The following is a 144,179-nucleotide window of genomic DNA, read 5'->3' as shown; positions in this document are numbered from 1 at the left end:
TTAAGAGAATATTTTGCAAACTAAAAGCTTTTACCTTGAAGTTCAACTTATCAATTTTTTTCTTTTATGGATCATGTTTTTTGTGTCAAGTCTAAGATCTCTGCCTAATGCTAGATCTCTAAGTTTGTTGTTGTTTTGTTTACAAAAGATGTAAAAAACATTTAAGTCCATGATCCACTTTGAGTTGATTTTTGTATTTTTTTTCTTTCCTAGGATGACTATTTGCTTGAGCACCATTTGTTGAAAAGCTTATTCTTCCTCCAATGAATTACTTTTGTCAACAGTTGGCCATATTTACGTGGGTCTATTTCTGGATTCTCTATTCTGTTCCATTTATCTATGTGAATATATCTCCACTAATTTCACATATTGATTACTGTAGCTATATAATGTCTTAAAATCTAGAATACTAATTCCTTTCCCTTTGTTCTTCATTTTCAAGATTGTTATAGCTATTCTAGTACCTTTGCCTTTCCATATATAAACTACAGAATAATCTTGCTTATATCTACAAATAATCTTGCTGAGATTTTGAAACTGCATTAAACCTGTATATTAGTTTGGGGATAACTGACAACATTACTATGTTGAGCCTTCTAATTCATGAACATAGTAAGTCTCTGCATTTAGAAAGATCTTTGATTTCTTTAATCAGTGTTTTGTAGTTTTCAGCATAGTCATCCAGTACATGTTTTGTTGGAGCTATACCTAAAATATTTCATTTTTTGAGCAACTGTAAATTGTGTTGTATTTTTAACTTCTGTGTCCATGTTCACTGCTAGTACATAGAAACACAACTGCTTTTTATTTGCGTATCTTGCATCCTCCAACTTTATTGAACTCATTATTTCTGGGAGTTTTCTTTGTAGATTCCTTGAAATTTCCTATGTAGACAATTGTATTATCTGCAAATAGGGACAGTTTATTTCTTACTTTTGGATCTGTATATTTTTGTTTTCTTTCCTTCCCTATTGCACTGGGCAAAAGACTCATTATGATGGTGAATAAGAGTGGTAAAAGTGCACATCCTTGCCTTGTTCCTGACTTTATGAAGAAAGAATTAAGTCATTCACCATTAAGCATAACCCTAGCTGTAGGTTTTTTGTAGCAGAAAGTTTTGCTTTATTTCTGGTTTTCTGAGATTTTTTTCATAGATGCATGTTGAATTCTGTCAAACACTTTTCTGCATCAATTGAAACAATCATGTGATTTTCTTCTTTAGCCTTTTAATGTAGTGGATTACATTAACTGATTTTCAAATATTAAGCCAGCCTTGCATCCCTGGAACAAACCTCCCTGGGTCATGTTATATAATTGTTTTTAAATATTGGTGAATTCTATTCATTAATATTTTCTTAAGGATTTTTATGTGTGTAATCATGCGGGATATTGGTCTATAGTTATCTTTTTTTTTTTTTAGAAGATGTTGGGGGTAGGAGTTTATTAATTAATTAATTTATTTTTGCTGTGCTGGGTCTTTGTATCTATGCGGGGCTTTCTCTAGTTGTGGCAAGCGGGGGCCACTCTTCATCGTGGTGTGCGGGCCTCTCACTATCGCGGCCTCTCTTGTCGCGGAGCAGAGATCCAGACGTGCGGGCTCAGTAGCTGTGGCTCACGGGCCCAGCTGCTCCGTGGCATGTGGGATCCTCCCAGACCAGGATTCGAACCCATGTCCCCTGCATTAGCAGGCAGATTCTCAACCACTGCGCCACCAGGGAAGTCCCTATCTTTTACTGTATTAACTTTTCCTGATTTTGGTAAAAAGGTAGTTCTAGCTATATTAAATTGTAAGTGTTCCCTCCACTTCTACTTTCTGGGAGCTACTGCACAGAATTGGTTTTAATTCTCCACTGAAACCATACAGACCTGGAAATTTCTTTTTTGGGAATGTTTTAAATTATTAATTTAATTTCCTTAATAGTTATAAGAATATTCAAATTATCTATTTCGTACTGGGTGAGTTTTGACAGTATGTGCTTTTGAAGAAATCGGTGCATTTCATCTAAGTTATGAAATTTCGGTTTGTAGAACTGCCTGTATCATTTTTCCTCTTTGTCGTCAATGTTATTGATCTTTTAGAAGTATCTTTTGTTTCAATGATTTCTTTTATTGTTTTTCTCTTTTCAATTTCATTGATTTCTGCCCTTATTTTTTAGTGTTTTCTTACTTTTTCTTGCTTTGGGTTTATTTAACTCTTCTTTTTCTAGCTTTTGGCAGTGGGAGCTTAAATAATTGATATGAAATTTCTATTCTTTTCTAACGTAAGCATTTAGTGCTATAAATTTCTCTCTTGGCACTGCGTTAGCAGTGTCCCACAGATACCGTATTCTCTTTTTAATTTAGTTGAATGTATTTTTTTTTATTTATTTATTTTAGTTTAGTTTTGGCTGCATTGGGTCTTTGTTGCTGCGTGTGGGCTTTCTCTAGTTGTGGCGAGCGGGGGCTACTCGGCTACTCTTCACTACAGTGCACAGGCTTCTCGTTGCGGTGGCTTCTCTTGTTGAGGAGCACGGCCTCTAGGCACGCGGCTTCAGCAGTTGTGGCACGCGGGCTCGGTAGTTGTGGCTTGCAGGCTCAGTAGTTGTAGCTTGTGGGCTCTAGAGCACAAGCTCAGTAGTTGTAGCACAGGAGCTTAGTTGCTTCGCAGCATGTGGGATCTTCCTGGACCAGAGCTTGAACCCGTGTCCCCTGAATTGGCAGGCAGATTCTTAACCACTGCGCCACCAGGGAAGCCCCTAAATGTATTTTTTATTTCCTTTAAGACTTCCTTTTTGATGCATGGATTATTTAGAAGTATGTTGCTTAATTTCAAAATGTTTAGTTTTCCTGTTATCTATTATTAATTTCTATTTGATTCCACTGTGGTCTGAGAACACACTCTGTATTATTTCAACTCTTAAATTTGTTGAGGTTTGTTTTATGGCCTAGGACATAGTCTACCTTCATCTGTGCCCTGTGGTGCTTAAAAAGAATGTGTGTTCTACCTCTGTACAGTGGAGTGTTCTTTAAATGTCAGATCCTGTTAATTGGTGGAGTTATTAAGTTCTTCTATAACCTTGATGATTTTCTGTCTGATTGTTCTATCAGTTGTTGACAGTAGGATACTGAGGTCTCCGACTATAATTGTAAATCTATCTGTTTCTCCTTTCAGTTCTTTCAATCTTTGCTTCACTTACTTTGCAGTTCTGATGTTTGGTGCACACACATTTAGGATCTCTATGTCTTCTTGGGAGAGTGTCCCTTTTATCATTATGTCCTCTCTGTCCCTTTCTATCCTGGTTAATGTCCCTCTCTGTCCCTGTTAATTTTCTTTGCTCTGAATTCTGATATTAAGAACCACTATTGTTTCTTTTGACTGCTGTTGGCATGATATATATATTTCCATTTTTTAACTTTCAATCTACATGTGTTATTATATTTGAATTGAGATTCTTGTAGACAGGATACAGTTGGGTCATTTTTAAAAAATCCATCCCGCCTATATCTGTGTTTTAAAAGGTATATTTAGTCCATTTATATTTAATGTTATTGTTGACCGTGTCAGGGCTTATGTCTGCCATTTACTTTTTTTTTTTTTTTTTTTGTGGTACGCGGGCCTCTCACTGTTGTGGTCTCTCCCGTTGCACAGCACAGGCTCCGGACACGCAGGCTCAGTGGCCATGGCTCACGGGCCTTGCCGCTCCGCGGCATGTGGGATCTTCCTGGACTGGGGCACGAACCCGTGTCCCCTGCATCGGCAGGCGGACTCCCAACCACTGCGCCACCAGGGAAGCCCTGCCATTTACTTTTTAATCTCTATTTGTTCTGTTTTTCATTTCTCAATCTTCTTTTCCTGCCTTTCTGTGGGTTATTTGAACATTTTTTTTTTTTAGAATTCAATTTTGATCTGTCCATTGTGTTTTTGAGTGTTTTTGAGTGTATCTCTTTGTACACTTTTTTGTTTTTGTGTTTTTTTGCTGGTGGTCATTCTAGATATTACATGATATATAAACATCACAGTTTACTGGTATTGACATTTCACCAGTTCAAATGACGTACAGAAACCCTACCTCCTTCTACTTCCCTTTATCCTTCCTCATTTATACTTTAATTCTCTTAAAATATTTCCTCTACATATATCTCAAACCACATCAAACAGCATTACAAGTTCTGCTTCAACCATTGAAAGTCATTTATGAAACTAGATATCAGCAGGAAGATGTGTTGTTCTGACCCATATTTTTACTCTTTCCATTGTTCTTGCCCTCTTCCTGATGTTCTAAGAATTCTTAATCTTATTATTTCCTTTCTGTTTAGGGAATTTCCTTTAGCCATCCCCTTATGAGAAAAGAGAGGTAGCAAATGCTCTCTTCTTTTCTCTCATCTGATGTCTTGATTTTCCCTTCACCCCTGCTGGATATTTTCACTGGATATAGGTTTCTGGATCAAATAGTTCTTTTTTTCAGCACTTAAAATATTGTGCCACTAACTTTGAGCCTTTATGATTTCTGATGAGAAATTCACTGTCATACTATTTTTGTTTGCCCTCTATAGGTAATGTGTTTCAAACTGCTTTCAAGATTTTTAAATTTGTCTTCAGTTTTCCAAAGTTTGACAATGATGTGTCTTGATTATATCTTTTGCTAAGTTTATAAAGTTTCATCCATTATTTGTTTGAGTACTTTTTCAGACTCATTCTCTTTCTCCTCCCCTTCTGGAAGTCTGACGAATGAATGCTGGATTCTTTTGTTATAGTCCCTCAGATCCTGAGGCTCTGTTCTTTTCTTTTTCCTCAGTCTTTTTTCTTTCTGTTATTTCACTGATTTTGTTTTTCTCTGTCACTTCCACTTCTGCTGTTGAGCCCATGCAGCAATATTTTGGTTTTATTGTTGTATTTTTCAGTTCTATAATCTCCATGTGGTTCTTCTTTATATCCTCTATTTCTTTCCTGAGACTTTCTATTTCTTTGCTGAGATGTTCAATTTATTCATATGTTTCAAGTGTGTTTATAATTGCTCATTGAAGCCTTTTATATGATGGCTGCTTTTAATTGTATTTCTAACATCTGTATCATCTCGGTGTTGGAAGCTGTTGATTGTCTCTATTCTTTCAAGTTGAGATTTTATTGCTTCTTGGTATGACAAGTGACTTTCTATTGAAACCTGGACATTTTGAGTAGCGTAATATAGGACCCTGGATCTTATTTAAACCCTCTGTTTTAGTTGGCTTCCTTTAACACTGCTCTAGCAGGGGAAAGGGTGGTACTGCCTTGTTAGTGCCATGTAGGGGTAAATGTCTGGGTTTTCCCACTTGGTCTTCATTGACACCCAAGGGGGAGGAGGGCCTCTTGTTACTGCTAGGTGGAAGTGAGAGTACCCACTAGGTTTCCACTAATACCATTCTGGATGGGAGGGGTGAGAGTGCCTCATTATTGTTCCTCCATGTGGCCTCCACTGACACCACACTACCACTGGACCTTGTTAATGAGTGGTGGTAAAAGTCCTGTCCTCCCACTAGCTTTCCTCTGACACCACCCCACTGGGGAGTGGGAGGCATCTTTTTTTACTGCTGGGTGGGAACTGAAATCCAGGCTCCTCACATAGTCTCCACTGACACTGAAGGGTGGTGGGGATGAGCCTCATTCCCTGGTGGGGATGAAAGTCCCTGCTCCCCACCTGGCTTTCTTGACACCATTCTGCCATGAGAGGAGGGGAGAAGTTTGGGCAGTCTCATTAAAGCCTATGCTCACCACTGGTCTTTGACAGCCTGGGTGAGCTGGGGGTCACAGTTCTCTGTGAGGCATTTGGCTGGAATAGATCGTATAATGTATGAAAGTTTTCTGTCTTTCTAGTCCTTGGGCCAGAGAGAGTAGAAATTCATTGGAGCTATTTTTTGTCTGTATCTGTTGTCAGTTCTAGGTTCCTAGCTTTTCCAGCACCCAGCCTGGGATATATGAGATGCAAAGAAAACCCAATGAACTCATCACCGTGTTGCACCTTGGGTACTGAGGTCTCTAGCTGGTTTGCCTTCTTCTCTCCACCTTTCAGAGTTTTCTTTTTTTATTAAAGTTATGATTATTTATTTATTTATTATTTTTGGCTGTATTGGGTCTTCATTGCTGTGCAGCCTTTCTCTAGTTGTGGCGAGCAGGGGCTACTCTTCAGTGCAGTGCATGGGCTTCTCATTACAGTGGCTTCTCTTGCTGCAGAGCACAGGCTCTAGGCACATGGGCTTCAGTAGTTGTGGCACACAGGCTCAGCAGTTGTGGCTCACGGACTCTAGAGCACAGGCTCAGTAGTTGTGGCGCACAGGCTTAGTTGCTCTGAGGCATGTGGGATCTTCCCGGACCAGGGATTGAATCCGTGTCCCCTGCATTGGTTGGCAGGCGGATTCTTAACCACTGCATCACCAGGGAAGTCCCTCAGAGTTTTCTTATGTTTCTTTTATATATGATGATCAGGGGTTTTAGTTGTATTCAGTGGGAAGAATAGGGAAAAGTACTTTTACTCCATCTTCCTGGAAATTCCTATTTGTTTAATTTTATGTCCTTGTCCCACAGCTAGACTGTAAGAGCCGTGTCTGTTTTGTCTACCATAGCAATTCCAGGAACCGGTACAATGTCCAGGTGATTGTGAGTGTTTGATAATGAACGCATGAAAAGTACTAAAAGGAAATAGAATTAAATCTTTACACTGTAGACTTTTTTTTAAACATCTTTATTGGAGTATAATTGCTTTACAATGGTGTGTTAGTTTGTCCTTTATAACAAAGTGAATCAATTATACATATACATATGTTCCCATGTCTCTTCCCTCTTGCGTCTCCCTCCCTCCCATCCTCCCTATCCCACCCCTCTAGGTGGTCACAAACCACCGAGCTGATCTCCTGCAGTATAGACTTTTGATGTTAGAACAATAGTGATTTCCCCCTCTCTCTCTATACATCGAACAATTTTTCTAAAATTAGCATGTATCACCTTTATAATGGAAGAAATGAGCTTTTTTTTTTTTTTTTTTTTTTTTTTGTGGTATGCAGGCCTCTCATTGTTGTGGCCTCCCCCGTTGCAGAGCACAGGCTCCGGACGCACAGGCTCAGCGGCCATGGCTCATGGGCCCAGCCGCTCCGCGGCATGTGGGATCTTCCCGGACCGGGGCACGAACCCGTATCCCCTGCATCAGCAGGCGGACTCTCAACCTCTGTGCCACCAGGGAAGCCCAAGAAATGAGCTTTTTAACAGAAGAAATTGAAGCCCAAGATAGGTGAAGATATATTGAAAGCATCCATTTTTTCCGAAAGAGATTTATTCTCCAGATTCAGATAAGTCACATTAGAGGTATGGAAAGAATTTGCAGGTATAACTAGAAAACGATTATCAATAATACTCAGAGAGTAAGAGAGGAGGCAAAAGACTGGATGGAGTTGGGAAGATATCCTTACTTCACTTATATAAAAGGAGAGATTGTTAAGTATTTACTTAAGTGAGATGGTACTGAAACTTCACAAATGCTGGGCAGAATAATTAGATGCTAGCTCATAGATATTAAAAGACACTAAATATGAGGAGCCTGCCAAGGGAAGGTGGTAAGGTTAAGCCCCCAGAAGTGATAGGAATGAGAGGCAGGGGTGGAGAAATGGAGGGGAATTTACAAAACAAATACTTACTCATTCCCTCTGGTAAACTCAATGTCCAAAGTTCATGAACTTCTTGAATATCACTCTTTCATTTCCACCACCAACTTCTGACCTAAATTTCCCTGCAGTTAGTCCACCATGCTTATGAACTTCTGGTTTAGCCCCTCTTGTGCATGCTTAAGCAACACTTCTCAGTTCCACCCTACTTGCCCACCCTGTCATTTTCTGTTGCTTAATCCCTTGGCCTAGCGCCACCCTAACCCCGCTGGCAGAGCAACCAACTCTTCCACTATAGGACAACATACATCCACTAATAACAATTCATGCCATACCAACTACATTTCCCTTTTCAATGAAGTTACTCAATTGGTAAATCCAGGAATGCCAATGAACCCCAATGACAACAAGATATTTGGCAGGCTCTCTACTGCCTAGTACATATGTTGGCATTTGGAGTTCAAATAGTGAGAAACAGATTTAATTGGATTGGACTGGATTGAATTGAGACCTATGGCATAGCTCAGTCAAAGGAGAAATGAAGACCAGTTCAATAATGGTATCTAACAAGAGTTGATTAATGGATTAATATTACCCTCAAAGAAGATCTTTAGGGGTAAGCTAAATCTATCATAGTGAACTATTTTCTAGTCAATGATTTAGCAGTTACTTGAATGAGGGCACTAAAGCTGTGGCTTACTGGAATGACAACTGGCACAAAGTTGGGAATGACAGCTAATGAAATAACAGAACCAGATTTCAAAAACATCTTGACAGCTGGTGCTTGGTTAAAACTAAGAGGATAAAATTTAATAGGAATAAGTATAAAGTCTCATTTTTAGATGCATTAAAAACTAACCTCTCGAAAATGTCAAATAAGGATAATAGCTAAAGTATGTAAGTTTATAGTGAACATGATCCATTTATATTTTATACGTTGTCATAATATTGTTGGAAAGTAATGGGGCAGATGTTTCAATAGTCATAAACTATTTTTTTCTCTTTGACACAGTAATTCCTTTCCTCAGGATTTATACTGAAAAAAGTAATCTAAAAAGAAGAAAATGCCAAATGCAAAAAGAAGCTCATTACAGCACTACTTATAATAGCAAAAACCTGGAGACAAATGTACAATAATAGTGATAATGCTTAGTAATTTGATATATATCAACCACATTATGTACCTTAAAAAAGGGAGGAGATTTTTAAAGGAAGAGGTGTTATTCTAAAGACAATACAGCACCAGAAATAAATCTTACCGTATGTGATTAAAACAAAATTATTTCCCATTCTATGAATACAATTGCAAAATTATATGTGCTTATGTATATTTTCAACAAGAATTATGAACAAGAACTGCATAAAAACAGAAAATGAAAGCGATCTGTTAGAATACTGGGATTTTTTCTCCTCTAATATCTATTATTTCAATAGCGTATAAATTAATGAATTTTTAGCTGCACAAGACACGATGAGAGATCTAACCTGTTATCAGTTTATGCTTATAAGATACCTAATAGTTTTTATTAGGGGCAAAGCACATGTTTGTTGGTTTGTTCTTTTCTCTTTAAAAGGTGTTTATTGATCATATACAAAATAAAGAAAACCTTATATATCACAAACATACACTACGTACAGCAATAAATACCCAGGGCCCGGCCCAGTGCTGCCCCTTGTGGACAATAACTTAGCAATAAATGCTGCACCGGGCAGGGAGGGCACGAGGCCGCCGCCACCCAGGTCAGCCAGGGTGCTCCAGTGAGGCCCCTCCCCACCTGGATCCTCAACAACCCTCACCCACCCCGGTCCACCCCACCTCCTGTCTTCAGCCCTAGGCAGGGTAGGCAGGGTCTGATCAACTCTGCTCCGCCCACCTCTCAGCTCCAAAGCACATGTTAAGTGGAAGAAGAGTTATGTCCCCAAAGAAAGAGTTAACCAGAAATCTACACAGAGATCAGAACTCTGAGCAAATGAGGTAAAAAAAATCTCCTTCTACTGGAATGTCTGGAATATTTTAGGGAAGTCTAGGGGTCATCACAAGATGGAGCACATCTCTACAGGACTAATCCTTGAAGACATTCCATAATAGGTGTGGCTTCTCTCTTCTGCCCACTCTGGAACCAGAATCTGACTGCCAGGACCAGTTCAGTCCACCCCAAATTAAAACAGTACAAGGGTATTTTTCTACTTTATATCGAAACACCACGGTTATGTTTTTTAAACTGTGGTGCTGGTACAAAAGTGGACAAATATATCAATAGAACAGGATACAAAGTATAGTAACAAATTCATAAATATAAGAAAATTTAATATATGATAAACGTGGCATTGCAAAGCAGTGGGGGAAAGACGGATACTTTCTTGGAATGAGGCTCTTAACTAAAGTCTTCTCAAGTTAACTAACTAACCCCAGGAGGGTATATTCTTTTTTTTTTTTTTAACATCTTTATTGGAGTAGAATTGCTTTACAATGGTGTGTTAGTTTCTGCTTTATAACAAAGTTAATCAGCTATACATATTCATATGTCCCCATATCTCCTCCCTCTTGCGTCTCCCTCCCTTTCACCCTCCCTATCCCATCCCTCTAGGTGGTCACAAAGCACGGAGCTGATCTCCCTGTGCTATGTGGCTGCTTCCCACTAGCTATCTATCTTACATTTGGTAGTATATGTAAGTCCATGCCACCCTCTCACTTCGTCATACAGGAGGGTATATTCTCGATTGAGGTATTTCAAATGTGCCCCCAGGATATGGATTAAAACTAAATAACACCTCTATATTACATGTTTAAAACTGAAGTGTTTTAAATTAAATTCCAGACAACACAATAGCATTTTATTACAGGTGACCACGGGTGGTACTTTCATTAGCTGTTGCAAAAGCCCATACCTTAATACCAGCTGGATTTTCATCAGCTTTAGCCGCAACCAGGCCAGGGAATCAATCCCAGTCCCCTCATTTCCCTAAGGGTCTGTGGTCTGTGCTCCTCTAGAAACCAACTTCTACTTGGTCAAGGTTCTTAGTGTGAGCAATAGAAACAATTCTAATTGATATAGGAGCAAATAATTTTATTGGAAGGGTATCAGCAGCTGCCATAAATGATGAGGAGACTAAGGAACTAGGTTTGGGCATAAACTAAGGCACATCCATTATCCTGGTGACATAAATGTTCTACTTCTGCTATTGCTGAAGACCCTGTCACCCAACACTGGTCAACCAACGACACCACAGCCACTGTGAATGAGCTCTAACCTGACCACAACTCCCTCCAGATGAAAATTTCCAGAGGGCAGCAAATGGTCAGGCCTAGATCACATGCTCAGCCACAAGGTGTCAGAAAGTGAGACGGGGCAATTTCTCCCCTGCTTTGGCTTCCAAAATGGAAAGCAGAGCTGCCCCCTCCTTATCTGGGTTATTTCTGAAAATAGGAAGAGTGTTTCATACCGGGCAGTCAAAATAATACATGCTCACTTTATCCCACCAATTACACATTCTCCTTTCTCTTAAAGGCTCAAAGGTCACATTCTCTTCTTTCTCTCCAGATCAAAACCTACATTCAGGAAAGTATCTTATTAATATTTTTAGTATGAAGAAATGACTGATAATGGAAAGTGTATTGGTACCTTGCTTCTGATAGTATTTGGCCTCAGACCAATTACACAAACGATTTGAGCCTTGAGTTCCTCATCTTTAAAATGGGAATACCATCACTTAACCTCATAGGGTTGTTGCAAAAACTCAAAATGCCACAGTGTATCTGAAACGCTTCCTACATGAAGGACACAAAACGGGGCTTGAGTAAGTGTAGAGTCCTAACACCTTCCCGGACAGAGAGACTACTGTTGTAAAGATGCCCATTTTCCTCAAGTTAAACTAGAAATTCAGTACAATTTAATAGTTTTTTTTTAAACTGGACGAAGTGATTCCAAGTTTACAAAGAAAATGTGAGACCCCAAACAATATCTGAAACAGAAGAATAAAGTCTCATCCATTCAGAGATCAAAACATATTATGAAGCAACTGTAATTAAAATGTGGGATACTGGTGCAGAGGTAGGGAAACGAATGAAATGAAATAGTCAAAACAAATTCATGTGTGTATAGGGATTTAGTATATAATAAAGGTGGCATTTCAGATCAGGTGAGAAAAGATGGGTTATTCAATAAATGCTGTTGGAAAAATTGGTTCTACATTGGAAAAAAATTAACTCTTCACACTATATATAAAAAATAGACTCCAGATGGATTAAATATATAAATGTAAAAAGAACCCAAAAAAACAAAACAAAAAACCTCCATACGGACTAGAAGAAAATACAGGAGAATATTTTTATTCCTTTGGGATAGGGAAGCCCTTACTAAATAAAACACAAAATCACAGCAATAAATGAAAACAGCTGGACACAATAAACCAAGTTAAAAAACACAGGCAACAAAGCAGAAGTAAACAGTTACTACATTTTACAGGCCAAAGATTATCATTTAGCCTCATATGACAAGAGCACCTCCACATAAGGATATCTCTTTGACACCACATGGCTCCTCAAAGCAAGACAAATACTCCATCTTAGGCCAACCTAAGACAAACAAACCAACCGCTGACCTGTTCCAACAGTGAAGGGAAACACTGGCGGAGCAGCTACAGGGCACCTTCAGAAAAATTAGAAAAACGTACTCCTTCTAAGGAGCCACATGCGGCATATTCAGTTAGAGCAGAGGCTGGGCTGCATGCATCTCAGCACCCAAGAGCACCCCAATCACACCATTCTCACGGGTCCTGAATGGCTGTGCTGTACTTACCAACAAGTCGTCAGTCTCCTACATTTGTCTTCCACAATATTGTGATATGATGAGAATATATATATTGATGATTGGTTGATGTGGGGAAAACTCCCACATTATTTGGTATCAGAAGTATTCTGTGGGGGGAGGAAACAGGGTTTTCCTTTACTTGAAGTGTTATGAGCAGAGTACAGGAAAAACGGGAGTTTTTCTTTCTAGTCTTTCTAAGGATTTTCAATAATATTTTTTTGCTTTTATTTAGATTTTGCTTTGCTCTACATTGCAATCTATTTGTGGGATGCAGCTAACAATGCTTAGAGGGAAGTTGACAGCCCTAAACTCCTATATTAAAAAAGAAAAAAAGTCACAAATCAATGACCTCAGCTTACACTTTAAAAAACTAGAAAAAGTAGGACAACCTAAACCCAAAGTAAACATAAGAAAATAATAAAAATAAGAGCATAAATCAATACAACAGAAAACAAACTAAAAAAATAGAGAAAAATCAATGAAAAGCTAGTTCCTAGAGATCAATAAAATTCATAAAATCTAGCCAGACTGTCAAAAAGTCAAAAAAAGGAAGAAGACACAAATTACCAAAAGTGAGGAAGATAACATCACTACAGATCCTAAAGATACTAAGAGAATATTATGAACAATTTTATACAAATCAATTAGGCAGTTAAAATAAAACAAACTACTTGAAAGACACAACCAAGATCACCCCCAAAAGAAACAGATAAACTGAATAGCCCAAGAGCTATTAGAGAAATTGAAATTGTAGGTTAAAAAAAAAAAAACCATGAAGAAAACTCCAGATGGCTTCAATTCTACTAGACATTTAAAGAAGAAACAATACCATTTCTAACAAACTCTTTTATTAAATTGGAAAAAAAGTTGAAAGGAAAAAATACTTCCCAGCTCATTTTATGAGACTAGCATTACCCTGACACCAAAATCATACAAAGACAGTGTAAGGAAACAACAGGTCCATAACCTCCATGAACATAAATGAGATACAAGCTACCCCATGCATAAATTAAGACTTCACACTGTCCTACAAATACAAGCAATTCAGCATTGCTGGCTGCCCTTCCAGGTCTGTTAAGTCCTGCCTTTTTCATCAGAAGGCATCCTTCTTGAGGACAGAAGCCTCAACATTTGTCTCCTCACAGCACCTCTCACGGTCCTCAGCACTTGCTGACCCATCACTACACAGATAAGACACTGAGTACATCCACAAATTATTTTAGAGAAAAAGCAAGAGGAGAAAGGGATTTTTGTACAGAGAAGAGAGAGGAAATTCTTGTGGGTTTTGTACAGATGGGGCCAAGGGAAAATTACACATGTGAAAAGAAGGAGTATGTGAAATAGTGTCGTTGGTACACACAAATGCAATAATTTCATTCTTTTTTTGAAAATGACAACTATTCTAATTTTTAATGGTAATGCTTTATTGAATGCAAACTATACACTGGTTCCGCATTCCCAAGGCTGGAGATGATAATTTCCTCTTTTCATTTGATTGTATTTGGTGAAACAATTCAAAGGCTGAGATGCAAACACATTCTATTTCAGGTGCATGACCTTCCTCCTGGGCTCAACACAAGAGTGATTACAGCTGAAGACACCAGGTCCTACCAGCAGAACTTTTCTCACTGTCTTGACTTTGCCTTTGCAGTTCTGGACCTTAACATCAAAGCAGAGGGAGGCCAGAGGAAGTGACTCATTTCTGCTTGACGCAAGTTGCAGGCTTCTAATGAGGAAAAGCAAGATGCACATCTCCCTTTCCTAGTATGTAAAGTCTGTGTAATTTAGGACTTAGGACCTATATGGATTTGAAATATCAAGCATTGGAGCTGGAGTGGTTGGGGACAACACTGGTGGTGTGGTAGGCCATGGAATGTCAAAAGGTGAAACCCGGGTGAGATTAAACATCAAAACCCTCCCCTCTTCCAGTTTCCTGTGGGATGTGGATTACAATCATTGATGGAGCATAACTGGGATGGAGCTGGAGAAAATATTATCAACTAGGCATTCAAAAATGTTTGTGAGGGGCTTCCCTGGTGGCACAGTAGTTGAGAGTCCACCTGCCGATGCAGGGGACACGGGTTCGTGCCCCGGTCTGGGAAGATCCCACATACCGCAGAGCGGCTGGGCCCGTGAGCCATAGCCGCTGAGCCTGTGTGTCCGGAGCCCGTGCTCCGCAATGGGAGAGGCCACAACAGTGAGAGGCCCGCGTACAGAAAAAAAAAAGTTTGTGAGAGCTAGCTTCTCTGAATGAGAACCCATCCTATTTCCATGGTGACCCACTGGGTATTGATTCTAAAAATCCATGAGTCAGAAGAGTCCTTGTCTCCTCCAAGTTATTGTCCAGGACTCCAAGGAACCCCAACACATTAACCTTTCCAGATTCCTTTTTGTGCCACTAGCCTAGGAGTTTCCGGAAGGGGGTGGGGGGCGGTGGCAAGACTCTGTCCTATTCATCCTGTAACCTTAGCAACTGACCCAGAAGAGCTGTTCCCTCAAGGTTTGGTGAATTATAAACATGCATGTCTCATCCTATTTCTTCCAGAGTATAAGCTCCAGGTACGGATAACAGTGTTCCTATGATCTGTTGAGCACCTGTCTCCCTCACTGAACTGTGAACTTCCTGAGAGTGAAATCCGTGTCTGACTTATCTTGGTCCCCCCTGCTCCCTGTATTCAAAACAGAGTGAGCACTCAGTACGAGTTTGCTGAATGACTTGAATGCACATGTGCATGAATGAACAACAAGAGCCTCCCTAAATTTTATTTATCAATTATACCTCAATAAAGCTGGGGAGTGGGGGGAATGAGCCTCCCTGTTTCTGACAGTGGATCAGTTGCTTTGCTATTTTCCTGCAGCCTAGAGCTCAATGCCTGGGGCATCTAAAGTTATCTATTAGTGCGGTGGTTCTCAAATTGGTGTGTATCAGAATCACCTAGAGGCCCAGGTTCTTTGATGTACCATAGGGCCTAGGCCTTTGTAGTTTTACTAAGTTAGGCCTTTGTAGTTTTACTAAGTTCCCCAGGTGATTCTAATACCAACCGAAACTGGAGAACTAACACTTCTGTGCAGTGCTTATCAACCTTTTTCATGTTGAACCATCATAGAGCATGATATGTATTGAGCATATTGGAGTAAACAAGATGAAGCTACTTGTAGTCAGGGGACTCAAACTCTTGGCCCACCGATGATCTTTTCATTCACTGGAAACACCAGTTTTAACACTCTGCAGAACCCTGATATTCAAACAGCGGTCTGGGGACAAACAGCTTCAGCATCAACCAAGAGCTTGTTAAAAATGCGTATCTCAGGCCCTCCCCAGACCCCTGAAGCAGCATTCTAACAAGATCTCCAGAAGATTTGTGTGCCAATGAAAGACTGAGAGACACTGGTTTTAACAACCTTAACCTTGAACTCCAACTCCTCTCTGACCTAAACAAAACCTATGTGTGTCCAGGAAAAGGCATTACTCTTCCCTCCCTGTGGTTGACTCAGAGAAGCAGGGGAAGTGGGGCAGAAATCTGCTGAGCTCAGCTACAACCACTATTTACACTTGAGGACAGCGGGCGGCGGGGGGTGGGGGGGTAGTGCACATGTTCCATTCCTGTCGGAGCACCACTGAGCCAGAGCGTAATGGATGGTATCTTAGACGTTTAAGAAAAATAGTCAAAATTCTAAAAGATGCTGAAGGAAATTTTGTACTGACCCTTGAGCTCACTCTCCACAGCTGAGATACATCCAGGACAGTTTTCTGCTCCATTCCTGCTATCGTGACTCCAGCTCATTCATTCACTCATTCATTCATTGAGCATCGATTTTGTAGCAGGCACCACAAATACAAATGTGAAACAACACTTCAGATTGTTGCTCAAGCCTCTGCCCACAGCCTCTCGTCCTCCCAGTTCACACTGCCTACTGTACCAGACTAACCTCAGAATATGTATTTCAGTGTCACTCCCTTGGACCAGATGCTCTCAGGGTGCCAACCTTCTTTATTTGCTGGCCTATCTCCCAGAACTTTCCTATATAGACCTACCAATCCCTGAAGCTGGACTGTCCTTTAAATGTGCCAAGTACTTTGCTGCTGGAATCTGTTTCAGCAGGTCTAGGAAGAGGCCTGAGCAACGTAGTTTTGTAAAGCTGATGCACAGCCATGACTGAGAAACGCTTGTTAACAAGATCAGAGACGTGACCCCTGTCTTCTGGACACTCATGGCCCAGCCAAGCAGGGTGTGAAGGCAATGACAGCATGAGGTGGAAGCTGCGGTACTCAGTAGAGTGTTGACATCAACATGGGTGGGCTGACCCTGGACAGGACATCCAGGAGGCTGGCTGGAGGAGAAAACGGCTGAAATGTTTTGTAGGTAGATGAGAGGAAGAAAGATACGCAGGCAGGAGACACGGTGTGAAGCTTCATAACACCTTCGGGGAACGAGAGTGAATTTAGTGTGGCTGGAGCTCGTGCAGGATGGCACCAGGAGGAGAGGATGGTGAGGCAGAGGGCCAGATTTCAGCAATCAGCTATGCCACACTAGAGAAGCTGGTCTTAATCACATAAAGGGGTGCAGGAGGGCGGTATGGAGATTTTAATTGGGAATGCAGATCTGAACTTGAGTCTCAAATGAGGAGTCTGGATGTTTTGCAGAGGATGTGTGGTAAGATGGGGGTGGGGCTGAGGGCATGAGAGTCGAGTGCAAGAAGGCTAGTTAGAGAAGCCTTATGCAGAGCGACAGAAAGACAACTGTCATGACTTGGTTCTGCTGCTCGTTGCTATGCAGCCTCCAATTGAGTCATGCCATTTCCCAGGGCCTCAGTCTCTTCATCTGTAACATGGGCGGGTTGCACTGTATAACCAGAAAGATCATTTCTCAGATCATTCACCACAAGCTCATGATGTGGTGAAATTTAGTCTTATTTTTTTTTAATTGTGGTAAAATACACATAACGTAAAATTTACCATTTTAACCATTTTTAAGTATACAGTTCAGTGTTATGAAGTACATCCACATTGTTGTGCAACCATCACCGCCACGATCCATCTTCAGAACATTTTTATCTTCCTCAGCTGAAACTCTGCACCCATTAAACACTAACTCCCCATTTCCTCCTCCTCCGAGCCCCTGGCAACCACTATTCTGCTTTCTGGCTCTATGAATTTCACTATTCTAGTACCTCATACAAGTGGAATCATAGAGTATTTATTCGTTTGTGACTGGCTTATTTCACTTAACATAATGCCTTCAAGGTTCATCCTTACTGAAGCTTGTGTCAGAATTTCCTTCTATTGAATGTATATACCACATTTTGTTCATCTATTCACCTCCTGACAAACACCTGGGTTGCTTCTACCTTTGGCTATTGAGAATAATGCTACTATAAAGATGAGTGTACAAACATATGTTTAGGGAAAGTCCTGCTTTCAATTCTTTTGAGAATATACCTAGAAGTGGAACCGCTGGATCATATGGTAATTCTATATTTAATTTTTTGAGGCACTGCCAAAACTGTTTTCCACAGTGGCTACTACAGCATTTTACATTCCCACAAGCAATGCACAAGGGTTCCAATTTCCCCAAACTTCATCAACACCTGTTATTTTCTGACTTGTTGATAATACCATCCTAATGGGTGCGGAGTGGTATCTCATTGTGATTTTGATTTATATTTCCCTAATGATTAGTAATGTAGAACAGCTTTTCATGTGCTTATTGGCCATTTTCTTCTTTGGACTTTTAAGCTATTCAAGCCCTTTGCCCAGTTTTGAATTGGATTGTTTGCTTTTTCATTGTTCAGCTGTAGGAGTTCTTTATATATTTTAGATATTAATCTCTTATCAGATATATGATTCACAAATTGTTTTCCATTCAGTGGGGTGCTTTTTCATTCTGTTGATAGTTTCCTTTGATAAACAGATGTTTTCAATTTTGATGAAGTCTAATCTATTTTTACTTCCGTCGCCTGTTTCTTTGGTGTCAGATCCAAGAAGTCACTGCCAAATCCAATGTCATGAGGCTTTCCCCCTAATGTTTTCCTCTAAGATTTTTACAGTTTTAGCTCTTACATTTGGGTCTTTAATCCATTTTGAGTTAATCTTTGTATATGGGGTACCACAGGGTCCAACTTAATTCTTTTGCATTTGGATATCCAGTTTTCCCAACACCATGCTAAAAATAGTGTCCTTTCCCTATTGAATGATCTTGGAGCCCTTGTCAAAAATCATTTGACCACATATGTGAAGGTTTATTTTTGAGCTCTCTATTTTATTCCATTTTTTTGTCTTTATGCCAGAACCACTGTTTTGATTACTGTAGCTTTATATAAGTTTGAAATCAGGAAATGTGAGACCTTTAATTTTGTTCTCTTTTAAGATTGACTATTTAGGATCCTCTGAAAGTCCATATGAATTTTAGGATGGATTTTTCTTTTTCTGCAAAAAATAAAAAAAAATGTTGCTGGGATTTTTATGAGGATTGCATTGAATCTGCAGATCACTTTAGTAAATACTGACATCTTAACAAAATTAAGTCGTCCAATCCATGAAGACAGAATCTTTCATTTATTTTTGTCTTCTTTATTTTCTTTCCGCAGTGTTTTGTACTTTCAGTGTACAAGTTTTTCACCTCCTTGGTTAAGTTCACTCCTAAGTATTTGATTCTTTCTGATGCTATTTTAAATGGAATTATTTTCTTAATTTCCTTTCTGGTTTCCTCATTGTTAGTGTATAGAAATGCAACCAATTTTCATGTATTGATTTTGTATCCTGCAACTCTGCTGAATTCATTTATTAGTTCCAACAGATTTTTTGTAGAATCTTTGGGATTTTCCACATATAAGATCATGTCATCTGCAAACAGAGATAATTTTACTTCTTTCTTTCCAGTTTTGATGCTTTTATTTCTTTTCCTTGTCTAATTTCCCTGGCTAGGTCTTCCACTACATGTTGAATAGAAGTGGTGAAAACAGGTATCCTTGTCTCATCCCTGATCCTGGAGGGAAAGATTTTGGTCTTTCATGGTCTGAAGGAGTTTTTTTTTAGCTGCGTTGGGTCTTCGTTGCCGCGCGCAGGCATTTTCTAGTTGCGGCGAGTGAGGGCTACTCTTCGTTGTGGTGCGCGGGCTTCTCATTGCAGTGGCTTCTCGTTGCGGAGCACCGTCTCTAGGCATGCGGGCTTCAGTAGTGGTGGCTCGCGGGCTGTAGAGTGCAGGCTCAGTAGTTGTGGCACAGGGGCTTAGTTGCTCCGTGGCATGTGGGATCTTCCCAGACCAGGGCTCAAACCCGTGTCCCCTTCATTGGCAGGCAGATTCTTATCCACTGCGCCACTACCCTTAATCTATTCTTGGGGTTAAAGAACTTCAAAAGTTTGCTAAGTAAGAGACCACTTTATTAACCCAATGGGCAACAATGCTGAGAGATCAGAAAATAAAGAGAAGGGGTGAGAAGTATCTGGTGAGTATAAAGGGTTGAGTGGGCTGCATATACTTCTAATTTTCCATAGGTATCAAACAGATTGCAAAAGAAACAATGAAAAATGAAGCAACGTAGTAGGAGAGGCAAAAGTCTTAAAGTTGACTAAGCATCACTAAATGAAATGGCTTTGCCTTTATTTCCATGAATGACTTCCCAAGAAGACTCCAGCCTTGATTGTAAGCTAAACAAACAAACAGACAACAACAACAAACCCAGCACCTAAAACCAGAAGCCTTGAAAGAATGAAGAAGGAATTGGGAGACCACTCCATGTCTATTCCAGAAGGGCCAGAAGGGGTCTCCCTCTGGGGTCCTGGCCCCTAACAAGCTATGCATAAACAACCCCGGCCACATTTACTGACAGATGGTAAGTTTGTCTAAAAATATAAGAGAGGGAACTGAAACATTTCAGAGAAGGCAGGGCTCAGGAGCAAGAAACAAAAAGAGGAAGGTAAAATTCTACTTACAAAAAAAGAGGAATGGAAATTGAATTTTTCTTACAAAGGAAGTCCAGACGCTTCCCCCTCTTCCCTGACTACTCCATCAAAAAAGGGGACAAAATAGTCAATGGGAAACAGCTCTGAGAAAAATAAGCCTCTGCACCATTACAGCTGAGAATTCAAACCACCTGAACTGAAGAGTTAGGCAATTTCTTGACTCAAGGTGTGTCTGAACTGAAAGAACTTTTCTTAAAAACATCCATCCCTCCGACCTCAGAGAAGGAATGAGGCTGAGAAGCCTCTGATCTCTCCCAGGGTCACAGAGCTAACTAACTAGGGTCAGAGACAGGCTGGAAAGTCATTTTCTGGCATTGTCCTGTGCTCTTTTCTCTGGACACCCATAGCAATTTGATGTACTCATTGAACTGGAATCTCTCCCTTGACCTTTCCTCAGGACCAGGTTTACATCTAAGTCCGTGGTGCTCAGAGTAGGGTCCCCTGTCAGCAGCACTAGCATCACCTGAGAACTTGTCAGAAATGAACATTCTCAGCCCCAATCCAGACCTATGGAATCAGAAACTCTGGGTGTGGAGACCAGTCTCAACAAGCCCAATGCGAATTTCTGATGCATTAAAGTTTGAGAACCGCTGGTCCAAGAAATAAATCACTTTTATTCATTATAATAACATGCATAATAATGAACATGTACTTCACAACTGACAGAAGAGCTTTTAATATGCATTCTTTCTTATTTTGGTTTTCGGGAGAGATCGGCCTCTTAAAAATCTCTGTGACAATAGAAAGTTAGGTACTGACACACCGATTTTATGATCTCAAAGGTGAAGTTAAAGGAGGGTAAGTGACGCTGAGATGGCTGGTCTAGAGAGGATAGGGCCAAAACTGCAAGGGAGTCTTCTGCCTTGAAAAATCAGCATAGTTGCCCCAAGGCACTCCTAGATAAAACTTACTACTTATCACTTCTAGATAAAATGGTGTTGGTCAACTACAGCCACGTTTCAGTACATTCTCAGAAGCATAGAATGCTAGGTCAATTGTGTCATGGTACAGATGAGGAAATGATAATACTAAGTGCTCCCATTTTCTGAGGCCTTATATAGGATCCTGTCAGGTAGGAAGTAGAGTCTCAGAGAGACAACATTGTCCACTCGGATCACCAGGTGGGCCTGGAAGAGCTGGCATCTGAATGTAGGTGTTTGTCTCTAGAGCCTGCCTGCCCACATAGGCCACATGGATTGTACTTGGTCATCCAGAGAATTAGGGGGCAGCACTGGCCCCACACTCAATGCTCCCAACTGCATATACAGTGCCCTGTCTACCTACAGAAAACCTCTTCTCCCTAGACCAATGGCTTTCAAACGTAACGTCCATCAGAAGAATCACCCGTGAGGCTGCTTTAAACACAGATTACTCCACCTCAAGAGCTTCTGATTGCATAGGCTGGAGTGGGGCCAATGGATCTGCACTTCTAACAAGCTCCCAGGTAATGCTGATGCTGCCAGTCTGTGGACCACACTTTGAGTAGAGAGGCTCTAGACACCTTAACTTGAAGGGTGATCAGGCTGATGCAGCAAATGAATGAGAACCAAAGTTCTGAGTCTAATATCTTCACTGCCAGTGCTAATCAGTAACGTACACACAATCCCATGCATTTTCCCTTTAGCTTCTCATCTACATCCATCCCTCCTTTCCCTTCCATTGCCTTCTGTCCAGTTACCTCACACCAGGTAACCCTTATAATGGCATCCTAGCTCACCAACCAGTAGGTTTCTTTGGCCTCAATCCATACTGCCCACCTCCATCAGATTTACCTTGTCAGAGCACCAATCAATTCATGTAAGGCCTAAAACTCCTGAACTTATAATTTAAGGTTTTCCATGACTTCCATGAGTCAACCTAACATTTTAGCTTTATCTCCAGTGACATGTCTTCACCACATACTTTGTCACTCTTTCTCTCTCTGTAACTTTGTTTATGCCATCTCCTCTACTTGAAATGTTCTCCCTCACCATCTCCCCAGATTTAAATTCTTCAGAGCTGATCTCAAATGACCTCCCTTTTATGAAGTCTTTCGTGGAAACCCCCAGCGGGAGGTTCTTCCTCCTCTGAGATCTCCAAAACACAGAGATCTACATTGGTGGCCATTATCTTATGTTGCCTTGTATTAAAATTTCTCCATCTTGCCACATTGTCATTCGCTTAAGGGCAGACACCTTACTATGCTTTATGCATCTTTGTATTTCGTCAGCACAGTACCCAAAACACTTCTGGCGCTCAGTCAGCATTTGATGAATGAACGCATATGTTCTGTTTCTAGTCGTATTTGTATATATTTCAAGTGAACCATCAGTTTCCCCTCATAGGGATCTAAAGAATAAATAATAAAGGTCAGTGCAAATTCATTAACTAACATTAAGGACACCTTATTGAAAAATTCTAAGGGCTAATCATTACACATTGCAATGCTCATCTACCTGAAGCCAGCTAAAATTGGCCAAGTTAATGAGTCTAGAGGAAAAGACAGTAAAATATAATGAAAAGCCCCCACAACTCCTAGAGCCCCAGGTAATAAACTGAGGCCCTATGATAATATTTCATGAACAGTAAAAGTGCTTGACAGTAAAGCAAGAAATGAGAGAGAAGTCTGAATAACCCTTATATCTGGCTACCACAAACTTCTGAGAATAATGGCCTTTCCTCCCTTCTGCCTTCCAAACCATAGGTAAATTCTTCTCACTGGAGACCTCTAACCAAACAGAGAAGGGAAGCCATGTAAAGTCCATACAAGGAGAGGGATTCTGGAAAATGTAATTTCTTGCTTCCCTTCTATATGCTCCTGATCCAAAGGCTTTACTATCTTATATTATACTTAAACTCCTTAACAAAGCATTATACAGTCTGGTTGCTTCTAACCCCGTAAACATTCACACACATTCTACCAGACTGACTGTGCTCTGGCCACACTGGCCTTCTTTCAGTTCCTTGAAAACACTGATTTTTCTTCTATGACTTAGTAACTTCATCTTTGGTTTTGCTGTTTCTATTGTGAAGATATGGCGGTGGTTAAAAAAAAAAAAGAAACAAAAGAAAAATATATATATATGACAAATCCCAGTTCTAAAACAAGCATCTTGGAACCAGAAGTGGAGCAGAAAACCAATGCGGTGAGTAGAGCTAAAATAAACCATGAGCCCAGGTCCAAAAGTGGGTGATGGCAGCCAGCAGTATGGCATCTGATGGGTAATAGGTACTTTAAAAATGCATGCTTGAGATGGAGATTGGAGCCAGGCTGTCTTAAAAATCAAAGGCAGGATGAGTTTCTACAACTCCTGAGCGAAGGTTGGCAGCTGTTGCCACCCTTTCCCAGGTGCACAGCTTATACAGAGCGGCAGGCCTACGGAGGCAAGAGGACCCAGACATCACTTGGAAACTGGGCATGAACCACGTCACCTGCTGTTATAGCCCCAATATCCTCTCAGGGCAAGCACTCTGAACCAACCAACCAATGAAGCTTGGCTCTGGCTGGGTTTGGGAACTAGACAAAGACAACCACAAAATAGCTGGAAAGGGAGAGAGAAGCATAAAAGGAGGAAGAAGACCAAATGTTCTTTTATTCAAAATGAGACTACAAGTCAAAATTCCACAGTTTGTAAAGAAATCAAATGGTAATTAACACACCCAATGCTCAAAGCTTAAAGTCAGAGGATTCTCTGTCTTAAGAGTCTCTTAAGTCAGAGGACAGCATTCTACCATGCCTGATAGAAGGATGGGGGAGGAGGTAGAAATACATCCAAATGCCTGACTCTAATAGAGACTACTGGTTGCCTTCTAATAGCTCTTCTTTCATAGTAACCCTATCTTACTAAGTAACAAAATCCTGCACAAGGCAATTATAGCCAGTCAAAAGATGACTTTTCTCAGCTTCCCTTGCTACTAAGTATCACGGAGTTTTGGCCAATGAGAAGTGAACAGAAGTGTTGCAAAGAACTTCTGCAAATTAACCTTAAAAGCAAAGGGATGATTTCCTATTTTTTTCTTCCTCACTTGCTCTTTTCTGCTATCTGAATGTGGGCAAGATGGCTGGGGTCATTTTAGACCAACTGACCTTGAGGATAGCAGTTCTGTACTAGAGATGGTGTGGTAGCAAAAACAGAGGTAATAATAAGCCTCGATATTGTTAAGATGGCAATATTCCCCAAACCGATCTACAGATTCAACTCAATCCCTATTAAATTCCAGCTGGTTTTTGCAGAAACTGACACACTGATCATAAAATCGATATGGAAATGCAAGGGACCCAGAATGGCCAAAACAATCTTGAAAAGAATAAACAAAGTTGGAAGATTCATACTTGCTGATTTCAAAACTTATTTCAAAGCTACAGTAATCAAGACAGTGAGCTACTGGTATAAGAATAGACATATAGATCTATGGAATGGAATTGAGAGTCTAGAAATAAAACTTTTTATTTATGGTCAATTGATTTTCAACAAGGGTGCCAAGATCACTCAGTGGGGGAAAGAATAGTCTCTGCAACAAATGCTGCTGGGATAACTCAATAGCCACATGCAAAAGAATGAATCTGAGCCCCAACCTGCAGCTAACTGGGCTGTGGGTCCAGTGAGACTACTGATGCTCTGTCACCCAGGGCTGTGCCAGCAATGTGACAGTTTACAAGTCTCCCCTCAAAAATCAAATAAATTTGAATGCTTACCTCATACTATATGCAAAAATTAACCCAAACTAAATGTAACACCTAAAACTATAAAACTCCTAGAAGAAAAGAGGAGTAAATCTTCATGACCTTGGGTTAGGCAATGGCTTCTTAGATATGACACCAAAAGCACCAAGAACTAAAGAAAAAACAGATGAACTGGACTTCATCAAAATTAAAAGAACCTTTGTGCTGCAAATGATACCATCAAGAAAGTGAAAAGACAACCCACAGAATGGGAGAAAATATTAGCAGAAAATATATCTAATAAGAGACTTATATCCAGAATACACAAAGAATGCTTACAACTCAACACTGAAAACATAAATAACCCAACCAAAAAGTAGGCCAAGGATATGAATAGATATTCCTCCAAAGAAGATATAAAGATGGCAAATAAGCACATGAAAAGATGCTCAACATCATTATCTATTGCGGAAATGCAAATCACAACCACAATGTGATGCCAATTCACACTTACCCGTGTGGTTATAATCAAAAACACAGATAACTATTGTCGGCAAGGATGTAGAGAAATTGAAACTCTAATACATTGCTGGTAGGAATGTAACATGTACAGCGGCAGCTTTGAAAACAGTTGGGCAGATTCTCAAAAACTTAAACACACGGGCTTCCCTGGTGGCGCAGTGGTTGAGGGTCCGCCTGACGATGCAGGGGACACGGGTTCATGTCCCGGTCCAGGAAGATCCCGCCTGCCACGGAGCAGCTGGGCCCGTGAGCCATAGCTGCTGAGCCTGCGCGTCCGGAGCCTGTGCTCCGCAACAGGAGAGGCCACAGCAGTGAGAGGCCTGCGTACCGCAAAAAAAAAAATAACAAAAAACTTAATCACAGAGTTGCTCTATGAGCTAGCCATCCAACTCCTAGGTATATATGCAAGGGAAATGAAAACACATGTCCACACAAAAACTTGCATACAAGTGTTCATAAAGCTTTATTCATAATAGCCAAAAAGTGAAAACAACCCAAATATGTCAACTAATGAGTGGATAAATAAAATGTGGTTTCTCTATACAGTACTATTCAGTCACAAAAGGTATGAAGTACTGATACATACTACAACATGGATGAAGCTTGAAAACATTATGCTATGTGAAAGAAGCCAGTCATGAAAAACCACATATTGTATGATTCCATTCATATGAAATGTCCAGAAGAGAGAAATTTATAGAAACAGAAGTAGAATAGTGTTTGCCTAGTTCTGGGCATGGCAGAGGGACAGGGAGTGGGAGAGCTAATGGAGAGTGACTGATAATGGGTACAGGGTTTCTTTTTGGAATGATGAAAATATTTTAAAATTAGCTTATGGTGATGGTTGCACAACTGTGAATATACTAAAAAAAAACATTAAATTTACACTTTAAATGGGTAGATTTTATGAATTATATATCTCAATAAAACTGTTTTTAAAAATCAGGGGCAATGGACTATTCATTAATGACACAGTTAACTGATTAGCATACAAGAAAATATTAGATCCTTACTGCACACCATATACAAAAATAAATTTCAGGGACTTTCCTGGCAGTCCAGTGGTTAAGACTCTGTGCTGCCAACACAGGGGTTGCCAGTTCGATCCCTGGTCTGGGGAACTAAGATCCCCCACACCGCGCGGCGTAAAGTTACGTAAAGTAAAAGTATAGTAAAGTAAAGTAAAATAAATAAAATAAATTTCAGGTGAATCATATATCTAAATGTGAAAAGCAAAAATTTAATGCTTTTCGAAGATAAGCTTTATGACTTTAAGGTAGAAAAGGATTTTTCTGACAAGACACCAAAAAACACTACTCACCAAGAAATATTTTAATAAGTTGCATTACAATAAAAACCTCTGTCCATCGAAAGACACCATGAATAAAATTAAAACAAACCACAAACTGTAAGAATATATTTGCCACTGATAATAAAAAACAAAAAGATTAGTATCCAGAATTTGTAAACATCTCCAACAAACTTTACTAGTAATCTGGGAAATGCAAATAAAAACCACAGTGAAACACTATGGCCCATCAGACTGGCAAGTACATTTAAGTCTGATAACACCTGGTACTGAGCTGGCCCAACAATTCCATTCCTGGGCATGTTGCCTAGAGAATTCTGCTAAATATCCAAAGAGGGGTTCATTGCTGTATTGCTTGAATAGTGAAAAACTGAAATCAGTTAATATATCCAACAGCAGGAGAAGATTTTTTTTTAATTGTGGTTTATTCATGCAATGGAATATTTCATGAATTAATTGGTGTTTTATTTCACCAGATGAAAACCTTCTGCACTACAATCATTCCAACCATGGTCTGAATACTGAGTTTCTCTATTACGCACGAAAATTTAAAGTGAACATATTCTTTGATCTCATAACCCTGCTTTTGGCAATTTGCCCAAAAGAGACAATTATACAAGTGAGATAAATCTTAAAATCATAAAGTAAGCTGCAGACAATACAAGCAGTATTATCATTTTTAAATTTTAAAATGTATAAAACAATACTACATATATAGTAAAAATAAATAACTTATGCACGAGAATAATAATCACCCAATTCAGAACAGTGTTGACACTGGGAAAGGAAAGAGAGAGAAAGATAAATGGGGACTACGGGAAGATAAAGTAATTTCAGTTGTAGCTCTACACTTTTACTTTTTAAAAGCAGACTGAATATGGCAAAATAAGATTTGTTAAATTTGGGCAGTAAGTACACAAGCTTTCTATCATTTTTTGAATACTTCTGTATATTTAAAGTCCATTTAAAAAATAAGAACACACGTGATTTTTTTTAACTAGCTCTTTTCTACTTTCTGGCCTTTACCAGTATGGCTCCCTCTGCCTGAATTCTTTATGCGGTGGTTGAGAGTGGGGGAAAGAGTCAGATTGCCTGGGCTTGAGTTCCAGTGCTGAGTTGATTTAGGGAGATTCTTAACCTCTTAGTTCCTCAATTTCTCTTTTGAAAATTGGGTATAATAATAGTATTGACCTCATAGGGTTGTTACAAGGATTAAATGTGGCCAGTATATGTAAAGCACTATAACAGTGCCTACAAGCATTTAATAAATGTCTGCCATTACCATCACCACCATCACCATCATGACTATCATCATCACCATCATCACCACCATCACTATTAAATGTCTTTGTCTAGTCAATTCCCATTCGTCCTTCATATTTTAGGTATCAGTTAAAATATTACTTTTCAAAGAAGTCTACCCTGACTCTACAATATAAATGAGATTTCATAGGACCCTGTCCTTTTTTGTCCATGCACTTATTAGAATTTATAGTTACATATTTATAAGTGTTTTAATTTGTTTAACATCTCTACCACATTTGAACACAAAAGTTCTTGAGGGCCAAGGCTGGGTATGTTTTATTCACTTTTTTATATACATTGTCCAGTCTAGGCTGGACAATGAATAATAACAGTATAGATTCTGACTACTTGTTACATGAATCAATACATGAATCATTTTATCATCTGACCAGTACGCAGCCACTGAAATTATGTTTATGAAGGATTTACAACATGGAAAAACTTTTGGCTTGCTTAGTGGAAAAACTAAAAGGTACAAAATTATAAATATGATAAGTACAATGCCATACAAATAACAACAAAAACAAACCTATAAATTGGGGAAAAACAGGGGAGATGTGTACATTCACTTTGTTGTGAAATCACCACCTTTATCTACTTCCAAAACATTTTCAGCACCACCAAATAAAACCCTGTGCCCATTAGGTTGTTACTCCTATTTCTCCCCTCCTCCAGCCCCAGCCACCACCAATTTGTCTTCTGTCTCTATGGATTTACTTATCCTGGACATTCCATATAAATGAAGTCACACAATATGGGACTTGTTATGTCTGGTTTCCTTCGCTTAGCATGATGCTAGTGAGGTCCATCTACATTGTAATATGTATCAGTACTTCATTCCTTTTATGGATAATTATATGTATATGCCACAATTTATTTATCTATTCATCCTTTGATTACCATTTGGGTTGTTTCCATCTTTTGGTTATTGTAAATACTGCTGCTATGAACATTCATTTGATTATGTTTTCATTTGCGGGGTGAGGTATATATCTAGGACTGGAATCCCAGGGTCATATGGTAATTCCATGTTTAGGTTTTTTTCTTAGGAATTGTCAAACTGCTTTCCAAATCTGGTATGTATCATTACACATTCACAACAGCAACGTTAAGAGTTCCAACTTCTCCACATCCTCACCAACACATATTATTTCCTTTAAACAAAAAATTATAGCCATCTTAGTAGGTATACAGTGGTATCTCAGTGTAGTTTTGATTTGCATTTCCTTCGTGACTAATGATATTGAGTACCTTTTCATGTGCTTGTTGAGCATTTGTGTATCTTTGGAGAAATGTGTCTTCAAGTGCTTTGTCCATTTTTAAATTGGGCTGTTTGCCTCTTTGTTGTTGAGATGTAGGCACTTTTTATATTTTCTGGACACTAGACCCTTAACAGATACATGATTTGCAAATATTTTCTCTTTTTCTACAGGCTGTCTTTTCACTTTATTGGTAATGTCTTTTTGACACACAAATGTTTTCAATTTTGATGAAGTCCAATGTATCTATTTTTTTCATTTGTTACTCTTGCTTTTGGTGTCATATCTAAGATTTCATTCAAAATCAAAGGTCATAAAGATTTACCTCTATATTTTCTTCTAAGAATTTTACTGTTTTAGCTCTTATATTTACATTATTCATTTGATTTAATTTTTATAAATGAAGAGCAGAAAAGGTCCAACTTCATTCTTTTGCATGTGGATATACAGTTGTCCCAGCACCATTTGTTGAAGAGAATATTCTTTCTCCATTCCATGGTCTTGGCACCTTTGTTGAAAATCAGTTGGCAATAGGTGCAGAAGTTTATTTCTAGACTCTCAATTATAGTCCATTGATCTATATGTTTATTCTTATGCCAGGATAAACTGGCATAAATTACTGTAGCTTTGCAGTAAGTTATGAAATTGGGAAGTTGCCAAGTCCTCCAAAGTTGCTTTGCTGTTGCTGCTGCTGTTTCGATTGTTTTGACTATTCAGCGTCCCTTGTAATTTCATATGAATCTGAGGATCAGTTTTTCCATTTCTGCAAAATGCCACTGGAATTTTGACAGGGACTGCATTAAATCTTTAGATAGCTTTGGGCAATACTGCCATCTCAACAATTTAAGTCTTCCAGTACATGGACATGTGCCATCCTTCCATTTATTTAGATCTTCTTTAATTTCTTTCAACAGTGCTTTGTAGTTAGGGTGTACAAATCTTTCACCTCCTTAGTTACATTTATTCCCAGGTATTTTATTCTTTTTTATGCTATTATAAGTAGAACTGCTTTCTTAATTTCCTTTTCGGATTGTTCACTGCTGGTGTATAAAAACATAACTGATTTTGTGCACTAATTTTGTTTCCTGCAACTTTGTTAAATTTGTTTATTAGCCCTAGCAGGGTTTTTGTGAATTCTTCAGGGTTTTCTCTATATAGGATCATGTCACTTGTGAACAGAGATAGTTTTACTTCTTTCTTTCCAATTTGGATTACTTTTATTTCCTTTTCTTGCCTGATTGCTCTGGCTAGAACTTTCAGTATAGTGCTGAATAGCAGTGGTGAAAATGGGTATTCTTGTCTTGTTTCTGACCTTAGAGAGAAAGCTTTTAGTCTTTTACCACTGAGTATGATACTACCTCTGAGGTTTCACATATGCCCTTTATCACGTTGAGGAAGTTTCCTCATTATTTGTACTTTTTTGAGTGTTTTTGTTATGAAAGGGCATTGGATTTTATCAAATGCTTTTTCTGTGTTAATTGAGATGATCGTATTTTTTTCTCTCATTCTGTTAATGTTGTGTATTACACTGGTCGATTTTCTTTTATTGAACCATGCTTGCATTCTTTGGATAAATCCCAGCTGACAAGAGAGTACAATCTTTTTAATGTGCTGTTGAATTCAGTTTGCTAGTACTTCGTGGTGAGTTTTGCATTTGTATTCATAAGGGATATTGACTCGCAGTTTCCTTGTGGTGTCTCTGTCTGGCTTTGCTATCACGGTAATACTGGTTTCACAGTATAAATTAGAAAATGTTCCCTCCTCTTCTATTTTTAGGAAGAGTTTGAGAAGGATTGATGTTAATTTTTCTTGAAACGTTTGGTAGAAATCACCAGTGAAGCCACCTGGTCCTGGATGTTTTCTGTTGGGAGGTTTTTGATTTCTGATTCAATCTCTTTATTTTTTAAAAGATCTTTTCAGATTTTCTATTTCTTCTTGAGTCAGTCCTGGGTAATTTATGTGTTTCTAGAAATTTTTCCATTTTATCTAGGTTATTTAATTTATTGGTGGATGTTGCTCATAGTTTTCTCTTATAATCTTTTTTTATTTCTGTAAATTTGGTAGTAATAAACACTTTCACCTGATTTTAGTTATTTGTATCTTTTCTTTTTAATCAGTGTTGCTAGAGGTTTGTCAACTTTGTTATCTTTTCGAAGAACGAACTTTTGCTTTCAGCATGCTATATATATATATATATATATATATGTATATGTATATGCATATACATGTACATATATATATATATATATATATATATATATATATATATACAGCATGCTGAAAGCATGGATATGTATATATCTCCAACAAGCCCACACTTGATCAGGGTCTCTCTTACTATCTTCCATCACCCACTGCCCACCCAGCAACCCAGGATGAGGCCTCAGTCATGTCCTCCAATCAGAATCTGCCACGTCAAGCTTTATGGGTTTCTTCTCATGCCACTTGTGCCAGCAAAGAGCATTATCTGGGTTTCTTGCAGTTGGGTACAGCATAATGCCCTTCCCTGGGACACCTCAGAAGACATAGGCAAATAGATGATGTCAGCGGTAGGAGAGGAGTAGCTATGGCCCTTAATGCCATGTATGAAACCTCATTCTGTAGGTACTTGCCCCATCCTCCTACTACTCACCATGCCTTGGGGTCGGGGGCAGGTAATGGTGGTGAGAGTGAATTCTAGCTTCTCATTCCCTAGAACCAGTCCCCAACCCACTGCTGTCATGTACTGAGAGGCAGCTAAAAATGCCTTCTAAGTACTCTGTTCTGACCCATCCCCAGCCAAGGCTTCCTCCCCAGAGCAGGCCACTTCTGAGGCATCTAGACTAAGATCTGATTCTAGTCACAGAGTAGTTCCAAGTATCTGGGCTACAGAAGAACACAGCATTACCTCCTTACTACACAGTTCAAGTGACATCACCTTAAGTCACTTGAGGGGGCTTCATAGCAAGTGAATTTATTCAAGATTCTGACTTCACATCTATTTCCCCAAAGTTTATTTGGCCTGAAGGTATGCAAACATCCAATCTGCTACCCTTACACTCTTAAATTAATAAATACTTAAATTACCATTTTTGATGACATTTTTATTTCTATTTTTCATCACATGTTCTAGTCTGTTCTTGGTTCACTTGGAGATGGTAGTGAACTTGGACAACGAAGGAGAAATTCATGTCTCACCTCTGTCTGTTACTTGACACTTTTCCAAAAATCATGTGTAGTTTCTGGGCTTTCCTGCTGTGACTATATGCCCTGTTGTGTTGCTTTGTCACTTGGAACAAAAACAGTAGAAAAAGTTTGCACAATTTTTATTATGAAGACATGACCAGAACATGTAGGAACATATAACTGTGCTTCTTCTATGGTTATTAGTCCAGATCATTGTTTTTAACCAAAACTGATGATGTAAAATCCTAGAATTCACTAATCTATTTTAGTAGGTCACATGAAACAGGCAAACTATAGAAACCACAATCAACCAAAACCATCGTTGTTGAAAAACCAGCAACAGTTTATCTGCTAAATGTGTCAACTGAACAAATCCAACTGACAATGTCAAGGGGGCATCTTCAATGTTCCCTCAGGCTGTTGATAAACCTTTCCTATCTCCTTGCCCCAGCAGCATTCTCTCCAGCCATGCTTTTCCCCATGTTTTCATTTGGTTGAGTAATGCCATCCATGGAGGGGCAGAGAGGTTCTTGGAACACACCTAACTTTCAGCTTCAATGGTCTAACCCCCAACTCAGCTGCTGACCTTCAGAGTATGAATAAACAAGAATCTTAAACTTCTCATGGCCAGTGTTCGTCTGGTTCTTCCCTCTTCGTTCAGGGAGCATGAACTTTTTAATAAATTTATTTATTTATTTTTGGTTGCATTGGGTCTTTGTTGCTGCACATGGGCTTTCTCTAGTTGCGGCGAGCGGGGGCTACTCTTCATTGCAGAGCACGGGCTCTAGGCACGCAGGCTCCATAGTTATGGCTTGCAGGCTCCAGAGTGCAGGCTCAGTCGTTGTGGTGCACAGGCTTAGTTCTGCTCCATGGCATGTGGGATCTTCCCAGACCAGGAATAGAACCCATGTCCACTGCACTGGCAGGTGGATTCTTAACCACTGTGCCACCAGGAAAGTCCCGATCTATTTTTATTTCATTGGTTTACAGAAGAATTGAGCATCTCTTCATTGCTGGCCCAGGTCACCTTGAGATGACCACGGCCATGCCTTCCATGTGACCCTGCTTAGTCAGCAGTCACACTAGAGACAGGAGGTTGGTGGTGTGTTTTCCCCGAAGTCTGCTCAAAAGGTCATAATCCTTGGCCAGACTGAGAATTTCAGAAACCATGAACCCAGTGCCAACAAGTAGATGTGGGGTTCTCAAGCTCAAGGAAAAGTATCTTTCCTAATTCTTTCCACGTGCATAAAGAATTCTAAGGTGTACTTACTTCAGTTTCCAGTTTTATGACTGTCTATATGGACCATGTGAACAAACTGACAAGAAAAAAAATGTTTGACTCGATAGCTGTGTGGGTATTTGCCATTCTCCCCAGATCCACTGAGCCCTGGGAAGCTGACTTCTATGGGTTACATCACCTAGACTCCCTGCTGCTCCCTCTTCTAGTTGGGTTCAATCACCAGGAAGCATTGGCAGGAGATCAGAGTGGGAGCAGGAGGTCAGGGTACTTTCTGATCCTGCTCTCCTGCCTGGCGTAACTTCTAGTAGTGCCTGTATCCTTCAATCTTCAGCTATCAACAGGGTTCAGGTGATACTGTTTTTTCTTTTGACTCTTAACAGCTCCCACTTTTGCTAGCATCTCTGGGCACCTCAACACCCCTACACCCCTGTTGGTCCTTTTAACCCCGCCAACCCCTCTGTACACATTCTCATCCTTATCGAGTCTTCAAAATCTCAGCTGAGTGTGTCTTCTGTTCCCTGCCCTAGAGATAAGACATAGATTTGAATCCTGGCTCTACCACTAACTACCTCTATACATCTCTCTGTTTATAAAATTACAGAGCTGGAATCAACGATGTCTTGTTATGTAGACAGAAACAGTAAAAGAGTAGTCGTGATCAGCAACAGCAAAATTCCCAGGTCTTGAGCTTCCCCTTCACAGTCTGACTCAAAGGAACTAGCAGCGAGATGCTGGAATCAGGAGATTCCCTAAGTGGAAGTGGACCCAGTAATGCTGGGGTGAGTATCACCCATTTTGTTATTGAAACCTCAGAAAGACCCTTCTGATCCCTGCCCAGAGACCACATTAGGAGATAACTGGGGAACTTTCCCTGTTCCTGTTCATGCAAGGAATTGCTTCTAAGGAACAACCTGAGGCCCTTTTGCTTAGCACGAAAAACAGGTCTTATGCAGGATACATGGTCACAACTTACTGAAATCTAGAAAGGACACCTGAACTTCCCTGAGTGTTTTATTGTTATTCACTACGATTTACTGAGAGCCTACTACACACCAGGCACTGTATTAGCCGCTTTACATTTATTTAAACCTCACAGACCCCAGAGGCCTTATTATTTGTTTCATACCTAGGGAAATCAAAGCTTAGAAATTTGTCTAGCCTACAGCATGAGATCCTTCTTTCTATATGGCCTATCCTGGAGATGTCCCGTGTGCATTTGGGAAGAACACGTATGCTGTTGTTTGGTAGAGTTGTGTATATACATCTGTTAAATCCGGTTGGTTCATTGTGTTGTTCAAGTGCTCTATTTCCTTACTTCTATATGGTTGTTTTATCCATTACTGAAAGTGGGCTATTGAAGTTGCCAATGATTACTGTACAACCGTCTTTAGTTCTGTCAGTTTTGGCTCCATATATTTTGATGATCTCTCATTAGGTGTAAATGTTTATAATTGTTATATCTTCTTGCTGTACGGAACCTTTTATTAATATATAGTGTCCTTCTTCATTATCTCTTGCAAACATTATCTCTTGCAAACATTATCTCTTGCAAACTTAATGTCTATTTTGTCTGATATTAGCATAGCTACCTCTGCTCTCTTTTGGTTAAGATTTGCACGGAATATCCTTCACTGTCAATCTATTTTTGTCTTTGGATCTAAAGTCTCTTATTGACAGTTAGACCATGTTTTTGTTTTGTCAATTCATTCTATCATTCTCTATTTTTCGATTGGAGCGTTTAATCCACTTACATTTCAAGTAGTTACTGATAAGGAAGGACTTCTGTCATTTTGCTATTTGTTTTCTATGTGCCTTACAGGTTTTTTGTCCTTCATTTCCTGCATTACTGTCTTTGTGCTTAGTTGACTTTTTTTTGTAGTGGAATGTTTACATCGTTTTTTATTTTCTTTTGTGTATGTTCTATAGCTATTTTCTTTGTGGGTACAATGAGGGTCACATTTAACCTCCCTAAGTTTTAATTTAAATATATAGCTTAACTTCAGTAACATACAAAAACTCTTTTATCTGGGAATGTCCTAATATCTCCCTCACTCTTGAAGGATAGTTTTGCAGGCTATAGGAAAAACATTTATCTTATTGAGAATCCCTTGTATGTGACAATTTGCTTCTCTTTTAGTGTTTTCTTTTAGCAAAACTTCTTTCTGAGGAGTGGAACCTATAACAGCTAAGCACCTTCTTATTAAGGACATCTCTGACACAAGAGACCACTTAGCCTTTCCTTTTCATTAAGAAGCTGTATCTAAATAACATTTCTAATGAAGTCCCAAATCCTTGATGACACTGAAATCAGTGCATATGGTCACACGAAACGTAATTGTATTTCCTCCACCATCACCAACGGCCCCCATTAGCATTTATCTTCTTGGGAAATGAAATTCTGATGTGCTCGTTTCATGCAAATTATTACTGGCAGAAGAGAGTGGAAGATTTCCAGATACAGAGACCCACAAGATAAAGAAGCCCAGAGCTGTCAGACCCAGGAGCAGACACAGGGTGTGCCTAACTTACCCTCAAGGTTGCATAAGCAAGATTTCAAAATTAATTCTACTCTGGAGACTTCAACCTAGTATACAATGCTCCTGGCTGGAAAAGAAGAACTATATCATTCTTTTTTTCAAATCTTTACCATTACTTGCCCTTGTATCTCCGCCTTCTCTTTCTGCAGGAAACTTTATTTCCTACTTCTGCACACCAAGTTTCTACCTCCAGATCTGTTTGGTTCAGTTGCTGAGAAGCCTGACACACCAGTGCCACTTGGAAGAAGCCATCTACCGGTGAGTTGGGGGTGTTTTTTCTATCACTTTCTGAACCAAAGGCTCGAAGCATCTCAGTGCTAGAGATGCAGGGACTGGGAGCACCCTGGGGGTCTCCACAGCCCAGGAACTTGGGAGATGATCAAGAAAGGAGAAACGGGTGGAGGGCTGCATCGGTACCAGGAATGTCAGAGAGACCCCAATGGCAGTGAGGAAGCGCAAAGTGGAGACCCCCCCCCTCAGGGCTCAGGTGGTAGGATAGAGTGGGCTAAAAGAAGACAATTAAGAAAGTAGGACAATCAGGTTTCTCAACTACTGCTCCTCTCACTCTGCCCCCCCCCCAGCCGCCAAGGACTGTGAAGAGTTGGAGCTTTCTACCTCAGATTTTCCCCCCTCCAGTCCATATATGTGATAGTCCAGGCCCTGCACCAAAATGCACCTCCTGCCTCAATTCAGAGGCTGAAGTGAGGGATTCACTTTTCTGGGAGGCAGCTTTTAATCAATTCTGGATGATGTGTCTTGACACTTGAAAGTGACACATTAACCAGTACCCTTCAGCTCCCCTGCTACGTGTCGGCTGTGGTAGGAGCTAGGTGTACTGGGGTGACATGGGAATAGGGAATAAAAAGGAGAAGGTGGCTGGCACTTGAGAGGCCAGGGCAGGTGAAGAGCAAAGCATAGGAAACATACGGTGGATGTGGCTGGGGCAGTTCACCCACAATCTGAATCACCAGAGTGAGCATCTGGGCTGTATATTTGTGACTGACAGGCTTCCTGTATGATACTTAAAGCCAGCATTTCAGAATCACTGATCCAGTCCACACTTTCCTGTACAGATGAGGAGACTAACCTACAGAACAGCCCAGAGGGCCTGCTGCAGCTAAAAGGCTGTGTGCAAGGATTTCCAATATTTTAGTCTTTATAAGATCTCCCACTGGATTACCTGGGAGTCTAGTCCACACGGTAGCCCTTTGTTTCTCAGAAGTTTGTAGCCTGCTAGTTCGCTGTTATTCACTTTTTCAATTGATATTTATTTAGCAGCTTCTATGTGCTAGGCTGGGTTCTAGGGCACCAAGATAGCTCATTGCAAAACAAATCTCTCTGCCCTCATGGAGCTTATCTTCTGGCGGAAATGTCTCTGAGGGTGTGTGTGTGTGTGTGTGTGTGTGTGTGTGTGTGTGCTTGTGTATGTATGGATTGGGCACGCTTGTATGGGAAAGTGTGTGGATTTTAAGGCTAAAATGCCAAAGAAGTTCTGTTCAAGGCATGGAAGAATAACTAGAAAATCTGTTACTTGTTCTTCTACATCCATCTCTGCTCTCAGAGCCTGAAGATGAAAACCCCTGAGGGCCTTTGAAATTGTACAGTCCAAGGTTCAAATTCCAGCTCGGCCATTACTTGCTTTGTGAGTTTGGGAAAAATCATTTAATCCACCCATGCTTCTATTTCTTCACTTGTAAAATGTATACTGATCTCACAAAACGGTTGCAAGGATTAAATTAATTAATGTACGCAAAGTATTTAGCATAGCACTTGGAGCTTAAGGAACACTCAATTAATTACTATAGTTTTAATTCTTTAGGTGGATACATTTTTTTTCCCCAAGTTTGATGAGAGGTATTATTTAGTTGCTGCTGATTTAAAGAATCTAGTTCAGTGCTGTGAAATTCAAAACCTGTGAAATGTATCAATCACAAGAGAAACTGAAGAATAAGGTGTATACACAGATAAAAACAAAGTCACAGTCATTGCCAGGAAAAAATGAATATTCTTGAGAACCAATTCTAATGATGTTAGTTGTCACACTTATTACGAGTTTTGTGTATTTTGTCCATTAACATTTATTGGTGCCTCCTTTAGCCAGGTGCCATCATAAGAGCTGAAGACAGAAACATGACCCAGTCCTTGCTCTCAAGCAGCACACAATGTGTAGAAACATTATGTGCTTATTTAGAGGCACACACAATGTTATGAGATAAGAATGATTTGACAGAGGAGGTGGGTTGGGCTTCACGGAGAAGGGGAATTTGAGCAGGATGTATTGCAGGATGAATAGGAGCTCACTAGTCATTTTAAGCAGAGGGGCAAGCATGTGCACAACCACTAAAGCCTGAAGGAAATGCTGAGTCTGGGGGAAATGGAAAAAAGATGGGTATGGCTGGAGCACAGGATCTGAGATTTGAGAAGTCATCAGAGATGAAGCTGAGAAGAAGTGAGCTTAGAAAAGCCATGATGAGTAGTCTGGGCACTGCCTTTGAGGCCCCGCCACATACAAATCGTGGGGCTACTCCAGTTTTAAACTGAGAAGTGCATGATCCAATTTCAGCCTCAGAGAAGACAGACTGAATGGGAGCATGGCTAAGAATAAGGCATGAACAAATGAAAAAGCTCAGCAAAGCCACAAGTGAGAAGTATAGGAGGCAAGAGAGTGGCAGTTGAAAGAGATGCAGACGGGATGACTCAGAGGTGTTTACGAGGGAGAATTCATAAGACTTAGTTGTAATAATACAAAGCATTTCTCTGTATCAGATGCTGCACTACGTCTTTGTTTCCATAGCAACTCAGCTTAGTTATTATTTTATACATGAAGAAGCTGATAGTTCAAGAAGTAATTAGCCCCGAATTACACAACTGTAGTTTGGAAGCAGGATTCAAATCTAGGTCTTTTTGGCTCCTAATCTTCTGAAGAAGAGGGGACCCAGGACAATGTCAAATCTTACTTCTTAAGTAATGGAGTAAATGACAATAGCCAAGATAAGGAATCTACAAGTTGAAGCAACTTTCCAGGGGCATTCAGTTTGGGGTGGGCTGAATTTGAGGTAGCTATATGATACCCACTTTGCTCTCTGCTGTATCTCCAGTGCCTAAAATAGAGTATGGCTCCTGGCAGGTGCTCAATAAATACTGGTTAAATGAATAAATCCATGGGGAGATACGCAGTCGGCAATGGAAAATTCAACTCTGAGGTGGGACTGGAAAGCAGAGCTTTGGGAAGCATTAGCCTACAGGAAACTTAGAACCTTGAGATTAGACAACACAATTCAGGAAGAACTTTGGAGCAAGGGTAAAGAGGTAAATAGTAAAGAAGTGGGAGCCAAGGATGGTGCCTGGGACTCTCACAGTGTGGTCAGAGGAAAGAGACACCAACAAAGAAAATGAAAAAGAAGTGGTGAGCCACTTTTTCTCCTGGAAGCCAAAAGTTTTTTTGTTAGTTTGTTTTTTAACTTTTTTTTTTTGGCCTTGATAGTCACTGTAATATCAAGATATTGTGATCCTAGTTCCCTGACCAGGGATCGAACCCACGCCATCAACAGTGAAAGCATGCAGTCCTAACCACTGGACAGCCAGGGAATTCCCAAGACAAAAGTTTTAAATGGAAGAAATGAGCAGAAGGATCAAATGCTTGATGAAAAAGAAACTGAAAGCCAGCGTGTTTAAAAATTGGGTTGTCATTGCAACCCTGGCAAGAGTTTTCTGATGGAGACAGAAAGTTGAGAGAGAGATCAGAACACTCTGGGTGGCAGGTAACAGAAAATGCAAATCATAGTGGCTCATTATGAGCATCCCCAGAAGCCCCCAGCGGAGGCCCCTCAAATACTATCATCCAGGAATGGGTCACAGGCCTTGTACCACTGCAGAGGAGCTAGAGGAAGCAAGTGTCCAATATGGTCAGCCTTATCACGAGAGTCAGGCTCTCTGGGAAGGCCAAGGGTGTTGGGAAATGGCTGTGCGGAGATGACTGCTGTCTGCAACCAGGAATAAGGGGAAGTGAGGAACTAGCACACACGTTTCAAGGAGATGGCTGTGAAGCAAAGACAAAGCCTAGGACGTTGCTTAAGTGGAGCAGGGACCTTGGTAAGATTGGGGATTGCAGCCGTTGTGTTGTGTATCATCATCTAGTCCTCTTGTTTACAGGACAAAGGAAGATGGATGGCAATGATACGTTTCCCCAGTTCAGCCACGATGTGCTTTCCACATCTCATTCTCTGTTTACAACGAATATCAAGGGGAACGATGAAGAACCCACCACCAGTTATGACTATGATTACAGTGAGCCCTGCCAAAAGACCACTGTGGGACAAATTGAAGCCCGGCTCCTACCCCCGCTCTACTCGCTGGTGTTCATCTTTGGTTTTGTGGGCAACTTGCTGGTCGTCCTCATCCTGATCAACTGCAAAAAGCTGAAAAGCATGACTGACATCTACCTGCTCAACTTGGCCGTCTCCGACCTGCTGTTCCTCCTCACCATCCCGTTCTGGGCTCACTATGCTGCAGACCAGTGGGTCTTTGGGAACGTGATGTGTAAATTTTTCACAGGGCTGTACCACATTGGTTATTTTGGTGGAATCTTCTTCATCATCCTCTTGACAATCGATAGGTACCTGGCTATTGTTCATGCTGTGTTTGCCTTAAAAGCCAGGACGGTCACCTTTGGGGTGGTGACAAGTGGGGTCACCTGGGTGGTGGCTGTGTTTGCCTCTCTCCCAGGAATCATCTTTATCAAATCCCAAGAAGAACATTCTGGTTACGCCTGCGCCCCTTATTTTCCACTAGAATGGAAGAATTTCCATACAATAATGAGAAGCGTCTTGGGCCTGGTGCTGCCACTGTTTGTCATGATCGTCTGCTACTCGGGAATCCTAAAAACCCTGCTTCGGTGTCGCAACGAGAAGAAGAGGCACAAGGCCGTGAGGCTCATCTTCGTGATCATGATTGTCTACTTTCTCTTCTGGGCTCCCTACAACATCGTCCTTCTCCTAAGCACCTTCCAGGTATTCTTTGGCCTGAGTAACTGTAAGAACAGCAGTCAGCTGGACCAAGCAATGCAGGTGACCGAGACCCTGGGGCTGACGCACTGCTGCATCAACCCCATCATCTATGCCTTCGTCGGAGAGAAGTTCAGAAGGTATCTCTCTGTGTTTTTCCGAAAGCACATTGCCAAACACCTCTGCAAACAATGCCCAGTTTTCTACGGGGAGACAGGAGATCGAGTGAGTTCAACATATACCCCTTCCACTGGGGAGCAGGAAGTCTCGGCTGTTCTGTAGAGGAGCAGCAGTTCGCTTGTTATTTTCAAAGGGAGACAGAAATCTATATACGATGATAAGCCTCCACGGTCTGTTGAAGAATAGAGGACTCTAAGTCTCTAAAGCAAGTGCCCAGGAACCTCAGGGTTGTGTGAACCAAGACAGACTTGTGTCATTCCTTGTAAAGCCAACATGTGCTCAGGGAATATTCCAGAACAACTGTGGGCAGAGACCTGGACTCTCCAACGAGCTCATCGCAGTTCCTGGAAAATGTCACTTTTCCTTGTGCTTTTGCTCTTTCACCCCTCGTCACCACTTTGCTCACTCTCTGATTCTATCAATCGTTTTAATCAGCTGGAGGTGGGGAAGAGAACGAGACAGGCACAGGTGAATGGAACAAGGGGGAGTGGGGTCAGGACCAAGGAGAAGGAGGAGGAAGTGTCAACAAGGCTGAGCCTGGACGAGGATGCAGGTAAGGGCTTTGCTCTCCCTTAGCACCATCTCCTACTATATTTAACTTTGGAGGCTTCCCCAGCTCATGGAGAGCTTAGGAACTGTAAGAACTTTCTAGAAGCTTTGGTTGGGTCCATGATCCCCCTTCTGCTAAATGCATGACACATTTCTGCTTTATTATGGTTTAGCTATGACAACCACGCACCCTACATTTGAAATCTATTCAGTATCTTGCCCCATTGTTCATGTGCTTCTTAGGCCTCATTCCCCTATACAAAAATTTACTAAAGGACTTCCCTGGTGGCACAGTGGTTAAGAATCCGCCTGCCAATGCAGGGGACACGGGTTCAAGCCCTGGTCCGGGAAGATCCCACATGCCGCGGATCAACTAAGCCCGTGTGCCACAACTACTGAGCCTGCGCTCTAGAGCCCGCGAGCCACAACTACTGAAGCCTGCACGCCTAGAGCCCACGCTCTGCAACAAGAGAAGCCACCGCGATGTGAAGTCCACACACTGCAACGAAGAGTAGCCCCTGCTCGCCGCAACTAGAGAAGGCCCGTGTGCAGCAACAAAGACCCAACGCAGCAATAATAAAATATAAAATGAATAAATCTTTTTTTAATATTTACTAAAGTGTTTGTTTATAAAAATATGCATAATCTTTAATGAGATGATAAAATAAAATCCCTCGCTTGGAAACGGGAGGGTTGGAGGTCGTGATTATGAGAAAGGGGTAGGCACTAGTGAGTTCCTCCAACAGGAGTGGAGGGGTAAGCTCGCAGCAGGATGTGCAGGAATGTTTCCAGAATCAGCTAAGAGCAGAAGCCAGGAAGGATGCGTTAAAACACTTAATAGGCCTCATGTCTCTGGATCTGATGGTGTCTGTTTCCTTGTGGCTCTTCCTGCTTTCCTGCTCCGCTGCCCACCTGTCCCCCTGCAGCCTTTATCACATAACTCTGCCTGGAGGATTACCCTACTCCAAAAGCCGGTTTTTAGCGGTCCAGGAGAGCAGCTTTGGGAAGAATGTGAAGGAAACTGTGCAACAAGAACCCCCTGTTGGGCCCTGGAGAGGGAAGACAATTGGTGAGGATACTGGGGTATGTGCTCAGAGCAGAGAAGGGGCCTGTCTTGGAAATCAAACATCAGCCTGTAACCTCAGGGTCTATTACCAGGCAGGGCAGGCCTAGATGAGGAAGACGCTAGATAGGGTGGAAAAAAATGTCTTCCAAATTACCTTCCAGCACCTCATTTTTGCATACAGGCAAAGAGTTCAGATATACACACACACACATTTTTTTTAATGTAAAGTAAAAATTAAAGTTGAAAACTGCAACTTGCAATTGTGGTAAAGTATCACTTTAAGAGTTACTATTATGCCATGCCTAACAACACTGTATTAGTCACAGAGACAACTCTGGTGTTGGTGGAGCACGTGGTATGTTTAGGAGACCACCGGTTCATAAATAAATGTTGATTAGGGAGTTGGAGGTCTCTGATCTGTGGATTTACTAGCTTACGGTGATGTAGCATCTAAATAATCTCAGTTGGATCACAGCGCACACTCCACAACGGTCATCTCAACTGTCTTTATTCTCTCTGACTTGCTACCAAAAATCTCTTTTGCCTTGTTAGGAAGTCTAGGAAGTCGTGGATTTAATCCTATTTGAATGCTTCATGCCTTGCCAGTGTCCTTATTGATGCTCAAATGGTCCCCTCTTTGGCCGGTGGGAACTTCTAATTCAAGCTGACTCCTAATCAAAGCTTTTAAATCCTATTTGTAAAGGAGAGGAATTGGAGAAGCTCACTTAAATACGCAGAGATTTTCATCTTGGCTGAGCTAAGAATACAAATATTATGTTAGTGCATTTCCTATCTGATGCAGGCAAGAAACACAAGGCTCCTGGAACCTGGCAACTGGGGAGCTGGAAGTTACTACGGTTTTACTTTCTTGCCTCATGGCTAAAGAAGGTTTCAGAAAGATGTGTGTGTGTTGCAAGAGGGGGGGGCTTCACCTGCAGATATTTATATTATCCTAATGAATGCATTAAATTTTGTTTTGATGATGATGAAACATAAATATTGTTTTAAAAAACTATGACTTGGGGCTTCCCTGGTGGCGCAGTGGTTGGGGATCTGCCTGCCGATGCAGGGGACACGGGTTCATGCCCCGGTCCAGGGGTATCCCGCATGCCGCGGAGCGGCTGGGCCCGTGAGCCATGGCCGCTGGGCCTGGGCGTCCGGAGCCTGTGCTCCGCAATGGGAGAGGCCACGGCAGTGAGAGGCCCACGTACTGCAAAAAAAAAAAAAAAAACAAAAAAACTATGACTTGTAAAATGAATCAATACTCTTAACTATATTGTTTTAAAAGAAAAACTGTCTGATTGCCAACTACCCTGTCCTTCTTCTCCCAAAACTCTGACAACTACCATCCTATTCTTTCCATCTATGAGTATGATGATTTTAGATTCCTCATATAAGTGGAATTATGCAGTTCTTATCTTTCTGTGATTGACTTATTTCACTTGGCATCCTGTCCTCCAGGTACATCCATGTTGTTGCATATTGCAGGATTTCCCTCTTTCTTAAAATGAAATAAGATTCCTTAGATGTATTGACCATATTTTCTCTATCCATCTATCAACATGCATAGAATTTCAGTTACACAGGATGAGTAAGTTCTAAATATCTGTTTTACAACAGTGTGCCTACAATACTGTATTGTACACTTAAAGATCTGTTAAAAGGGTAAATCTCATACTGTATTCCTACCACAATAAAAGTCTTTAAACTGCCTGCTTTGTTATGCTGTGGTGCGACAGACTGTCTTACGGTTCACAGCTTTTCACTCCCTTCCCCATGTCATTACACATGCTAGTCCTTGCCGTGTGACTTGCAGTGCGCCCTACAAGAGGGACCCCCACCCCCAAGCCACAGCCGGCTCAGCCAATAGAAAGTGAGCAGAACTGACAGGGTCGAGTGACTGGGTGGAGCCTCTGGCTCTCCCTGCTCAGCCACAGGAAGGCCCGTCCCAGAACACAAGTTCAGCCCAGGTGCCTGGTGAGTGAGCAGGAAGATGCAGAGAGCAGAGCCAGGGCCCCGGCCACAAAGTGGCCCCATGTCACAGGAGTAAGAGGTCCATGTTCACTGTGGTACGCCCCTGACTCGTGGGGGTTGCCTGCTAAGAAGCAGAAAAGGTAACAGATGCATAAGGCAGCTGGTGCCCTCAGAGGTAAAATTTGGAAAAGTGTCTATTTGTTTTTCCATCATGAGATTCACTGTGACAAGCACACCTGAGGATCTACCATGTGCCAGACTGGCGCAGGTTCATAACGACGGATATGTTATTCCCATGCTCTTAGACTTCCTAGTCCAGGGATGGCTGATGGGGAGGCACGGGGGAGAACAGAGTATTAATAATCTCAATGCACTGTGCAAAGCACAGAAACAGAGGTGCACGTGTAGTTTGTTGACAGCCCCGCGGAGAAGGTGACTAACCCGGTGACAGTCCTGCATCACAGTTATAATAGCTACAGTAGGATTTTATTGCCACCAAAGAAACTGCCACTTGAAAGTTGCCAACCATCCCATATCTAGAAGTGGAAGAAACCTCAAGTCTCCTTTATTCTAGGGAGAACGTTCGAAGTGGGCTGAGTTAAGCAAATGTCAGGAAAGATGATCATTCCAGGCGATGGGTATCTTAAGACTTTTGGTGGAGCTGGGGCTTGACACAGTCCACCCCATACCAACCTCTTCGATCTGTGGCAACTGGGGCAGTTGGAGCACTTTTTCAGAGAGGCCCTGTAGCCTCCTGGGAGTAAGCCATCAAGACCCTATCTTTCCACTTTCACTTTTTCTCATTATTAAAATTTCCCTGGGAATTCCCTGGTGGCACAGTGGTTAAGACTCCGCGCTCCCAAGGCAGGGGGCCTGGGTTCGATCCCTGGTCCAGGGACTAGATCCCACATGCATACCACAACTAAGAGTTTGCATGCCCAACTAAGGATCCCGCAAGCCACAACTAAGGAGCCCTCGAGCTGCAACTAAGGAGCCCGCCTGCTGCAACTAAGACCTGATGCAACCAAATAAATATTTTAAAAAAAATTTTTTTAATTTCCCTGACGGGGCTTCCCTGGTGGCACAGTGGTTGGGAATCTGCCTGCCAATGCAGGGGACACGGGTTCGAGCCCTGGTCTGGGAAGATCCCACATGCCGCGGAGCAACTAGGCCTGTGAGCCACAACTACTGAGCCTGCACGTCTGGAGCTTGTGCTCCACAAGAAGAGAGGCCTCGACAGTGAGAGGCCCACACACCGCAATGAAGAGTGGTCCCCACTCACCACAACTAGAGAAAGCCCACGCACAGAAACGAAGACCCAACACAGCCAAAAATAAATAAATAAATAAAATTAAAAAAAAAAAATTTCCCTGACAAACCTGAAATGGCCTCAGGTGAGATCAGCCAGCAGCAAAGGCCACCAAGGGCTGCCAAGAGGAAACTCAACATGAGCGACGAGGTGTCTGGGCTGGTGAGCTGACCTCTACAAGGCAGTCCATGAATTCAGGGGAAGGCTGGCCCTGGGTGTGGTAAGTGACTGAGATTGGAAATTTCTCCAGACGCCACCCGTCTAGCACCATGTTTATAACTTGACATCCTTGGGATATCCTTGCTGCCTCACGGCCACACCATCTCCACCATCACCTGTCTCCAATCTCCTCTTCCCTGCTCAGCTGGTTTGCTGCCCAGTGGATGCCCCACCCAGGAATGAGGCACTGGCTTCCCCTTCCCGCAAGCCCCCATTCCTCACATGGTTCTTTCAGAGGCCCCTCCTTTGGCTTTGGGGAGAGGAACCCCCACCCTCCTTCCCATCAACCCCACCCACTTCTAACCCTTTCCTGCCCAAACTTGTCTCCTTACACAGGATGGGGTAAGAAGGGTTGTCATGGTGACTAGGGGCACAGGGCTGATTCTGTTACTCTTAGTAAGGCCTGGGGGAGGTGTGTGATCCTAGGTGTCAGTGGTTTTTTTGTAGAACTTCCGGGTACTTAACACCTCTTTGCCCTCAGCCTCAGGCCATACACAGTTGCCAGCTCTGGGACAACAGGAAAAGTCCCACATATCATGTTATGTAGAGAGCCGAACACATAGCTGCAGGTATGACCTGACCCATTGAAGACCACAGAGGGTCTAGTATACACCTTAATCAGCACCTTAGACTTCTGTTACCGCACATAAGGTTACATCAGCGCCATGTCTGGGCAGTGATCTGAAAGAAATACCCAAAATGCATAGAGCAGACTTCCCAGCAGAGTTAAGGGGTTTCCACCAGGTCTGGACATATCTAATAAAGCGATGAGGTGGACAGCCTGTAAGTGTTTACTTGGTTTGATGATTTACACAGGGTGAGGGGGACGTGGTGCATGGTCTGGGAAAAGGGGTCATACTGGGAAGGGTCTAGCGAACAGACACAGTGGGAGTGGAGAGAACAGCATGGTGGCCTCCCAGCCCCGCTTGCCACAAAGGGTGTCTGGGGTAGAAGGTGAAGGGACACTGGGAGTCATGAGACCCCAGCATCACTGCTGAGGCACATGAGTGCAAAATGTAACACTGGTTGGAGGAGGGGAGGGATTCTTCCTACTTCTTCAAGGACCGTGGGGATTCTCTGGCTCTCCTGGTTAAGGGGGCTTTGGGGACACTGGGAGCTTCCTCCTTGGTGGAGATACCAGAGCACTGACAGCAACACTCAAAACATGCTGTCCACGTGAGTGAACCAGGGAAAGGGCTCAACCGTCTATTAACAGAGCTCTGTCCCATATAGTTACTGCATTCTGTTGAATGAAAGAAACCAGAAAGAGGACAGAGTCTGTGATGCCATTTATATGAAGTTAAAGAAGAGGCACATCTAATCCATGCACAGAAGTCAGAGTGGCCCCTGCCGCTGGGTGGGGTACAAGGGCACTTTCTGGGGTGACAAGGCTACTCCCTATCATCTGGCTTCAGGGTGTATGCGTATCAAAACCTCACCAAGATGTACACCTGGGTCTAGTGTGCTTTGCTGCATGTAAGTTATACCTCAATAAAAATAACAATTAAAGAGCTGCATTTATAAAGAATTTTTAATAACATGAGGACATGCCTATACTGTAATCTTTAGCAAAAAAAAAAAGCAGCATAAAGAACTGGAATGTGTGTGAGAACAATTAATCAGAAAGTATGCATGGGAAAAGGTGTGGATTAAAACACATCATGTGTTAAGAGGGACTGTTTTGAGATTGTGAGAATGTCTAATTTTTTCCGTACTTTCTATTTTTCTGTTTTTCCTAACTTGATATAATAAGCATGTGTTGGTTTTAGAGTTAGACACCTGTTTTAAAAACTAAAAGATTCACTTGCTATTTTTTCAGTCCATCTCACTGTTGACATTGACCTAGAGTCAGCGTGAGCCCCTGTCTGTTCGTGTGAGCTGCTGTGTGTCAGGGTTTCAGCTCATTGAGCTCATGCAGTTGGCCCTTTGAACCCAAGGAAGAAATTCAATGTCCTCCCCACCTTGTGGATGAAGCTCTGAGTTCAGAGACAGAAGCAGCCCTCGGAACTCGGGTGTAATGACTCAAAGTGGAGCAGCTACTGGAAGCCTGGCCAGCACCCCACAAGGAGGGCTGGGCATCAAGTCCAGAGCAGCAAACCAGTCAAAAGATCATTTCTCATGGAGAGTCGGAAGGCCATACATAACAGAACCAGAGCCCTGCAAACTGGGAAACTGGGAGGGCCAAGGTAAAAAAAGAAGCGGAGATGGCAAAACTAAACCACAGCATGATAAACTGCTGGTTTACTGTTGCTATGGGACAACATGGGACAACAGGAAAAGTCCCACATATCACGTTATGTAGAGAGCTGAACGTAGAGAGAGACGTTCCCCTGGGTCCTCCCTTCCTTGTGCATCCCTGGGATGAACCCCTACCCCAAGAGGTGACCTGAATGTCCCCCTAAAAGGGGGTCACGCACCCTGCTAAGCTGTGCTTCCTTGTTTCAGCCTGTGAATCCTCACCCTGTATTGCCCAAATGTGGTATTTTCCAAACCAACTTGGCCATGGAGTCATTTTGTATTTAAGGGGAGAGGTCCCTTGGGGACCCCAAGTCTAGCACATCATTTCTCAGAATGGGGAAACAGAAGCTCAGAGAGGGGAAGTATCTTGCCAAGGCACACAGCAAGCCAGCAGCCCAGTATGGGCAACTTCGAGCCTGCTCCACTACTCCACGCTGCCCTCTGGGGGTGAGTGTGCCTTCAACTCCACAGCCACCCAGATGACAAGACCCACAGAACACAGGGCAAAGCCCCAGCTCCACATGGTGAAGTATCAATAAAATATAAAGCAACCAATGCCACACACAGAGAAGCAACATTTGTCTGGCAGCATCTGAGAGTTCTACCCAGTGTGTTACCACTGAACATAAGGCTTCTCTTCAACCAGCCAAAACTATATTCCCCATTTCCTGTGAAATTCTGTATTAATTTATTTGCTACACATTTTGTGAACGCTTTCTCAAGCATACTTTGTACGTCGCTGCTTAACTAGCCTACAGAGAGCCGGTACCTACAAAAGACTCTACAACTCGTTCTGTCATTTGATCTCAACCACACATCTGTCGAGTAGGTTTGTGTTTGGGGCTTTTTTTCCCCCCATTTTACAGGTAAGAAAACTACGGTCTGGAGAATTTCAGTAACTTGTACAGATCAAGTAGTAAAGAGTGAAGCTGGGTGTTAAGTCCAGCCTCATGACTAGAGTCCAGTTCTCAACTGCTGCCTCTTGTATGAACTTGAACATCTTCTTCATAACTCACTGTCCTGGTTGTGATTACCAGCTGCTGGGTCCTTCTGTGCTTTTCTGGCTTTTCCCAGCAGTCATATCCCTAATGGCACCAGCCATTAGCTTCTCCCTTTCAGCTTCTATTTTGCTGATACTAATATGCTCTAGACAAGGACCCCACAGGGAACCAATTTTTTTAGAATTTTATATAATAAATCTAAGAAAGGATCACTGAATGAGTAACTAAGAGTCTGATGTTTATTGAGTGTATATTATGTGCTAAATTCTGGACATGGATGCCTCATGTAGTCCTCCCAACAAACCCATGAAGCAACTACCATTATTCAGCCCACTCCACAGATAAGAAAGCTGAGGGTAGGGCGAGGCTTCGAGCTCAGGCAACCTGACTGTAGAGGCCACTTCCACAGGTTTGGGGTCTCCTCAGATCATAAGCCAGTGCCTCTTATTCTGCGGCGCTGGCTCTCCACTATGTTCTTAGTTTTGTGGTCTACAATTAAGATTTATAGATAAGTAACCAACCACCAAGGAAGCCTGGGGTGACTGCGTATAATATTGAAATCGAATCTTGAACTTGACCCCATTCTTCTGCCATTTGTTGCCTGTTTCGTGTTGAAAAATTCTCACAGAAATTCCAGATAGACTGTATCCTTGGAGGGAGGAACTCTGCTGCCTACATCCCTGGCAGAATACAGGCACTCACAAATGCCTGCTGGCTTGGACGGCTGCAAAACAGTGGATAGGGAAAGTGAAAATTCTTAATGACATGCTCCCAAGATGCTTGATCTGGAGAAAGATGGGCAACATGTTTAGCTTACAGGTAAAGGTATAGTAAAAACCCTTAGGCAACCAGTTATTTTAGTTTGCAGAGGAAAACAGTATCGGGTGGTGAGCATATGTGTGTGAGTCGTGGCAGGCAAGGGGGGCGAGGGGAGAGCAGATAAAGGAGAGCATGGGGTTAAGGTGAGATGTTCCCTTCACTTCAAAGTTGGTTTCAGCTGGCTTTCACGGAAGACAAGCGGCAAGGGGGTCAGAATCTCTCACCCGTTGAGCCTCCCCACTGATAAGCCCTGCGGTCTTAAGCCCTCCTAATCATTTGCTTCTTGGACAGCAGTTTCTTTCAGTAAAATGAGGGCTTTTGACTAGATGGACATGAATGTTCTTCTAGTTCTATTACCCTTCAATTCTTTCTGTTTTCCCTTCAATGCTTTCTGTTTTCTAACAGACTGTGTGGTTGGATGAACTGAGAAGCAAAAAGAAAACTGTGTAATCAGGGAAGCCCATGAATAACCTTTCAGACCAGCTATCTATTTTCTAGTCTATTTCAAGCTCAATTTTTCTTTTTTTTTAGAAAAAATGACTGTTCTCTGATGATTTTCTGCACTGCCACATACTTATTCATTAAAACTCCGCCCCCAATTCAGAAGAAACTGTGCATTTCCTACTTTTATGCTGTCTGTATGTTTGAATTGCACAGCTCAACTGGTCAGAGGAACTAAGACATCTGTCCCCCTGCGAGAATCTCTCTCGGTAAGTCACCTCTCAGCCACTTTGCCTACTACTTAGCTCAGCTTGTGTGATGAGTAAAAGCCTTTGCAGGAAACCATGGAAGACATTAGAAAAACACCAGGTGCTCGCTGAACTATCTTAAAATATTATCTTTAAGTAAAAAGTTAGAATTCAGAATGGTTTCAGACTGTGATAACATCAAAGATACAAAACATAATTATGAATGAAAGATTTTAAAGGGAGCAATATTATTTTTAAAAGCCCTCACCTTTCATAAGAAAGATTTTTCAGAGATGATGATTATTGGCCAAAACCTTGACAGAGACGATCTTCTGGTAAGGAGAACTAAAACCTCCTCATCAGGATGCCCTCTGAACAGATGCCTAACCAGAAGTTATATCCAAGTCTTCTTTTTTTTTTTTGGCCAAGAAAAGAAGGAAGCCTGAAAATTGTCCAAATTAATAACAAGCTACAAATATCAAATGAAGTTTCATGGCATATTCAGTGTATGATTCTTTTTCTGGCTCAGAATTTAAAGGTGAGATTTTCTGTGTGCTTCTCTCAGCTGCCTAATCTGAGGTACCAGGAGTTTGAGACTCACAAGGACTAATTAGGGAAAACTCTCAATCAAGCAGTGGAACTTAAATAGACCAGGCAAGTCAGTGGGTTGTGAAGGGACTGAGCTAACCCAGGACATATGATGGGAGATGAAACACTGTCCACTTGGTCATTTCTTATGTATGTGTGGGAGCTCTTAATCATAGCAGCTCAGAAACTACAAACACAAACTTCAGAGAAAATGTGAGAATGGCAGTCTGGATTTCACAACTGGCTGCTGGTTCCTATGACCTTCTCAGGGGACTCGGGCATCAGCCTGTTTCATTTTGACTACACTGAGGCACCAGGCTGACAGTCCTGTTTTCAGTTCTCTCACCAAAGAGTGAAAGATAGGGGACCACGACGGATAAGAGTACAGGCTGCCTGCATTCAAAACTAGTTGCTTCCTCACTGTGTGTCTTTGGCGAGGTTACTCAACCTCTCTGTGCTCTGAGGCCCTTATTTGCAAAATGGGGACAATAACCTGACCCGCCTCACTGGGTCACCTTGAGGATTAACTGAATGAATGGAAGTGAAGCTTGGAACAATGTTTGGCAGGCAGAGCACCCTGGGAAACTGTTCATTACCACCAGCACACTCGTAATGATGCTGTGCGTAAGCTAACTCCTGGGAATGGCAGCTTCAGAATAGATTGTAAGACAGTGTCGGACGGTGCCTGACCCGGTTTCTGGACATTGTTATCACAGCTTCATTCACTCCACATGGCTACGCAACATCAGATTTTATTTGGTGAGATGATACTCTCCATCTAGTAAGCAGAGAAGCAGGCAACAAACATCCCTTACTACAGAAGTTCACTGTTTGACCAAAAAAGGGACTTCAGTTAAATGTAGAAATCTATGTATCAACTTTTAAAATCTACTGGTGTTTACGATAGTTTGCATTCATGACGGACTGTTAAGGACATTCTAGGACTTTAAAAAAGATCTCTTCTTTATTCACAGAGTCGAGCAAAATGGATTATCAAACATCAAGTCCCCTCTACATTGATTATGGGATGTCAGAGCCCTGCCAAAAAGTCAATGTGAGACAAACTGCAGCCCAGCTCCTGCCCCTGCTCTACTCGCTGGTGTTCATCTTTGGTTTTGTGGGTAACATTCTGGTCGTCCTCATCCTGATCAACTGCAAAAAGCTGAAAAGCATGACTGACATCTACCTGCTCAACTTGGCCGTCTCTGACCTGCTTTTCATCATCACCATCCCATTCTGGGCTCACTATGCTGCAGACCAGTGGGTCTTTGGAGATATAACGTGCCAGTTTTTCACGGGCTTCTATTTTATTGGCTTTTTCTCTGGAATCTTCTTCATCATCCTCTTGACAATTGATAGGTACCTGGCTATCGTCCATGCTGTGTTTGCTTTGAAAGCCAGGACAGTCACCTCTGGGGTGGTGACAAGTGGGGTCACCTGGGTGGTGGCTGTGTTTGCCTCTCTCCCAGGAATCATCTTTACCAAATCCCAGAAAGAGGGTTCTCGTTATACATGCAGCCTTCATTTTCCATCCAGTCAGTATCATTTCTGGAAAAATCTCCAAACTTTAAAGATAGTCATCTTGGGCCTGGTGCTGCCACTGCTTGTCATGATCGTCTGCTACTCGGGAATCCTAAAAACCCTGCTTCGGTGTCGCAACGAGAAGAAGAGGCACAAGGCCGTGAGGCTCATCTTTGCCGTCATGATTGTCTACTTTCTCTTCTGGGCTCCCTACAACATCGTCCTTATTCTGAGCACCTTCCAGGAATTCTTTGGCCTGAATAACTGCAGTGACTCTAATAGGCTGGACCAAGCCATGCAGGTGACAGAGACCCTGGGGATGACACACTGCTGCATCAACCCCATCATCTACGCCTTCGTCGGGGAGAAGTTCCGAAGCTATCTCTTACAGTTCTTCCGAAAGCACGTTGCCAGATGCTTCTGCAAAGGCTGTCCAGTCTTCCAGGGAGACGCTCCAGAGAGAACGAGCTCCGTTTACACACGATCCACGGGGGAGCAGGAAATCTCTGTTGGCTTGTGACCTGACTCAGTTTTTATATGCAGACTAGGGGCGGGAGCGGTTCTTTTAAAGAGGAAGTTACTGTCATAGAGGGTTTAAGTTTCATCCATTTATTTGGCATCAGCTCTAAGTATATTAGATATTTCAAGCTCATCAGTTCTAGAAAGCCAAACCAAAACACGTGATGAAATAGCAACCGTCTCACCTCCCTTCCACATACATCAATTTATTGGCAAACTCTCCCTTCACTGCAAAAGTTCAATATAAAAAAAAAAAATCCTCAGAGAATTGCTGATTCCTGAGTTTGGTGACCTGAACAGGAATAACAAAATGAACTGAGGAAAGTACTGTATAGTTTCTTACCGGAGTAGGGCAACATCCAGGTTGCAAATGTGCTTAAAATAGATCTTTCTCTTGCCATGGGGAGAAGAGACATGCCTGTGATCAGTTAAGAAATGACAACTTCCATGTGGGATCTCCCCTCCAAGGTGTGGTTAACAAGTTCCACAGACATTCACACCAGGGGAGAGCCCTGTGGCCTGCTGAGAGCTGGGAAGGCTTCTTCGCAGAGAAGGGATTGGAGGTGGATGGTCTGTTGGTGGAGAGGGAAGATGAGCTCCAGGCTGCAGGCACCGCACTGGCAAAGACTGGCTGTGGGGAGATGTGCGCTGGTTGGGGGAGCCCCAGGGGAGGAAGGATGAGGTGAGAGCATGAGGAACCTGGACAGCGCTGCTCATCAAAGTCCAAGAGCAGAGCAGGGAGCCCTTGCCAGTGTTGCAGAAGGCTCATTCCACAGCCAAAGGATGGCCTGGAAAGGTGAGCATTCAGGGCAAGGAGACCAAAACAATCTGATCGAGTGAGGAGGCTCCACTTAGGTCGAGGCGCAGGAGATGGGAAGGAGGGGTGCATTCTCACAGCATTTAGGATGAGAGTCAGCAATAGTTGGGGCGGATCTGGCTTGGAGGTGAGGAGCAGAGAAGAGTCAGAGTGAACCCCTAGATTCCACGCGAGCATCAGAGATGCCCTGAAAGAGACACCAAGAAGGAGGAGGAGGTTTAGGTCAAAACAGGAGTTGGTGGAAGAGAAAGTTGGTGGTCTGTGAGCTGACCAAAGCCCTAGGCACACAGACCCTGGGCTGCCTGTCACTGACTGCTCCTGCCCCCAGAGCTGTCCATCCCATCCAGGCTTGAATCATGAGGCATCTCCAGGGGGCTTTGAAACACCAGATTTACAAATGCACAAGCCTGAGGTCCAGGAACACTTTTACGTCAGATATGACATCTAGGTGAGGACTGATTACAGTGTTAATGAAAATCCAGAGCTTTATAAGCACTGAGTGAAGAGGTCCCCAAGAGCTGCAGGAAGCCTGAATGACTGTTTCTGCCTGTTTCGGGCGCACCACTATTTATGGTTTTCCGGATTTAACTATCAATAGACAAAGGGAAGAAGGACACACTCATTTGGAAACAGGCTGCCTCAAGCTTTATAAGCCACAAAACGTGCAATTTACTAACCTCTGTGTTTCAGGCTGAGTGTGGAGGCTTTCCAGGCACCATCTCCAAACAAAGCATCCAAACACTAAGAGACTTATTCATTTCAAAGGGAGAATTTAAAATGTTTTGCAGTTGCTACTTATGTTATTTTGTATATGCCTAAGATTGTTTTGAATTCAGGGGTAGCTAAGACTATCGTTGTAAAGATTAGGTGGGAAAATGTAAAGGAGTGAGAATCCCTCAGGAGATTAAGGTGTCAAAATAAGAGGTACTACTGATTTTTCTGCAGCTCTTAAATGGGCATCTTGAGGGTTGTGGCTATCAATGGGAAGTGACTGGAAGGGCCTTTTCTTTTGCCCTTAAGGTTGCTGAGAGTGCACATATGACACATGACCCTCACCTAAGAATCAATTCAAACATGCTGATATCTTTGTGTATATACGTATAAACATACATATATGTATACATACACATATACATATACATGTGTATGACATTCTTACATATATAGAAAGTTACAAACTGCTTAGAAGAAAATATGTATCTAATAAAAACCCTGTAAAATAACTGGTTGTATTCTTGTATTTTCAGCCAAGTTTACATTTAGAAAATAGCACATAAAGTTGTGAGAGCATTTTGTGTAGCTGTTTCAGAAAATTTCATACACACACACAAACACACATATTGAGAATTATTTTTCTAATTAGTTTTAAAAGTTAACCCTCTCCCTGGATCAAACTGCCAGAATAATTTGTTTTTAAAGATGCTACTTCCCAGAGTGGTGATTCTGAACAACTGACCCTGCAAACTTTTAAATTTCAAATTTAATTCTGCTCAAGCAAAAGAACTGACATATTTTTTTTAAAAAATCAATGTGTGATTCAGCATATGCCAGCTGTCTATGCTTGAAAACGAAGACATACAATGTCATAACCTGGTCATTTATCTATAGTCTTGAGTTACAGATACATAATGCAGGAGGAAGAGGTTGCTGGCTATAAAGATTACTGTTGTGGCCTCTCCCGTTGCAGAGCACAGGCTCCGGACACGCAGGCTCAGCGGCCATGGCTCACAGGCCCAGCCGCTCCGCGGCATGTGGGATTCTCCCAGACCGGGGCACGATCCCATGTCCCCTGCACCGGCAGGCGGACCCTCAACCACTGCGCCACCAGGGAAGCCCCTACTTTTCTTTCATTTAAAGTCTCTCCCCAAAACTTGGCTGTAATTTCAGCGATGGCAACGGTGCCCATGTGAACTTCTGTGCACATGTCTCTCACCCTCAAGGAGGACAGGAGCTCCATGTGCAGGTGACCTGGCCGGGCACATTCACGCTGGTTTTCCCCCTGCTGTCCTCTCCCCTTCCAGGGTGGACTCTAGAGTTGGCCAGCGTCCTACATGCAGGTCTGTGAAATGAGCAGCAGACAAGGACAGCTGGAGCTGGTCCTTAGGACAGCTTCTCCCTAACAATACCTGAAAGACTTCCTTCCATCTCATAGGCTACAAGGAGGTATGAACCAATGAAGGCTGGAAGAGGTCTGGGGTTAGAGCAGAGGGAAGGGCCAGGGAGAAAGCAGGCCCTGCCCCATATGACAAAGGCAGCTGCCATAGGGAGACTGGAAAGTGTCAGTTTTTATGGCTGATACACATGCACTTCTTATCTTCTTTCCCTCTGAAAAAATGAATCCCATGTTAACATGAAGAAAAAGCACCCAACGTGTCTGCAGCCTTTCCAGGGTGCATACCCCATGCTCACCCCTCGTTTGCCTGGATCCTCCACGCCCCTTGCTCTGCAGGCCCCTCCACCGCCCACCTCTTCTCTGCCCATCCCTTAGATCAACAAACAAGTGTGAACTCATTATGGCCTGCAGGTTCTGACTCCATTCACTGCCTCAACTCAGAGGCCTCATCAAGGAGGGGGTTGTATGTGCCATGGAGAAAGTCGAAGAAAAGGTAAACGTCCTTAGCAGGGAGCAATCATGTGCAAATTCATAAACTAAGATTCTGTTGACATATATATTCCAAGGGTTCTCAGTAGAAGCAGCTCTGACTAAACTAAAACGTACTGGCATTTCTACTGATTAAATTAATAAGTCATTTACTTTCTATCTGAAGGAAGGACAGATTCCCCAACATGAACATCAACGTTCAAATGTTAACCCTTCTAATGAAGACATCAGACACCACTGAAGTGAGAAGTGAGCCAGAGAACAAGTCCTGAACTTCCTAACTGCTCTGGCTCATAGTCTGGTAACACATCTTTTACCTACAGTTCAGGGTTTGCAAAGAGCTCCTATAACCCTCAGGGGTGAGGGTGGACAGAAGAGGCAAAAAGAGGCATTTCCATAGCTCCTTTGCAATTAAATAAAATTCACTATAAAAGTCTTGCTTGTATTTTTCCAAACTACTGTCAAACTTTAATATATTACATTATGTATATGTCATAATTGTACCACATTTTCCATTTTCCTTAATTTGTTGTAAGCATATTTACAAGTCTTACTTATATTTGGCTCCATATTGTTACTACTTTGAGAATAAGTTCTGTGTCACTGTGATTCTGTCATGTTTCAGGAACTTATTTTTGTCTCCTTTCTTAAAGTGGTTAACTAGCTTTTTAAAGCACACACTTAAACATCTTTTTCACATTAAATTCAATGGGAAGCCCTTCAAAACCATTAAGAACCTTGGGCTATACTGTCCCCCTGTGGCCACTTAGTAAACCAACAGGGCGGCCAGCAGCCATCCTTGACCACAGAGAATGTAGACAGGGGGCATTTTTACACTCAGCCGTTTAATCTCTGTCTCTGCTGGCGCCACTCCTGTTGTGGACAAGAAGTATTTCCACAGCAGCTCGCAGTGGATGATGCACAACTCATTCTTGTTATTTGTGAAGAACAAGAGGAGCATCAGTGGAGGCCACACTGATGCCTGCAGGGAAGGTCCCAGCTGCCCAGGGCCAATCCCTACAGATCTGGCCAATCTCTGGGATTCTGATTTGATCAGTCTGCGATGAGGCCTGTGGTTATGACTTTCAGAAATTCCCCGGGTGATTCTAAGTGTCACCAAGTTTGAAAACCACTTGCTTACAGCCCGTCGAACCGAAAGCAGGTTCAAGAGATGTCTGAGGAGGATGCTGCCCGGCCTGGAAGTGGGTGGCATGTGGGCCCGGTAGACTCTGGATTCAGATCCTCAATTCTCGTAACAGTGCATTGACTCTGTCTTCCCCCAAGCTGGTTTTAAAAGCATGTAAATCTAGACTTAATTGGCAATATAAAATATCTGTATTTGAGGCTCCAAATATTTCGCTTTCATTTCTGGTTTTGGATTATGTTTTGACCCATCCATTCCAAGTGAAAAGTAAATAAAAGTGGGATGTCTGGTGCCCATGCTGAGCTTGACAGCTTCAATTTCAACAGAGAACAAGTCCATCACGTACAAAAGGTCTGTCTGAGATGGTTTACAAGTGAATATAGATTTTGCTTCTGTTGGCAAAAGAATACTCCCCCCATTTCCTTCTCCCTCCAGTGAGCCCCACCATTAACCATGACCAGTAAAAAGCATTATACCCGAAGAACCAGATAACTCTGGGAGTCCCTTTCAACCCTGGGTGAGGCAATGATAATTCTGCAGAGAAATCAACAGTTTTAAAACAGCAATTGTTCCTATTTAGTCTAAAGTTCCTCTACTTGTGTTTACTGCCACTTACCTAATATTCTTCAAAAATTCCTTTTAAGAAAATTATGACTTTTTGTAACATATAATCAAATCAGGGCTCTGTTGATCGGTTAACTCACTCCTTCATGCAGGGTACAAAGTAGACCCTGGTAGATGAAAGAGCAGCTATTTAAATATCAGACTGGGACTTCCCTGGTGGTGCAATGGTTAAGATTCCATGCTCCCAATGCAGGGGGCCCGGGTTTGATCCATGGTCCAGGAACTAGATCCCACATGCATGCTGCAACTAAGAGTTCGCATGCCACAAGTAAGGAGCCCACCTGCCACAACCAAGGAGCCCACATGATGCAACTAGGAAGCTGGCGAGCCACAACTAAGGACCCTGCCTGCTGCAACTAAGACCCAATGCAACCAAATAAATAAATATTTAAGGAAAAAAAATCAGACTGACTTGAGCTCCAGCCTTGAGACTGTGGGAGCTTGTGGAAGTGACTTAAAGACCCTGGATCTAAAAAAAAATAAAAATAAAAAAAAAAAAAAAAAAAAAAAAAGACCCTGGATCTGAGATTCCTTTCCTGTAATTTGGGGCACTTTTAACATCCACCAGTGAATTATGCTGGGATATGGTGTCTAGACCAGCACTGTCCAGTAGGATTTTCTGTAATGATGAAAATGCTCTGTATCTGCACTGCCCAATACAGCGGCCACCAGACTACTGCAAAATGTGGCTAATGTGACTGTGGAACTAGGTTTTTTATTTTATTTTAATTAAGTTAATTTTAATATGGCCAATGGCTATATTAATGGACAGTGCAAGTCTGGCATATAACAGATACTCGTAAATATCAGTTAACACTTGGACTGGCATCAGGGATTCCTACGTTTAAATTCCTAGGCACATTACTAAATGTTTCTAAGCCTGTTTCCTCATCTGTAATATGGGGCTAATAATAATACCTATCTGACAGATTGGTTCAGAGGATTAAACAGAAATTACACGTTAATGGCTTAGCACAGTACCTGGCGCACAGAAAGACCCTCTTGTAACTGTCGGCTGCTTTCCTAATAATTACTGTTTGCTCTTTACACTAGGGCCCCCCCCTGCAAGAATGCTCTTCAACATGGTGGGCGATCCAGCTCACTTTCTGTAGTGGAATAGAAGAACTGCAGACCTGAGAGGGCTCTTTGGGTGTGAAATCAAACACCATGGATTTACAGTAATAGATGGAGAGGGCCTCCCAACTTTATGGCATTGTGTTCAATCCATTCGACCTTATGGATCACCTTTGAAAAGCCTTTCAAGGGCAATTAACCTGATAATGTAATTCTGGCTGGATGCAGACCCTGTAGCTCAAAGCAAAATGGGAGATGGAGGTGTGGGTGGCAGGCCAACTCCCCTCCCCGGCCTCTGGGATTCTGACAGAAGCTTACACACAAGGAGAACCAAGAACTAGGTAAGTACTGAATGTACAATGAGCTCTGGCAAAGTAACATGGGCAGATGTGGCTTAGGCAGGAAGGCAATGGGGTTTCTCACCACTGTCCTCCATCTAGATCTGGGACCTCACCCCCAGGTGAGGCCAGGGAAAGGGGAGCAATCAAAAGACCCTTGGCCCACTCTCCTCCCATGGAACCTGGGACAGTCAGGGGTGGGAGAGGGATGGCAAGTGTCCCCATCAGCCCTCCCCTGAGAGAGAGAGGGGACTTGGGCAGAGGCTCTGCCCTCCGTGGAGCAGAAGCAGAAACCTGGGGAAATGGGAAGTGAGGAAGGTGTCTCTAGTACCATTCAGCTGTGCATTAACCGTCTGCAGCTCAACATTCATTCATTCAACAAACACTTGTGGAGGGCCTACTACGTGCGAGACAGCAACCATTCCACGAACGGGAGTCTGTCCTCACGAGATTCACTGTTAAGAGAGAAAGGCAGGCAAATAAACAAAGGGACCTGATGTTTGAAGAGCGCCCTGTGAATGAGGTACAGGGAGGAGAGTGAGCTCTCCCAGCCCGAGTACAAGGGCCCGGGGAAAGGAGCCTGAAGGAGGCAATGTGTACTTGAGCAAGGGCTGCTGAGAAGCTCCTTAGGTGGTCATGGGAGAGGGAACAAGTGTGCAGAGGTGACCGAGAGCAAGGCACAGGCCAGGGGCCTCAAGTGGCACAGCCAATGAGATAGGTATAGATGGATAGACAGATATACAGACTATGTGAGTGTGGGGGGAGTGGGCATTCCTCCCAAGGGAGGTCAGGAGTGGTGGCCAGTACAGAGAGGACAGGACCAGGAAGTGTCCCCGCCAGGCTTCCCCTGGGCAAACCCTCTGCCCTGCCTTTGAGCAGAAGCAAAACACAAGGTGATGGGGAGCCAGGAGTCTCCCCAAAATACTACCCAAGTGCATTAGCTATTTATGATTCCACATTCCCCAATTACTCATTAATTCAACATTTACTGAGGGCCTACTGTGTGAAATGTCTGTGTCCAGCTCTCAGGTGTGGATTCCTTTCTGCTGGCCACAGGAAACCCCTGACACCAATAGATCCCATCAGCTTTGCTCTTCAGAAAAAGTCTGTCTGTAGGACAAAAGGAGAGACTCAGGGAAGGAGCCGGCGTCACAAACCAGAGGCGGTAGGGTGAGAAAAGCCAAGGATCACATGGGCCCCAGGGAATGAGGTTTCCATGGAAGCAGAGTTATTTCCAGACATCTAAAGCTCTCTGCTTTTAGTGCCAGTGTTTTATCATGGCCATTTTATAAGGAGAGCCTGTCTACCACCTCTGCTTGTATCTATGCCTCCTTAAGTAGATTACACTGAACAGAATGTACTTATTCCTTACTGTCCAGCATCACTGTCCTGAGCGCAGGTCGTGGAGGCGTGGGGACATGTCTGCACCTGCAGACAAGGCCCCAGGCTCTCTGAATTCTTGGATCTGGTTTTGTAATTTCCCTGTCTCTCCTCTTGCTCTAGTTTGCAGGTACCAAAGGGAATAATTTAAAAGTCTCCTTCCCATTCCTATCTCCAGTTCCCCAGTTTCCTATCCTAGAGGCAATGAAGTTACCAGATTCTTATCATTCAGGAGATATTTCCTGCATATATAAGCAAATTCTGCATCCCTATCTCCTACTTTTACACAAATGCTAGTACAATATACTACACCTTGGTTCTTTTCACTTTATGATCTTGGGTAACTTACTTAAGCACTCTGTGCCTCACTTTCTCCATCTGTGAAATAGGGATAATACCAACCCCACAGATTGTTCTAAGGAGTAAATAAATATATTAACTGGCATATGGCAATATGTGACATGTACTAACTGTCCCATGACAGCCACTCAGAGAATTTTAGCTATTGTTGTTTGCCATTCAGAAAAATTTTATTTGTATGCAAGTGGACTTACTTTTTCTTTGGATTCTGGGTTTTGTGGCATGTTCAGAAAAGCCTTTCCCACTCTGAGATTGCAGAAGACTCCGTGTTTTCTTGGCTTCATTTTTTTTAATATAATTTTTACTGCTCTCTCTGGGATATATCTTGGAGTTTGAAGTGACGAGTGGATCTAAGACATTCCCCCCCCCCCAGGGGGCACATAATCATCCCAAGACCATTTGTTAAATAATTTTCCTACTAACTTAAAATGCCATCTCTCTAATATTTTAAATGCCCCTCCATGTCTGGCTCTACTTCTGTACTTTCAGTTAAATGACTGCATCCTGGGGTGCCATTTAACACGTTTCTCTGTACCCTGTATTTTCTTCAAATTGGTTGTTACATCTGGAGGCCTCTTGAGCTGCAGGTGTGATTCCCTGGGGAGACACCTCATGAATGGGGCAAGCTCTTCCATCGCTCCACACAGGGGGTGCAGTGTCACCATTACTGTGATGTCAGTGTTGAGCACTGGGCTCGGGGCAGTCATATCAGTTAGAGAGCCCCCCTGCCAGCCTTTGGTGGTCTTTCAAGGGCACTGCAGTGGACACAAATTAGAGAAGCGACTTGCCTACACTGAAGTCTGGGTGTATGATACCCAGGTGAGCCAGGCAGATCCTGCTCCCAGAGATGATGACCATGACTGGGCCCCAGAGCAGCAGGCAGTGACCTGGAGAGAGTACCAATAACTGCCTGGTGGGGGGTGGGGGGGGAGGCTGTCCCAACACAGAACTGCCCCAGGTCACATCTTTCCCAGGGCCAGATGCTTGGCGATTCCTCCTCTCCTGTGATCAACCCCAAGAATCTGCCAGCACTTCCCTTCATTGCTGGGTAAGCCTGAGTGGCTCTCTGTTTGCACATAGGGTGCCTTCAGGAATACAGACAATACAGTCATAGAAGTCCCTGCTTCCCCTACACGTGCAGCAGAAGCACTTCTCCACACCACACTTTCCAGCGGCTCCCTTCTTTTTCCAGTTGAGTGGCAGGTTTCATCCACAGATGCACAGATATTTGTTCACCAGCTATTGTGAACTGAATGTGACCACCACCACCCGCCTCCCATTCATTTGTTGAAATCCTAACCCCAATGTAGCCCCAATGTGAAATCCTAACTCCAATGTATTTGGAGGTGAGGGCTTTGGGAGGTAATTAGGTCATGAGGGTGGAGCCCTCATGACTGGCATTAGTGCCCTTATAAAAGAGACAGGAGAGCTTGCTCTTTCTCTGCTCTTCCCCTGTGAGAATACAAGGAGAAGATGGACATCTGGAGGCTTTCACCAGACACCAGACCTGCTGGCACCTTGATCTTGGACTTCCCAGCCTCCAGAAGTGTGAGAAATAAATGCCTGTTGTTTAAGCCACCCCGTCTACAGTGACTGGTTACAGCCAACCCAATGTGACCAAGACACCAGGCATTTTGCTACAATGTGTTTCTTTCTTTCTTTTTATCTATCTATCTATCTATCTATCTATTTTGGTTGTGCCAGGTCTATCTATCTATCTATCTACCTACCTATCTATTTTGGCTGTGCTAGGTCTTAGTTGTGGCATGCGGGCTCTTAGTTGTGGCACGCAGACTCTTAGTTGCAGCATGCAGACTCCTTGGTTGCAGCATGTGAACTCTTAGCTGCAGCATGCGTGTGGGATCTAGCTCCCCAACCAGGGATCGAACCCGGGCCCCCTGCATTAGGAGTGCAGAGCCTTACCCACTGGACCACCAGGGAAGACCCCAAAGTGTTTCTCTGTCCTTTTGGAAACTGCTTTTTTAAGGGATCTATATTAATTAAAAAATAATATCAGTTTTAGAAAGTGAACCCTTCTGCCCCTCTTAAAGTGCTGTCTCCCACCGCACAGTTTTCCTCCTCTATCAAAACCTCCTCTCCCATTTTTCACCCAGCACAGGGTAACTAACAGATTACAGTGGAAAAGTGTCACTAATTCGGGGGATTTGCATTTTAAGTTAATCATTTATATACCGAAAAATACTTATAGAGAAGCTAGTGTGCCGGTGCTAGGGTCACAATGGGGCGCGAGTTCCTGTGTTCACGGAATGATACAAGAGTCTAGAGACAGGATCCAGAGAAGTAAACAGACAACTGTACCGCGTAGAGTGAGGCATGCTCCAGCACCGAGGAGGGCTTCCCAGCCCAGTGCTGGGCTGTCAGAGTTGGCTTCCTGGCAGTGATGATGGCTCAGCGAAAGCCTAAAAACCAAAGAGGGCCTTCTGACAAATCAGGGTTAAATCAGGTCCCATGCTCAGAAGCATGAATGAAACTATTTTATAACCAGACATACTTTTCCTCAGTCTGAGCTGCATTTGTTTCAGAACACAAAGTTCCATTCCATCCTTCCTAGCGTGTTCAATCCAACTCCGTGATTTTTCAGCTAAATTCAGGATGCATACAATTCATTTTCTGCTCGGTGCTCCGTTGCCAAAAATTTTCCCCCTTTCCCCTGACTCCCATGGTTGATTCTTCTAGTGTAGTGAATCTCAACCAGGGGATGACTTTCCCCCAGGGGCCATCCAGCCACGTCTGGAGACATTCCGGTTGTTACAGCTTGGGAAGAGACTGGGGTGCTGCTCAGCATCCTACAATCCCCCACAACAAAACTGTATCCACCCCAGCTGTCAGCAGTGCCACGGCTGAGAACCCTCCTCCAGCCTCAGCAAGGAGGACCCTGGATCAGGGCCCGCACGGACTGCTGCAGCTGACTCCAGACTCACGGAACATTCTGGACACCCTGCATGGCCACAGGAGACTCAGGCTATCCACAGGCACCCATTCCTGTCACTCCACCACTTCCACAGCCTTTCCACACCTGATGATGCAGGACAAGCCCACAGTGGTCCCACCAAAGATGCTCTCAGCTTCCCTACAGCATGTGCAGACCTAGTGAGTGTGTGTTCCCCGTGCCCCACCAAGCCCCCTTGGCCAGGTGACCTTAGAACACAGCAGTTCCAGATATTTTTCTCAGTGATCCAGTTTGTGTGCATATGGGGCTGGGGGGGAGGGGGCTATTATATGAGGAGAAATTACAAGGAAAAGTGTATATATGTGGGATGAGTGGAAGAATTTCAATGGAAACAGTGTATGAGAAAACACAGAGGCACAGAGAAGAGGTGGCTTCAGGGAACAGATGGTGAGTGGTTTCATGACAGGGGAAAGTGAGAAGGGAGTGGAAAAAATTGGGACTGGAGGATGGCGAGTAGAGGACAAATGAGTATGGGCCGTGCACACCCTGCTAAAGGAGTGTAGACCAGTGGAGGAGGAGGGGGCTTTGAAGCCAGGGAGTAAACGCATACTTTGGACCCTGAATGGCCCTGGCAAGTGGCAGATGTGCTGAAAGAAGACGAGAAGGGAGGCAGGGACCCTAGGCGGAGCTTTTGGCAGTGCTCTTTCTGGGACACAACGGGGGCCTCTACCAAGATAAAGAGCTCTGTGTGGAGAGAAATTAATGTATTTGAAAGCTATGAGGGAGAACCACTCATTAAGATTTGGATTTAGGGAGTGAGTGAGTGGCAGAGGTCAAGGCTTGGGCCCCAGCCCAAAGGGATGGAGAGCACTGGCTCCAGGATGTGGGATGATGGGTTCAATTTTTAGGACAGGTTGAGTGAGAAATCCTGGAGGACATTCAGGTGGCAGTGTCGAGAGACGCTGGATGTGCTGGCCTTGAACCCAGCAGAGCAAATGGGTGGAGATCCACATTTGGGGTCAAAGGAAGTAAACACCGTGGGGGGTGGACAAGTGGCTCTAGACAGAACCCAGAGGAGCACAGGCAGCAAAGGAGCCCGAGAGGAGGAGAAGGAGAAAGTGGGCAGGGCAAAGCCAACGGCAGAGAAGAGAGCTCTGGGAGGAACAGGATGTGTCAGTGATGTCTGATGTTGCCAAGCAAGATAAGAACGGAAAAAACATCTCCTGACCCTGTGATGCAATCAGAAAGGCACAATAACTTAGTGGCTCCTGCCTTGTCTCTTCCTGGACCAACTCATGGCAAAGGAGCATAGAATCATATTTCCTCCTTCCCCCAGAAAAACATGATTTTTGTCCCCAAGTTTTGGGCTCTCCCGAGGGGACAGGACTAGCCTTTGTAGTCTGAAGGTCCTGGTTTACTGGTAGAGGGAAGTGCCCTTTCCAATGATCTTTCCAGAGAGTGTGGCTGAATCCTATGGGACAGGAAGGGATGGGACCATGGACTCTGAGGCAGAGATAGGAGCCACCTCAAACAGAGTCCTCGGAGGCCCCAGGGCCTGGAAGGAAATGGCTGCAGAGCCTCTGAGGAGACTCAAGGACCAGCCTCGGGGAGCACTGGGCAGGAGGGAGCCCAGCCTGCAGTCTCCAAAACGCGAGGCTCACATGGGCCTTGGGCCTTGGCCCTTGGAGGGGCCCAGAGCAACCAGCCAAGCTGAGGACCAAGGCAAACCCCGTCCTGCAATTAAAATCTACCATGATTTAATTCTGTTAAAGGAACTATTTTTAAAGTGAGATGCTACTTAGTTTATTACCTTTTACCACTGTTTATAAGAAAAAAATTCTTATCTAATTAAGATACGGTTAGTATCCAATCAGTGACTGTCCAACACGACCGACCCTACGAAAGCTGGAGTGTGGCCAGTGAGGTGGGGAAGGAGAGGCGGAGAAGGGAATGTTGCGGGGGGTGGGCAGGAGGGACGAGCCACTTCCTCTTCCACTCTTCTGTTCACACCCTGATGACAACGGTGAGTAGCCAAGGGAACGGTCAAGTGGAGTGAGCGGGCAGTGCGGCCTCGCTGTGCCCATGACTCCTCCTCCGTACACCGTACACATGGGTTTCACGGTCTTACGACACATGGTGGTGTTGAAAATTTCAGTTTCCATTTCTTGTCATTCAGGGTAAATGAAATGTGCGGGAAACCAGAACCCTCAGCCTGTGCAGCGCTCTGCCCAGATGCCCACTTCAGTCCTGGGGACAGGGCTGCTGCCCCCCTCACTGGGAACCACCCTCAGCCACCAGGACCCACCTGCCCATGGGGTGGCTGAGGCCGATGACTGGCTGAAGTGGGACTGCAGAGGCCGGGGCCCTGCTCTCACTGTGGGATGGCGCTCAAAGACCACCCCGGAGTTCCACACAGGATCGGGTGAGACCTCACATTGTGCTGAGGTGTGTGCTGTACTCACATCGTGGTGGCTCCTCCCTCTGCCCGGTCCTGCCTCGCTCACTCCCTTACACGCGTGCCTCCTGGAAGCTGCCCCAACAAGACCTCCGCCCCTGAGGGCTCTGGATTACCAGGAACGCAATCTAAGGTAGTCTGATTCTTGGTTTCAACTTTCTCTTCCACAGAAACTCAATCACAGATGCCAGTAAGTAATAAAATGTCTCTACCCTGAATTGTGTTACTCTCCCTTCCCTTGCTCCATCTCTGACATCCAAGTAGATGGTCCCTCAAGGACCTGAAAAAAAAGACACTAGGAGGAAAAGGGAGGAGAGGGGAAGAGGCCTATGCACGCCTCGTCTGGCTAACTCCCATTCAGAATTTGGGCTTAGAAGACTCCCACCCTGAGAAACCCTGCCTGGTCCCTCCGGCTGGGCCAGGTGCCCCTGCTGACAGCTCCCACAGCTCCTGTGTTCTCCCCCCGTACAGCACATGACTCCCTGAATTATAAACAGGTATGCACCTGACCATCTCCCTCCGGAAAGTCAATGCCACGAGGGCAGAAAAGGGGTCTACTTTGCTTGCCATTTTCTCCAGGGGCCTGGCAAAGTTCCTGGCACCTGGGAGATGTGTCCTGCGGGGTCCTGGCAGCAAACACATGGCACACGCAAATAGGGCAGCTGAGGAAAGTTTGGTAAAAGGACTCTTTACAAAGATTTAGACAGGCCATGGGGAAACCACAGGACATAGTGCAGTACCTGATGCTAGTGAGAGCAGGCCGCCATTCCTGCTGCTAGGAACAAGGAGCACAGGGCAAAGGAGGGGGCAGGGGCTTCTGTCTGACAAAAGCTGCTCACAGGTCAAGAGACACATCAGCCCCGCCGGGAAGGTGACCCCTGAGACCCACCAGGAAGGATCCAGGGAGCTAAATCCCTTGACCTCACTTTCCAATCTCCTGCCTAAAACTCCCCATTGGCCAAACGCAACTGAAACTCAGAGGACAGAGGAGTCTGCTATTACAAGATAAGGCTCCCTGGACATAAATCAAGGTGGAGGAAAGTAGAGAGTAGATACCGAAGAGCAAAAGGAAGATTTATGAGACAGTCGACACTAAATACATGGGAAATGAATAAATGAATGATGTTTTTCAACAAATACGCACGGAAACACTACTCAGTGGATATTTGTCATTCTGATCACTGTCTTCATGGAGACAAATCAGAGGCCGCACACATAAAAAGGCCACTAGGTGTAACTCCAACCTGTGGGCAGACAATAAGGCCTTAGGCTTCGTGAGATGGGCATCTGGAACTGAGAAGTCCTGACAAAAAGCAAGCGCTTGGGGAAAGGTGGACCAGAAGAAATTTGCCCAGAGGCAGATGACAATAAGTAAGCTTACCTGTTTTTGCCTAGGCTCTACGTGGTAGGGGGAAAATCTCTGAGAATCCAAAACCTGCACCTCATGAAAATCTGAGGTTCAATTTTACAATACCCTCAAAATGGGAGACCCCAAAACAGGCCAGGAAACCTCATCTCAGGCCATTGATATCTTAGTGCTCCTGGCTGAAACAAATGCAAAACTCCTCCGGAAGGGAGTGTTCCCACTTCAGGTCAGGAAAAAGCTGCTGCAGAGAAAATAATCCCCAATAAAGATGAACTCACATTGAGACTACAAAACACACAAGTAAATGGACCACCATGAGTGATAGCTGGCAGGCCTAACAACTATAGGATTAGAACTCTGAAAGGGTTGATTAAATCATGATTTGATTAAAAGTATTTTTATAAGGAATCAAAATCCTAAAAAAGGAACAAAATATTATTACCAGAACCCACTCAGTGTATACAAAGGTATACTCCACTCTAACAGAATCTGTCTTATTGCCCTAACTCGGCACACTGTCTTAGAGGATGAAAGATCCTAGAAACCCTTCTGGAATATGGGGGCTTTTACTCAGCAGGTGTTTCCCCTCTCTTTTCCTAGGGATACATACTCACCCTCTGAGTCCCCCTGTCTCCTAATTGAAGAACACTGAAATAATTCTCAGGACTTAACGATTTCCCTTCTTTCTTCAGTACCATATCTGTAGTAGGATTAGGTTTAGGTACAATTCAAATGTACCACATTTCAAAGTTGTGGTACAAGATTGTACCCTATTTCTTGTTCAGTCGCTCCTGGCAAATTTTTAGAATTTTTGCTGAAACTATTTTTCAGTCGTTTTACAAGGCAGTGGAGAAGGAAGAGTCCTTGGCCCTACTTCACTCTGCCATCTTTACTAGAAAGCCCCACACTAATGTTCTTGAGATTCTACAGGGGTAAGCACTGCTTCAGCTTGGGCAGCCCTAGATGCAGCTGTGCTTGCATGCTGACTTCAGAATTCTGTTGGTGGGGCTGGTGTTTACAGCTGGGCGGCAGGGAGATACTGGACACCTCGTTTATGGGGCATTTGCCCCAACTCAGCAGAGCAACTGATTACATTTCACCACACGATGTTGCTGGTGACCCTGGGAGACCAATCTCAGGGGAACGGTGGGGACAGAAGCCAGGCCAGAGGGGACTCAGTAGGGAGTAAACAACGTGAAGCAGCTGGACAACGAATGAAGGCTGCCTGGGAAGAGGTAGAGTAAGTAGTTAGAGCAAAGTGTGAGGTTAAGGGTGGATTTACAGTCTTTATTTAAGGGAGATACCTGAGCATTTAAAAATTTTGGAGAATCCAATAGAGAAAGAGAGGCTGTAGCTAAAGCAAAACATGGAAACAACTAATGGAGGTTAGACAGAATGAGATCCAGAGTGCAGGAGGAGACGCCAGCCTTCAATATAAGAGTAACTCTGTCCGTGGAAGAGGAAGAATGGAGAATTTGAAGCTGGGGACCAGGGAGGTGAGAGAGTTTGAAAACTGTAGAACGTGAGCCCATCTCCTAAGCGTAAATGTAGGTGATGGGAATGGGCATTTGAAGAGACGGGAAGAGTTTTAAATTGCTCAAAGTAGCAAACGGAAAATGAGAGAAAGTGACAATTTGAGATATTCAGAAGAGTTACGAGGGAAACTAGAAAAATCTCTGGAAGCCAGCTGAGATGGGAGACCATAAATGAGTGATGGATCTTGTCTTCATGGCTAAGTGATTTTAATCAGCTATTCTCAGAAATACATTCTCAAAGAAAGAATGGCAGGGAGTAGCAGATTGATGGATTGATCTAAGGCTGGTGGTCAAGGGAGCTCAGGGTACTGACCAGAGAATGACTACGTGATAGACTATTAGATCTCAGCTAGACTAGGGGGATGCAACCACAGGAGGGGCTGAGAGGCAGAGGCTGGAGGGCTTGATGAAGAATGACGACAGTTACAGAAGGAGCGAATGGAGTGAGGGAGACCAAAGGGGTAGACGTTGTGATCAGAAGAGTAAGCGATTTTATTGTGAAAGTCCAGTGGTGGATCAACTTAACAAACCTGAAATCTGACCATGAGTGTGGACGATAGTGGAGTGAAACTGAAGGCCAGTGAGGCTGAGTAAATGAGCTGAAAGCCCTGGGCCCTGCATGGGGGTCAACATGGGCAATTAAGTCACCAGGATGATGGAGAAAACTGGGGTGAAGAGAAGCTCCTTATCCACGTACACTAGTCTTAATAAAAGAAGGGGGCAATCAGGCAGACAGTGGTAATGATGACGTGGAGTAGAGGGTAGTGGCTGGAGACCACAGTAGTCTCTTATATACGTACCTATTAGGTCTTATGGGAGTAATGGTCACCAAGTGGTCACCTGGGGCCAGGGACGTCACCTTCTGATCCCCAAGGGTGAGGCGGGTGAGAGAGAGAAGGAGCATCCTCAGGGGACAACAGATGGTAGGAACATTAGGAGGTGAGGTGAGGTGAGGCCAGAGGAGGCACAAAGGAGAATGGCAATGAGAAATGTGAGAAGGTACCTGACCTGAGGCACTGACTGAAGATGGTGGGGATGGGGGCATGATGACGTCAAGTGGTCTTACGTGTTCCAAAAAGACTGACCCCAGCAGACCACAGGTAGACGGTGGTTAAGAAGATGAGAGAAGTATTAAGATGCTGCTGAATGGATCATTCTCCAGTAAGCAAAGGACTCAAGACTCTCTAGAGACTGATGTCTCCCTTCCAAGGCTGTGTTAGCACAAGTTCTTCAAAATATAGACGCTAAGATGGGACGTGGCATAAAAGAAATGTGTTAGAGGAAACGTCTCTGAGAGAGCTTGCAAAGGGAGGTGGGAGAGGCTGGGAAAGCTGCCGGATCACAATGCAGGTCTGACCACAAGGGAAGGAGAGAAGGAGGAAGTGAGGTTAGGGAGAAGCACCAGTCCATCTCCCAGGAATGGGCCTGTCCCAGTGCCCCTAACAGGGCCACTGACTGGGAGCAGCCCGTGGCCGGCATGGCCTCAGCATGGATGCAAGGATGCATTTCAGAGTGAGGAAGCTGGGATCCTCAGTCAGTTATGCTCATTCCCATGGCCACCACACAACACAGCAATATTTGTATGTCTGAGGCAACATTTCTCGAAATGCAGCCTGCAGAGTCCTTGGTCCATAAGTAAGTGCATAAGAATTAAAAGGGGATGCCATGATCAAACAATTTTGGGAAATGCTGCATACTTTCTCTAGGGTCCTAATGCTTGTGAGCACTTGCAGAGTTCTGAGAAGCACTGCAGTAAAGAAACTTGCTTTATATTTTCAGTCCACCTATTTCTCAAACCTACTTGAGTGAAGTCCACCCCCACTTTTTTTTATACACCTTTCAGCGCAAAGCAGAATAAACCGGACATGAAATGAGAAAGGGTTTTTAAGGATACAGTTAACTATTTTTCTTCCAGCAAGTACATATAAAATCTACATTTCAGGGTTGGTCATCAATACAATCGTTTTCTGGAAGTATCATTTCCCCCTCGCTGCCCTCCCAGGTAGCCCAGGTATTGAGAGAACTAAGCACTAAGGTGACATTTTAGGCTTAGCCAAGATGTGGGAGAAAATGTGGGGGCAGGATGAGACATTCTCAGAATCCCTAAAATTATAACATGTAGGTATAGGCCCCTTCAATCTACTGCTCAGTACCAAACAACGAATCCAGAGGAAAACTGTTTTCTAAGAGTAGGTTTTACACACTGTCCATTAAGAAGCAGTGCTATTCAGGGAGATCAGCTCGGTGCTTTGTGACCACATGGGGGGGTGGGGGGTGGGATAGGGAGGGTGGGAGGGAGACGCAAGAGGGAGGAGATACGGGGATATATGTATACGTAGAGCTGATTCACTTTGTTACACAGCAGAAACTAACACACCATTGTAAAGCAATTATACTTCAATAAAGATGTTAAAAAAAAAGTAGTGCTATTTAAAAATTATAATAGCTGCTATTTGGGATTATCATAGATATTTTTCCTATACTTACCTAATTTTCTGTAATATTTGCTAATAAAAATTAGTTAGACAGATAGATAATCTGAGAACACTGATATTTGATGAAGCCATTTTAAGGAATAGATAAATTATTGTACTTCTAAAGTTCTGAATACCCATTTCTCAATAACAAGTTAGACCTCTGAAAATGTCATCACGCTAGCATTCAGCATCCTAGCATCCTTCCATCCCTTCGCTCAACTAATTTAATGTTGTATCTATCATCAGCATCCAGTCAAAAGACAGGAATCATACCAGTAATTTGACCAAAGAGCATTTACTACAAAGAACTATTAACTACTCAAAGGGGATTAACTGTCTAAGGGAGTAGGAAGCAGAGGGAGGAAGAGGCCCCTAGACTGACGCAGAGCACCCGAGAAGGAACACACATGGAAGAGGCCCCCCCTCCCAAGGCTGAGATTCAGACCTGTTACAGAGGGTGACTGCAACCCACTGGATGGTCAGGAAGCTTGTCAAGGTGAGGCCCTTGGGGGCTGGTGAGCAGGAAACTGCCTGCAGGGGTACCAGTGAGACCCACAAGAGGGTGGGCACCACTCGGTCTCCACACAGCACTGTCAGGTCATCCCAAGGAGCAAAAACAAACAAACAATAACAAAATTCTGTAACAGAATGAGAAGCCCCTGCCTCTTCCTGTGATTCTCAGAGCCTTCTACATCAGCTGGCAAAGGAGAAATGCTTATAGGGTTCAGCTCAAGGATCACAAAGCAAGGCAAGGAAGGGTGGGTTAGGAGCTGAAAGGCAATAAATTACTAACAGGTGCACCGCATCCTTTGCTTGTTTTTTTTACTGAGGGCCAACGTAACATGAAGAATATTTCCGCATCTCCTGTAAAATTATTAATAAAGTCATCACCCAGTGTGTCTTCCAACCTCCCTAATATAAGAACTTAGAAACAAGAAAAAAATGAGATAATGAGTATAAATTATTGGACCTAATCATCTGCTGCTTCATCTTGTCAGAGCTCATCTTGTCAGCACAGCTTTCTCTGACTATCCTACGTAAAATGTGAACCCCCAAACCACCCTGGTCCTTCCTAGTCTCCTTCCCTGCTTTGCTTTTCTCCACAGAACTTCTCTCCTACTACCCTACAATTTACTTATTTTCTTTTTGTCTGTAATGTAAGTCCCATGAAGGTCAGGATGTTTGCCTACTGATGTGTCCCCAGCACCTGGAACACTGCTGGGCACATGCTAGGCACTTTACAAACATTTGTTGAATAAATGAATTGAATAAATGCATGATCTACATGTATGGGGGAATGAGAGTTATAACATGACGGTTTCCTAGACTGAAACTGGGATTGAACTTGAATAGACATTTTTCCAAAGAAGACATACAGATGGCCAACAGGCACATGAAACACTGCTCAACATCATTAGTCATCAGAGAAATACAAATCAAAACCACAATAAAATTATCATCACCTCACACCTGTCAGAATGGCTATCATCAAAAAGACCACAAAAAACTAAAGTTGGTGAGGCTGTGGAGAAAAGGGAACCCTCATACACTGTTGGTGGGAATGCAAATTGGTACAACCACTGTGGAAAAGAGTATGGAGGTTCTTCAAAAAAATAAAACTTCATATGACCCAGCAATTACACTCCTAGGTATAGATCAGAACAAAATGAAACCACTAATATGAAAAGATATATGCCCTCCAATGCTCATAGCCGCATTATTTACATTAGCTAAGATATGGAAGCAACCTAAGTGTCCATAAACAGATGAATGGATAAAGAAGATGTGGTGTGTACACATACAATGGAGTATCAACCATAAAAATAAATGAAATTTTGCAATTTGCAACAACATGGATAGACCTAGAGAGTATTATGCTTAGTGAAATAAGTCAGAGAAAGACAAATACTATATCCTATCACAAATACTATATCACTTATATGTGGAATCTAAAAAATAAAACAAACTAATGAATATAACAAAATAGAAAGGTACTCACGGATGTAGAGAACAAACTAGTGGTTACCAGTGGGGAGAGGAAAGGGGAGAAAGGGCAAGATAGGGGTAAAGGATTAAAAGATACAAACTATTATATATAAAATAAACAAGCAACAAGGATATATTGTACAGCACAGGGAAATATAGCCATTATTTTGTAATAACTTTAAATGGAGTGTAATCTATAAAAATACTGAATCACTTTGTTATATCCCTGAAACTAATATAATATTGCAAATCAACTATACTTTAATTTTTTAAAAACTGGGATTTAATTATAGTAATAAAGAGGAACTCAGACCCTCACAGGTAAGGTTCGTGAGCTACATGCCAAAGCCACAGCATGTGGTGAAGTTTCACCAATAATAATGACCCTATTACAGTTCCAGATTTTATTTATTTTTTTTTTATTTTATTTTTTTTTTTTGCGGTACGCGGGCCTCTCACTGCTGTGGCCTCTCCCGTTGCCGAGCACAGGCACCGGACGCGCAGGCTCAGCGGCCATGGCTCACGGGCGCAGCCGCTCCGCGGCATGTGGGATCTTCCCGGACCGGGGCACGAACCTGTGTCCCCTGCATCGGCAGGCAGACTCTCAACCACTGCGCCACCAGGGAAGCCCAGTTCCAGATTTTAGAATGGTAAATACAACTTTCCTCTTGCCTCAACTTCAGACCTTTAAACCATTCCTACCTACCAGTTTAGAATTTCCAAGAATCCCACAGTCTTAGAGATCTAATACACAGTACAGTGATTATAGACAACAAAACTGTATTATAAACATTAAAATTGCTAAGAGAATAGACCTTAATTTTTCCCACCACCAGAAAAGTTGATAATTTTGTTAGCTAACACTATCATGGCAATCATATTGCAATATAAATGTATCAAATCAATACGGTACACCTTAAACTTACACAATGTTATTTGTCAATTATATCTCAATTAAAAAAAAAAAAAGAATCCCATGTCTGGGTGTGGATAAGCAGAATGCTGGGAATCAAGCCAAAATAAAATAATTCAGAAAGTGAAGGCCATACAAATATCAGGAAGCTAGGGTGATCCTGAATTTACCAAACAGTGCCTTCTTTAGGAAACTTCAAATTTCACATGATTCTGTGACACAGATGAGGTGCCTGCTTGCTGCCATTTTCCTCCACTTAACCATATAATGCAGTGCGTATGTTCACAGGGTTTTTCAAGTTTCAAAGTTTGACTTGACCCTCAGTCCCCTGCCTGGGACTGACCAGTGAGTATCAGGCAATAAAGCACCACGAGCCACCATCACTTACTCCGTCAAAGTTCTGGGGGTACTGGCGTGGCTACAGATAGCCCAGCCGCAGGGGGCTGAGCCCCAGGAGGAAGGAGCAGGGCACGGTGGCCCTCACTCACTCACAGAAGCCATACTGCCGGGCAGTGGGGGAAGACTTGCCGGGAAACATTCAGAGCCAGGTTCCCACCAGCACCAACGCCTCCCAACCCCTCCATACGGAGGAACATCATGAGCTTCCCTCTGAGTTAAATCTAATGCTCGATCACATATTTGTCCAGGCCCTTTTAATGTTTATTTTTCCTTTCCCTTAATAGTTTCCTCAGTTCTATTTCTATTTTGGCAAGTCCACATTCTGCACCGACTACCACCTCAAACATATCTTTGGCATTAACAGATGTCGTTTAACCAGCGAAATGAATGCTAAGCCAACATGCAAGACTGGTCCTCAAATTAGGTCCATCACAGGTACAAAGAGTTGATCCAGGAGAAGTTCATACAGATTTTCCAGTTATTTCAAGTTCTTTTCCTCAGTTCATCTTTCTTCCAAACTGCCCCCATCCCCTTCCTCCTCCCACCACTCCAAATCTGGACTCTCAGCTTCCTTTCTCTCTGGCCTTAAACGTCACCCCACCCCAGCCTCAAACAGGGGTTGAACTTGTTCCCCTCACATTCTCTGCATGTGACTTGGAGCCTCTGCATCCTCACCATGGAATTTTCCTGTGCTGGGCCCTCCTTCTAGGAGCAGGGTCAGCTCCTAACATCTTGCCTAACTCCTTGGTTCCCTCACATCAATTTCCCCCAGGCACTGGTACTGAGGTTCTGTCTCTGCACCACCCCCTTCCCAACTGACATCACTCTGTAGCTTCCACTGTCCCCAGAGCGGACCCTACTGGGGCCCCATTCCTCAGCCAAAGCACACAGCGTCTCTCAAAAGGGACAATGAAAACCAAAGCAGTGGTTCTCACTGCAAGTTCTTGAAGCCCCATATGCTAATGCTGATGAAATGCTACATAGGAGCCTCAAGCCCCTGGGCCTGGACGCACAGTCATCGTATGTGACACTTCTCTCCTCTGCTGCAAGCCACCACCTGCTCAGAGTTACACGTCAGAGCACTTCGCTAGCCCTCCCTCAGTATCACTGAGAAGCAGCAGTAACTTAGTTCCCTTATCTAGGGCAGCCAGCAGGATGGCCACAGGGAAATCAAAGGCGGGGTACGGGGTGGGGGTGGAAGCAGCAGGAGAAAACAACTTCCCAGTTTCTCTTTGCAGCTTAAGAAACTCTCTGGGGGTCTGGGGGAGCTTTCAAGTTGCTCTATTTTGGTTAGTCCCTGAGATGTGTGACTGGTGGAACACAGCCACCAGGGGGATAAACAGTGGTTTCTCTTGGCCCTAAGGGTCAGGGGCCAGCTGTTCTGAAGGAAGCCAGCTTTTAACTGACCCAGACGGTTCCCACAGCAACTCGGAGGGTAGGTCAGGAGGCCATACCCTCCCCGCCTACGAACTCGGTCAGTGGTAAGTCTTCGATGTATTTAACCAGTTATGTCCATGCTAATGCTTAGGGTGGTTTCGCTTTTGCAAACATTTATTTATATCCTTCAAGAGAAGAACTCAGACCTCTCCGCCTGTCACAGGAAGCTGTTACGGGGGGTGAGCAAACTTTTTAAATGCACAGAAATTGCGACTGACACCAATTTTGTGAAACTAAACCCCGGTACTTGGTTCTCTTTAATTGTGTTTTTTCCTACATGGCTTCAGGTAGGCGAGTCTTGTTTCTACCAAGAGAATGAAGTTATATGAAGAAGGGTAATGCTTACTTTTGTCTGCCTGTGGTAGCTCGCATAGTACTAAACACCTAAGTGCTTAATGAAGGGATGAATCATAGCGGCTGCTCTCAGGATACAGGGCGTGTTAAAGAAATGTTTATTTTCAGTCTTCTGAGTTGTAGACCTGCTCTGGCTAAAATCAGACACCGGAAAAGGGCAAGTATGGCTGCCTGGGCTCTAGTCCTGTGTGCCGTTTCCTCTAGGACCACACAGCTGTATGAAGGGAAAATCATCTTTCATTTCTCCACAGGGCAGCCTGAAGATGGCTAATTACACGTCAGCACCAGAGGACGATTATGATGTCCTCATAGAAGACAATCTGAGTAACAACGAAATAGCACCATGCACCCCATACGAGCCCAAGATTCTCTCAGCCCAGCTGGTGCCTTACCTCTACACCACGGTGTTCACGGCTGGCCTCCTGGACAATATCTTGGTTGTGCTTATCCTGGTAAAATACAAAGGACTCAAGCAAGTGGAAAATATCTATTTCCTCAACTTGGCAATTTCTAACTTGTGTTTCTTGCCCACCCTGCTGTTCTGGGCTTACACGGCCTCACGTGAGGGGGTTCTTGGTGACCCCCTGTGTAAAATTCTCGTGGCACTCTACTCCATAGGCCTGTACAGTGAGGCATTTTTCAATGTCCTTCTGACTGTGCAAAGGTACCAGGAGTTTTTCCGCATGAGAAGGCTTTTCTCGGCCTGCAGGATGGTGGCTGGCAACATCTTCACAAGTGCTCTGGCATGGGTCACAGCCATTCTGGTCACTTTGCCTGAACTTGCTTTTTACAAACCTCAGATGGAAAGCCAGAAACACAAGTGCTTCTTTACCAGACCTCACTTCCTACCAGCTGATGAGACATTCTGGAAGCATTTTATGACCTTAAAGATGAACATTTTGGGATTTCTTTTGCCACTGTTCTTTTTTGTATTTTGCTACGTGCGAATGAGGAAAACATTAAAGTGTGGGGCGAGGAACTGTGACCTTTTCAAGCTTGTTTTCACCGTAATGGTTGTTTTCCTTCTGATGTGGGGACCCTACAATATTGCACTTTTCCTGTCTGCTTTCAACGAACACTTCTCCCTGCATGGCTGTGAGAGTAGTTACAACCTGAACAGAAGTGTCCAGATCATGAAAATCATCGCCACCACCCACTGCTGCGTCAACCCTCTCCTCTACGTGTTTCTCAACAAGGCATTTAGGAAACACCTCTGCCAACTCTGCCATCCGTGCAGTGACACCACACCTCAATCCACTGAGGAACCTGCCCAAGGCACATCAAGGGAAGAATATCACCTTTCCACTTAAATGTAAACTAGCTCCTACCAAAGGCGGGATAAATAAACAATAATTTTTCCCTCATTGCATTGTTTTGTGCAATAGTTTTTACACATTTGTACATAAAATAGGCTCCAGGAAGAAAAGGGGGAGGTGAAGAAACATTCACCAAGCGCTGAATTTGTCTCAGGCGCTGTGCTAGGTTCTTGACAAACGTGAGCTCCTCCGTGCCTCACTGACTGCTCGTGGTGTAGGTGGAATTAGTCCCATTTCTCTGGGGGAGGAAACTGAGGCTCAGAAATTTGTCTAAGATCACACAGCTAGAGCGTGGCAAGGCTGGGACACAAACCCGGTGCCATTCACTCCAGAACCTATGCCTTGTCCAGCATATGCCGAACTTCTAAAATTCAGGCAAGAAGACACATAAAGCAAATATGCACTTTTAAAACCAACCGGACCACATTCCAAATTAGAACAACCCATTCACACAAAGGTAATTCATCAGGCACAGTTTCTTTCGGGTAATTGAAAGAGATGGCTAGCTGGAGGCTCTGGATAAAAAGAGGAAAAGGGACTTGCTCTGTGGAAAGTTCTCTGGGTTTTCTTGGCTATTCACCACACACCCCCGAAGCCCCCAGATACCCCTGAGGCCCCCAGATACCCCCAACCTCTGAGCTTCCCAAGGTTTCTAGCACTTTCTGCTATCTAACAATAGCAAACGTACAATTATGTCTAGAAATGTTTAACACAAGGCATGTTTTGTCCTTTTCAGTGTAACGTACACCTCAGGCCTCACCGCCTGTGACTATAAAACATCACAAGAAGAGTTTGCCTGGGGCGATCCAGTGCCCATTTTCTGTTACATATCCCAAGGAGAGGTGACAGATGAATACAGGATGCCTGTGGACCACAATCTCTCACCTCCATCACTGAGGAGGGAGGAGGAGGAGGTGGCACCTGGGGGAGACCCTGTAGGGAGCACAGTCTATACCAGTCACTGGCTCTTCCGTGTCCTCACCAGGTGCTACGGATGAACTGTGTCCCACAAAACATTCATATGTTGAAGCCCAAGCCCCAGTGAGATGGTATTTGGAAATGGGACCTTTGGGAGGTAATTAGGTTTAGATGAGGCGGAGTCCTCAGGATGGGATTAATGCCTTATAAGAAGAGACACCAGAGAACTTGCGTGCTCTCTGCACCATGTGAAGACACAGCAAGAAGGCAGCCATCTGCAAGCCAGGAAGAGAGCCTGCACCAGAAACCCCACCATGCTGGCACCTTGATCTTGGACTTCCCAGCCTTGAGTACTGTGAGAAATAAATTTCTGCTATTTAAGCCACCCAGTCTATGGTATTTTGTTGTGACAGCCTTAGCTGAGTAAGACAGGGCTCACCCTGAATGACATTAAATAGCCAATAAAAACACCATGACAAGTCAAGAGCAAGACCTCAGCTGAAAGTACCCCCAGCAGATATGAAAAGAGGAGAAGGAGAAGGGACAGAGATATCTTCTTCACACTCATACTCACCAGATATGAGTAGGTCTGGACTCTCCATTCACTTCTACCACATATGGGACAGAAATCTCAGGCAAAATGATGTTTATAGACACAGTAATGAATTCACAGAACAAACCCTTTCAGAATTTTCAGAAAGAAAACATGGAGCATATAGAGAATAAACTCTTACAGTGACTGAGAGTGAAATAGTTACTGAAAATCAAAAGTCTGTGATGGCTGATCCAGCTACAATAGCCCACACACGTAAGTAGTATATCCAGCAAGGTCTTCTTCCCCTGCCAGAAGAAGAAGACAGTTGTCCTAAAGATAAAAATGATTCATGCTTGCACTATTTACAATAAAAGCAGCCCAAGTGCCTATCAGGTGCAAGTCGGATGAATGCATACACACACACAATGGAATAATACTCAGCCATAAAGAAGAATGAAATGCTGACATTTGCAGAAACGTGGATGGACTACAGAATATTATGCTACATGAAATAAGTCAGACAGAGAAAGACATACTGTATGATATCACTTATATGTGGAATGTAGAAAATAACACAAATGAATGCACATGCAAAATAGAAAAAGACTCACGGATATAGAAAATAAACTTGTGTGGGTTTCCCTGGTGGCACAGTGGTTAAGAATCCGCCTACCAATGCAGGGGACACGGGTTCATTCCCGTGTCCCGTGTGGGGTCTGGGAAGATCCCACATGCTGCAGAGCAACAAAGCCCGTGTGCTGCAACTACTGAGCCTGCGCTCTAGAGCCCGCGAGCCGCAACTACTGAAGCCTGCGTGCCTAGAACCCATGCTCCCCGACAAGAGAAGCCACCGCAATGAGAAGCCCGCGCACCGCAACGAAAGAGTAGCCCCCGCTCGCCAGAACTAGAGAAAGCCCACGCACAGCAACAAAGACCCAGTGCAGCCAAAAACAGATAAAATAAATTTATAAAAAAAAATACTGAATCACTATGCTATACACTTGAAACTAATAATATGAATCAACGATACTTCAATTTAAAAAATAACACATTTTCCACTTTTCTACAAACTATTGCATTAGAAAACTAACAACCAGTAAAAAGCCAAAGAGAAGGTAGCTAGCATATTTAAGAAAATTTGACAGTGTTTCTGTTTTTGCCTGTAAACTATTTTCTAATGCAAAAAAATTTTCCTATCAGGTCAAGACAATTCTGATTTGGGACATTTGAGAGAAAGACTGATATCTCATGAGAAATCTCTGATTCATCTCAATTTATGTGTTTGTGGGTACAAATGGAACAAATTTTAAAATGGTAAATGTGACTGATTTAGAGAATGAGAAAGCAATAAAACCTGAAATTGAAAAAAAAAATACAGGATGCCCAGTTAATTTTGAATTTCAGTTAAGCAACAAATAATCTTGTTCTTTTTGGTTTTTACAAATGTGCTGTGGCCACATCAGCCCAAGTTGTCCTCCCTCCTAAGAGCTGCTCACCATTCCCTGGTCTTAGGCTCCCACACCAAGCCTGAATTTCAATAGGACTTTATCCTTTACCAACTGCCTTCACAGACGTATTTGCACCACATAACAGTCCTTCAAAGAAAACTGACTATCATCAGCCTCATTTTACAAGTGTGGAAACTGAGGCTTAAATCTCACAGCTCTCAGGGATCAGAATCTGGGCTTGACATTTTCTGATATCAAATCCCACACTCTTTCCTCTCCTCCACCCAGTACTTCCTGACTTGTCTACAGCACTTGGTTTACAGAGTGAGTTCCTGTATACTATTGCTCCGGATTTTTCACAACAGTCCAAAGGACTGGGGGAAGGCACATCCAAGGATTGCTGCTCCCCTCAGCCACCCATTTACAGACCCTGTGAAAAGCAAAGTTCGCCAAAGAACCATCTCTGGCACATCTAACAGAAGAAAATCTTTGATTCAAACTCCGAATCCTTTGATTTTTCCCTGTGGTGTGGTCTTTAGCTATGAGCGGGGCCATGAGTCACCTCCCTGGAGTCCCCTGCCACGCCTGCTCTGGGAGAAGGTAGGAAAGGGTGTCTCTCTCTTCCTGTGGGACCCAACACAGGCCATCTAGCCTCCCTGTGCCTCAGACAACTGGGAATAAGACACCCCTCCCACACACAAAGGGCTGCTGGCCAGGATGAGGGCTTAGTGAGCAGCACAGTGACTGGCCCACAGGACGCTGCCTACATCCCACTTTTCCTCACACCCTCCACAGACGCTGCCTGCACCCTAATGGTGCTTGAATTTCAGTTCTGATGGACCTCCTCGTCCCCACGTCAGCCTCCTGCTGCTGCTCCAGGTAAATGACTATGTTGACAAAAGGATCTAGGGACATGTGGCTCAGCCCCAGCTTCTTTGTTTGAAGGAGTGGTGGGGAGGTTCGGACCATCTCACTTATATCACCTATGACAAAATGTGTTTTCCTCTGCCCTCAACCACGTGGTCAGCTCAACAATTTTTTTTTAACATCTCTATTGGAGTATAACTGCTTTACAATGGTGTGTTAGTTTCTGCTTTATAACAAAGTGAATCATCTATACATGTACATATATCAGCTCAACAGTCCTGCTATGAGTCTGTGGACAGCCATCCCACCAGAGCCCCTGCTCACACGCTCTTTCAGGCGTCCACCTTTGCAGAACACCTGCCACACACTTCCTGGGGGTGCACCCAGCTTGCTCACCATGGCTCAGGACCGTCCCCAGCTGCCCCGTGCAAACAGACGCTCCCTCCTCGGCAAAGCACACAACCCATGTCCCCAAGCTGATGCCACTTCCAGCGGATGGCTATCTGCATGCATACTCACTGTCTCCACTCTTTTGTCTCTGAAGGACTCCAAGGCAGAGTCTGTGGGATTCATCTCCAAATGGACTAGAGGAGCTGCGACGTGGTGATGGATGAGGAGGTGGCCAAGAGAGAGACTCCAGCCAACACAGGTGCTGTTATTCCCCCAGAGAGGTGACACTCATGCCTGTGAGGGAAGGCAGGAGGAGTTGACTGCCAATGGGTAGTGGGAGCACTTCCTTAAGAAAGAGGCTTAAAGCCATTCCAGAGAAAATCGGAAAAATATGACTATAAACAAAATGTCAGATGACATACTTATCATTTTCAAGGGTGACAATAAAATTGCGATTATGTGGGAGAATGTCCCTATTCTTAAAGAATGCATGCTCAAGAATGTAGGAGTGAAATGTCACAGTCACAGCTCACATTCAAATAATTCAATCACACACATACACACACCAGGTGCATATAAAAGAAGCAAGAGGGAAAACACATCAAAACGTTAACACCTGTCAACTCTACATGGAGGGTATATGAATGTCCACTGAACCCTCTCTGACCCCCACTGCACAAACGGAAATATTCATAAGACCAAGTTGAAGGGCAAAACTGACTCTGATTTTGTCTGGATAAAAACAAAGAAGAAAGATTGACCCCAAGTACAAATTTTAAAAGTCTCCTCCCTTCTGGTCCCTCATGACTGGGGTCAGACTCAATCTGTAGCAGAGTCGTAGAGAACAAGCCCCAACCCCTCATTTTACTTACAAAGCTGAGCCCAGAGAAGGTGAAGGACTTACCCGAGGTCATACAGCCACACAGCAGCAGAGCTGCGACTTTGCTCTAGACGTCCTGCAGCACATGCCACTTCTTTCCCACTCAGGACTGACCTGTAATTATTTCTGGAGACAATGGCGGGCCAAATGATTCCGAATACGCTAAGGCTAACAGCTGAGAAAAAAGTATGCAGACTCAGTCCGTTTCCCAACAACTTAAGTACACACGACGTTCCTCCTGACACGATGTGATAGGGAAGCTCCCAGCACCACAAGATACTGGCTTTTCCCTCAAAACTAAACGCGCACCGCTAGGGAAGCTGCCTGCAGGCGTACCTTCCACGCTTCGTGCAACGCCACGCTCCGCGGAAGCACCGCGCAGGCGCAGACAGGAGCTTGGACTCCTCCGCGGCACCGATAGTCCCGGCACCGGGTGCGGAGCGTCGGACCACCGCGGCGACTGTATCGCTGCGCCAGAGCAGCTCCAGGCCTCGCAACACCTGGTACGTTGGAAGGAAGAGTCGTCGCCGTTGTACTTCTAGAGCACTTCCAGGAACTGGTCCTGCACATCCGAGAGAGGCAGAGCTCACCTTGCAAGAATGGATGAAAGGAGCCAGGGATGTTCCTACGCCAGGACAAAGAGCAGCAGCCAAAGGATGGGCGCATGCGCAAAGAGTAGCGTTGACTTTTTTTTTAATAGTTGGAAAAAATCAAAAGAATATTTCATGACATGTGAAAATTATATGAAATCCGAACTTCAGTGTCGAATTTCAGAAACTTTATTTTCAATAAAATAAAGTTTTTTTGGAACACGACCACACTCATTTATATATGTATTGCCAGTGGTTGCTTTTGCACTGCAATGGCCGAGTCCAGTGGTTTTGACAGAGGTGGTCTGTGGCACTCTCATGGCTTCCCACTGCTGCTTGGTGCATTGTAAATTACAGCCAGTTATAATTCAATAGCATTTCAAGTACCAGACTGTGATGTTGTGATACAATAAGACATATACCTCCGGTCTTCAGCCCTGACTGATGGGGTGATAGGAGTGTCCTTTGTTATTCATAATAAACCCTCTACCTGAGTTTCAGTCAGACCTGAGTGTATGCTGATGAGGTGACACTTGGTGATTCCCTAGATAGCTTCAGGATGGGAGCTGGTTCCCAGAACCAACCTTGTGATGAGAGGATTGGAACTTTCAGCTCTGCTTCCTGACTTCCAGAGATGGGAGAGTGGCTGGATAATCACCAATGGTCAATGACTTAGTCAATTGTGTCTATGTTACGAAACTTCCATACAAACCCTAAACTACAGGATTCAGAGAGCTTCTTGGTTAGTGAACACATTCATGTACTGGAAGAGTTGCACACCCCGACTCCATGGGGATAGAAGCTCCTACGCTCTAGACCCTTCCAGACCCTTAGCCTATGTACCTTTTCATCCGGCTATTCTTTTTCTATCTTTTATACAATCTTTTAATATAAATAGGTAACAATAAGTAAAGTGTTTCCCTGGGTTCTTTGAGCCATTATAGCAAATTATCAAACCTGAGGAGGGGGTCGTGGGATTCCCCAGTTTACAGCCAAGTTGGACAAAAGTACAGGTAACCTGGGAACCCACTACTTGTGATTGGTGTCTGAAAAAAGAGGGCAGTCTTGTGGGCCTGAGCGCTTAACCTTGTAGGTCTGTGTTAACTCCAAGTGGTTAGTGTCAGAATTGAACTGACTTGCAGGAAACCCAGTTGGTGTCCACAGAGAATTAGAGAATTGTTTGGTGTAGAAAACCCACACATATTTGGTGTCATAAGTGTTGTGAGTAGATAGACATAGAGAACAGACTTGTGGTTGCCAAGGCGGAGGGGAATGAGAGAGGGATGAATTGGGAGTTTGGGATTAGCAGATACAAACTATTATCTATGGAATGGATAAACAACAAGGTCCTACTGTATAGCACAGGGAACTATATTCAGTATCCTGTGATAAACCATAATGGAAAAGAATATGAAAAAGAATATCTAAATAACTGAATCACTTTGCTGTACAGCAGAAATTAACACAACATTGTAAATCAATGCTACTTCAATATAAAAAATATAAGTGTTGTAAGTAGAGAGAACAGTTTATCTTTATACACATAGAGCCAAACCACCTTTTTTAAAATTTTTATTACCAGTGCATATTCATCGTGTTAAAACAAGCAAAGAAGAGAAAAGTGAATTTTGAATGTCACACTAATAAGACACTATGGATTGTGGATTATTTTGTTATCAAATTAGATGCCAAAGCACTGTATTTATTATGCAATGAAACTATAGCTGTGCTAAAAGAATACAACATGTGTTGACATTTCCAGACTAAGCATTCATTGCACTATTCCAAACTCATAGGGGAAAAATGGTCAGGAAAATTACAAATTTTAAAGTGAAATATCTCATCCCAACAGAATTTCTTCAAGGGACTTCCCTGGAGGTCTGGTGGTTAGGACTTGGCACTTTCACTGCCATGGGCCGGGGTTCAATCTTTGGTGGGGGAACTGAGTTCCCACAAGTTGTGTGGTGCGGCCAAAAAAAAAAAAAAAAAAATCTTCAAAACAAAAAAAGAAATGAGGCTGCAAGCAAAGTAACTTTCTAAATAGCTCATTTGTTAGCCAAGCAAGAAAAGCCATTTACCTATGTTGAGTTAATGAAATCATGTTTGATTGCAGCTGTAAACAAATGTGCCCAGAGAAAATTAACTTAAGACTTTAGCCTTTCACTGACAACTCTTGCTTAAAGAGCTGAAAACTTTGGGAACAAGAAATAGGACAAATGATTTGAGTGGCTTTCCTTGGCTTTTGATGAGTAAACAGATGTTACAGATGCTGTTAACTATTGTCTATTTGAGGAATCAGTGGTGAGTTTGAAGTGAGTAAAGAATTAGCCTCCAGGAATAGTCCACATGGGATAACTACAGGCAAGAATGTTTTCCAGAAAATTGAGGAAACACTAATTCAGTACAATCTGAAGTGGAATCTGCTGAAATGTATTACAATTGATGGTTGTTAAAATCTGTGTTGGGCAGAAAAAAAGTTTAGAGTGGGGACCGTGCAGAATACAAGCTTTCCTTGAAGACTGTAAGGAACTTGAGGTCTGAGGAAGTAAAAGCAGGGACACCAAACACAGCCCCACACTCAATTCAGTGTCAGGGTGAAAGAATGCGGGACCAAAGACCCCCCTCATTGATGCTACGGCCGCCTGACTTGCTTTGGGCGATGAAATGATGGAAATGATATGGCCTCTCCTAGAAGGAAGCTTTAAGAGTTTTTTTGTGTTGCCTCCATCTCCCTTTCATTTCCCGCTCTGTCTACAGGCCAGTGTGCCCCAGGCAGGGGCTGCTGGTTCAGCCTGGGTCTCAGAATAAAGAAATGAACAACAGAGCCACTGATGACCTATGACAGGTATGAACGTGAGACAGAAACAAACCTTTGTTGTGTAAGACATTGACATAACTTAGCATGAGTTAATGGATACAGCGATGTTAGATTTTGAAATTTTTATTTCAGCCAGAAAAGGGGATTTCATGGGCCTTTAATTTCACCTAAGTATCTTATTTATACAAGAAGGTTTATACGGTTCAAATATGATGTTTTATCTTGCTGGTATTATGACTAATATGGCTACACCATCAAATGTTGCTCCCTCAGTAAACTTCTAGTTTACTAGTGAGGCTGGACTACATATCTGGGCCATAATTCAAAGTAGCAAAAAAGGGAGTTTTCATTCTAGGATTATGGGACCGTAATTAATGTCCTTCCTGACAGATTTCAGAGGCTTCTGCAGGCAGCAGCAGAACTGCCTATCTCATTTATTTTTTAACATCTTTATTGGAGTATAACTGCTTTACAGTGTTGTGTTAGTTTCTGCTGTATAACAAAGTGAATCCGCTATACGGATACATATATCCCCATATCCCCTCCCTCTTGCATCCTCTAGGTGGTCACAGAGCACTGAGGTGATCTCCCTGTGCTATGCCTGCCTATCTCATTGATACTGGTCAATGCTGGCCATTCTTGTCTGCTCTCTGCCTTTGAAAGGGAAGATTCACCCTGGTTGACGCAGGTTTGCCTGTTGAGTCCAATGAGCCATTGGAAATACTAAAAACAGGAAAATGATCCTTTCTCAGGGAAGAGTTACTAATCTAAGGTAGGACCCCAATGGGCCCTGTTTACTGGTGGGGAGAGTCTGTGCATTAGCAGCTAAAACCCAACCATTTGGTTCTCTCTTAAGTCCCTTCCCTGGCATCAAGATAGTGGGTCAGATTTGAAACTCTGGAGAAGAAAACTGGGGGAACACACTTAAAGGACAAAGCATGGACCTTCAAAAAGGCAGAAAAAGGAAGGAGCAGCAGCATGGAAGCTGAGGAAACAGAACTTCAAGGAGCACATGTCCACAGGATCAGACATAGTAAGGGGCTCAGGGAAAAGAGATGTGAACCCTATTAAGCTTGGCCATTTGGGAAGCTGGGGCTGTCCTATTCCAGAACCGCTTCAAGGGAGTGAACAGGTTAGAATCAAACTACAGTGGGGTGAAGAGAGAATGACCCAAACACCCACCTGACTTGCTGAAGTGAAGGCAGCCCTCTCTGACCACGCTTTAAAGAGCCTGGCTGAGAAAAGTGGGAATAAACTGGTGACCAGAGGTTAGCCGGAGGTTGAGGGCCAACAAGGCCAAGGGATAGATGTACAGTTGTCCCCTGTACCTCGGTATTTGCAGGGATTGGTTCCAGGACACCCTGTGGATGCCAAAATCCAAGGATGCTCAAGTCCCTTATATAAAATGGTGTAGTATTTGCATATAACCTATGCATGTCCTCCCATATATTTTAAATCATCTCTGGACTACTTATAATACCTAATACAATGTAAATTGCAAATTCAAGTTTTGCTGTCTGGAACTTTCTGTAATTTGTTTTCAAATATCTTCAATCCTCAGTTGGTTGAATTCAAGGATGTGTAATCCGTGGACATGGACATGGAGGGCCCACTGTGTTCCACATTTTCCTATGTCTATATTTGTAAATTTACTATACCTGATGCTATTTACTTCAAATAGCAAATACTCATAAATCTTCTTGATACCCGGCTTCTTCCACTAATCCCTTGATTCCTACTCTCTATTCCTTCCCCCGCCTTAGAAACACACACACACACATGCACATACACACTCAAACACACACACACACACACACACACACACACACACAACTATATGAGGGACCAACAGGTGCCCTTGAGGAAAAGAGTTGCTTGGCCTGAACTTAGACTCCAGACCATCAGGCACTAAGCCCGAAACTGCCGGAAAGAGTGGGGGTGGGAAGTGGGAATACAGGGAAGGAAAGGTTCCACTGGGCAGGTGTTTGGTCAGACACATGATTTCAGTATGAAATTCTAGAAAAGATGAATGGCACTTTATAGGGAATGAAAATCAACAGCATTTCTAATTTTATTTCTTGTTAAGATGGTAGCAGGGATCTGTGAAAACTGATGGGCTTGGCAAAATCCGCCCTCAGGAAGGGAGAAGAAGGATCAGGGCTGGAAGCAGGGAGGGGCCCCCGGGGAGGCGGGGCAGCTTCTCTTCAGGTTTGACCTCTCAGGAAGGCACAGGCTTCCAGAAACGCTGTGGGACACAGCAAAGCAGGAGATTCAGAAACTGATTCCTTTTTTTTTTTTTTGAATCAATACATCAATCAAAGAGGACACTAAAACAGACTTTCCTCTGCCCTCCCACCACTGTAGGTCAAGGCTTGCCATCCCCACATTTCCCCACTGTCCGTCCTGCGAAGAGCTACAGGACCCAAGGGAGCACACAAAAGCTCTGGTCCTTATCAAGCTGCGAGATTCCCTGCTCTGGCCTGAGTGACACAGCTGCCACCCACTTGTCTCCAGGTGAATCAGCCGTCACACTCTCAAGTTCACAAGGTATTGATGGTCCTCGAATCTGTTCTGGAATGTGAGCAATTGATCATCTTTATGCAAATCTGCTTGCAGTAATATCCACCTACTCATTCACTCATTCATCCATGAATCCCTCCTGAGCACTGGCTTTGTGTGAGCCTCTGTGTTAAGTGCTGAGGATTCAACACAGACAGATAAGCCCTGCCCTCAAGGGGTGTACCATCTGTGCAGTCCTGAGCGGGCTGCTCACAAGAGTAGACCTGCAGCGCAATTTCTAAGCGTAGCCCTAGATCCACCTGCATCACAATTCCCTGAGATGTCCGTGGAAATAGCAGGGTTTCCTTGGCACTCTTGACATTTGGGGCTGGGGAATTCTTTGTTGCGAAGGCTGTTCTGTGTGTGCTCTGTTCAGTAGCATCCCTGCTTCTACCCACAGATGCCAGCGGCACCCCCTATATCAGGAGAATTAAAAATACCTCCTGGCATTGCCAAATGCCTCAGGGGCAAAATCATCCCCGGTTAAGAACCACTGATAAAGAGATTCTCAGCCCTTCCCCAACCCCTGGACCACCATACAACACCCACTGATGCCTCCAACTCCCCTGGTGAGGGACCAGGAATAGGAACCCAGATGACATCAGTGCACAGAGGAGGCAAAACTTGCCGAAACTCGAGAATCACTGCCTGGAGGCTCACAACACTCTGCTATGTCTTCTAAATGTTTTTAAAGGGTTAAATTATTGTCAATACATTTTCCTGGCTAAAATGTTTTTTGAGAATTTGTATTCTCTATGGTTAGTACTTACAGTAAGTGCCTAGAAACCAGAATTTGTCATTTGTCAACATATATGTATATATATGTATACCTTTGTGTGTATGTATATACATACATACATATATTTACAATCGCTATCAGCCTTCTAAAAATTTAGCATATTACTACGGCTTTATTTTATTCTCTAGCTCTTTCACCTCATCAGTGAGAGTGTAATTTCCCAAAGTATAGAGACATTGTATTGCCTTAACGTTTTTATACCCGCTTCATCCCTAGAATGTTTGGCCCTCCAACCTTGACCTTCACCTGCGGTGGTTTCCCAGTGACGCTACCTATGTTCCACTTACGGGAGGCTGAGCATTTTTTCAGGTTAGCAATGGCCGTGACATACTCTGGTCCCAAATATTCTTCATATGTTGTTTTGCCTCCAAGTTTGGCCAGACACTCAGTGTTGTCATTGAACAGAAGGTTTTTGGTCTCAGACTGGAATAAGCAAAACTTGCTCGGGCAGTGTTTTCCATTTCTCCCAAACTCAGCCTGTGTCAAAAGGGCAGACAGTAAGAGAGCAGCGGAGGAAAACAGGAGAGGTTATGGATTCGGGGAGGCCAAGGGCATTTCTTCTGCACAGGATCAGCCACAAGAAAACCATGGGGCAAAAGGAGCTAAGTTCTGGAATCACTCTACTGTCCTGGCTAAGTCTTCCCCCGCCCCATGGCCCCCTGCTCCACACCCCAGCTCAGTGCCCAGGCCCCTCACCACTTCTGATCTCACCTCCCACCATCTTGCCTTTCTTTTTAATCTGTGGCCTCTTCCCTTAGAACTTCTTATGTGTGACTAGGTGACAGCTGAGGATTTTGAGATCCACCCCCAAAGTAATCACCTCTAGCATTCTAAGAGGCCAACTCTCCCAGAGAGGCAGACTGCATTGGAAATCCTCTCTGCCACGGACCCAGTCATTGCCTTGGGCAGGTCACTTAGCCTCCCTTGGGCCTGGTTCCTCCTCCATGCCCAGGCCTCCCACGGAGGTGAGCTGCAAGTACCAAGCACCTGCATGGAAGCAGACCTCTTACGAGCACCCGTGAGTGTGCACAGCGGGGGCTCCATAAATGCTAGTTATTGTGCCAATTTTTACATTCCAGGGCCACTTTCTTTAACACACATCTAGAAACATGCCATTTTAATACAGAGCTAGATGTCCTAATAGAGAATCCCAGACTTCAAGGAAATTATAGGATTTCCTTCAAACCACTTCACGTAGATAGCCTTAAATCTATACAAGTTCTGGGTTTGTTGTTTTTAGAGATCACAAATGCAGGGGCCCTGTCTAGAACATCCCCAGTTGGCCCGGGCTCTGGAAACATCAGCAGAGTAAATCACTCTCTACCTGGCTATGGGAGGAAGGCTCAGTCGCCTCCCTCATTTGCCTGAAGAACAACAGGAGGCTCAAGGAGATAAAGCATCTCCCAGCCAGACCGTGAGCGCACGTCCAGGGCCATGAGACTCAGGGCAGCCCCCCAGCATGGAGCGAATACTCTCATCACCAGCTTCAAGCAGAGAGATGGGACAGAAAGGCCGGGGATGGGTGGATTCCCTGAGCTCTGTGATTGCCCCACCTAACAGGAGCCCCTGCAGGAGGCCCTGGTGACCCATACCTGTTGGAGGAGAAGCACCTCTTCCACGTGTGCTGCCTTATCGCTCCGAGATACCACGGCATGATTTGGGGCCACAGCCAGGTAGCAGCTCTCAGCCTCTGTCACAGGCTTCCTGGTGCCATCGAGACACAGCAACTCAAAGTCATCCCGATTCAATCTCCTAGCCGAGTCCGCAGTGCTCTCTCCTGGAGATATAAAGAAGGCAGCATCAGCCACGGCTGCCACTCTTGAGTCAAAGCATCCTTTCCGGGTGGCTGTGACCATCCACCGGCCTCTTGAAATGCACACACTGGGGTTGCAGTGATGTGAAGGAGAGCAAATAAAGCTCCACAAGATACACACACTTCAAACATATCAAGCATTAGTGCTATATCCTCACGATGGAGTATTACTCAGCAATAAAAAGGAGTCAAGTTCTGACACACGCTACGACGTGGATGAACCTTGAAAACATTACGCTAAGTCAAAGAAGCCAGTCACAAAAGATCACATATCGTAGGATTCCATTTATGTGAAATGTCCTGAATACGCAAATCTATGGAGACAGAAAGTGAATTGATGGTTGCCAGCTCTGGGGGAGTGGGGAAGGGACTGATAATAGGTGTGGGGTTTCTTTAAGGGGTTTTGTGAAAGTTCTAGAATTGGATTCTCTTGGCAGCTGCACAACTTTGAATGTGCTGGAGATCACTGAATCCCATTGAATCTACACTCTGAATGGGTGGATTTTGAAGTATGTAAATTGTATCTCCATAAAGCTGTTACATTTTTTTAAAAGAAAACCCTCCATGTATGCCAGATTTTCCAGTGAGTTCCAGAAAAAGAAGTGTTGGCTTGTGTTCAAGAAGAAATTGTTGGGACTTCCCTGGTGGTCCAGTGGGTAAGACTACCAGCTCCCAAGGCAGGGGGCCCGGGTTCGATCCCTGGTCGGGGAGCTAGATCCTGCATGCTGCAACGAAGATCCCGTGTGCCGCAACTAAGGACTGGCTCAGCCAAATAAATAAATTAAATAAATAAGTATTTTTTAAATAAAAAGAAGAAATTGTTTCCTTTCATATTCCAATGCTCTTAGTGTAACCAGAGGAAGGATAGGAATGTCTATGGGCTTATCAAATATGCTTTCAGTCAATTACGATAAAATACAGTTGTGAAATCCCAGAGAAGCTTAAAACTAAATTTGACACCCATCTGATCCCTGGAGATCACTTAGATTCACGGTTCCTGAATTCGAAATGAATTCGAAATGTAACCGTACACAGTTATGCCCGTGTGTGTGCAAATGGAGCTTTCGTGGTCAGGTGGCTGCTTCTCTCCTTTCGCCCTGTCCCCTCAAGAAAAGACTTCCTGCATTCTCTCAGCTTTGTCCATTCAATACTGAGATCACCCCAGATTTACATGTCTGGCCTGACTGCTCTCCCCAGGGACTTGGAGGAGTGGCTCTGGCTGTGGCTGTCACTGAAGGGAAGAGGCAGAAAGTGGAAGCAGCCCCTTTGAGGGGGGAAGTGGCAAGTCCTCTGCGGCGGGGTGGAGGGCTAAGTGCAGCGGGTAGGGAGAGAGGTGCAGTTTGGAAAGCAGCACACTGCTGGGAGTCTTAAACTTGGTAATTAGTATTTTCACCAGAGGTCAGAAGAGAGAGTGACTTATTCCTCTATTGGCTGGGGGATTTTACCTTCTATCATCTGCATCTGCCTATGATTTTGTCCTCATTAACTCCCCAAGGAGTTTCCACACTGAGGGCTCACATGGGCTGAATGAAGGCTCCTACTTCCTTGTTTAAAAGGGGAAATTTAACCTGCATATGTCCAAATATTTTTTTCATGTATCATCCACGTGCAGTTTCTGATAGGCTGAGACAGGAAGATGGTGTGCTTCTGTGGCTGACTAGACAAAGCCAGGGAGATAGTTGCCCCTGAGTATGGCTGGTGTGTGTGTGTGTGTGTGTGTGTGTGTGTGTGTGTGTGTGTGTGAGAGAGAGAGAGAGAGAGAGAGAGAGAGAGAGAGAGGAAATTTGGTTTCAAAATCAATGTGACACCTATAGATGTTACTACGTTGCATACTGAGGTAAAGTATTTTAGAACTAATTTGATCCAAGTCTGGGAAAGGTTATATTTCCCTATTGCAAATTTGAATAGTAATCTGTGTCGTGATGGCAAAGATTCTTCTTTGAAGGGGAAAGGGAAACATCTTTACCTACCGTTAGTATTCTCCAAGACAGTGACCTCTTTCACAAATGCAACATCCCCAGCGTCCTCAGCCAGGCACCTAAAATGTTTCAGAGAATAAAAACATTGCCAGGGCTTCCCTGGTGGCGCAGTGATTGAGAATCTGCCTGCCAATGCAGGGGACACGGGTTCGAGCCTGGTCTGGGAAGATCCCACGTGCTGCGGAGCAACTAAGCCTGTGAGCCACAACTACTGAGCCTGCACGCCTAAAGCCCGTGCTCTGCAGCAAGAGAAGCCACTGCAATGAGAAGCCCGCGCACCGCAACAAAGACCCAGCACAGCCAAAAAAAAACATTGCCAGAGAAGAAAAACTATTAGAGTTTTCATAAATATTCATAATACACATTCCAAAAACTGAAACATGGAACTAAACATAGAAAACATAGAGACAAATATTTCCAGGAACTTAGAGTTTAAAATGGTAGGTTGAAGATATATGGGTACCTTCCCTCCTTCTAAAATTCCAATAAAATGACATGAGTGAGATTTTTTTTTTAAGCCATAAATCTATGAGCCAGAGGAAGGCAAGAGGGAAAGAGAGAAGATAATAATGACAACGTTTGGAGGTAGAGAACAAATGCGTGAGCAGTAATTGACCCAAAAGAGCAAAGAAAGCTGTGACATAAGTTGGAAGTGGGGGGCGCCCAGGAGAAAGCTGATGTGCATGGCAGAACTCCAGAAAGACTCAACAGTTAGAAGTACTAGGCACCGCTGAAAGTAGCTGAGAACAGCAGCACTAGATAGAGCCTATATACATGAAGTGTAAATATATATATGCCCAATCCGATGAATTAAAAGAAGACCCACTAAAGAAATATCATTGTGAAGTTTCAGAACACTGGAGGGAGATTTAAAAATAATTTTTAGAACTCTTTTATTTTTTTTAAATCAAAAACTTTTCACAAAAATAGGGGCTTCCCTGGTGGCTCAGTGGTTGAGAGTCCGCCTGCCGATGCAGGGGACATGGGTTCGTGCCCCGGTCCGGGAAGATCCCACATGCCGCAGAGCGGCTGGGCCCGTGAGCCGTGGCCGCTGAGCCTGCTCATCCGGAACCTGTGCTCCGCAACGGGAGAGGCCACAACAGTGAGAGGCCCGCGTACCGCAAAAAAAAAAAAAAAAAAAACTTTTCACAAAAATAGTTTTCAAAGCATTTTACATTGGATGAAACGCAACACTCATTTTTTCCTAGAGTATTTTTCATTCATAGTTAAATCTCTGTAATTTTAGAGAGAAATATAAAACATATGTGTCTGATTTATTTACTCTTCACAAAATATTCTTTGTGTAGACTTGTTTGTCTAAGACACTTCATGAGCCTTCTAAAGCTTCTCTCTCAGAATTAGGAAGCCAAAAATAAATTGTTGAAAACTCAAAAAAAAAATTATTTTCAAGAAGAAAAAATGTCATATACAAAGAATCAGGGGTCGAAAAATGGTACCAGATTTCTCAACAGAAACTCTAGCTTTAGAAGACAATGGATTAATGCTTTTAAATTTCTGTATTTGCTCGATTTTCTGTCTATGTTACATCCTGCATAATTTTTTCACATATTTTCCACATCGCTACTTCTCTTTTTAGCTATGTTTAATCTGTTAAACTGGTCAATTATACAGCAAACTTCAATTGCTGTAATTTTTTTCCTTTCTAGAAGTTCTATGTATTCCTTTTTAAAACTACTAACCTGTTTATTCTGTTTTTTGCTTCTGGCAACTTTTCCCCTGTGTGTTTGTTTCACATTGTTATAATTACTTTTTACTGTGTCCTGCTCATTGTTACTGATAAGAGTATTCCTGAGCAGTATTTGAGGCTTAAACTGAAGATGCTGTCTTCCAGACAGATTCCTAAAGAGACCGCTAGTCTGGGACCACTTTTTAAAAAATTATGAGTTGAGAATTTCTGGACCATCCTAGGGGACACAAGTTGGAGCTGCAAATCCATGCAAGAGCTGGCCCATGGTTTCAATTTTTCAGGGATGGTATGTATTTTCTTCCCTGTTTTCCTCAGCATCCAGGCAACCTGAAGCCTCCTAGGAGTGGGGTGGAAGTTACTTCTGGTTCACTCCTACCTTAAAGGTGTATGTAACCTCTGAGTTCAAGTTTGTCAGAATAGCTACTGTCAGGACAAAGTGTCTCCACCTAGGTCTCTGAATTCCTATTCCCCTTAGATTTTAGTCTAATAATCCCTTGTTACTTTGTCAGTTATTCAATGCTCTTAAGAACACGTGTGTGTGTGTGTGTGTGTGTGTGTGTGTGTGTACTTAACCCAACGTTTTTGCTTGTTTGTAGTGGGACAGTTGGTCAAAACAGTTAATGCTCCCATTTCCCAGATATGGAAATCCTGTCAAAATTCCTAGGGAAATTGTTTTCCAGCCTGTACTTAGTTATCCAGCCAAACTATAAATCACTTCAAGAGTAGACTAAAGATGTTTTTAGACACGTAAATACTCAAAAAACAGAACTCCTATTCACCCTTTCTCAAGAACATGTGTTCTGTTGCAACAAAACCAAGAAAACTAAAGATGTGGGAAACAGATCATTTAAGAGGAAGTAAGACAATGAAAAATCCCAGAATGATGCTTAAGGGGAATCCCCAGACCACAGATATGTAGGGGGCCTCGAGAGGACCAATCCAGACTGGGGAGGAGGGTGGAGATCTTCAGGTGCAACATTCGCAGGTAAATGATGAATCTGGTTCAGCATCCAGTCTGTTTGTGCATGGATTGCTAGATTTATGCTACTAGTAGAAGGTATGGGGATGAATGAGTGATTTTTTAAAAGAAGTACAGAAAATTAAGCAAAGTTTAAAAAGACACCTATCAACTCCAGAGTAAACAAAAACTCTGTTCAATAAGGGAAATATAATTTTATAATGTCACATATTTAATATGAGACTAATTTTACATATTCATAATAAAGTAAGCGCTAAATATGTCATACTCTTGTTGGATACTAAAAGGAGGTGAAGTTTGTGGTTACGGGTGGAAGAAACACAGGAGCAGTATGAGAGGCTAGATCTTCTTTCATAATGGAAAGTCAGCAGAAAATAGCTGACATTTAAAAATCAAGAACCAGCAATATATAAGGATGTTAGTTAGAAACACAGAGATAAATATGGCTCTGGTTCCAGCTTTCGATTTGAGCAAAAGACAAAGCATTTCCTTCTAGTATAAATAGGAATACTAAAGTGTAGGTGTTTCCAGTGAAATAATACCTTACCATAGGTTTGAAAAAGAAAACCACATGGTTTTTTATCAGACATGTTGTCTATTCAATATTTCTGAGTAGAATCACATCACAACACTTCCATATGCAAAACTTTAGCCGCTTAAAGATATTTTTGTACATTCACGAAATTTTTTTTTATAAGTCACTCAGAGTATAACAAAAGCTACTTTTATATCATGCCATCACTGGAGAGAAGGCTACTGAATTTACATTAAAAAATTCAAAGACCAGTTCGGGCAGTCATTCTCGGGTACATGACGCCACCTGGTGGTGAAATATATTCTTGGAGAATACAGAAAAAACGGATGGGGGAGAACTCTGCCCTTCAAACCCCTAATTGTACCACTGAGAAGTAACATCTGGATTATAAAATGAAGACTGTGGAAAGATACTGTGATTTACTAAGTGTTTATAATTGGTGAATTCTGGAAACTTATTTTTTGGTTTATTTTTCACTAGTGGAGAATAACACTGCGCTATTTTGCCATTTCTAAGGCCAAAATCAAAGACAAAAGTAAAAGGTGAAACATAACAATGACCTAGGCTGGGGTAGAGGGTAGTGCCTGTGAGAAAGAGAATTCTTCCCCGTAAACTGAACTGCAGAAAGGACTGATACCACAACCTCTCCCCATTTGATGCTGAGGATGAGGACATCGAGGCCCACTGAGGTTGACCTTGGCTCCAAGCCACAAGGGGGAGACCAGCAGAGCTGAGGTCAGACAGCCCCGGGGCCAGTCCCCACTCTTGGGGTGGTGGGTGCGATGGGAGGAGCCCTCCCCAGCCCGCCCATCAGCTGATCCCCAGGCTGCCCCTTGGCTCTGCTGTGAAGGGCCACATTGGGCCCCTTAGAAATGCAGTGCCAAGATGCCCACAGCACTCACCTGAAAGCCCCGGTGTAGCCATAGTACCTCTCCTTACTGTTGGGCACACACTTGTTCATGTTCCAGTCATCGCCAACACACAGGGCACAGAGGCTGGATTTCGGGTCAGCCCCAGGGGCACAGCTTTGATTAAAGAATTCATCTGCAGAGAAGAAGCACGGGGAGTCAGCTCTTCCTACCTGAGTCAAGATAAGCGGTCTTTACCTAACAGGTGATGTGGCTTGGTTTCCATTCATCATATTGCCCAAGGCAGATAGAACACAGTCATTATAACACACAGTAACATGTTACCACCAACCCGGGCCCCAGCAAGGTTCAGAAAAACTTGAGACTGTAGGTACTTGAGACAGGAAACCTGATTGGGGCTGGGGAAGAGAATGTGTAATTGTACAAAGGGTCCCATCATCACAGCCTCGAGCTGGGGACTCAACTTGATGAACCTGATGGCCATCTCAGCAGAAGCTGCAAAACATCCACTCCAGGATCTGATTTGCCCTTTTCCTCAGTAATAGGAACCCTGCTTTTTACCTGGGCACCTGGTCCCTTAGAACAGAGACAAGCCTTACTCTGTGGCTAGTAAGCCACATGGCTAAGCATCACCAGTGAAATATGAGCAGGAGCGTTGGGTGCCAGTGTCCTGACATCCTTAAAAGACAGTTGGCACACGTGTTTTGCCCCTTCTCCTTCCCTTCCTTCATTCTGCACATGGAATGCAGAAGCGGGGATTGGACCCCCAGATGTGACATGGGCCGTGAGCGACCTTGAGCACGGAAGCCACATATGTTTCAGGATAGCCAGATGTTTGAAACCTGGGCCCTTGACACCATGTAGTTGTCCTGCCAGCTCTGGACAATCCACCGCTGGACTCCACTCACGTGGGAGAGAAATAAACTTCTATTCACTTCTACTGGGGGTTTTCTGTCCTTGCAGCTGAACCTAATACGAACCAACCCACCATGTGATTTAACCCACAGTAAGGAGTTAACATGGATTAATACAGATTGAAAAGAGAGGAAATAAAGGTGACAAGAAAGCCCTGCCCCGACAAGCAAGTAGCACCCATCATCCAACTCGTGCAGCCCCTGCCACTGGAAGAGCCATGCCACGTGCCAAGCTCGGGCTAGGGCTGGGAGTGTCCCACTGTGGTCCTGGCAGCTTGCCCACAACCTGGAGGCTGCCGTGGGGTCACAGAGGGCGACACCAGTGTGCACTGCTAGTGAGGAACAGAGCCACACAAGAGCCCGCCAAGCCAGGATCACAGACCCATTCAAAATGCAGCAGGGCCCCACTTGAGCAGACGCCTGCCCGGGAGGGGGGCCATGAAAAGAGTGTGGCACACAGCCCCATGTCACCAGGCCCACGGCAGGTAGGGCGTGGCTCACGTGTGGGGTGTGAGCACGGCGTGCAGCCAGGAGGCGAGGCTGAGCCAAAAGCCTGGACGTCTTACTCAGTTTCCTCTACAGCGTGGAGTGAGACGTCAGTTCTGTTTAGTAACAGAAGTCACCTTTCATGAGGAAGGCAGATGGCTTTTCCCAAATTGAGAAGCCAGTGCCTGGGAGGAATTTAGATCCGGAGCTCCAGGAAGCAAAAAGTGACTTTTGTACTTCTCAGGACCTGCATCCATTCTTAGGGTGCAGAGAAACAGACCGATCCTCCAGTTTTGCGCCTTCGTGTGGGGTGGAGGGGGTGTGGGAAGTGCTGTGTGGAGAAGCTGCAGAAGGAAGCCGCAGGGGGATCTTGCTTACACGGGAAAAGGTCTGTAAGCCACGGTCAGCCTGCAAGTCCCCACACCTCCCCTCCCTGAGTTCTACAGAGGAGCCCAGCCTGCCCCTCAGGATGGCCGACCCACGACTCCCTCGGGACTCCTACCAAATTTGCAGGAGCCTGTCTGGTCGGCGATCAGGCCCATGGGGATGTTCCAGCCTGCGGTCCTGTCCACGGCAGTGTGGCAGGACTTCTTGCCTTTCAGAGAATTCCATGTGAACTCAGCATTTGCCTTCTTGACAACTGCCACGGCAAGATACCCTTGGACAAGAGAAGAGCAGGTCTTAGCCTCCCAGGGCCCGGTCCATGGACTCTACTGCAGCTGTGTGCAACCCAAGCCAACGAAGGTCAAGAAGCATCACCAGGCAATGATTCCCCCGGATGACTGGCCACTGTCCGAGAGACCAACAAAGTTTAAGCTGCTGCTCTCTGTTAAGATGAGATTGATCTGGGTTATGAAATGAAATAGTATGCTGATCCTTGAAGTCCTTGACCAGCCAGATACTGCCCCTGAGTTATAAACCGGCAGTTCATTCTATTTTAGACGTGGGCTACTAAAGCCACGAACACTGACCAAGAAGCATGACCCCAAGAGTGCGTAAATCGCCAACTGCAACATGCAATGCACCAACTGCATCAGGCCAGAGCAATGATGGCCGCCGGAATAAGTGCTGTGTGGATGCAGGGGGTGTGTCCCCAAGGACCCCCCTGTGCTGAGAGAGGGTCAATGGGGTGCAGCCCTCCTCCTGAGAGCACGCACCGGGCAGACTCCGCTGCCGGCAAGTGCAGAGCTCTGCCAAAGTTGAGGAAGCACCAGCTCTGGCAGGCAGGTGGGCTGGTGCACAGGGCAAGGGATTTAGCACAAGGGACCTGGTTCCAGGCCAGGATCTGCCACAGTATTATCAATGGCTGTGAGTGACATCCGGGACACTTTCCACGTCCATATGAGATGGGGGTGTAACACCCCACCTTCACCGTGGTCAGGACAAAATGAGGAACTCTTATATTTCTCTGCCATGTATGAAGGTCCATAAAAACGTAATTATAGTTACTCATCTGTGAATGATTTGCATCTGCAAAAGAACTTACAGCTTCTATGGCTGCATCTCTGTGAGGTTTTTTTAAGTTCCCACTACCTCCTCCTCCAGATACAAAAACCTACCCTTGACTCTGAAAGTGATCGATTCTAACTCACCTTTCGTTGGTCTGTGCACACAATCTGAGCTGTTGCTTTTGGAGGATTCTGAAAGAATAAAAACAAGCAAAACATCATTAAACACATGTTTTATGGTGATCATATATTTTTCAAAGGTACACACATATCAAAGAACATATACTGGCATGGTTTTGTGTATATGTGTTTTTAATATAAATAAATGGCATTGTATTATAGACTTCACTAAGTTTCCTCCTTTTTTTTTTTATTTTTATTTTCAACCCAATACTGTGTTTTTAAGCTCTTTTTTTTTTTTTTTTTTTTTTTGGCCGTGCCATGTGGCTTGCAGGATCTTAGTTCCCCGACCAGGGATCGAACCTGGGCCCCGACAGTAAAAGCACCCAGTCCTAACCCCACTGGACCGCCAGGGAATGCCCTAATTGAAGTATAGATGATTTACAGTGTTGTGCCAGTCTCTGCTGTACAGCAAAGTGACTCAGTTATACACAGACACATTTTTTAAAATATTCTTTTCCATTATCATTTATCCCAGGAGACTGGATATAGTTTCCTGTGCTATACAGTAGGGCCTTGTTGTTTATCCATCCTATATATAATAGTTTACATCTACCAACCCCAAACTCCCAGTCCCTCCCTCTCCCTCTCCCTCTCCCTCTCCCCCTTGGCAACCACATGTTTGATCTCTATGTCTGTGAGTCTGTTTTGTAGATAGGTTTATTTGTGCCATATTTTAGATTCCACATATAAGTGATATCATATGGTATTTGTCCCAATACTGTGTTTTTAAGTTCAAACCGCCTTACTGTCTGTAACTTATTGAGCTGAGTTAGGGCCCCTAAGTTCACCGCTTCCAATATTGTCACTGACATCTTCATACACGTCTGGGGATGTACCCAGGGGTGGAACTGCTGAAACTAACGTCTGGACAGTTCAATCACCACATAAACCAATCAAGTATCTTTTTTATTTAAGCCACTTGGCAATGGGATTGTGTCATTTGCAACCAAAGCACTCCTACCTAATCCTCGCCCGTTGGAGGTGAGGGGCACCTTGTCTCACCTGCCTGACCTCCTCTAGTTCCCTCTGGAGAGGCTAAGGATAAAGTAGCATTTCTTATGTCCCTTCAGCATGGGGAGATCCATGCTTTCAGAATCAGTAACTGGCTTCTCCTTGGGAAAAAGTCGCATCACTCCTGTTTCATGTGATGGATAATGTGAATCTGTAGGTGTTGTTTTATTGGAAAAGTATATTTAATTGGTTTATAACATTATTTAAGTTTCACGCATATAGCATTATATTTTGACTTCTATATACCTACCAAAAGTTTAGTTTCTATCCATCACCTACAGCTGACGCCCTTTACCCCTTTCCCTCTCCCCCCACTCCCCCTTTCCCTCTTGTATCCACTACTCTATTCCCTGAATCTGTGTGTTTGTTTTTGTTTGATTTGGTTTGGTTTGTTCACTTTTTTTTTTTTTAATATTCCACATAGGAGTGAAATCAGAAGGTATCTGTCTTTGCAGAATCAAGTCCAAAGAGACTGTCCCAGCAGTTCCATGCAGCAGAAATGCATATATGTGCTCACCAAACGACACAGACACAGATGCTCATACCAATGCTATCCACAGCAGCCAACTGGAAATTACCCAAATGCTCATCCATAGTAGAATAAATAACCGCAGTGGAGTCACAAGATAGAATACTACAAAACGAGGTATAATGCTGAGAAAAAGACATTTCTAAAAGCACATGCTGTGCAACTCCTTTTACATAGAGTTCAAAAACGGGCAGAACTGATCTGTGCCATTTGAAGTCAGGAGTCATTACCCTTGCTGGAGTAAGGGGGCTGGTGACAGGAGGACACAAGGAGACTTGTGGAACCTGCTGTCCTGCTCTGGGCCCTAGCGCTTGGGGATGTACCACTTTGTGAAATGTCCTTGAGTTGTACACTTGTGTGCACTTTTCTGCATATATATTATACTTTACTAAAATCTTTTTAAAAATTAAAAAGAGGAAACCAGTCTGGGCTTTGTCAGTTCTCACTACAATAGGCTGTGTGGGTAACACGGCCCCTGTCATCTATTCTTTCCCCTGATTCTCCTGTTTGAACGTATCTGTCCATTTTAATGTCTCCACTTGGACCCACAGAGTGGGGTTACTCCTCTCTTTACCCCACCCCCGAAGCCCTGAGGGAATAAACCAGAGAGGACTCTTCTCCACTTACTTTGGTTCTCTGCCAGGACAGGCACCAAACCACACTTGCCCGCAGTGTAGACATATCCTCCATCTAAGCTCAGGGCATCAGCTTCTCCTTTCTGCCAAGACAAAGCATATCTCCAGCACCACAGTGAGGCTGTTTCCTGTCCCGCCTGCCTTTACAGCTCTAAGAGAATGGCTGTCAGGTGCCCCAGTAAAGCAGCAAGGGTTGAACTGAGGACCCCAAGGAAACGCCATGTGCACTATTAATTCTCTACCAGACCTACATGTCTTTCATGCTGTCGCTTCCATTGGAAAGACCGGGTACAGGTAGCCCGGTCCTCTGAACGAAATCCCTTTCTGCACTTGGAGTACTGTTGGGAGGCCCTCCTGGACCAGCCTCCCTCACTGAGGAGACAGATGGGAAGAGCTGGTCTTGTCTAGTCTCTGCCCGTTAGCACTACACTCAAAGTGCTACACAGAAGCTATTCAACAAGTGGGCAGAAACAATGAAATTCGCTCACCATCGGAATGAACGAGCCCACGCTCCAGAATCGGAACACGGATTCATCAAGATTGTAAAACTCCCTAAGTAATCATTTTTTTACAACATTATTAAAGCTAATAGGAGATGTGGATAAAGATTTCTATTCAAGGCTGCACAGCACAGGGTTATTGTTAACAACAAAATAAGGAGACAAAGAAGAACAGGGTCATGGCTAAACTGTGCCACACCATATAAAAGATACCCTGAAGTCACTTTTGAAAGTGTTTCCAAAGAATATGTCACGTGGGAAAATGGCCATGATACACTGTTAAGTGAAAAGGACTCAAACTACGTAACTGGAACGACCCAGTACTGTTCCGAGCCTAAACTGAGATGAACCGAGAAATCCTGGAGTGGGAAGTTAGCAAAACTCTAACTGTGGTATCTCTGCATGGGGTCCCAGTATTTTGTTTGTTTTTACATCACATCTTTCTATATTTTCCAAATTACCTGCATTCATCGCAACTCGTTCTTAAAATCAGATTGGAAAGCCCACAGTAAACAGATTGCAGACGGAAAGCTGTGTCTGTTCCCACACTGCGTAGGAGCGAGCAGACCCCGCCCCCGGGGCCGTAGCGCTTCTAAGGTCCGCCTCACTTCAGACCAGATGCCCGTGACTTCGGTCTCCTAGGAGCGCTGCCCCGCCCGCACCGCCCGCAGGCCCGCCGCCGGCCACCTACCAGCACCAGGGCGATGCAGTCCTCGGTGGTGGAGGCCGTGGCGCAGGCCACGCTCTGGTTGCTCTGGAGGCTCCACTTACGGCACTTGCACTCCTCTTCGGGTCCCACCGCGCACCACACGACCCGCGCGCGCCGCGCCTCCACCTCCGCTAAAGCTGCCCGGGGACATGGCGGTCGGCAGGTGCCCTGAGCCCAGCGAGGGACACCCAGGCCCGCCGACCTCCCTGGAGTGCCGGCTCCACTCTGAGCCCCCTTCCTACCCCGACGCTCGCTGGGCGGCAGCTACTTCCTCCAGGGAAGAGTGGAATCAGACACCTGCGCCTCTTCCCTTCCACGTGCTCCTCTCCCCCCTCCACTCTCAGCTCCCCAAACCCTTCTTCAGGCGTAGCCCTCCTTGTGTCTCATTTCTGTTCCTTTGGAGGCTTCCCCGGCCTCTAATCCACCCTTCAAGCTTTAGTGTAATGAAAGAGATACCAAGATATTGCCTAATATCTCTGTCCTACTGGATGAAAGCTCCAGGACACAGAAACAGTGGCAGCCCCAAGAGATGGCCTAGGGGAACTTGAGCCCTGTCCTGACTTCCCCTAAGGCAGGCAGTCACCACCACTGACAACAGCGCAGCTTCCCAGTTCACCCAGACCCCATCTGAAGCCTCCAGTGGAGAAGGAGCCATGGCTGAGCTGGCCCAATGTGGTATCCCAGCCAAGTTCAGGGCCCAGGCACTGGGCCATGTCCCACCAGGCCTCTGGATTTATCCCATGAGGGGCCCTGGCTCTCTTGGTTCATGTTCATACTTCTCACTTCCTGGGAGGCAAACTGACTCTTTCGTCAGGGCTGGGGAGCCTGACGCACACAGGGACCTGTGGCAGTATTATCAGGAGGTGACACGTTCCTTTGGAGACACTTTTCACCTGACTTGGTGCACAGAAGATGCTCACACTCACATCAAACCTACCATGGTGAAGACCTCCAGTGGCTTGGAGATGGCCAAGTGACCACTACAGAGCAGGGCCAAGCTTCCCATGGGGTGGGGGTGAGGTGCTCCCCGAAGGCCTCACCCATGGCTTACCACCCACACCAGCCTGCCCTTGGGGCCTGCCTGGCCCTCACTCACTTTCTCTCAGGCCCTGCAATGCAGTGAGGTAGCGGAAGCCCAGGTACAGCCCAGAATCTATCTTTGAGGGGATCCTCAAAAACCCAAGGGCAGAGTCTTTGAATAGCAGGTTCTTCTGCCCACGAGGAGAGCCAAAGAGCTGGAACCCCTGTAGAGTGCTTTTTCCACACTTCTCCTAATTAAGGGAAAAGAGAATTATGATGTCAGTGGTAAATAGGAAACAAAAACACAATGTTGAAAAAGAACATCTGGAACTTAGGGATGACTCTGAGAGGAGGAACCTTGGTTGACTTCCTCCCATAGAGGGACTCAAGCCATCCCTGTGACATAGCTCAGTTATGACTTCATCTTTAAAAAGCTGCTGGGTTCCAAGCACCTTAGAGTCCTGAGAATATTGCATTGTCCTCCCCCTGCTTCTACTCCAGCCCATGAGACACCACCAGTCCGTAATGCTAGAAGGGGCTTCATTGTTCCTGCTGTGTGGAATATGGCCTAGAGACAGGCAAGCCACTGCATCTGTGCAGTGAGGCTACAGAGGACTTCTATAGTGGCGGGTAGTTAGGGAAAGAAGGAAGGAACCCCCACCACCACCAAATCCAAGCAGGTTAGGGGTACTCTGAGTGGGGATACCTGTGCCTTGAGGAGAAGCTTCCAGATCAAGTCCTCCTTGCCATCCACACTTCGGGCCACAACAGCATGAGAAGGGATCTGGGCTAGGTGGCACTCCTTGAATGCATCCACTGGCTTCCGAGTGTTGTTTGGGCAGAGCAGCTCATACTGGTCCCTGTCAGCCTTCTCTGGCAGGTTCTCTAGGGAAAGAGGGAGGTGGAGGGGAGCCCAGATGAGGCAACCCCAGACGGTAGCCGTGAGCTGTAGTCCCCCTTCCCCCATAGAATTTGAGCTGGAGGAGACATCTTACACAGTTGACAAAACTGGGGGTCAGAAAGGCAGTGGATTGCTCCAGAATGTCCAGAAAGGTAAAGACAGTGCCCAGAAAGCCTTAGGGGCAAAGCCCACGTTCCTCTGATTGCATCATACAGGCCCTGGGGTTGCTGCAACTCCTGCCTGGCAAGCCAAGGAGGCTGAACCAGACCCATCTGTTTCCACGGCAACTCCACCTAGAAAAGGGTCACATGACGGAGACAAGCCCAGGGTTACCCACATCTCCTGCAAGAATAAAAACAAGAAAAATTTTAAAGCAAGAAATACGGTTGAGCCACTTCTCAACACTTGGGTGTATCAAAAGAAAAGATTATTTTTATGAGTGAGTTCATCCCAATTTGGAACTGTTCATCTATATCACATGTAAACTGCTTCAGAATACATAAAGTGACGGAAACTGACCCAAGTTGTTTTATGAGCTTAGTGTAATCTTGATCTCAAAATCAGAGAAAGAAGTACAGGAGGGAATAATTACAGACCTATTTTACTTATGCATATAAACACAAAAATCTAAAATAATTAGCGAACTCAATATAACAGAGTATTTTAAAACTAATAGATCGGGATTAAGGTTTATCAGTTTATTCCATTCACAAAAGAATGGCTGAATGTCAAAGAAGCTAAAGTAATTCATGACAAGAATGGGTTAAAGGAAAACCATGAGATCATCTTAATCCTAATAGGTGCAGAAAAAGCATTTATATGTTCAACATCTATATGTGCTTTTTTTTTTTTTAGTTTTAGAAAACAAGTAACATAGAGAACTTGGCAAAGGTATTAAACTTGATAAATGCCACTTATCAAAATATCTACAGCAAAATCATTCTAAAAGAAGAAAATTTAAACAGTCACTTCAAAATCAGGAACAAGGCAAAGCTGTCACGTTGTCAACACAGTATCAGATGACCTGGATTTCACAGTTTACTAAAGAAATAAGAGATGTAAGCACTGGGAAAAAGACAAACTCTAATTTTTTAAAGATGAGGTACTCACCTACATAGAAAAGCCAATGAAACCAAGAAAAAACTAATAAAACTAACAAGAGAGCCCAGCAAGGCAACACTACAAAAATCAAGTGTTACTCTCATTAGCAATAATAAAACAGAAACTAATACAGAATATGATACTATAATAGCAACTAAAACCATTGAATAGCTGGTAATTAGCCTCATTAAACAATGCAGGAAGGAGTTCCCTGGGGGCCTAGGGGTTAGGACTCGGTGCTTTCACTGCCGTGGCCTGGGTTCAATCCCTGGTTGGAGAACTGAGATCCTGCAAGCCATGCTGCGCAGCCAAAATAAAACAAAAACAAACAATGCAGGAGACCAAGAGAAAAATGTTAAGTTCTGTAAGTTCTATTAAGGGACATAAAAAGAGGTGTGATCAAAAGGGAGAGATTGGGCTTCCCTGGTGGCGCAGTGGTTGGGAATCCGCCTGCCAATGCAGGGGACACGGGTTCGATCCCTGGTCCGGGAAGAGCCCATATGCCGCAGAGCAACTAAGCCCATATGCCATAACTACTGAGCCTGTGCTCTAGAGCCCATAAACCACAACTACTGAAGCCAGCGAGCCACAACTACTGAAGCCCACGCGCCTAGAGCCCGTGCTCCGCAACAAGCGAAGCCACCACAAGGAGGAACCTGTGCGCAACACAAAGACCCAACGCAGCCAAAAATAAATAAATTTATTTAAAAAAAAAAAAAAAAAAGAAGGGAGAGATTTATCATGGTCAGGGATTGGACAGTTTGACATAAATATGTCAATTTTTCATGAATCAATTTAAATTCAATACAATTCTACTTAAAGTATGATGTTTTTAGAAATTCAACAAAATAATTCTAAAATTTTAGTTAGAAAATAAATAGCAAAGTGTTGGAGGAAGGTGCTTGCGTGCACTCTCTCTCTCCCCAGACCCCCACAAGCTATTAAGAACCATTACAAGCCAGAGTAATAAATGCAGAAAAATACAAATAGACCAATGAAACAAAATAGCTCAGAAACTGATCCATGATTATAAACAAGCTTGATGTATAGGAGGCTCCACATATCAGTAGGAAAAGGGTGGAATTTTTTACAGTCGTTACTGTAAGGAAAATGATCTCACTCTAAAGGGGGGAAATGCTGAAGCTAAATCCATACCTGATTTCCTAGGTAGAGTACGTATGAACAAACAAGTGTGTGTGTTAGGGAGGGGAGTCTATAAATCTTATTGTAGAAAATATTTATGATCTAGAGGGAAGAGGGCATCTTTAAAAGTCCCCAAAACACAAACCAGCAGGGCAAAAGTGACCAATTTGACCTTATCAATATCAAGGGCTTCTGTTCAACAAAGGTGCTACTGACTGATTTTTTGACTGAGAAAAGACGTTCCTAAAGTCTAGAACCAACAATGGCTGGATATCTAGAGAGAAGGAATGCCTAGCCTTGAATCAAAATCATGAAGAAACAGACATGAAAATCAAGAGGAAAACAGTCAAAGATCATAAAAGAAGAAAGGGAAGCCCAAACTACTAGCAAATATATTGAGATGATCAAACTCACTAGACGTCAGAGAAATGCAAAATAAACCAACAATGACATATCTATTGCTTTACAACCATAGATAATGTGATGTGTGTGGACTTCCCTGGTGGCACAGTGGGTAAGAACCCGCTTGCCAGTGCAGGGGACACGGGTGTGATCCCTGGTCCGGGAAGATCCCATATGCTGCAGAGCAACTAAGCCCGTGCGCTTAGTTGCAACAACTACTGAGTCTGCGAGCCACAACTACTCAGCCCACACACTGCAACTACTGAAGCCCACGCGCGTAGAGCCCGTGCTCCACAACAAGAGAAGCCACCACAATGAGAAGCCCAGGCACCGCAACGAAGAGTAGCTCCCGCTTGCTGCAACTAGAGAACGCCCGCACGCAGCAACGAAGACCCAATGCAGCCAAAAAAAAAAAAAAAAAAAGTGATGTGTGCTTTCCATGGAGCATTTCTCATCTATTAGAACCACTGAACTAGACAAGTACAACAACACGGATAAATCTCCAAAACAAAATGCTGAGTGGAAAACCTAGATCACATCATGATCGATAATGATCAGTAAAGCTTCTGTGAGCTTAGAATCCAGAAACACAAACCAGCACTACACATTTTGCAAGACCACCTATCTATCTCGGAGGACACGTGTCAAATACGTTGGCATGGGCGTCTTTGAGGGGGAAGAGAAAGACAGCGGGCATAGGAGATTTGAAGAAAACTGATCGTTTAAAATATGAAATAACATAAAATAAGAGCTATGCTCTGTAGGGAACCTTGATGATCGTGGGCCAGGAAGTGAGCAGTCAAATTAGCTCACTACTTGGAATTACAATAAAATGAAATGAAATAAAATAAGGAAAGAAAAGGAAAGGAGGCAGTACCCGTGGCTCTTCCTCTCTTACCAAACACTGTACTGCCTTTCACGAAAGCCACATCTCCAGCCCCGTCCTGCAGACACCTGTGGGATGAGAAAGCACCAGAAGGGTCAGCACAGAGCGGCCCTCCCCGACTTCTTCCTCGTGCCTCCCTGTGGAACAGGGTCCTGCGGCTTGTCTTCTGTGGGCTCCTGATCTGTGGAGGGCAGGGCCCTCAGGCTTTGGGGCATCCCCACTGGGAAGGCTTCAGGGGTCACCTCCAGGTGAATTCTAAGGAAGAAGGGCTCAGGTGCTGGCAGGAGACCCCTGCTTTCTGCTTTAAGGGCTGAGAGGGCCAAACTTTGTCCTTCTATGTAAAAGAGTTTCGAAGCCTCTACACCAGAGGGTAAAAGTAGTGTCCTTGGCCATGTAGCTTTTTTCTCCCAGGACTAAGTGGCAGATGTGCCCTGGCCAGTGGAGAAGCAAGGACGCCTCCCTGCGCAAAATGCCTGAGTCCGAGAGGCAGATGGGGGAACAGGGGCAGCATCAGTTGGGTGGGGGGTTTGCAGAGAGGAGCTGGGGCCAGTCAGTCAGGAGGAGCCCACCGCCTCCTGGCTCCGGGACAGGCCAGGCTGCCCTGCCTGGCCAGGAGACTGGGACTGGTCTTCTCATGACAAGACTCCTTCAGTCCCTCTGTGGTTATGGAGGGGACAGAGTCAGCAGGAGGAACCCAGGACAACAGAGGGACAAAGCCCGATTCAGGGTTCTCTGGGGGGACAGAAGGGGCCACTGGCCAGGTGGCTGCTCATGGGGCTGGTGCAGAGGTAAGAGGGCACATGTCGGGCCTGGGGGACTAGAGGGGAAAGTGCACTGGGAAGGTGCACTGGGCACCCTCTTCGGACTCAGTTTTTCTGTCTGCACGGCAGTAGGACTGGACCTCCTCGATGGTCCCCACTAGCTGACTGAGCTCTATTTGGGACCAGAGACACGAGCGCTTCCTAGCCGGAGGACATGTGGGCCACTGGGGAGAAGAGGACAGTCTCACTCACTTGAAGGCACCGGAATAGCCAAAATATGGTTCCTGGGAGGAGCAGGCACATTTATTTCCCCCTGTCCCTGTGCACAGCTGACAGAGGTTAGGGTACTCATTTCCATCCACGCAGGGAACACAGCTGGCAGAGAAGAATTTGGCCACAGCTGTTGAACAGAGAGAAATGAACCAGAGTGTGAGCCCACCGGGCCACAGCCAGTGGCACCCCCCAGTGTGCACTCCCTCCACCCCTGCCTGTCAGCCTTTGCAAAGCTAGCAGCTCAGAGAGATGTACTTTGGCTGAGAACAGACTCAGCTGCCACCTCGCAGGGCTGCTGATGCGGGTAGACCCTGCCCCTGCAGGCTTCACATCAGTTAACTTCACCCCTGCCTTGGAGTCATCCCACATGTCCACCTGGGCCATCCCAAAGTGGCTTGTGTATGTGCCACTGGAGTAGAGACCCCAGCCTGAGATCACCCCCAACACCCCTCCCCCAGCCATCTTACCTTTCTGGAGGGGCTCAGGTGGCCCTGTCCAGTTCAAGAACGGGCGAAGTATCCCCATAGGTACGTTCCACCCGGCGGACCTGCCAAAGCCCGTGTGGCAGGACTTCCGGCCTTGTAGCTGGTTCAGCTGAAAGTTGCTGTCCTTCTTCACTACAGCCACGGCATAATACTGGGTTTGGGGCTCTGCAAAAGAGCAGAAAGAATCGAGAGCTCTTAGCCTGGACCGGAGGGAGAGAAGCAGCCCACGCTGGCCGAGCCCCCAGTGGGAAGGGGAATGTGTGCTGCCGTTTCACCCGGTCACCGCAGCCCAGAGCCTGCTCTGTTTCCCCGGTGGGTCAGTGACCGGCCCAAAGAGCCCAGGGACTCCGTTCCCTGTAAGTGTGATGCTGCCCGAGACACCACCTCTGTGGCTCATCCACTCTGACTCCACAGAGCCCAGGGCCCAGGCCACCCCACCTTCTGGGTCCCCAGGGGCAACTCACGCTTTTCCGTCCCGTAGACCTCTGCCGCTACCGGCCGCAGTCTGTAGGGGTCCAGGCCTGCCTCAAACACCAAACCACCATCCAGGGTCACAGCATCTGCCTCTTTTGCCTGAAAGCAGAGACCAGACCGGCTGAGGAGAAATCCCACCCTAAGCCACGCAAGTGAACTTCAGAAGGTCAGAAACCTCCATGGCTGGAAGGATCTTCCAAAGGGTCAGCTTTCAGTCATGTCCTCGCACGTGCCATGAGAGGTGGCACAAGCCCAAGGCCCCTCTTTTTGGGTAATGAGCCCCAGCGGAACTGCTTTGACTCCTGAGGCTGGCGGGTGGCCGCTTTTTCACGTGGCTTAGATCTCTCCGCGGATTGCAACCTTCGCGGTCATTTATATTAAAAGTTGTTCTAGATGCTTTCTCCCCTGCTTTTGCTCTATATTTCTTTAAAGTTCTTGTTTATTAAATAGAAATTTTAACTCTTCATATATCTTAAACTTATCATAATAATAGACCACGTTCATTCCCTTTGGCATATTACCCCTCATATGCTTACCTATTTCTCATATTTGCAACCTGGTATAGATAATGTTTTGCGGACTGTTTTATTCATCTAAAACTGACTACATTTTCTTACTTCTGTAGTGCCTTTATTGATTTTATTGACTTCATGATATTTCATTATAAATGTGGCTGTTCCATAATTTATTAAGCTAAATTTTTAAAATTCCCTCCAATGTTCACCACTTGGGTTCCTTCTAACTCTTTGCTGTTAAAACTGTACTTTTATGGACAGCTTTGTCCTCATAGATTGTTTTTCCTTCTGATGACCTGTTGCCTCTGGATAGGCATCTGAGGGTGGGATCGCCCAGACAATAGGCATTTTATCTTCAAGGCCTTGGCTGTCATTGCCATTCTGCTTTCCAGCTGACTCGTTTCTAACTTGGAATGCCACTCGCTATGAGGATCAATTTCACTATAGACTCACCAGTGGGCCAGGGTTTCATTTTATTAAGGGTTATTATTTAGGAAATGCAGGTGCTAACAAATTGCTTAGATTTGTATTTCTCTTGATTATGAAGGGGAACATTTTCATCAGTATTTTTATTTATTACGAACTCCATCTCCTCACGTTGTTTTTCTTATATGATCCTACGTTTCTTGCCAATTAGAGTTCTTTATAGAGTGTAAACGGCAGTCACTTGTCAGAGCTGTTGCATATTCACTCTGGAGCTTTCAAATTGTTGGCTTATTCACAATTTCTGTGGCCATCCCAGTTTCCCTACACGTGGTTCTCCACTTCAGAATGTTAATTTCTGCTTTCAAAATAGCATCGTGTCCTATGAGAGAGGACAGCTCCCAGCTTACAGGTGTCCAGGAAGAAGGACAGAGGGAGCAGGGAGAACACATATTCTATTGCGCTCGGATCCTGTCCCTTTCAGTCTGGTCCCACCCAACCTATGGCATGGACTTACTGCAATGGCCTGGATACATTCAAAGTGAGAGGTCCTCCTCACACAGGTGACAGAGGGAGTACTACCCAGTATATTCATCCTCCATTGCCATCGGTAGCATTTTAACCACTCTGGTTGTGATATGGTGCACCATCGAACATTTTTCTTAGGGACAGCCAGACACAGTCCTGGGAGAAAGAAGCCGAGGAGTGAGGGCTCCACCACTGCCCATGGAAGAGACTGCCTCACCCTCTCATGGAGTTGTCCTCCCCTTCCCTCTCCATTCTGTGGCTAAGTCAGGCCACTCTCCTCAAATGGAGGTGTCTTGCTAGCCTAATGCCAACACCATGCTGGCCAGAGGGCTGTAATTCTCAACAAATTAGAGGAGACAATCTGGATTGTCTCTCTGGATTCTTTACCCTCCTATGACTGACATACTTCCTATCCCCTGAAAAAAACAATGATGCTGCCTTCTATCAGTTTATGGAGTTCTTCCACCTGCTTTCTCTCCCTGGAACCTGGGAGGCAGGCAGGGAAGGGATTATTACTCCTGTGTTTCTGGTGTGGAATCTGACTCTTGAGGACACTGAGTGATGGCTGCTCAGCAGTGGCAACGTCCCACCTGGAATCTGGGTCTCTCTAGATGGTTGTGGCTACGAGCATCTCCCAGAGGATGCCAAAGGAACAAAGGAAAATACACCGCACCCCTTGTCAGTAGCTACAGTAGGTGTTGTCAGTTTGGGTGGGTTTGCCTGAGTTACCACCATTCACCACTGTATCAGAGAGAGGACTCTTATGGGGTGATGGAAATGTTCTAAAACTGATTTACCATGATGGTTGCACCACTTGGTAAAGTTCCTAAAAATCGTTAAATTGTACACTTTAAATAGGTGAATTTTACGATATGTAAAATATACCTCAGTAAAGCCGTTACCAAAAACAAAAAACAAAAAACTCTTGGTTGCAAAAGCCACCTCCCCTTTAGGATGTGCTTTGGGGTGGACCATTCAGCCCTCTGCCACCTCCTATTCATGAGTCATCCCCTGCGCAGTCAGACCCACCAGGGTATTGAGACACCCGCCAAGGGTATGGCTGCCACACCCTTCCTCCACCAGCCATCATCCCAGGGACATCTCTGGGGGTGTAATCTGTCCTTGGAAACCTTCCTGGAACTGTCCTGAAGTGAGAATTAGCCTTATCAGATTCAGCCATTTGTGACCCAATGGCATGTCCTGGATGCTCTCTGCATACACAGCACTGAGTGATATACAGAGGAACATGCGAGCAGACAGCACCAGCTCTCACCTCCCACCTGGAGAGGCAAAGACCCAAAAAGAGGACGCCAAGTATGATGAATGCTCTAGAAGAGAACAAATACCAAGCCAGGAGTGATGTCCCCATGACCTCAGCCAATAATGGGGGGTGGGGGCATTCCAAGAGGTGGGAACAATGGGCCACGTGCACGACAACGGCTGCAAGCACATTCTACGCAGGTCTTTACTCAGCCCTTCATGTGTTCTGCCTCCTTCAACCCTCCCAGCCCCTCTTTATTGTGAGTTTTGCCGATATCCGCATTTTCCAGGTGATGAAACTGTGGCTTCAACTAGTTATGTGGCTTGCCCAAGGTTTCACAACTAATAAGTTAGGATCTAGGATTTGAACCTAGGCAGTCAGACACCAAACCCCCTGCCTATTTAGGCTAACTGGGTTAGAGACGGGCTGCCATGGAGATGGGGCTGGTAAAGTGTTTGGGGTCAGATCATGGAGAGCCTCCAATGCTGGCCCAAGAAGTTCTTATTGGGAAGCAGTGGAGCAGTGACTCATTGGGAGGGCAGGGACAGGTGGACTGAAACCTGGGAACCAGGCAGAAAGGCATCGAGAATGGAGAACAGGGCACAAATAAGGAGTTGGTGTCCAAAGTTAGCTTAGTAATAGATAGGACCTGAAGGGAGAGAGCAAAATGAAGACCATGTCTCAAGCTGGGGGGAGGGCGTGAGCAGGGGCAGGAATGGGAACATGGGGAAGAGCTCGTTTGCTCCCCTGGGAGGGGATGAACCAAGAAACTAAAGCGTCACTGAGAGGTTTTCTGAGATCCACAGTCCCCAGCCCCCCCCCCAAACACCAGGGCTGGGTGCAGAACACAGCATTCTGCTCGCCCCCTCCACAGCTCCCACCAGCCAGCTCTGAAGCTGTGTGTCCCTCTCAAGACAAAACGCTCCCTGAAGCAGGTCTGGGCCTGGCCCCTCCTGTATCCCTAGCCTTGCTCCTGATCTGTCTCAGTCACTCAGATGCTGCCCACCTGAGCCTCGAGGAAATCTTCCTGAAAGTACGAATCCTCAGATTCCTTCTGTGCAGACATGTAGTGCCCCTGTCTCAAGGGCAGGGGCTGGGATGGAGTTACTCTTCCCACCCCACCCAGCCTTTGCCAGCCAGGACACCCATGAGAAGCAGGGCAGGAATCCCCTAGGGCAGCTGCCACTCCTTCCGCTGGGTAGGACAAGGGATTCCGTGACACTTTGGGACATTGGCCACCATCCCGTGGACTGCAGGATTTAAACTGCAGACCTCTGTGGGGGCCAAGACAACCAAAGATTCAAGTGAAAATGGAACCCAGTGGTGCAACTCTGAGCCAGAATCCAGACCACCGCCCGTAACCACCTCTAGGAAAGCAAGGCTTCCTACCCCTCGGGCCTCTCCCAGGTGGCCCTGACCCTGTGCTGTGGGCCCAAGCAGGCCACGTGTCAGGGAGCAGAAGGGAAGTTGGTCCTGAGCAGTTGGTCCTGGCTAGGCCAATCCTGCCTTAGAGAAGAGAGAAATAACCAATACCCATGGGAAGGAATTTGGAGAAGGGGACCAGAAAAGACAGGGACAGGTTTGGGGGCATAAGCTCATTGCTATCCTTTAGCCACCCCTTTTCATCCAGGAAGCTCCCAGCCCAGAGTAGATGCTCTAGGACAGGAGGAGGCTGCACTGGGCTGCCGCTGGGGGAAGGGGGTGACACCTGGGCTTTCACTCTGAGCCCCATGCACACACACTGCCTAGGTGCTGACGCCCTCGAGCCCTTACCGCTGCTGCCCTGGACCCTCCCCCTCCACTGCAGGAAGCCCTGCCCTCACATTTACATCACTAATGTCCATCATAGGTGAGTGTCCTGGGAGCATCCCAGAAATTATTTCAGATACTTGGGTACAGAACTAACAATTGTTTAGTCCCTTCTGTTTAGTCCCCTTCTAGTCCTGGCACATTAAAAACCAGAAACCGATCACTTCTCTCACACCCTCTGGCAGAAGGGTCCCATCAGCAGGGTCTGTGCCACCACCCCTGACCTTCTGCAGTGAGAGGCTTGTGTACACCTTTGCCTACCACAGAGCAGGTGGACCCTGCCCCCTCCTCACAGCTGTGTGGGAAGAGGATTGGACCATTTTTAAATGAAACTAAGGTTCAGAAAGACTCTCTCTTGCCCAAGTTACATAGTCCTTGCAGGAGCTGGGATCCCATCTCCAGTCTCCTGTGTATCTTGGGCAAGTCGCTCACCCTCTCTGAGTCTCATTGTCCCCCCCATGTATATGCATGTAACAGTACTATGGGTAGGACAAAATGGGACAGGGACCCGAAGACGCTTCGGGGAGCTCTGCCAGCTCTAGGGAAAAGACCCAACCTGCTTCGCGGAGCCCTGCTCCAGCCCCTCCCCAGGCGAGTGGGCGGGAGCCGGCCCACTCCCGGGCTCCTCCCCCGCTGCAGGCGCTGGTGCCCACCTGGCGGTGCGCGGGACCGGGATGCCCGCACTGAGGGGCCAGGGGACCCGGACGCCCGCCCGGAGGGGCGTGCCCCCAAGTACCCGCACTCACCAAGGGCCCCAAGGGACAGCAGGGCGAGCAAGAAGAGCTTCATGTCTGGGCTCTTGAGGCGACTCCGGGAACGAAGGCTCTGCCACCTGCGCTTGCTCTGCACCCATTTATCCAGCGCTTGGTGACCTCACGAGGTTAGCCACGCCCTGCGGCCCAATAAGCGCCCCACCCCGCCTCCCCCTCCCCCTCCCCCTCCCCAGGTCTACTAGTTCCTTGAAGGGAAGCAGCAGCGGGGAGAGGACAGAGGAAGCCGGAATGGTGCCTGGGCTGGGCTTGGCACACCCGAGAGGATACCCAGCCCACACCCACCTCTCAAGTCTGCCCTGGTGCTGCCTGGATTGGGGATGTTTTTCCTCTCCCACTAGTCTGCAGCCCCTGGGGAGTGGCAGCCCCTAAGTTTTGCCCTCCCTCTGGTCTCACTGCTTCCTAGGGAGTGGGACACAGAGGAGCGGTCCTAAGGTGAATCTTTGTGGATCATCTTGACTGTACAGATGGTATCTAAAGTGCTTGGGAGCCAGTTAGGACAGAAGGATACCCCTCCACCTGCACACAGCAGCCAGCCCAGCGTTCGAAAGAGGACTCGCTGCCTGGACCGAGGTCCGCAGCAGGCTGGCACAGTTAGCGGAGGTAACAGAGGCTGCCCATTGTCTGACCCAGGCTGCCCGTGGGGCCCTCCTGGCCCTATTGAGACCACAACACGACTCCCAGAAAACAGAGCCAGAGGCCTCAGTGACCAACAGCTGTCTCCCGGTTCCCTCATTTACCAATGTAAAGGATAGCCTACCACTTGTTTTGTTTTTGTTTTGTTTTGTGGCAGTATGAGATGGGAGATGGGAATCTCATTTTGATAAATGTCCTATTTTGTCCTCAGTACACAAGCCGACCCTATTTCAGGAAGCTGGTTTTAAATTCTAAAACTAGAATTCTGCTTCTACATCTTTTAAATACACTCCCTTGATGCACAATGGCTCACATACAGGGGTCTCCAGTGCAGCCCTGCTTATCATTCACTGATTGCAAGCAAACTAAATGTCCATCACGGTGTGTGTGTGTGTGGGGGGGGGTCACACAGAGCAGGGGTCCCTGACCCCCGGGCCACGGACAAGTACTAGTCTGCATGGCAGGAGGTGATCGGCAGCCAGCGAGCAAAGCTTCACCTGCCGCTCCCCATCGCTCCCCATTGCTCGCGTTACCGCCTGAACAGCATTCCTTCACCAGCCCCTCCCCGCCCCGTTCCATGAAAAAATTGTCTTCCACGAAACTGGTCCCTGGTGCCAAAAAGGTTGGGGACCTCTGACATACAGCATGGTTCTGTGCCTACAGGGGGACACACTGGAGGCCCCAGAAAGAGCAGGCCACCCTGCATGTATTGATGTGAACTTAGTTCCAGGAGATGCTAAGTGAAGAAGTCAGGTACTAACGATGAGGGAAATCGCAGGTCGTCTAAACATTCCCTCTACTGTTTAGTCTGGACAATATGTTATTCTGAAATCTGCTTGTCCTGAAAAGCTGGTCTTGATTCTTTGCTTAGACTACCTGGTACAAAAAGCATTTCTTGGAGCAGAGGGGCAAGACCTAGGGAGACAGCACTGTTGAGAGTGGGCATGTAGCGAGCAGCACTTGGCCATGGAGAAGCAGAGCCAGCCCAAGTCTTTGAGGCCCTCAAGGAGGCTGTGGGGCCCTTCTGTCTGGGTGTGGATGCTGCCAAGGCACGACAGTGGTGTCTGACCAGGGATCCTGCTTGATGGGCACAAGAGTGGGGTCCAAGGTTCAGCACCAGAATCACCAGCCAGGCTTTGGGGTGACAGACCCAGGGTCTCTCATTGTTTGGAAATACAGTGTCGCAACATTAAAAGTTGCTTTCATCAATAATTGCAATAAGCTGTTTCAAAAATAATGAAGTAATACAAAACTGGCTAGTTCTCAGGAGCACTGAAACATCTTTTTATGTAAATTAGCAATTTGGCTTTGCCTTTCCATGATTATAAAAGAATTAAGAAATGTCACAACCCACGTCTGTATCTCCAAGTGCAAATTAGAAAAGGGATGTGTTGGGAGGTCAGAGGCCTCTAGATCCTCTTATGTCTGCTGGCAGGAACACAGAGAACCTGGGGCCAAAACAGAGAGGCTGAGCTTAAGGGCCGCCCTGGAGGCAGGACTGCGGCAGGCAACAGGGCAGACTGTTTGCATGCTGTGTCTTCGGGAAGGCCCAGCCTCAGGCCAGGGATGTGCTCAGCCAAACACCTGCAGAGCAGCCCCCAGACCATCTGCAGGGGAAGCTGATGAAGGGGGTGGGCCTGCCCAGAAGACAAAGTTCAACTGATCTGTTATCAACGTTCATTCATTCACTCTTTCATGCCAGAACTGGTGGGTGCCATGAGGGACACAGAGAAGAGGGGTCCGTCCTTGCCCTCAGGAGCTCATGGCACAATGGGGGACAGGGGTAGGCACAGGCCACCTGGAAAGAGGCAAGGCAGCATAAACAGAGTGAGGGTGAGGGTGGAAGCCAAAGGAGGCCTGACTGACCGGTTCCCATCATGAGGGTCCCAGAAGACTTTGAAAAAGAGCGTCTGACCTGGGTACCTGAAGGAAAGATAGGGTTTCTACAAAGAGAATTTCAGGTAGAGGAAATAGCCAAGTCAAGTCTCTGGAGCGTGGATTCGGTGACCTGGAGGAACAACAAAAAGTCACTCCGGGCTTTCTGGCCTGGAACGCTTATTGAAGAAGGATGAACAAAGTCACCTCCTCCATCCTCAGCTCCACACAGGTGTCTCTGTGCCCCTGGACAGCTCTTCCTGCAGGTCCAGCAAGCACTACAGTCAGTGCATCTAAAATGGAACTCCTCTGCTCCCTCCAGCCCTGCATCTCCTCTCATATTTCCTACCATTTTCCACCAAACCCACCAGACAAAGAGCCTCGGAGTCATCCTCAAATCCTCTGGCCAGGTAGCCCTACATGTGTGCCGGGCACTTAATGATTAATATTGGTTGAATGGATGGGTGAATGAGTGAGGAGGAAGGACAGAGCAGGGCAAAAGATCCTGCTTGCAGTGTGTCAAATCTGAAAGACAGAGCCTGGTCTGGCTATGCCGGTTGCCCCAGAGCCTGTGTGCCTGGAGTCATCAATTTACCTGTTAATTCAACATCCATCTATGGGGCGCCTCTGATGTGCCAGGAGCTGGGCCAGATCTTGAAAAGCCTGCAGGGAAGTAGGACGCAGGTTTCTAGATGCTGAGACGGTAGCATGGCATGAATATAAGGAATACAAAGAAGGTGGATGTGGTACAAACCCGAGTGTAATGGCAGGAGCTGGTGTTTCACAGGCAGGTGAGGGAGGCTCTTCCCCAAAGACCCCACCCTCTCTCCACTCCCGAGATTCACACAGCAACCCTTTGCTGGCCAAAGCTAAGCCCTCCCGACAAATGGGCAGCAAACCCCACACCCTGCCCTCTCTGGAGTCCTCCAGCTTCAACCCCCAAGAGAAGTGTTGGAAGGAAATGTGGCATCTGGGCAGAATCGGCTCCAGATGGAGTAAAGGAAAAAAGGAGTTCCCAATGGGCTTCCCTGGTGGCGCAGTGGTTGAGAGTCCGCCTGCCGATGCAGGGGACACGGATTCGTGCCCCGGTCTGGGAGGATCCCACATGCCGCAGAGCGGCTGGGCATGTGAGCCACGGCCGCTGAGCCTGCGCGTCCGGAGCCTGTGCTCCGCTACGGGAGAGGCCACAACGGTGAGAGGCCCACGTACCACAAAAAAAAAAAGAGGAGTTCCCAAGACATCCACTCCCATGGGGGCTTCCAGGCTGGCTGACAGGAGACGAAGGCCTTGTTTCCTGCCCCTGCCAATGGTGTGAGGTTACTGGCTTGGTAGAAAGCCACTTGTTAAATATTTAGGGATGTCTTGGTGGTTTGTTAAACCATTGGTAGCTTGGAATCAGTCATGGTGGGAATATTTACACCATGGAAATTAGCGAATTCTATAAATCATGTCATTTTTCCCTCTAAGAAAGCCAGTTTACAGCACACCTCTGCCTATGTCTGTCATTATTTGGAGGCATGCAGTGCCCGTGTGTGTGTGTGAGGGGGTGGGGGGCATCCCAGGAGAGAGAAGATAATAATCCTCAATGTTTAGATGGCACTTTCAACTCCGAACAGAGCTGTCAGTCACTTTGTCTCCTGTGACTCTAACAATAGCTCTCTGAGGTAAGAAAGTCACTGTTTCCGCTCTAAAAAGAGGGAAACTGAGGATTGCCTGTGGTCCCGCAGTGAGTGAGATACGGAGACCAAATGACTAACCCCGAGTCTCCCATTAGGCCCGCAGCCAGGTGCGCTCTTTTCCACCAGGCCCAGAACTCTCTGAGAGCGCCGGATATAGAGACTGGGGCCCAGGGATGGCCTCCGTTCTTGATCTCAGCGGCAGTATTGGACCCTCCTGTGGATCAGGCACTGTCCAGCCCCTTCACACATCAGCCATGGCTTCACAGAAGCACCGTGATGGCCTCATTAGACCTCATTCCAGACGAGGGGATTCAGGCAAAGTAGCTCGTCCACCATCATGCAGCTAGAAATCTGTCACTGACCCCTGACTCCTGTCCCATGACCTCTTATTGGTCTGGTCAATCCTGTGTTGACCACCCTGAAGGGAGATCAGGAACTAAGCAAGAATGAGCAAGAGATGGATGGAGAGCTCCCTGCCTTCCAGCCAGTGTGATGACCGTGATTTCTGGAGCATCCCAGAAGGAATGAGGCCCCTTGCCCAGGGAAATGCCCAGGCGGGAGCTGGGCCCTTGCATAGAGCCGAAGGTCCCCGAGAGTCTTCGGACACGCCTGTGGGGTTTAGGGTGCCGTCACGAGGGAGCTCAGCTGAAGCGCCGTGGCAGGAAAACCGTGCTTTTGTGAACTAACAGGTCTTATTGCCAATTGTTGCCCAATTTACAAAGAACCCACAGAGACAAAGCATTTCCATCTCCATGCACAGACTTCTTCCTCTTCCTCCTCCTCACTACCCCTCCTCAGAGTCAGGACCCTTGTCCCGCGGGGACCCTCTCCTCCCAGGGCCGGGCCCTCCCGGGGCCAGCACCCGCAGACCTGCCGAGGGACACTCTCCCCAGCAGTCGAAGGGGCAGTGGAAACACCCCAGGTTGGCCCAATTGCAAGATTTCAGTCTTGCAGGTCAGGGTGGCACCCCATGTCCCTGGCAGAAATCGGATTCCATGAGCACCTAGTCATCACACCACTGAGATGAGAATGGGCAGTACGCCAGGCCTAGGGAGAGCTTTCCAGGAAGGTGTCAACGAAGGGCAGCCTGGACGATGGTGGAGGCTGGCCCAGGGCCAGCCATGCAAATTTCTTCCCAGAAGGAATGAGGCCCCTTGCCCAGGGAAATGCCCAGGCAGGAAGCACCTGAGCCCTGGGGGTCCTTTTGCTGCCCCTCTTCTGGGGCCACATTCTGGGAGGGAAGGGTCCTGCCCAGTGACATTCAGCATCTCAGCTCAGCTGGCCGGAGGCCTCCATGTCTGCTGCCTCCATGTCTGCTGCCTGCACCCCACGAGGGAAGGTCAGATGGGCTTTCGCTGAGAAGGAGCTTGAGATGGGTACTTAGCGGAACAAGGAACCACCGTTTTCCTCCACTTCCCTGGGTGAGGCCGTTGCTCCGTCTCTCCAGCTCCTCTGGGCCAGGAGTGCTCAGTCCCCAGACCACTGCTCCAGGTGGGCTTCCCCTCCTCAGCCCCTATTCACTTCTTCCCTGGACAATCTGGCAGGCTGGAGGGCCCAGGGGAGATGTGGTTAGAAGCTCAGGAGGTGGGTTTGGACAACTGGGTTTCAACCTGCTCCGCCCTAAACAGCCACCTGGACGTGGGCCAGACTCTCAACTTTTCTAAGCCTCAGTTTCCCCAGGTGTAAAAAAGGGACACAAATAATACCCACCTTGTGAAGTGGGCAGAGTTCAAACCTGATGTTTGAGATGCATACACAGGCTCAGTACAGGCAAGCTATTGTCCATATTTGCAGACACTCATGAGCCCTCGCCGTGTGGGGCTCAGCTGGGCACAAGGGTACAAGGGGAGCAGAAATGGCCTCTGGGGGCACCTGGTCCAGCGGGAAGGGCTGTGTGTGCTGAGAGCTGCCTTCCAGTGTGTAGATTTACAGACAGAAGTGTCGCAGGGAGCTTTGACAGCGAAGGGAACAGCGCACCTGGGGTGGAGACAATGGCAGAGGTAGTTTTCCCACATGCCCCTCCTTATCACAGAACACATGGTTGCCCCAGGTGCCCCCATGTTCTAAAGTGTTCAGTCTTACCCTGTCCTGCTCTCCGGCCCCTTCTCCGTATGTCTGTCTCTAATCCCGGCCTCCTCCCCTCTCCTTCTCACTTTCTGTCTCTCTCCTTGGCTTCTTTCTCCATCTCTAGCTCTGTCTCTCCCTCCCTCCTTCTTAAACATGTGTCTGCAGTTGTCCTGGGTGACCCTCCTCTGGGAGCCTGCACTGAGCCTGACTCAGCCTCCTTCTACCACAGTCATTGCAATTACTGGCCCATCTCCGGCACCCACAGCCCCCAGCGCTGAGCTCCAGGGGGAAGGGTCTGTGGCTGACCCATCTCTGGCCCAGGAAGAGCCTCACTGAGGGCTTGTTGACTGAGTGAGTGTGGAGAAAGCTGGGGTGAGAAGCCAAGCAACGCCACGCACCAAATCCTTTGGTTACAATTCTAATTGATGGCACCCTTCTCATCCCCCTGGAGGTGGGAAGAAGCCCCAGCACAGTGTGGTGGGGAGTGGCTGCACCCATCCTTCCTCCTCCCTACCCTGTGCCCTGCAGAGGCCTCCCAGCAGGGGGGACATTCTGGTCCTGCCTCGGACCTCGGGAGGGAGCAGGAACATCAGAGCTGAGAGAACCCAAGGCCTCATCTGATGGAACAGAGGAGGAGGGGCCCTGCACAAAAGCGCAGGAGAGTTGAGAAGTGCCCCCACCCTGTGCTGTACAGCACCTGCCTGCCTGGTGTCCTGAGGAGGGTCGGTAAGAGCATGGCAGCAGGGAGCGGATGGGAAAGGCTGAAGAGGAGATTCCTCCATCAACCCCGGCACCCAGCACTCTCCTACAGGGAAGCTAGGACCTACTTCTAGCAAAAGGCCTCTTTCCTCCCCACATCAGCTTCCAAAGACAAAATGAGAGGGCAGCAGGAGAGCACCACGGAAATGCCAGTGATGAGCTGGGAGAACCGTGGAGGCAGGGTTCCAGACACCCCCAAACCCTCATGTGCCTCCCTTTCAAGGCCAGAGGTGCTTTCAACTTAGTGGGTTAGTTTGCAGTCAAAGGCTTGTTGGAATCTCCAGAGGGGTCCTTGGCAGCCTAGGGCCTCTCACTAGCACCTGCCAGGTGGGTCTTCCGTGGGGACACACCCTTTCCATTCTCTTCCCTTCCTTCCCTCCCAGCTCTAGATTCTAGCCTCCTCGGTCCTCCTTCTATTCCTATGCATCTTCTATTCAGCTGCAACCAGAAGTAAAAATAGCACAGACCCAGGGCCCTTCAGGAGGTGCTTGCCCGTGAGCTGTGGCATTTATCCTACAAGTGTGTCTTATCCCAGAAATGACACTCTCCCAAGGCTGCTCAGCAGGCACTAGCCCAGGGCTCCCTCCGGGCATCCTGCCCACTCATCCTTAACCTCCTGTGTGTTCATACTGGGAGTGAGAGGAGGGGTATGGGGGTAGCAGGATGCCTCCTTTTCTTGATCCACCAAGCCAATCTTGACCCCGAGCAGAATCTTCCTGCAGCGAGAATTAATTTCCAGAAATCCATTCAGGAAAAGACTCTTAAAGCTCAGCCACCTGGTTGTCCCTCTTGAAAAGAGAGCTGACCCCCTGGAGCTGTGGTGTTTGTGGGGGACTCTGAGGAATCTGAGGGGAGGGGGCTCGGGGACAGGAGAGCAAGGGCTCTGAACCAATAGCAGTGTTGCCCAATGTTGCCCCATTTGTAAAGGAAATCCAGCAATCAAGAGCTTCTCTGCTTGTCCTTCCTGCCCTTTCTCCTTCCTGCCCTTCCTCCTTGCGCCCCGGAACCCCTGCCCTTCCTTGTGGTCTTCTCTTCACTCCAGTCTCGTAGGGCTGGGCCCATGTTCTCAGTCTCTCCGGGTTGATCCTTGTGTGTCTTTCTGATTCCCTTTCTCCTTCACCCACTATGTGTGATCCAGGGCCCAAATGCACCGAGTCCTTCTTCATCCTGCCCTTATGTCCACATGTTCCTTTCTCTTCCATGGTCACAAGATGGCCCTGGGCTCCTGCCTGGGCTCCTGACCACTCCCTTGCCTCTCGGCTCCCCCACTGCAGTCCGTCCCCGAGGGAATCTTTCAGAACCACAGAGCTAACAGTGGTTCCAAGTCATCTCCCCTTGTCCGCCCCCCCCACCACTACACCCTGTCCCTAAGGAATCTCATCCCCCTTCCCCCTTTGGATTAAACCCACTCTGTGCCGAAAACCCCCAGAACTGTATTGCCCACCCAGATCTCATGCCTACTTGGAGGTGCGCTCAGCCGTGAACCGGACAACTCATCCTGAAATCCCACCAGCACCCCAAAGCAGCACACCCAACTTCCAGTGCTGGACAAAGATTGAGTAGGCTCATCTCTCCCTGTTCCTTCTGCTAAGTACAGCCTAAACCCTGGAGATGATAGATATAGTGGTTTAAACAATATGAATGAATCATCTTAAAGTTGTAAAGCTAGAGGTTCAAGTTATCCTCAGTGGGCTAAAGAACACCAGGCTGTGCTCCTTCTGGAGACTCCAGAGGAGCCCACTTCCTGGCCTTTTCCATCTTCTAGAGGCCCACCATATTCCTTGCATCTTGGCCCCACCTCACTCCCACTTCTGTTTCCATCATCGTATCTCAGTCTCTCACACTGACTCTCCTGCCTCCTTCTTATAAAAACCCTTGTGGTTACATTGGGCCCACCAGGATAATCTCCCCATCTCAAGATCTGTAATTCAATCATATCTGCCAAGTCCCTTTTGCCACGTGAGGTAACATACTTATAGGTTCCAGGAGTCTGGACATGTACATCTCTGGGGTCCATATTCAACCTAACAGGCCAGTATATTGTGATAAATTGTGTGTGCGAAGTAATACCTAGAGCAACCACTACGTAAACTATACAAAGAGATACGCTCAAAAACACTATAGATAGGGCCTTCTCTGGTGGCCCAGTGGTTAAGACTTTGCCTTACAATGCAGGGGATGAGGGTTTGATCCCCAGTTTGGGAGCTAAGATCACGCATCCTTGCAGCCAAAAAACCAAAACATAAAACAGAAGCAATAATGTAACAAATTCCATAAAGACTTTAAAAATGGTCCACATCAAAAAAAAAAAAAAACCAAAAAACACTATAGATAAATCAAAATGGAATTCTAAAAAATGTTTAAGTAACCCACAAGACAGCAGGTAAAAGAAAACAGTGAAAATGTAAAAATAGGGAAAACAAATGAAAATTAAAATGACAGACTTAACCCTAATATATCAATAATTATATCAACTATAAATAGTCTAACTATTCCAATTAAAAGACTGGGATTAGCAGACTGTTTTAAAAAAAACAACCCTGCATTGGCTGTCTACAAGAAACTCACTAAAATATGTAACAACATATCTAGGTTGAAAGTAAAAGAATGGAAATATATATACCATGTAAATGTTAATTAAAAAGCAAGTAGGAGTGGCTGTATTAATATCAGATAAAGTCAAATTCAGAGCAAAGAAAATTATTAGGGGCAGCTTGGAATATTACATAATGGTAAGAGTCAACACACCAAGAGATCATAACAATCCTAAATGGGTATGAACCAAAAAACAGAGCTGATAGAACTAAAAGGAGAAATAGATAAATTTGTAATTATAGTTGGAAGCATCAAACTCCTCTCTCAACAACTGATAGAACAGGGAGACAGCAAATCAGCAAGGGTAAGGACCAATCCAACAACACCACCAACGAAGATCTAATCAACATTTATGGAACACTGCCCAACAACAGGAGAATACACATTGTCCTCAAGTGTCCACAGAACATTTACCAAGATAGACCACATCCTGGGACATAAAACAAACTTCAACAAATTTAAAAGAATTTAAATCATACAAAATGAGTTTGATCACAATTAAATCAAACTAGAAATCAAGAACAGAGATAGGAACACCTCCAAACACTCAGAAACTAAGCTTCACACTTCTAAATAATCAATGGGTCAAAGAGTCAGAAATGGGGAGCTTGAGTTCCTCCCAAAAGACAACGAAGTCATAACTTTGAATAAGAACCTAGGTAGTTTTAAAACAAGCAGCCAAGCCAACATTTTGAGAAACGCAGGTGTGAATGTTCAGATATGGGGGAGACACACACACAGAGACAGAGACGTAGAGAGAGAATGAGAACCCATTATTCTTTGCAGAAGCCCTCTGTGAAATGTGACCACTTTCTTCTGGCTCTCTCCTCCCCCACATCTCCCTTTTCCCCTCCCATACTGTCCCGCAAAGGACTATTCTTGAATCCCATGGCTCTTTTGATCTGGCTATAGCCAACTGGCTTAAATTGTGGATCACCTACTCAAGCTGGCCAAGGAGTCTTTTTTGAACTTTTTAAAAAACGGCTGTCATACAGAAAAGTGTAAAAATGTAAGTGTACAGCTCAATAAATTATCCTGAAAAGAACACTTAATGTAACCACCTCTCAGGTCTAAAAAGAAAACATTGCCAATTTTCAGAAGCCTCTTTATATCTCCACTCAAACCAACACCCCTCTCTGTCCCCAAAGTTAACTACTATTCTAATTTTTAACACTATAGTTTACTTTTGCCTCTGTTTGAACTTTATGTAAATTGAATCATACAATATGTATTTTCTTGTATCTGGTTCCTTTCACTGAACATTATGTTAGTGAGATCATCCTTTTTTTTTTTTTCATTTTCTGATTTTTATTTTGTTTCCTAATAATTGCTAGTATTACAAATACAATCTATTTTTGGATATTATCCTTATATCTGGCAACCTCATTAAATTCACTTATTAATTCTAAGGCCCCTCTTAGCAGCCTCACTGGCTTATCTTGGCATTTTCTAATCCATCTTCCAGTCAGCTGCCTCCTGACTCTTAGGTCTTACCTCTGCTCCTACCTCCAAAATGCTCTGGGCCACAAGGAAAGATTTCCCAGAGCCCATGTGGTCACTTGGCCACTTCCTCAGGAGCTGAGGGTCACTATGTTGGTGACTAAGGACAGGTGATATGCTTTGCAGGGGCCGCGGAGAGTGCCACGGACTGAGGGGTGAGTCCAGGACTAGCTTGTTCTGAACCCATCATTCCCTAGTCATCGGGAATGGTTCACCTTGTTGAGGAAGCAGCAGCAGGATGCAACTTGGATGCCAGATGGCCAAGATGAGGGTTTAAAGGCAGAAGATGACTCATGGAATGAGGAACTGGTAGCAAAGCCTAGGGACGTGCTAGATGAAGCAGAGCCCGATGACTATTTGCAAATGGAGGAAAGAGTCAGAGAAGTGAGCAATTTCCAGGATATTTGGAAACATTCTGGCTTGAGGTCGTTCCTATGAAATAACTTGAACAAAAAAAAAATCAGACACTCTCCGAGTTGAATGTTTCCTTTGATGCTATTTTACAAGTAGGGTCTCTAAGCCCAGAGGTGGGCATGTGGCCTGCCCAGACTCGCCCAGGGAGGGCTAGGTAGAATCTGGCTTCCTGACTCCTTGCACTAGGGGAGGAGTGGGGTTCCTTTCAGTTGAAAACATCCTCATTGAGCATTTATTCTGGTCCAGGCGCTTGTCAAGAGCTGTGTCACCAAAATGAACCAGACCTGGTCCCTGCCCCCAACAGCAACAAACAAGTGAGCAGGCAGTTACCATGATGGGAGATGAGAATGTCCAGGAGAAGGCATGGAAGACCATGCCTGTGCTCAGTGCCCTATAAATGGGAGAGAGAGTCTGCCTCCCACCTGTGGCAGCTCTGAAAGGGGCAGGGAAAGTCCCCACACACCCTCACTCTGGGATCTTCCAGCAACCTCCACAAGGTGGCCTTGCTGGAACCAAGTGACTGAGAGAGAGTATAGGGACGAGGAATTGTGGGGCCTTGTGCGTAACTGGAGGAACTCCCTCTTTTACTCTGGGAAGGTAGGAGCCACTGCGGGGTGGGGGCTAAAAATAGACTGAGAGGGAGCAGAGGGGCAATTGCGGAGGTTCGGCAATAATCAGGGACAGAGATGAGACAGCTTCGCCTGGGGTGCAGCAGCGGGGAAGTGGAAAGACAGGTTGAATTCTAGGCACATTTGATAGGTAGACACCATGGGATTTGCTTACATTACCAGGGGATACGGGGTGTGAAGGTCAGGAGTGGAAGACGACTCCAAGGTGCTTGGCCTGAGAAGCTAACGGATGGGCTTCCCTTAACTGAGATTTGGAAGACTGTGGATGGAACAGGTTGGGAGGGGGTGGACCAGAAGTTCCATTCTGGACACCATCGGATTGACAGACCCCTGGACCTCCAGACGGATTGTGAGAGAGGAAGCTCCCTGACTCACCACCACTCAGAATGCACTGGTACTGCAGAAGTCAAATGCAGAGGTCTGGAGCTTTATTTAAAATTATTTTTGGGGCCATGGATCCATTTTCTCCCCAGGATAATGCTGATGTCTAATTACCCAAAACACTGTCCAACTCCAGGGCCTCATGAAACACTCTGTATCATGCTGATGGATCATTCTTACATGTTAGGAGCCTGGGACAACTTTCCTAATGGCCCCCTCAAGTCCCACTCTGACCCTTCCGCCCCTGCCCTACCCATGCCTGCAGCAGTGGAGTGCAGACAATCTCCCATTCAAGCCTTCAGCTTATCGGCACTGTTCCATGCATGTCGGTTCCTTCCTTGCACAGGGACCCAGAAGGGCTGGAGTGTTTCTCTGTATGGTCCACATCTAGCACAGAGCCTGCCTCTGTGAGTTTCATGACTAAGAGTGCTTTGTGATTGATTGTTGACCACTGCTTTGTGATTGATTGTTGGCTTACCCCTGAGCGAAAGAGAAGGAAACATCTACCCTGGCTGCAGGGAGAACAATGGGTGCATTCACAAGCTTCAGAAGGCCTTGTGTGCATTTTTGGACAATGTTTATTCATCATTTTATGGGCCACTTTCTGTTGGCCACAGATTTCAGTGCACTGAAGAATTTACTGAGATCAGAGCTGAGCAGTGATCCATAAGATGTGAGAATTAAACCCATGAGAGAAGCCTTGAGAAGGAGAAGAGCTTTCTCACACTGGGCTTCTGCCCCAGGGACAGCCTAGTTCAGGCTTCCTTCCAGGTGGGCCATGGGGCTGGTACATAAAGGACAGGAGACCCGGACAGTAGGGATACAGCTACCAGTGGAGTTGCCCCCAGCTCTGTGCCCTCTGCCATTGTTTAAAGGAAGATACTCCAGCCATACTCCTTGCCCTGCAATGCTCACAGGCTGTTCCCACCCTGATACCTGGTGCCTCCCCTCATCACTCAAATTCTCAGAGCCAGCAAAGGGCAGCCCCCTCGAGGAAGCCGAGTAGCTGCACCTGCGTGAACTCTTCCTTCCTGCAGCCCACCTCCCTGCCCAGCTCACACGTCAGCAAGTGGCCCTACGGAACTAGCGTTTGCTTATGGAATCTTTTGCGGATAATTATCACCCAGCCTGTGTCAGCTAGTTTGCTCCGCCATGGCCTCAGTTTCTAGGAAACTGCTGGTCCTGAGATAGGACTACAAAGTACAACTGAATCTTGTTTAAAACCCCACAAACAGACATATGAATGGGTACAACCCATTTGGAGAACCATTTGGCAGGATCAGCTAAAGCACAATAAGCCCCATGGCCAGGGCTGGGCTGCTAAGAGCTTAATAACAGGTTCTGGGAGTGTAATTCCAGCATGACTATTGTTTGATGTATTTTTTCATGTTAAAGAGCAAGATGAAAGAGAAACGACTAGATGCATGTCAGAACTTCACTTATTTGTCGGTGATGTGAGCAATGTCTTTCCTGAATCAGATACATAATGGTTTTCCAGTACCATACAACTGAAAAATATTTTCTCAATTGTTTGTGCTATTTACGATGTTATAGCTACAGAGATGACACACTTATTAGTTTAATCTGCATTGTGGACATTTTCTCTATCACTTTCTTAAGTCTAACTCTAGACAATCCATAAAAAACAACAATCTATTAAGCCCTGATTTGTAGCATTTGCTAATTTCCAAGGTGACTGATTTCGTATTGCCAACGTGGATGGACATCACTGAATCTGGAGCTGGGAAGAGATGAGTAATATCATGTTACACAGTGTTCCTGCCAAACAGGTAACAATAGACATAAATAACCTCGAGAATAACGGGAATGCAAGGGAAAAAGGTCAGAGTGGGGCAAAATTCTGCAAGCTCCTGGCAATCTAACAGCGGGTTTTCATGAGCCTAGATGAGCCAGCTCCCGTGCAGCCCTGCCTAAGTGGACACCTAACAGAACTGTGTGCACGCACACACCAAAAGCACAGACAGGAATGTTCACAGGACCATTACCCCTAACATTCAAAATGTCTCTTAGTGGTAGACAGGAAAAATAAATTATAAAGCAACAAGAATTGCTGCTACCCACTATAACAGGGCTGAATCTCAAAAATACAATGCTGAGTGAAAGAGATCGGACACAAAGTTGTGTCTACCTTTGTGCATAGCTCTGACTGTGTTTATATAGAGCTCAAGAACAGGTCAGATGAGCCTATGACGTCACAAGATAGGAGAGTGGAAACTTTAGGCAGAAGGGGTGGGAAAGTGATCGGTGGGGCAGGAGTGGGGCTTCAGGGTGCTGGTAATGTGGGGTTTTTTCTTGATTTGGGTCGTGATTACAGGAGGGTGTTCATCTTGTGATAACTCACCTAGCTGTACATATATTAACCGTGCACTTTTCTACACGTAGGTTGTACATCAATTAAACGTTTATTTTTAAATGCCACCAGCATGAAGGCAAACGACTGCATCCCCCAAAGGGGATGTGTCAAAAATGCTGCGCTGGGAGGCCCTCTGGAACCTGCAGGGCAAATCTTTCCTTGATAAGCAAACTCCTCCCTCAAATGTCAACCCTTGACAGTGGCTGAAGAGAGTAAGGGGAGGGGAGAGGAAGGGGACGAAAGTTGTGGTTACCCAAGTCACAGTGGGATGGTGTTTGAGCTGGGCCTGGGTTCAGGAGAAGGACGGAAGGGAGAGAAGGAGGGAAGGAGGGACAGGAAAAGAAACGAGCATACCTGGCAGACTCTGCCCAACACCTGAGCACAGTGACAGGTGCCGTTTTGGACGCTGTGTGTGTACAACACATTGGATCCTGAGCCACCCCTGTGAGGTAGGTCCTGCCATCACTCTGCCCATTTCACAGATGAGGACACCAAGGCTCAGGGGCGAGGTGACACCAAAGCGCCCTCTAGGCAGCCTCAGGCCCTGGGAGCTGTGCTCTCCTCACCCCGCCCCACGCCCATTACTCCCCTAGGAAACTTTGTGTCTCTGCTGGGAAGGCAGTGCCGAGAAGGGGCTGAACGTTCTGCCAATGTTCACCTCCCTCGCACACTGGCACTGAGACTTCACAATCTGGGGGCCCCAGCATATTGCTGTTAAATCAAAATTAGCTGTGGCTGATGAAGCAGGGACATCAAAGGGGTCCAGAGGGGAAATAAGGAAACAAATGAAAAATCCAGTCAAATATTCCCAGCAAATGCTGATACCTCGAGTTCCACAATCTGTCTCATCTCTCGCCCCCAGCCCCACCCACCTCGAGTCAAGCAGGGCAAGAACCTGCCGCCTTGGGGCAGAGAGGCCAACTCTTCCATGCTCTTGGGGGCTGCTGAGCTAGCTCCAGACTGGGAAGAGTCTCCATGACCTCTGGGTCCGGCTCCAAGGCCGTGCTTCCTCCCTGGCCAGCCTCCTGCTCTCCCAAGCCCCTGCCAGCCCCAGGAGGAGCAAGCCTTCTTCCTTTCCTTCTGTGGATTAAATTCACGATCGAGTCAGACCTCAGTCCAGCACTCAGCTGGATCGGGGACCAGGGAAGCTGGGAGAAGAAAGCTCAGGGGGGCAAGCTGGCTGCCAGAGGCAGGCAGCCTGGAAGGTGACGACAAGGTCGGCTGGCTGGGCTCCAGGCTTTGTTCTCCTGGGTTCCGGTTGTGCTCTGGGCCCAGACCAGCCATGAGGCCTGCAAGACACTGTCCACTGGGGCGGGAAGTAGAGCTCTCTGCTGGGGAGAAAGAGAGAGCAGGAATGGCGTGTGGGGCAAAGAAGGAGAACTGGTGGCAAGCAGGGAGCCCTGCAGGGCAGGATGTCCCCACAGTTCCTGTGACAGCTGCTGGTGGCAATGGAGGACCACCCACTTGCTTAATGTCAATCACCAAGCAGGGATGCCAAGGTCACAGGCTGAGACTGGTGGGAGTGAGGTGGGGTTCTGAGGACCCACGCGGCTCCTAAGGAGAGTAGGGGGCCTCCTCAGAGGAAAGAGGCTGCAGGAGGTACCCGCCCCCTAGGAAGCCCTCAAGCCACACCCTTCCTGTGCCCAGCCCCTCCTTCTTTAGAGAACCCACTTATGCCGACTGGCTCCTTTGCTCCCGTGGGTGTTGGCCGTCACACCTGTGAAGTGGTTCTTCCTACGTCATCTCCCTCAAACTTTTGGGTCAGGGTTCGTTGCTGTGATGCTGGCCATTCGTGGTGCATTAATTGTCGCTGCCATTGGCTAGATGGGAGCCAAGGCATCCCGGGCTCTCTTCCCCAGGGAGGCTGGGGCTGAGGCAGCGGTCTGAATTGAAGCTGGGAGGACTTCAGTGAGATAGAACCAGAACTGCCACCCGCCACGCAAAGGGCTCAGGAAGGAACTTAGAAGAGAAAACGTCCTGGGGAACCTTCCTCGGAATCTTTTAAGGCCTGTCACAGCCAAGGAAGAGGGCTGGCCTGTCCTCTAGAAGTGAGAGAAGGAGTGAGCACAGGTGTTTGGGTTTTGTGAAGAGAGCCTGCTGCTACAAGGAGCAGCTGTGCTTCACCTCGGGGGAGTTCCTCTGCAGGGAAAGCCCACCCTCCTGTGGCCCCTCTGACAGACCCCCATCCCCACCCTCAGGCTGGGCAGGAACAAGGAAGCAGCCTGGTTCCCTGCTTTCTTACCCACAGCAGTGCCCTTTCACGCTGCGGGGGAAGGAAAGGCCCGAGGGAGAAATGATGCCAAGGTTGGGAAGGGATGGCCTCAGACGGGCCAGGCACCTGGAACGTGGGGACGACATAGACCAGCCACAAGATGAATGGCAGCCTTCAGCTTCCAACAGTGCACCTGGGCTACAGGAGAGGCATTTCTAATTCACCTCTTCGAACCTCAGTTTTCTCATCTCTAAAATGGGAGTAAAAATCTCCCAGGGCTGTAGCAAGGATTCGATATTTATATTTTTTAAAAACCTTGGCACTGTGTCTGGCCCATTAGGGAAATGTTGGTTACAGCTTTGGCTGTTGGGATCTGTTTCAGGTTGGTTCCCGCAACCTTCTGGCACGCCCCCATCCTTTTGTTTTTTTGAGAACCTCCTTATTTTCTGGCACCACAAAATGCTACAGGCTCATCTTGTATGTTCCCCACCCACGGCCTAGAATCAGCCATTTTACCAAGGCTGCCTTCCTTCCTTTCACTGGACAATGATAGTCAGAAATCAAAGCCTTAACACCGGGTATACTTGTTACTGGGCTGTCTCAGCAGAGTGAGGTAATATAAGTAAAAGTCATACACGTAAAGTACACAGATGTACTCACATTGTTTCTGATTCTAGCCAGCTGTGCACGTACTGAGCTGCATACTGATGTCTCCAGTCTAACCGGTCCTCGGGATTCACTCCAGCCTTCCTTCCTTGTGTGTCTGTAACTGCCCTCTCCTGCGGTATACACAACGTTCTATCATCCATTTACTTCTTTGTTCTACCCCAGCACACCTGTGAAGCAATTTCGGCATTGCAGCCCTCTGGGAAACAAATCTACCAATTACAGTATGCTCTTTACAGCTCCTTTCATCTTTAGTCTTACAATTTCCAGGCAAAACACTGTTTTCTAAAGTGATTCAGATCAGCCCCTTTTCCCGCCAGCCGCTTCAATGAGGTCATGTCATGCATTTGTATAATGTTTGTGTCAATCATCAACTTACCACCTCCCAGCTCTGAATGCACCCTTCAGCATATGCACTGAGCTGGAATTCCAGAGTGAGCGCGATGGTGAGCTTTCTCAGTAGAGGGCGCCGGAGGGACATTGCCGGAGAAAGGCGTCCTCCTGCCAGTTCCAGTGAGGGCCAGGGGAGGGCAAGGTGGGCGTGAAGACAGGCAGTCTGGGCTGCGCATTTGCAGCCTGGGTCTGGTGATGACCTTTTCCAGAGCCCTCTCCATACAGAGCCGGGAGCCCCGCGCAGCCTTCGTGTCCTCCTCTAGCGCTGGCACCCAGACTTCCTCTCCAAGCCCGGGGTCACACGTTGAGCTGCAGCCCCTGTGCAAGCCTCCACGTGGCTCAGGCACTCAGAAGGCCTCCTGGCCTCAAGGCCCCCAGTGAACCTCTCTGCTATCCCTGGGCTAACCGCACCGTCTCCAAGGAGACCCGAAGCCCTTCCAAGTTTGTCCTCCCTTAAGGATTCTCCCTCAGCCCTAAGTTTCCTTATACCTTAGAGTTACTCTTGGATTATTTTAGTTTTTTATTGACTCTTCTGCTGCCCTAGGAGCACTGCCTCTGGGAGAGGTGGTTAGCCTCGGCCCCAGAGGAATGTGTCCTAATTTAATAAAGCAGCCCAATTATGACACCTTGGGACCAAGGCCAGTGGGATGAGAAATGCAGGCTCAGGTTGGTGGCCCTACCCCTGGGCTGGTGGCAGGACAATTCCAAGTGCTGGTGAGAATTAGAGCAATTGAAACACTCATAAACTTTCAAAGAACTGGCTTATCTACCCAACTGTTGGGCTGTGCCTCACAGACCTACAAGGCCTGTCTGTGCCTGCCCCACTTCAAGACCAAAGAAAGAGCCCGGAGTCAGCAACAGAGACGTCAGTGGTGTAATGGATGGGGGAGCTTACACGTCTGAAGCAAGGTCCTGGAGCGACACCCGACTGTGTGCAGTGGACGGAGAAAATGAACATGGTGGCAGTCTTCGCTCTGGGGCAGGGGGGAAGGGGAGATTACCAGTTACAGGGGAATTGATGTCAGGTGGGCTCATTAGTTACCAGGGGAACCAGCGGAGGGGCATGCCCCTCACCACCCCTTTGATAAGAACAATCACCAGCTGGGGCGGGGGCAGGAGTTTAGGAAAGTCAGTCGTGTGTAAGATATAGGTGAAACAGACACTGGTAGGGCAGGGGAGGTACAGAGAGCCATCTTGAGTGGCCCGACCATACACCAAAAAAAAGGCATATAGGGCTTCCCTGGTGGCGCAGTGGTTGAGAGTCCGCCTGCCGATGCAGGGGACACGGGTTCGTGCCCCGGTCCGGGAAGATCCCACATGCCGCCGAGTGGCTGGGCCCGTGAGCCATAGCCGCTGAGACTGTGCGTCCGGAGCCTGTGCTCTGCAACGGGAGAGGCCACAACAGCGAGAGGCCCTCGTACAGCAAAAAAAAAGGTATACAAAGGTGCCTGAGAAGACATGTCTTAAGAATATGCATAGTCCCATTTTTTGTAATAAGCAAACATTGGTGTGGATAAATACATTGTGATTTTCATTCAATGGAATATACACGATTAGGAATCAATAAATGACGGCGGCATGGCACAACATGGATACATCTCACATACGTACTATTGGGGAAAAGAAATGTTAAAAGATAAACTGAGGTACATTAAAATTTCCAAGAGTTTGAGCATATATCAACTGGAATCAGGCAGCACCAGACTGAAGGTTGGCTGGCTATGCTTCACCGACAGGGGCTGGGGGAGGCTTTTTTAGAGAAGACACAGAAGCTAAACAAGGAGACTATCTGCTTGGCTATAGCTTACGTGGTTGCCTAATTTGGGAAAGCCTAGTTGGCTATTTGTGATAGGTTGTTCTTTTTTTTTTTTGCGGTACGGGGGCCTCTCCCTGTTGCGGTCTCTTCCGCTGCGGAGCACAGGCTCCGGACGCGCAGGCCCAGCGGCCATGGCTCACGGGCCCAGCCGCTCCGCGGCACGCGGGATCCTCCCGGACCGGGGCACAAACCCGCGTCCCCCGCATCGGTAGGCGGACTCCCAACCACTGCGCCACCAGGGAAGCCCTGAGGTTGTTTAGTTTTCTCAGATTCCAGTGCATTGATTCTGGCTGAGGTTTCAGTTTGCTTACAAAGACTACCAAGGCAGAAAAACCACCTCAGTCTAACGGACTCCTTCTTTAATTACCTTAACAGAAACAGGGGGCTGTGTTAAACATTTTAATAATAATTTTTATTTTTAAAAAAAATGGTCATTTAAGTTTTCACTTTTTTTTTTGCACCATTAACAACAGAATTATGAAAAACTAAAACTCAAAACACAAATAAACATGCTCCAAGAGAAGACAAAGGGGCTGAGCAGAGAGGGTCCCTGCCCGCTATGGGGGTCTCCATTTTCATGGCCAGAGGAGGCTGGGAGCTCTGCAGTCAGGTACCTCAGGCCTCAGAGCACTCCTGAGTACCGCACCGGCCTGTACATCTCATCCAGATATCAGTAGAGCCCACTGAGCTGCCTCAACTGCTGTGCTCAGGAAGGCATTCATACGGCCAGTCCCTTGGTCTCACATTCATTCTGGATTGTTCATTACGTTAGCCCTGGCCCAGGCTCTGAATTTTAACTCACAGGGATGGTGAATTTCAGTCAATAAACAGATACTCAGTAATGAGAACTTTTATAATATAGAGAGCAAGTTGTCTTCATGAGAAGTAAAAAATTCTCAGTTGAATGATAATAAAAACGGAAGTTCAAATGGAACTTTTAAAAAGTCCCAAAGATGGAAAATTCTGTTCTTAGGAATTAATTACCGATTAGAAGACTGGTTAGGCTTTTATCAGTCTGAAGGAGGAACTAAATTGGTTTACAAAGCTTTTTTTTCTTCTTCTTCTTGCACTCAGCACAGGACAGGGACAGAGCAAAATGAAAGAAAAACCGTGGAAGACATTTGTATTAAAGTTGACTTAAAGAGCAATTTCCTTGGGGAGTAAGATCCTAGAGGCTAAGGTGGCCAGATTTGAAAAAGAGACCCGTCCTGACCCAAATGCTCTTAAAGCTGGGACTCTGAAAGAGGGCATTATTTTGGGATGGATAGATCAGGGATGATGACACGTCCCAGCAAAACCCAACAGAAAAAGAGGCAAATTATTAGAGAGAAAATGGAAATTATCCCGCAGATTGGGAAGCTGTGGACAGTTGCCCTGGAAAAACCGACAGGAGCAATTGCAGGACCATGCCCATTCCTCCCCCACCCCGCCCCCAGGCCCCGGATTGGGATTGTTCTACAGAGCGGCAACAGAATTTGGACAGAATTCATTTAACAATCATTCAAGTCATTCTTGAGCACCCAGGCACTGTATGGGTGGATAAAAATTCCCTGCTCTCGTATTTCAAATTGGTTGTTTCCTAGAAACTAAGGCTATGTCAGGACGTGATTTAAAAACAAACCCCCAAAAAGATAAATATAGAATGGTGAGAGGGAAAGAGTGTGGGAGGGGAGGTGAAGGGTGTTACTGTATCTAGGGATTGAGGAAGGCCTCCCTACGGGGGTGACATTTGAGGGGAGACATGGAGGAAGTAACTGAGCAAGCCCCGCTCCAGCTTATCACGTTCACGGAGGAGTGAGGAGGCCGGCCTGGCCAGGGTGTGGCATCCGGATTGATTGATTGATTGATTGATTGATTATTTATGTATTTTAATTTGGTTGCACCGGGTCTTAGTAGTGGCAGGCGGGCTCCCTAGTTGCGGCTCGGGCATCTGGATTTTTTTTGTGGTACTGGCCCCTCACCGTTGTGGCCTCTCCCGCTGCAGAGCACAGGCTCCGGACGCGCAGGCTCAGCGGCCATGGCTCACGGGCCCAGCTGCTCCGCGGCATGTGGGATCCTCCCGGACCGGGGCATGAACCCGTGTCCCCTGCACCGGCAGGCGGACTCTCAACCACTGCGCCACCAGGGAAGCCCAGGACATCTGGATTTTAAAAAGAGCTCTCTGGCGACTCTGTAAAGGCTGATTTTTCAGAGGGAACACTATGGGAAGAATATGGATCAAGGGGCTATCAAAATTGTCCGGCCAACAAATAATGAGAATCTTTTCTCATTATTCCAACAAATAACGAGGACGTGATGGTAGGTGGGGAAAAGAAGGAATGCACTATATGCTGAAGTTGCTTCCTGCTCCTTGCACCTGTTGGAAAAGCAGGCAGGTGGCCCCAGCCCTCAGGACTGCTGGGAAACGCCAGGAGGCTTTAAACCCTTCTGTATTCGTTTCTTCACTTACTACCACAAGCTGGGTGGCTTAAAACAATGAAAATTTATTATCGTACAGTCCTGGAGGCTGGAAATCTGAAATCAAGTTGTCAGCATTATGATTCATGTCTGAATGAAGCTCATCGAGCACACATGTTTTCTCCATAGGGCACATCACAGCCTTTGTGCTCTTAGAAACTCAGGACACTACTTCAGCACTACACTTGGGGCCACTTTAAACAACAGAGTCACCAACAAAAAGCACAAAAATTCGAAAAACATGGCACAAACAGACCATGAAAAGGACACCTGTTTACAGCATGAGAGCTGATTCACGACGGCAGAGTGCTATCTTGTTCTCTTTCAGCTGGGAGCATGTGCATTGGGTAACTCAAACTTTTCCCACTCTGTGCATGTCCCAAGCTTTCAGAGATGGCCTCCTCAGAGCAGCTGACCCAGGGCCCAGCCCAGGGTTCAGAAAGAGTGTCAGTGAGTGTCTAGGCTGAGTCCTGACCCTCTTTGAAAGAGAATGGCCCCTGGCTTAGAAGCTGAGATGAATGTCCAGAGGGACCAGCCACAGCCATTCCCCATGAGGAAGGGACAGAACCCTGCTGTGCCCTGGTCAGCAAAGAGGCAGTGATGCAAGCTCCTATTTATACACATAAATTTCCATTTCCGGAGTGGATGGGTCCCTGTGAGAGTTGAGGGTGTTCCAAATAAGGTCCTGGAAATTGTGTTTGTCAAGCTCTCCACATAAGACACCAGCATCTAAGGGCTCTCTTCTCTGTACCAGGCACACTTAGAATCCTTCCACATAAAAGGCACATTTTGGGCTTCCCTGGTGGCACAGTGGTTGAGAATCTGCCTGCCAATGCAGGGGACACAGGTTCGAGCCGTGGCCTGGGAGGATCCCACATGCCGCGGAGCAACTAGCCCCGTGAGCCACAATTACTGAGCCTGCGCGTCTGGAGCCTGTGCTCTGCAACAAGAGAGGCCACGATAGTGAGAGGTTGGCGCACCGCGATGAAGAGTGGCCCCCGCTTGCCGCAACTAGAGAAAGCCCTCGCACAGAAATGAAGAGCCAACACAGCCATAAATAAATAAATAAATAAAATTTAAAAATAAAAAAGGCAAAATTCCTTTAAAAAAAAAAAAAGGCACATTTCATCCTCCAAAAGCCTGAACCCACTTGTTCACTGCCACACAGACCAAAGACCCCTGACTTCCAGTCCAGACTCTCCCCTGTACCCTCACCCTCTTCCTAAATCTTCTCCTAATCTGCCCTGAGGTTGAGAGTATGTGGGAGGAGTACAGAAAAAGAATTTGAAAGAGAGAAATTGATTAAGCGGGCTCCCCAAATCTGGTTAATTTGTGACCCAAGCCAAGTAATATAGAGAAACAAAACTGGAGGGTGAGGAGGGCAGACTCGGATGGCCCAGGGTGGGCCTGCTGTTGAAGGAGCTGAACTCTGGTGCAGCAGCAGAGGGCGGCAAAGAGGTGCCTGTGAGGTTGCCAAATGCTGCCATGGCCAGCCCCTCCCCCTCCCCCCTCTTCCTTTTCCTCCCCACCCACCCCCATTGCCTCCCTCCCTCCCGCCCGCTTCTAGCCCTTCCTTTTCCATCTACAGCCCACTGCTCAGACTGCCAGTGCCTGACCCAGCTGGTGGATGCCACCAGGCAGCCCTAGGACTGGTTCCCCCAAAAGCAGGCTCTGTAAACCTTGCGGGAAGGAGGGACACCTCCGTCTCCCTCTCGTGTGATTGCTACCAGGATATCTCCAGGTTTCCCTTCCCTTCCGCTTCCTTGTGGTCTCCACCGTAACCGTAACCGAGCATCAGAAGAACTTGGGGAGCTGTTTAGAAATGCTGATGCCCAGATCAACTCAATGAGAACTTCTGGGGCTGGGACTAGTAGTGTCCCTGTGAGACACGAATATGAATATCCCGCTATCTTCTCTTCAGCCCCACGGAGCTTTCCCAGGCCTTGGCATACCCCACCCCTACCCCAGAAACCCAGAATTCTCTGGGAAAACGGGTAAGTGATGTTACTCATGGTAGTTAGAGAGAAGACGTTCAGCCTATGTTAATTTAATTGCGACAAACACTCTCACACTCTTTAATACTTGTGTTCAAATAGTTATATCATTTAAGCGCACAGAGTTTTCAAATTAGAATATTCTCACCAGAGCAAGAGGCTAAAGGTAATCTTTACGTGACCCAGAAACACTATCTGTGTAGCTTTCAAGATCTCCTTACATAATTATTTTCAAAGGTGGTTTTAATGAAACAGAACAGGATATGACATTTTCACACAATATTTCACACCAGCTACAAAGTCAGACCGACCCTTTGTTTAAATATTCTCTGGTCACCACCTTGCTATCTGAATGAGCTTTACGCTGCAGAAGAGTATCTGCATTTGTTCAACTGCAGGGGAAAAGGAGGAGTCCATTCTCCACTTCAGGAGATCTCTTTCTTCAGCAGCAGTTAGGAGGCGGGCACAGGAATTTCTTTAGTTAACACCAGGCAGGACCAGGGAGTGGACAGTGGAACATGTACTGAGTGGGCCCTACAACCTGAAGGTGGGAGAGAAGGTGGGTGAGGGAGGGAGGGAAGATGGGTGCTCTGGGTGGGGTGGATCTGCGCACAAGGCAGGAGGGCAGGGAGGGCAGGAGTGTTCAGAGGATGGCCCGGAGTGCAGGGCTGGGGTTTAGTGTGGAGGCACGGATATGGCCTTGGGGGAGCACGAGCCTGGCAGGGCTAACTAAGGCTGGTAGAAAGGCAGGGCTGGCCTGTGAGGGGTCTGAATGCCATGCTACAGCCCCATGTAGGTGGGGGTTTCCGCCTCTGGAAAGACCCACAGCTGCAGTGTGGAAAGTGGCTCAAGCAGCCCTGGAGGCGCCGGCAGGCCAGGACAGAGGCTGTTCTGCGGGCCTGAGCTGAGGTAGGAGCTGCCAGCCTGGAGGACTCGCTGAGGGCAGGGCTTTCCTCTCCTGCTTTAGCACCCACCCTGGCGTCAGCCCCGCTCCTCTCTCCTTCCTCCTTCCCTAGCCTGTCCTGGAGGAAGTAGGGGATGATGAAGCACCTCGGAGTGTGGTCATGGCCTCCCACCCACGTGGGGACTTTGTAGCCTCATCTCCGGGGCAAAGGAACTACAACAGCTTTGGTCTCCAATGGGTGGAAGAGTGGGCTTGGGAGTTGCCTTGGACAGCTTAGTGTCTGTGAAACACGGTCCCACAGAGACTTGGCACAAGCAAGGAAGTAAAGAGCAAGGGCGAGGATGCAGGGATGCAGGAATTTGAGCAAGGTCCCAGGATGGCCGTGTCCTTCTTTGCATCTCTCCTCCCGGATCGTGAGCACAGCAGCCCAACGGACAAGGATTTTCAAAT

At 45.5% G+C, this 144,179-nt stretch overlaps 4 protein-coding genes and 1 non-coding gene across 8 annotated transcripts; 3 read left to right on the top strand and 2 right to left on the bottom strand.

Annotated features, from left to right (window-relative positions):
• The first annotated feature begins 40,522 nt into the window (after nt 1-40,522).
• Nucleotides 40,523-41,710, top strand: LOC136128897 (C-C chemokine receptor type 2-like). The gene has a single exon (XM_065884916.1). It carries the CDS (start codon nt 40,525-40,527, stop codon nt 41,644-41,646), a length of 1,122 nt encoding a protein of 373 aa, XP_065740988.1. The 5' UTR covers nt 40,523-40,524; the 3' UTR covers nt 41,647-41,710.
• Nucleotides 41,711-51,314: 9,604 nt separating this feature from the next.
• Nucleotides 51,315-54,279, top strand: LOC136129014 (C-C chemokine receptor type 5). The gene is made up of 2 exons (XM_065885092.1): nt 51,315-51,429; nt 52,971-54,279. The coding sequence occupies exon 2, from the start codon at nt 52,982-52,984 to the stop codon at nt 54,035-54,037; it is 1,056 nt and encodes a 351-aa protein (XP_065741164.1). The 5' UTR covers nt 51,315-51,429; nt 52,971-52,981; the 3' UTR covers nt 54,038-54,279.
• Nucleotides 54,280-64,243: 9,964 nt separating this feature from the next.
• TRNAR-CCU (transfer RNA arginine (anticodon CCU)) lies at nt 64,244-64,316 on the bottom strand. Its single transcript has one exon. It is a non-coding gene; the product is annotated as a tRNA-Arg (tRNA).
• Nucleotides 64,317-77,631: 13,315 nt separating this feature from the next.
• CCRL2 (C-C motif chemokine receptor like 2) lies at nt 77,632-79,567 on the top strand. The gene is made up of 2 exons (XM_065885641.1): nt 77,632-77,898; nt 78,460-79,567. The coding sequence occupies exon 2, from the start codon at nt 78,472-78,474 to the stop codon at nt 79,516-79,518; it is 1,047 nt and encodes a 348-aa protein (XP_065741713.1). The 5' UTR covers nt 77,632-77,898; nt 78,460-78,471; the 3' UTR covers nt 79,519-79,567.
• Nucleotides 79,568-90,010: 10,443 nt separating this feature from the next.
• LTF (lactotransferrin) lies at nt 90,011-118,467 on the bottom strand. Of its 4 annotated transcripts, none has more exons than XM_065885626.1 (18): nt 118,355-118,467; nt 114,528-114,694; nt 113,063-113,171; nt 112,581-112,763; nt 112,093-112,240; nt 111,092-111,147; nt 107,353-107,531; nt 106,723-106,897; nt 105,842-105,844; nt 105,609-105,757; nt 104,410-104,500; nt 102,204-102,251; nt 101,114-101,269; nt 99,245-99,386; nt 95,112-95,179; nt 92,921-93,105; nt 91,616-91,805; nt 90,011-90,215 (listed from the first exon to the last, which is right to left on the bottom strand). In XM_065885626.1, exons 1-18 carry the CDS (start codon nt 118,395-118,397, stop codon nt 90,175-90,177), a joined length of 2,133 nt encoding a protein of 710 aa, XP_065741698.1. In that variant the 5' UTR covers nt 118,398-118,467; the 3' UTR covers nt 90,011-90,174. The 4 variants fall into 4 exon arrangements, with proteins under 4 accessions (XP_065741698.1, XP_065741696.1, XP_065741699.1 ...); XM_065885624.1 differs by lacking the exon at nt 105,842-105,844 and adding an exon at nt 118,160-118,164 and having other exon boundaries at nt 105,609-105,763; nt 118,351-118,397; XM_065885627.1 differs by lacking the exon at nt 105,842-105,844 and having other exon boundaries at nt 118,355-118,431.
• Between the last annotated feature and the right edge of the window lie 25,712 nt (nt 118,468-144,179).

Source organism: Phocoena phocoena, chromosome 10 (assembly GCF_963924675.1).
Source record: "Phocoena phocoena chromosome 10, mPhoPho1.1, whole genome shotgun sequence".
NCBI classification, from domain to species: domain Eukaryota; kingdom Metazoa; phylum Chordata; class Mammalia; order Artiodactyla; family Phocoenidae; genus Phocoena; species Phocoena phocoena.
This window is presented reverse-complemented; position numbering and strand designations above follow the sequence as displayed.

Excerpts from the sequence above, each read along its gene's own strand:
- LOC136128897 (XM_065884916.1), top strand. The coding sequence starts at position 40,525 with ATGGATGGCAATGATACGTTTCCCCAGTTCAGCCACGATGTGCTTTCC.
- LOC136129014 (XM_065885092.1), top strand. The coding sequence starts at position 52,982 with ATGGATTATCAAACATCAAGTCCCCTCTACATTGATTATGGGATGTCA.
- CCRL2 (XM_065885641.1), top strand. The coding sequence starts at position 78,472 with ATGGCTAATTACACGTCAGCACCAGAGGACGATTATGATGTCCTCATA.
- LTF (XM_065885624.1), bottom strand. The coding sequence starts at position 118,397 with ATGAAGCTCTTCTTGCTCGCCCTGCTGTCCCTTGGGGCCCTTGGTGA. Across the intron at positions 113,172-114,527 it reads AATGTATCCAGGCCATTGCA|GCAAAAGAGGCAGATGCTGT; the intron begins GTAAGTCCATGC and ends CTCTGCTTTCAG. Across the intron at positions 111,148-112,092 it reads GGCTATTCCGGTGCCTTCAA|GTGTCTGCAGGACGGGGCTG; the intron begins GTGAGTGAGACT and ends CTCATCCCACAG.